The sequence below is a fragment of the Acomys russatus genome, chromosome 32 (assembly GCF_903995435.1).
Source record: "Acomys russatus chromosome 32, mAcoRus1.1, whole genome shotgun sequence".
In the NCBI taxonomy this organism is placed as follows: Eukaryota; Metazoa; Chordata; class Mammalia; order Rodentia; family Muridae; genus Acomys; species Acomys russatus.
Genome location: NC_067168.1, coordinates 32483503 through 32627681, shown reverse-complemented (window position 1 = coordinate 32627681; position 144179 = coordinate 32483503). Strand labels below are relative to the sequence as shown.

The 144179-nt window shown below is 45.8% G+C and overlaps 1 protein-coding gene and 1 pseudogene across 1 annotated transcript; both read left to right on the top strand.

Moving 5' to 3' along the window:
* Nucleotides 1–34996: 34996 nt before the first annotated feature.
* Nucleotides 34997–132341, top strand: LOC127184032 (collagen alpha-4(VI) chain-like). The gene is made up of 36 exons (XM_051140247.1): nucleotides 34997–35072; nucleotides 38066–38668; nucleotides 40957–41544; nucleotides 43015–43620; nucleotides 45045–45677; nucleotides 49256–49801; nucleotides 50420–50974; nucleotides 57141–57475; nucleotides 58690–58768; nucleotides 62683–62828; nucleotides 62999–63091; nucleotides 65853–65906; nucleotides 69482–69553; nucleotides 71150–71176; nucleotides 72481–72525; nucleotides 76141–76194; nucleotides 81859–81921; nucleotides 82386–82451; nucleotides 92874–92927; nucleotides 93087–93122; nucleotides 96361–96423; nucleotides 98207–98269; nucleotides 99872–99934; nucleotides 100586–100648; nucleotides 102879–102929; nucleotides 105970–106005; nucleotides 106096–106158; nucleotides 107895–107957; nucleotides 109444–109479; nucleotides 110772–110808; nucleotides 113569–113580; nucleotides 113664–114157; nucleotides 124657–124747; nucleotides 127112–127795; nucleotides 130950–131046; nucleotides 132051–132341. Exons 1-36 carry the CDS (start codon nucleotides 34997–34999, stop codon nucleotides 132295–132297), a joined length of 6894 nt encoding a protein of 2297 aa, XP_050996204.1. The 3' UTR covers nucleotides 132298–132341.
* LOC127184033 (60S ribosomal protein L13a-like) lies at nucleotides 79051–79538 on the top strand (annotated as a pseudogene).
* Nucleotides 132342–144179: the final 11838 nt, after the last annotated feature.

The following is a 144179-nucleotide window of genomic DNA, read 5'->3' as shown; positions in this document are numbered from 1 at the left end:
TGCCTCACTTATCTAATTGCTACCAGAATCCTCTGAATAGAGCTGTATGTTTCAGCACTGGGGACTAGAACCTAGGTCCTCTGGAACAGCAGCAGTTCTCCTAACCACTGAGCCATCCCTCCAGCCCCAGGACTGCCATTTGAATGAGTCCTCCTTGGCGTGTTTCTTTAAAACCAACAAGTAGAGTTGATTGACAGCTTGCCCACCTGTTTCCCTCTTTCCTTCCTCCCCATCCAGAGCTGGCTCCATCTTAGTACAGATCCAGGGACTGGAGAGACAGTTCAGTTAGTAAAGCGCTCAATGTATAAACGCACGAGGATGTGCTGGATTCCCAGCATGCATGTAAGAAGCCGGAGGGCAGGGCACATGTGCCTGTAACTCCAGTACTGAGGGCAGCCAGGGAGAGAGGATGGATGGGGTTCGATGACAACCCCAGCTCCAGGTGCTGGGAGAGACCCTGTATCAAAGGAATAAGGATAGGACAGGATAGTGGACACTGTCCTCTAGCCTGTGCAAGCACAAGGACACACATAGACACATACCATCCACACATAACGATGCTTGGATTAGGCTACAGAAGAGTTATCCTCTGCTTAGCTCGGGATTTCACTAGCTCTGGCATTCTTTCACATATTCTTATAGAAAAATAAAGACTGGCTTTACAATTCCTTGTGGTGGTTTGAATGCGATGCCCCCCCCCCCCACTTCCCGCCCTGCCCCATAGTTCAGGTGTCTGCATACTTGGCCTGCAGTTGGTGGCACTGCTTTGGGTGAGCTTGCTGGAGGACGTATGTCACTGAGGTGAGTTTTGAGAGCTTAAAGACGTGCAGCATTTGGAGTTTGGTCTCTCTGCTTCCTCCTGGTAGTTTGAGATGTGAGCTCTCAGCTGCTCCTGCCACCATCCCTGCTGCTCGCTGCTGTGATTCCCCACTGTAACGGGGACGGACCCTATCTCTCTGGGACCACAATCCCCAAACAGACTCTTCCATAAGTTTTCTTGGTCATGGAGTTTTATCACGGCAATAGGAAAATACCTAATACACTTATTCCCTTAGGCTTCCTGACGACTCCTGCCTGCCCTGCCCCTCTTCCTATGAAGAACAAGGGTAAGACTGTTTAGAACAACTACAGAGCCTTTCTTTCCCATTTTGCAAGACGGTGGCTGATAAAGCCGAGAAGCCTGATACTAAGAAGAAAACCCGCAGCCAAGAAGGCCAGCAGTGATGCTGCTGTGGGCTGGTGCAGCCCAAAAGGCTGACCCTAAGGTTAAGAATGCCAAGAAGGGGCAGCCCTGGTGCAGCCAAACCCCTGCTCTGGTTAGAGGAATTGGCAGGTTTTTCCTGTTTGCTATGTACCCAGAAAGGTCTTGTACAAAACAAAATACTCAGCTGCAAAAGAAAAGGATCAGGTCCTTGCTACTGTCACAAGCTAGTTGGTGGTGATAAGAATGGTGTTATCCGGGTGGGTAAGCTTTGTGAGATGCCTAGGTATGATCCGGCTGAAGATGTGCCTTGGAAGCTGCTTAAGCCATGGCAAAAAGCCCTTTGATCAGCATGTGAGAAAGCTGCGTGCTAGCATCGCTCCTGGGATGGTCTTGATCATGCTCACCAGGTGCCACAGGGGCAAGAGAGTGGTTTTCCTGAAGCGGCTCGGCAGCGGCTTGCTACTTTTGACTGGACCTCTTGCCCTCAATGGAGTTCCTCTGCCCAGAACACACCAGAAATCTGTTACCACCACCTCTACATGAGTTGATATCAGCAAGGTTAAAAGTCCCCAAACACCTGACTGATGCTTCCTCCAAGAAGCCACTGTGCAAGCCAGGAGCCAGGAGAGTGAGATCCTCCACCTGGAGAAGGAGAAATCCGAGATGGCAGACAGCAGCGCAAGGCTGGTCAAACTGTTGTAGACTTGCAGATTTTTGCTAAGGATGGGAGCTGTTCCCTAGCGCCAGGGCTACCTGCGATTTCAGTTTTCCTGAGGATATGTCCTCACAAACTAGTGTTCTAAATCGTTAACAACTCAATTAACCAGCTTTGTATGCTAAAAAGCAAAGCAAAGCAAAATAAAACAAAACAAAAACTGCAGGATATTTTGACTTTTGTCATAGTTGCTAGAATTTACAATAAAGTAACATTTCTGTAGAGTAACCAGTTAGAAAACAGCTGTCTGTCAAATAGCAGGATACACATTGATACAGGTGGTTCAGAGTTAACAGCGCCTGCTGTCCTAAAGGAGCATGGTTTGATTCCCAGCATCCACACAGAGGTGCAAAAACCATCTATAACTCCAGTCCCAGGGGATTTGGCATCTTCTGATCTCTGCAGGCACTAGGCATGCCCGTGGTGTACAGACATACAGGCAGGTAAAGCACCCATATGTAGATGGCACAGCTTAAAGGAAGAATTGGAGGAAGCAGAAAGGTCTATTTTCTTTAAAGGAAGGGAAGGTGGTATTGTTAATATTGTTAATTTACAAGTATGGCCTAAGCCGGGCATGGTGGCGCATGCCTTTCATCCTAGCACTCGGAAGGCAGAGGCAGGCGGATCGCTGTGAGTTCAAGGCCAGCCAGGTCTACAAATGGAGTCGAGGACAGCCAAGGCTACACAGAGAGACTCTGTCTTGAAAAACAAAAACACAAACAAAACAAAAAATAAATAAAAGTATGGCCTAAAAAAAAGTATGGCCTAATAATGTTTGTTATTAGGCTCACCATTACAGCAGTATTATCTAACCCACTATCACAATCAAAAAAGACTCAGACACCTGATATTTTAAAACAGCCTTATTTCACCGGGGGATGGCAGATAATTTCCTCCTAAGCTATCTTTACCTCCCAAACCCCCATACCACAGCATCTGTTCAATAATTTCCATCTGGGCTACTTTCTATCCATAATTCCATAAACACTTGCTTATTCTGGACTGCTTCCTCCACCCACGCCCATCCGGCCATGTGTTCCTCTCCATGCCAACCCATCATGACTGCTCTGCTCCCTTCCTCCCCTGATACCTGCCTGCTTCTTCTCCCATGATCCTTCTGTTCCCCCAAAGCCCACGAATCTACACTACGCTTGCCTTCCTCCAGCTCTGCCCTGATGTGGGCTTTGTGTTTGTCAAACAGGAATGATATCTTAGGTGAGGTTTACAAACAAGGAGAAAAAGCCTGGGAAAAACATTCCATTGAATACAATTAAAATACCTAGAATAAACCTGACCAAGAAGGAGAAAAAAAGTCCACAGTGAAAATCTTTTTTTTTTTTTTTTTTTTTGGTTTTTTGAGACAGGGTTTCTCTGTGTAGCCTTGGCTCTCTCCTAGACTCACTTTGTAGACAAGGTTGGCCTCAAACTCACAGTGATCCACCTGCCTCTTACAGTGAAAACCTTAAAATTCTTTTTTTTTTTTCAAGACAGGGTTTCTCTATGTATCCCTGGCTGTCCTGGGACTCACTTGGAGACTAATCTGGCCTCAAACTCACAGAGATCTGTCTGCCTCTGCCTCCCAAGTACTGGGACTAAAGGCATGTATTACCATGTCAGGCCCCAGATAAAATATCTTAATGTAAGACTTGAAATTCTTTTCTTTTTTTTTTTTCCTTTTGTTTTTTGAGACAGGGTTTCTCTGTGTGTAGCCCTGGCTGTCCTGGAACTCACTTTGTAGGCTAGCCTGGTCTCCGACTCACAGAGATCTGCCTGCCTCTGTCTCCTTAGTGCTGAGACTAAAGGTGTGTGTGTGCCACCGCCGCCTGGCAAGACTTGAAATTCTTAAACTTCTAGAGGAAAACAGTTCAAGATGGACACAGGAGAGGACTTTCTTAAAACCACTCCAACAGCACAGGAAATAATTCCAAACAGGACGGCATGGTATTGCCATGCTTTTGCTCTGTATAGGAACCTGTTAGCACAGTGAAGATGAAGAACCTGTAAAGACCAGCTAGACACCCAACAAGGGGCTCACACCCAGCATCTGTAAGGAACCCCAGCATTACGTACCTACTCAGAGATTCTCCTGCCTCTGCCTCTCTGAGTGCTGGGATTACAGGTGTGTGCCACAAGGCCCAGTTCATCTTCTGCCTCTTGTTTCCATAAAAAGCTTATGAAAGCATTACCTCATTGGAACATGGTATTTGGAGAAACTTCAATCTGTTCTGGGTGGTGGCCTCTCATGTTTGGTTCTAGAATAAAACATCTCTCTTTTCCTGTAAGGTGAGAGCTGTTTTTCTCACCTACACCTTGAGCTTGTGATCACCCCTCAGCCTCTGGGGGCGGCTGGCATTCCAGTGCAGTCTATGCCCACCAGCTCCAGCTTCCGGAGGAGCCTTAACCTTTGCTCTCAGATCTCCCAACTGTCTAGCAATGTTTGCCAAGAGCAGAGACAAGGACAGACTGAGCTAAGGTTCAAACACCAGGCTCTACTTCCTTCGTGGAGGTTTTGCCTGCCGATTCTTCCATGCACCTCCCGGTGAGAGGCTGGGTCTTCCTTGGGAATCTGAGGATGTTGTGTCAGTGGCGTTGACAGTTGTGGGCAGGTGTGGTGCAGTGTGAGTCCCGAAGGTTCATTTGCTTCTTTTGGAACGTCACTCACAGAAGGCCCTCACTGTGAAAGAAGTCACTGAAGCTCAAGGTTCCCAGCCAGGGGAAGACTGTCCCCTGTCCCGCCCACTTTGATTTGCTCATGAACTTCATGGCTGTTCTTCAATTCTGCACCATCAATCCAAGGACTTCCCCTCCCAGCCTGGGTCCCCTCTCCCCACTGCTATTTTCTGATCCCTGGTTGCTATCTGATAAGGGGTGAGTTTGCCTTTGCGTCTCCTGCTCTGGGATAGAAGTGTAGCTAATGACTCTTTTGAAACTGTAAATTGCCAATTTACAATCGCATACTTTGGTGGATCCCAAAGTGGCGTGAGAGTGTGTGAATACAATGTGCAATAATTAAGCTAGTTAAATTGAACAGCAGCCGAAACACTTTTTGTTATAGGAACATTTGGACCCCTCCACAGTTTCGAAACGTAACCTACTCTCTTGTCAACGATTATCAGCACACTGTGCAGAGCTGAAAAGAATAATCCTCCCGTCTGCGATTTGTGCTCCTTGACCACCACCTCCCGGTTCCCCTCACTCTCTCTCCTGGTAGCCACCATGCTACTTGCTTCTCTGATTCTGAAAGCTTTAGAGTCCTTGCTAAGTGGGAACATGTGGTTTTTGTCTTTGTGTGTCTGGCTTATTTCAACCAGCAAAATGTCTCCAGTCCCATACAGGACGTTTCAAGTGCCAGAGTGACTTCTTCCTGCTCACCTGTCCCCCTCCTTCCCTCCTCCCCTTCTCCTCTTCCTCCCCTTCTCCTCTTCTTTTTCTCCTCCGCCTTCTCCTGCTCCACCACCCTTCCCTCCTCTTGTCCTTTCTACTCTTCTTCTCTCCTCTCCCTGCCTCTTTAAAAAATCTTAACATCTACTTACACCACGCCCCCCAGTGTGTGTGTGTGTATGTGTGTGTGTGTGTGTGTATGTGTGTGTGTGTATGTGTGTGCGCGCGCGCGCGTGCGCGCGCGCGCGTGTGTGTGTGTGTGTGTGTGTGTGTGTGGTGGGGAGATGCTCAGAGCCCAGGTTTTGACAGTTGGTCCTCCTTTCCTTTCACATATTGAGTCCTAAGGGCTGAACTCAGGTCATCATGGCTTGGTGGTCAGCGCCTTGGTCTGCCAAGTCATCTCTCTAGCCTGTTTTCAAAACCAATTTTTTTTTTTTTTGATTTTGATTTTCAAGACAGGGTTTCTCTGTGTAGCCTTGGCTGTCCTGGACTCCTGGACTCGCTTTGTAGACCAGTCTGGCTCACAGGGATCCACCTGCCTCTGCCTCCCTAGTGCTGGGTCAAAACTAATTTTTAAATGTATCCATTTCTTTAGCAGGTGTGTGTGTGTGTGTGTGTGTGTGTGTGTGTGTGTGTGTGTGTGTGCGTGCGTGTACCTGATGGTATGCACGTGGACCACAGGTGTGCAGGGGGTTGCAGAGAGCAGAGGAGGTGTCAACTGTCTTGGAACTGGAGTTACAGGTGGCTGTGAACCTACATGTGGGTGCTGGGAGTTGAACCTGGGTCCTCTGTGTTAAGTCTCAAAGCTTGGGACAAATGGCTGGAGTGCCTATATAACTTATCAGAGCGGATCTGGCTGCCACGTTCTCCCAGCATCCCTACCTGTCACAGGGTATGGCTGGCATACCCAACCCTCTACCCTCAAACTCTCCAGCCCAGGGGCTGGCTACCCTTCCCCAGAGGCTCTTGCCTATATAACCCAGACATTTTGGTTTCCAGTCCCTTTCTTTTTCTTTCTTTCTTTCTTTCTTTTTTTTTTTCAACGCAAGGTTTCTCTGTGTAGTGTTGGCTGTCCTGGACTCACTTTGTAGACCAGGCTGGCCTTAAACTCACAGTGATCCACCTGCCTCTGCCTCCTGAGTGCTGGCAGTCCCCCCTCCCTTTTCTTTTAACCTTTGCCCTCTTGGCTGCTTCACCTGGTTCCTTTCTGTCCCTCCCCCATCTCCTCGCATGGCTCAGGGTCATGCCCACTGTGGACTCTCCCAGATGTCTCTGCCTCTGACTATGCTCCCTTTTATCTACGGCAAACCTTCTCCACCGAATCTCAGAGCAATCATGCGCCGCCTTTTTCTTTCTTTTTCCATTCACCCTGCAAGAGTCGTAAGGGCTCTGGCTATACAGGCCTAGCCTCTGACCTGAACTGCCTCCATATTCAGGAGTTCTCCTTGGCCTGCGTGAAATGATTACCACAGCTGGTCCTCCTGATTATTTACCGCTTCTCATAGAAGGAGGATGCGTGGCTGCTCAAGGGACCCTCTTCTGAGTAGCCTACCGCCCCTCCCAACCAGGTGCACGCAATTTTCCCCTAATTGAATGTGGTCTTGTCGGGGGTGGGGAAAGGGCTAAAGGACATGGGTGGGGAAGAATGCAGGGGGGGGGGGCGCCACCTGCACAGCTGTGGGGACACCATCATCCCTGCTGGATGCAGACCTTCCAGCATGCTGCTTTAAGGTTACCCACATAAGTGGCCATAACCTCACCCCCACTGCTATGTAAGTCTGCTTGAGAAGTTCATTGGTCCCTCTAGGTGAGCTTCGGTGTTTGACCTTAGGAGGAGGGGTAGACAGGAGGAGGAAGAAGAGGAGGAGGAGGAGGAGGAGGAGGAAAAGGAGGAGGAGGAGGAGGAGGAGGGGAACGAATTTAAGCAATAGCTCCTAACTGCTGAGCTATCTCTCCAGCCCCCAATTTCCTCCCCTTTAAGGCTGAAAAGTATTCTGTTGTGTGTACATACATTTGTTGTTGTTTTTGTCTTTTTTTTTTTTTTTTTTCCGAGACAGGGTTTTTCTGTGTTGCCTTGGCTGTCCTGGACTCCATTTGTATACCAGGCTGGCCTTGAACTCACAGAGATCTGCCTGCCTCTGCCTTCCTGAGCGCTGAGATTACAGGTGTGCACCACTGAATGGCACCCTGGGAACTTCGTAGCAAGGCAGACTCCCCAAGATGAAGAATGCCCCACCCCTACCCCCTTCACCTGTGCTTTATTTAAGAAGGGCCCGAGGCTGGCACTGTATCTCAGTGGGAGAACATGCCTGGCATGTGAGAGGCTCTGGGTTCAATCCACAAAGATGAAACAAACAACCCCGATAGTTCTCCAGGAGACTCTGAGCCATGTAGGTTGGTCAGACTCTGGCAGGAAGCATAAGAGAGTGGGCCATGTTTGTTGCTGCATCCTCAGAACGTGGGTGCTCAGGGGGTATCTGTTGACTGGATGCTAAAATTTACGGAGTGCTTTTCAAGCTAGGATGACCTTTGAAAGCATGAGTTGGGTCATTGGTTAGTCCCTGAGCACTGCAGTGAGTTAGAGCCTATGGCTAGCTCTCTGCTTTAGCAATTGAGGAACCATGGAGAGATTGGGTGACACGCTCAGACTCAAAGCTTAACCCTCCTTTTCCTGGTGGCGCAAGACTGGCAGATAACAAACAACACACTCATATACTCCAAAGCCCTGCTGCTCTGTCTGTGAAATGGAGAAGAGCCTGGAAACCTGGAACTAGACAGGGCAGCTCATACAGAATAGGAGCAGACGTAGCTGGTGTGAAACACCATTTTCCCTGGGCCTCCATAGGGAACCTGTGCCGATACGTGGCCCAACCTCTCCTTGCTGTTCCTGGAGGCATCTTGTCTGTTGCTCTGAGGTTTGCTGTGCTGAGCTCATGGCAGCTGAGATCCATCTTGACCTCCCCATAATCCCGAGACCATCTCCCAGATAACTGCCCATCTCCAACTTCTTGCATCTAAGGCTCTGCTGTAACCGAGACACTTGCCTTTTCCACATTGGAAAAGGAGAAAGGCGGCTGTTGGTGGTTGGGGGAGAGGCAGCTATTGAGGGAGGACACGGCCTCTGCTATGCAAAATATGGCCAGCAGATGGCAGTCTGTATCCGTGTTCTTTCAACTGTGGCCAGCTCCCTGAATTTCTGGGCTAATTAGGCTCAAGCCAGATAAAGAAAGCTGGGTGACCAGCTTTTCCATTTCAGCTTTTGAATGAGCTGTCATCTTTTGTGCTCAGAAGGCCGGGCTAGAGGCTAGAATTTGCTGGAAATTCAGCCTTTATCTTTTGGACTCGGAAAACTCTGGCTGTGCTCGTTAGATCAGAGAGCTGCTGGGTTCTATCACCAGTTCACCCTTTCATCCTAGCCCACTGGTCAATACCACCTCATCTTCCAACCACAGGAAGAAGCAAATAGCTTTTAAAGAGCAAAGCAAGGAAGACTTCCTTTAAAAGGGGACCTTTGAGATTAGTTCTGGCTCACAGAGTTATCTGAATTTTATTAATAAACATTTTATTAATATCCTGGAATGTGTTTTTTTTTTCTTTTTGAGACAGGACCTTATATAGCCTAGGCTTGCCTGAAACTTGCTATGTGGCCCAGGGTGGCTTTGAACTCATGATCTCCTTGCCTTTGACCCTTGAGTGCTAGAGTTACAGACATCAGAAACCACATTTATCTATGGATTAGTGTCTTGTAAAGTGTAGGAGGTTAAGAGAGAGAGAGAGAGAGAGAGAGAGAGAGAGAGAGAGAGAGAGAGAGAGAGAGAGAGAAAGAGAGAAAGAGAGATCCAACCGCATAGAACATTTGTTAAGTAAGCAAGTCATCAAGATGGCTGAATACAGTCAGATATTAGGGACTCAACTTTCTGCCAAAAAAACAAAGTTAGCCAGGTGGTGGTGGCTCACGCATTTAATCCCAATACTTAGGAGGCAGAGACAGGCAGGTCTCTGTGAGTTCGAGGCCAGCCTGGTCTACAAAGTGAGTCCAGGACAGCCAGGGCTCTGATACACAGAGAAACCCTGTCTGAACCCAAAACCAAAATGAAAACCGAACCAACAAAAAGAAAGTTAGAAAACAATCCAGGGACTGGAGAGCTAATTTAGGGGTTAAGAGATGGGAGTCCCTATTGTCAACACCCAAACCAGACAGCTCATAGCCACTTGTACTGCAGCTCCATATCCTGGCCCCCAAGGGCTTTTTGCTCAATAGGCACACACTTTTACACATAATCAAAAAATAAAGTAAATTTCAATTTAGCTTTTAAAAGAGATGTATTTTTTTCTATTTGCATAAGTTTTTGCTTATATGTATGTATGTGCACCATGTGACTAGCTGGTGCCTGCAGAGGCCAGAAGAGGGCACTGGGTCCCTGGGGGCTGGGGTTATAGACGGTTGTGAGCCACCATGTGGGTGCTGGGAACTGAACCCAGGTTCTCTTGAAGAGCAGTCAGTGCTCTTAACCACTGTGCCATCTCTCCAGATCCATAAAGATGGATCTTAAAAAGCAAGCAAGCAAGCAAGCAAGCAAGCAAGCAAGCAAGCAAACACAGAAGTGAAATCCCCGTACCAATGGGATATATATGATGTTTACCAAAGACTGTCAACTTGTTTTTTGGTCTGAGTCAAGAAATGGTGAGCCAGCCAAGGATGGAGTTAAATGGACTAGAAAGAAATATTACTTTCATTGTGGAGATGAAAAAAAAAAAAAAAAAAAAAAAGAGGAACAGGTAGACCAGCTGGCCCACAATCACAGAACCAAAAGCAGGAAGAGTTCCTACTCTCAATTTCCTTTCTGTACGTTTTCTCTATTCCAAGAGTCCCTCTATCTGGCCGGTAGGGAATTCAGCTGTAGATTAGGAGAGGCGCTCCCGTCTCATCTCCACAGGCTCTGCTGGAGGAAGGAGTGGGCCCGTGTGGGCTGCGGCTGCCCGGTTCCATAACAGCGGCCACGCTCAGTGCCGGCTCTCTCCCCATTTCCCTGTAAACTGGAGAAGTGCTCCTTGGGCTGCAAAGACCTGCCCTCCACAGCCCCTGTCCCTGGGCACACAGCACCTAGTGTGTGGGCCACGCCCACTCTAGGGACATAGGGTCGGGATGCTTCTGTCTCCCTTTTCAACCCTAAGTCGTAGCTTCTGTTACTTGTGAACTTACAGACACTTACAGGATCTTCCTCAGTTGTACAGATAAAGGATTTGAAAACAGTTGCTAGGGAGAAGGTGGAGGTGTCTTAGCTCTGGTCCCTCCTGTTAGGGAGCTGAGGAAGGACACAGTATTAACACAAGCATGTTTGCAAGTCCTTCACCCCGTTTGTAAGTCCTCACCAATCAGCGTGGGAAGGGGAGTGAATGAAGGGTGGACAGACTCACAGACAGGAGAACATTAGGTCTAGAGACCAGAGAAGGCGAGACCTGGATGTAGACTCACTGGGGGGTACCTGTCATAAAAACACCGAACTGTACTTTAAGGCTGGGAACCCAAATCCCCCAGAGGGGGAGTCCAAAACTGTGCTCCATGGGTGAGCTAGAATCTGACCACTGACAGAAAAAGTCAGGTGATAAAAAAAGTCTGTCAGGAGACCCCTGGCAAACCCGATGGATAGGCCCAGTGGTAATGAAGTGTTTATGTGTGGGAGCTGTCTGTTTATCCATCCATCCATCTCTTTATGTATACAGGTTTTTTTAAAAGGTACATGGTTGGTTTGTCTGCATGTATGGCTGTGTGTTACATGTGTGCCTGCTGCATGTGGAAGCCAGAAGGGGGACCTCTTAGAACTGGAGTTATAGATTCTTGGTCACAAGCTGGGGACCGAACCTGGGTTCTCTGGGAGAGCAGCCACCTCACGTCTGTATTAGAAATTTTGTTTGTTTGTTTTAAAGAATGTAATCTAGGCTGGCCTTAAACTCTGTTTCCACCTCCAAAGTGTTCAGGGTACAAGTATGTGCCACCATGTCCAGTTTATGGGGTGCTAGGGACCATACCCAGGGCTTGGTATTTGCTAGGCAAGTGCTACTGTTTTAGTACTTTTCTATTGCTGTGCTAGAACACCATGGCCAAGGCAATTTATAAAAGAAAGCATTTAATTGGGCTCACAGTCCTTGAGGGTCAGAGTGCAGAAAGGCTAAGCGAAGGCAGGGTGGCAGGACCATCAGAGAGCTTGCATCTCTCAAGTAAGCAGGAGGCAGAGAGAGCCAACTGGAAATTTGTGTGGCTTTTCAGACCTCAAAGCTTATTCCCGGCGACACATCTCCTCCAACAAGGAGATCCTTTCCAAATAGTTCCACCGACTAGAGGCTAAGTAGTCAGACACGCAAGTTTATGGCGGCTGTTCTTATTCAAAGCCATCACAGCTAGCAACTGATCTATATTCCCAGACTCTGTAAATAGAATATCCCTATGACAGTGTCTTAGGAGGGCAGATTTGAGGAAAAAAAAGAAAAAGGAAAAGGAAAAGGAAAGCGCTAAGTAAAATTATGTAAAATGTGGGGGTGAAGTAGTAAGGAAAGTGTCTGGCATTTTAATACCACGCTAGAGTGCTTTCTAACAAGCCTGGTTTTTAGGGCATTCTGACTTTCGGGAATGCAATTTTCTTTGACTTGCCATCCACAATTGATTAGATCTTGCGTGTTTTACACCTCTGAAGACTTAGAGATTAAATTGAATTGAACTGAAAAGGAACCTTTTCTTTGGTCCGGTAGAGAAGCTAACCCCACAGATTAGGGCTTTGTTGTCTTATAGGAAATTAATCAATACTGTATCTGACTTACTCTTAGTTCACCATTCTTTTGGCCACTGACTACACATAAGTCGGATTTCTTAGATCCACATTGCAGTCACTCATGTCTGAAATAATACGTCGAATAAAATTCTGACACATGCTTATTAACCATGCACGTGAGAACCATGACTATTGATTTTCAAAAATCATGCTTTCCAGAAGCATCCAGAATGTTCTTAGGTTTGGGAGGTCGCTGAGGCAATGGAGACTAGTCAAGGGACTGGTTACATTGCTAGGAACAGCCTGAGGGGCGGAGTCTGACCAAAGTTGCCTGAGTAGGCAGGCTGAAGGTATCACACCAGACCCGGCTGAGGAAGCCCTGGGGGAACAAGCCAGTAAGCAGCAGCCCTCCATGGCCTCTGCATTAGCCCCTGCCTCCATGGGCTCTGTAGTAGTTCCCGCCTCCAGGCTCTGCCCTGCGTTCCAGTCCTGACTTCCTTTGATGATGAACTGTGATGTGCAAGTGTAAGCCAAATGAACCTTTTCCTCCTCAACTTGCTTTTTGGTCGTGGTGTTTAACCACAGCAACGGAAACTGTAACTAAGACAGGGAGGAAATACAGGGGGGAAATGACGTGAAGATACTACTGCCATGTCGGCCTTGGAGTTGGCAGGAAAGCGATGTAGAACTGAGAGAAGAAAGCACTGTTTGATCTGTACTGAAGAGCGGTGAATATATAATCCAGGATTCAGTGTGCGAACAGGGGCCTTAGTGGCCTAGTACAGAAATTCCCAAGCCACCTCTAGATTCGGGTTATTAAGGGAACGGAGGGCTGCTGAGAGGCCCTGGTGTCTGGGGAAGGCCTGGCACGTACCCTGGTGGGTAGGGAGGGTTTCCTATCCTGGTGCATCTTGAAAGTGGAGCTCTGGGGCTGGAGAGGTGAGGTTAAGAGCACTGGCTGCTCTTTGAGAGGTCCCGAGTTCAATTCCCAGCAACCACAGGGTGGCTCACAACTACCTATAATGAGCTCTAATGCCCTCTTCTGGCAGGCAGGTGTATATGCAAGCAGAGCACCGTATACATAATAAATCTTTAAAAAAAAAAAACCTCTTTGGGCCTGAACATGGCTGAGCAGCGGGAATGATTGTAGCAGTGTTTACCTCTGTGGCTCCCAGAGGTCAGGGTCTTTCCATATTTCTCACACTGCAGGCCGAACTCCCTCAGCGAGGGACACTTCCTTGTCCCATTTGAGGTAGTTTGGTATGGCAGAGCTTAGTCCTGGATGAGTGATTGCAGCTAAGCGGAAGTGGGTGGTGGACTCTCTACGCCAGTACAGAAAAATGTAACAGTCATGAAATACTCTGCCTCTGAATTGCTTGAATTAGAAAAGGTTAAAAAAAATTAAGTTACATGTATGTATGCATGCATGCATGTGGTCACAAGCATTCCACAGCACATGTGTGGAGATCGGTGGGTAACCTGCTGTGGAACTGGTTCTCTTTCTCTACCACACTGGTCCCAAGGATTGAACTTGGGTCAGCAGGTTCAGTGGCAAATGCCATCTTGCTGGGCCAAGACTTAAAATAGTTTACCTTTAAGTGTGTGTGTGTGTGTGTGCGTGCGCGCGCGCGCGCAAGTGCATGAGCATCATGTATGGGTGTGCACATGAATGCAGCCGGTCCTCATAGGGATCAGAAGAGGACATCAGATTCCTGGGAGCTACAATTGTAGGTGGTTGTGAGATGTCCAATGTGGGTGCTGGGAACCAAACCTTAGGTCCTCTGGAAGAACAGCAAGCACTCTTAATCACAGAGCTATGTCTGTAGTATCCCCTTCCCCAAAGGAGACTTAAGAATCAAAGGAAAGAGCCCTTCAAAGCCTGGCCTGGGAGACCATGTGATGTTTGGGGTGGGCAGGATCAGCCTGGTTGTTCTGCGAGGGAAGGAACTGAGCATTAGAGCTACTTGAGGCAGCTGCATAATTATGGCAGTTTGAGGCCCCAGTGCAGCTGCTACTGATGTTCAGTGGCCATAGCATGCCTGTCACATTGCCTTCGGAGTATTTATGCTTATGCCTCTAGATAATTGATGATGTCAACCATGGCCGGAGACACTTTCTGAAGAGGGTGGTGGCTACTCAAGAGATTCGTTAACAGTCAAACTGCTGGGACTTAGTGACCATTGCTATGTCAGGGCAGTTCAGTGCTCAGCCCCCAAAGGGAGAAAATAACCATCTACCTTTTATACCCTCCCCTCAGGGGGACATTGATGAACAGAGTGATAAAATACTATGTTATGAGTGGGAGGAAAGGATTTAGTTGGATGGCTGCTTCCTCCAGGCTCGATGTGATCATTGTCACTGTAAATCAGAGCAGCTGTGACAACTCAGCTGCGACCCCTCCACAGGACTCAGCCCGTTGACCTTCACTCATGGGAGCAGGGAGGGCTCTGGATGTCCCTCCTCTCCCTGGGAACATATAAGTGGTTAACATGTGCAGGGAAGGGGGTGGCTCCTTAGTGCTAGGTCCGTTGCCCATGCTCCTGTAAGCACCTCCAATTGGTTACTAAGATACAGGCTTGAAGGAATTCTTCCCTTGATCTTTCAGGGATAGAGGGCAACGTGACAATATTATAGATCTGATCACTAGGTGGAGGGGGAGACTGAGAGTCCATCCAAGAGAAAGATGGATCAGACATTTGACAGTGAATTCTCAGCATATCCAAGGGAGCCTGGGTGAGTCTCAGGCAGGGGTCTTGAGGCACAGTGACTGTTCATCGCCTGTGTGCACCCCAGGGCAGGGATCTTGCATCTTGTTGTGTGTGATGGGGATGTCTCAATGCATCAAAGCCACAGACCCACAACCTCACACTGATTTTATGGAAGAAAATTCATTTCTAGTGGCCACTGAGGTAATCTGCGGAGTCCCGGTGTTAGCTGGAGATAGAGGAAGCTGAAACGCTGTTTGAGACCATGTTTGCCATGTGGGCTTGTGACAAAAATGCTACTTGACCTGTTAGATCAGGGCAATTTGCTTCCCCTAGAGTAGTGGTTCTCAGCCTTCCTGATGTTGCGACCCTTTAATACAGTTCCTTGTGTTGTGGCGACCTCCAGCCATAAAATTATTTTGTTGCTACTTCATAACTCTAGTTTTGGTATCGCTGTGAATCATAATGCACATACCTGTGTTTTCTGATGGTTTTAGGTGACCCCCTGTGAAAGGCTCATTCAATTCCCCCAAGGGGTCTCGGCCCAGAGGTTGAGAACCACTGTTCTGTGGCGTAGATGAAAACTAAGACCCACATGTACTGTCTTTGTGTACATTGTACACATGACACGGAGAAATGTCTTCTGAGCTCTGTCATGGGTAGTTTAAAAATGATTTGTTTATTCTTATTTTTATATGCATTGGTGTTTTGCCTATATATATGTCTGTGTGAGGGTGTTAGGTTCCCTTGGGACTGGAGTTATAGACAGTTGTGAGCTGCCATGTGGGTGCTGGGAATTAAACCCTGGTCTTCTGGAAAAGCAACCAGTGCTCTTAACCAATAAGCTATCTCTTCAGCCCATGGGTAGTTTTTTAATTTTAATTTTTTTTTGGTTTTTCAAGACAGGGTCTCTTTGTGTTAGCCTTGGCTGTCCTGGACTCACTTTGTAGACCAGGCTGGCCTCAAACTCACAGCGATCCACCTGCCTCTGCCTCCTGAGTGTTGGGATCCCATGGGTAACTTTTTAAAATTAAATTAAATCTTTTTTCTTTTAAAACATTTTTTAACTTAATTTTTTAATTAAAAATTATTTGGGTAAATTTTTTTTTTTGGTAGTAAAAATTTACCTTTTACCTAATGTAAACTTCAGAGAGACCATTGACTGATAGGCTCAAGTCTCTTTGTCACAGGTGATCATGATTATTAAACTAGCTTCAGAGTCGCTATGCACCTGGGCATGGTCTTGTACTTCTGATCCTCTTGTTTCCAAAAGGCTCCTGGAAGCTGGGATGGCAGGCATGTGCTACATGCTCAGTTGTAGGTGGTGCTGGGGACAGAAGCCAGAGCTTTGTGTATGCTCGGCAAATGCCCTACCAACTGAATCACTTCACCGGCCATGAAGAGTAATCTTTGTCACTTTTGCTTCTTTGCAGGGGACTTGAACCCGGGGCCTCATGCATGCTATGCAAGCAGTCCATCGCTGGGCTATAGATTAGCCTCCCCTTTGCTTTTCCTTTTGAGGTAAGGTCTTATTATTTGTTCTCTGAGACAAGGTCTCACTTTGTCAACCAAGCTGGCCTTGAACTCATAGAGATCTGCCTCTGCTTCTGAAGTGCTGGGACTGAGGGGCGTGGACCACCACAGTTCTGACCGAACGTATACACTTGTGACCAGCATTGTCTAATTCATTTTAAACGTAGAGCTTCACATTTCAGAGTATGGCGATTGTGACCAAATCTTAGAGTTCTTGAGTTTGACACCAAACTTGTAGCCTTATTGAATACTCTCTACTTTTTCTGAAGTGGTTAACTCTGTGCTGGTGTAGAGTCCAGGCTCTGAAATAATTTTAGTAGTATTACTGCCTTGGTACCACCCCATTATCTCTCCTCATTTTCCTCCCTCTTTTCTTGAGGTCATCCTTCCTTCCTCCACGGTCCCTCATCCTCCCATCAGTGAAGGACGATGGAGATGTTCTCATGGAAGGTAGTTTCCAGATTAAAGGACAGACTGAACGAAAAGGGATCAAAGAGAGTAGACTATAGTTATCCAAGGGCCGTGAAGGGCTCACGTGATGTTCCTCAGGCAAATAGCATCACTATTTTAGAAGACAGTTTGTTTTTCCCTGCAAAAGGTTTTGACTACGTGATCTGCACATCCATTGCAGGGATAAATTCCGTGACTGTAAATGCCTTTGCCCCTCTAGGTGGCAAGCTTGGCTTTCCTGGCAGTAACATGATGAAGCCACATTGTTTTGTGAGGTTTGTGGTTTAACAAGAAGCAGCAATAACTTTGCCGGGAAGCATGGTCTGGGGTCCTGGAGAAAAGGTTTAATCGAGTCTATGCAGATGGTGATCATGGATCACGAGTGACCAGTATTCACACTGAGCCAGTGTAATCAGATAAGGTCATAAGCTCGCTCTCATAAACAACACCCCTCCCCAACAAAGACCCAACAAAACAACATAAAATGAAGTGAAATAAAGACCATGGAAAGGGCAGAGCCCAGGCTTTCAGCTCCTGTTTTCTTTCTTTCTTTCTTTCTTTTTTCTTTCTTCTGTGATTTAGAGTCAGAGATCAAGCCGTAACCATGGTAACAGGAAATATCAGTGCACATCTCTAAAACTTCATAGCAAGAGGTGTGTGTGTGCGTGTGTGCATGTGTGTGTGTGCCTGTGTGTATGTGTGTGTGTGCATGTGTGTGTGTGTGTGTGTGTGTGTGTGTGTGTGTGTGTGTGTGTGTGTGACTAAGGCAAGATTGTCACTGGCCAGTCAGCTGTGGTCACATGCTGATTCTTAGGTCAGGTGTGGTGTGGACTGTTTTCTGCGATTGGTAGCTACCAAATCAGAGGAGGGCGAAGTTTCCCATTAGTAAAGTGGTGATCACTGTAGCTGAGGCTGGCCTGAAACTTGTCATGTAGATCAGGCTGGCCTGGAACTCAGAGTTTTGCCTGCCTTAGCCTCCCCAGGGCCTCTTTCAAAAGCTCATCGGGTTGTGCACAGTGGCTCAGGTTTGCAAGCCCATCAACTTGGGAGGCTGAAACAGGATCTGATGCCTCTGATGCCTCTGACCTCTGTGGCAAGCACACACACTTTAAGCAAAGCAAAGGAAAACAAATAGTAGTAACAAACAAATCTTAAAGCTCCATGAAAATGAAACCAAAGCCTATTGTACCTTAAGTTTCTAGGTCTTTTGGCTTCTGATTGACATGTATTTACCCATTTGTGTATGTGTGTATGTGTGAGTGTGTGTGTTTGTGTGTGTGTGTGTTTGTGTGTGCATGTGCAGGTCTGTCTGTCTCTATGTGATTTTTCATGGCAATGGCTACCAGGCTAGATCCACTAATCTGTGCTGTACATAAGTTGACTAGAGGTGAGATAGTCATGGTAGTACGTACCCATCTCAAAAGCAAAGAATAAAATAAAAACAGCAATAAAACAAGACGACGTTCATCAGATAAAGACCATGTTGGTGTCCAACGAAATTAGGTTTAACTTGGTGAGTCAGAGGGGTCCCCTACCATACAGCAAAGAGGCCTTGGGGCCCCCTGGCCAGATAGAGGGAGACACAGCTTGTCATAGCACTGGGGAGGACCGAGGTTTGGATGAAATTGCAGCAAAGCAGTTTGTGTTAGCTCAAGGCGGCCTGGGATGTGTATCCACAGATTGACACCAGGCTTGGGCCAAGACGAGAACTCCGGATCTTTGTTTCCTTGGAAACTACAAAGTGAAGACACGTGTAGAAAGCTGGGTGCCAATCCCTTATCTGGTGCTGTGCACCTGGGGTGGAAATCGAGGCTGTGTTAAAATGACTTTGATGCCGCAGGCGGGAAGGAAGTGATTCATTCTCACCGTGATTTTTAACAGTTGCGTTTCTGACACGAGAGTTTCTTTTTTTTTTAAAACAAGTTTCTTCATGTCATTTTGTTAATTGAAAAAAAGAAAAAGAAAAAGCCTTTTGAAAACAGCTTCACACAGGACAACTTCTCTGGAGAAATTGGATATGCCTGGCACTGGGGTCTCCTGGGAACAGAAGCCTGGCTTCCATAGCCTGACTGACAGCGGGAAGTGACTTGAAGTGGAAATGTCATGACCGCTACGAGAATATGGAGAAGGGACCTTCAGAGTTTAAGTATGTTCCTGAGGTGAATATCTGTTCACCTATTTTTTTTTTTTTTTTGGTTCTGGAAATATTTATTGAGAGCCTACTGTGCACCAGCCATTGTAAAGGAGATAATTTTTTTTTTCTCCTTGAACAGTTTACAATTTGCCGAGGGAAACCCGAAGCAGGGCACAGGCCCCTTCATCACGCTCCCATGAGGCCAATAACGCTTATGGTATAAATTTGTTTTTCAACAGCAAAAAGTGAAGGCTGTGTGGTCTCTAACCCAGGAATTTGGTCTCACACCTGGTGGGGCTAGACAGTACGGAGTGGAAGCGGGGGTGGTGTTTCTGAGTTAGCATTTGTTTTGAAAACAGCGAACAAGCCCATGCTGACGACCCACAGTCCCGATCCAGAGCTCAGGGCATCCCTGAACTCACAGGCCTCTCATGGGCAGCCGGAGCAAGTCAAAGGCGTGCACGGGGCCTCCCTCCTCGAGCTCCCAGCGCTGCAGCTGGACTTTCTCCAATGTGCAGGGAGTTTAACTAATCTTGTTCATAGGGTAGCTCGGAAATACCAGGCTTTCCCCTTGTCCCGGAAGTCAACCAATGAGCGATAGCAATTGCTCCTCAGTGTGGGGGCCTCCAAGGGCTGTTCCGTCTAGTTTCTCAGAGGGTGCCCAGAAGGACTGAACTCGGTAACTCTGGCATTGAGGTGGGGGTGAGGGCACTGTGAGCATCACCAGATCGAAGGCTGGGTGTTGACAGGCCCTGTCTTTTGTGGGCCCAGCATAGCTACTACAGCTGCTAGTTCTTGAGTGCAATGGCCACGTCACGCTCGAACGACAACCTTCGTGGCTCTCCTCCACATCATCTGGTTCTTATATTCTTTCTGCCTTCCAGGATGTTCCCTGTGCCCTGGAAGGTAATATAATAGCCACTTACGCTCAGAACTTTGGCCAGCTGCTAGTGTCTCTGCAGTCACTATTTGTGCAAGAAGCAGCTTCTTGGACCAAAGCGGAGGGCCACAATAGTCCACAGGTAGCACAAACCATTTAGGAGCCATTTTGGCCTTAGGTATTGGGCTTAACTGTACCGGTGGGATTTTAGGCACGGCAACTTATTTCTCTCAGGAGGTCAGAACACTTAAGGAACACCGGCTGTGTCTCACCTACGTGCTAAGTAACTATTTCCAATCGGAATAGCACCCTGCTCCTGTTGTCCCTGTGTCACAGATAATTAAAGATTAGCAGATGAAGGATGAACTGGCCCATCATTTTGGGGGCTAATTCTCTGTGTAGGAGGCTCTTTAGGTTTTCTGTCAAATTTATCAAGTGTGAAGAAACACTGAGAAACGAGAATTTAGCTCTCTTAATGACAGGCTGTCTTTCTAGTGACGGTTTATTTCAGGAGACGTCGTTTGACCCCATTTCCTCAAATAGTTATGGCAGAGACTAACCAGCACTCTATGCCAAGCATGTGCCCTCAGGGCCTAAGATAGTGGTAATAATGACATGTCCAGCATGTAATGGTGGTGACAGCCAATTCCCTCGCCCCTTGTCTAGCCTCCTGTCACTCTTACGGGATAATAGAATTGAGCTGAGAACATGGCCTCCTGGCTGGAGAGCAAATCTCACATCTTCCTTTGTAGCTGGATTACGGACAGTGTCCATGCACTGACTAACAGAACCTGAGTGGAAATGTTGCAACTTCCTCGTTTCTTGTCTAAGGGAAGTCTCTGGGCATGGTCCTTGCATCCTTCCCATTGGCTGTCAGGGTGATGCTTGTAAGAATCTCAGATACCTGGTACTGAGTACAGCTGTGTGTATTAGCCTCGATCCCTGAAGGACTGGGCTATGCCAGCTGCGCGCTGACCTGTCACACCTTACCTGTGTGAGAAAGAAACAAATCTTTCTCCTTTAAACCAGACTGTTAGTTCTTCTAATATAGCAGTTTAACTCTGTACTGGTAAGTTTTGTTGTCAGCGCATCATCACCTGGGAAGAGGAAGGGACCATCAGCTGAGAAAAGGCCTTCGTCAGATTGGCCTGTGGGCAAGTCTGTCGGGAATTATCTTCATTGAAGATGGATGTGGAAGGGCCTGGCCCACTGCGGGTGGTGGCATCCCTTAGGCAGGTGGTTCTGGGTTGTAAAAGAAAGCAAACCGAGCTAGCCAGTAGGTAGATTCTCCCTATGACCTCTGACTCAGTTCCTGCTTCCAGGTTCCTACGCTCCGGCCCTGACTTCCCTTAATAATGGACTATAAACTGTAAGATGAAACCAACCCTTCCCTTCCTAAGTTGCTTTTGGTCACGGTGTTTATCACAGTAGCAAAAATCAAACCAGAACAACTTCTTCTTAGTCTAACTCATGTACACACACATGCACACGCTAACATGCACACACTAATTTGTTCCTTTTTGACTCCATATGCCTCTTAATCAGATTGCCACGTTAATGTTAGAAATGCAGGCGCTGTTTGTCCTTGTCCTTGTCATTTATTTTTTCCCCCTTTTATCGATTCATTATGTATATTGTGTTGAGACCCATCTGTGTAGGACTCTTCACTATAGGGCATGTGGGTATATGAGTGATTCAAAATGAATGCTTTCAAGAAACTTACAGTTTAGAGCCTTCATGGAAAGTAAAAAAAACATTAAATTAAGGACACTTGTGATGAAAAATTTTTTCCCCATCTAGAATTTAATTAGACTTGGAAAAAAGTTAGTTTCATTTGTCATGTTTCCTTATAAGATGTGTGTGTGTGTGTGTGTGTGTGTGTGTGTGTGTGTGTGTGTGTGTGTGAGATGTTCTCCCTGGTATGTTCATGTATTGATTTTCAAGGCCAGCGTTTACAGAGAAAATTACCATTTTTGGTGAATGGCAATAAAGCGTGCCTGAGTGTAGGACCTGTATCAACAGTGTAAACGCAGTCTCCTCTCCACCCCTCTCTGGAGAGTATTAAACCCTGGGAAAGCTGGTGTGTCACTGTGTCTGCCCTTCAGGCTTCCTGTGTGCGAGGGAGTTCCTAAGGCTCAGAGTCTTTAGTGATGAGGATAAGGAGACACTGAAAAGACCAGCCTCCAGGGTTTTGCCAGGTAAGAGCTATTTCCTTTTCCTAGGGGGTAGGTTTATAAATGAACTCTCTGTTTTGCTTTATTTTCCAAGTACAAAATACCTTTTATTATGAATTACACAAAACAAAACTCTAAAGAACTAGTTTGTAAGATCTACAGATGCCTTGTTTTAAACTATGGCTACTGTAACTTTATACGCAAATATTGTCCTATGTCATGTTTTACCCGGCACACTGAGTGTAACTGCCCAATTGTAAGAGTGACCGGCTATCAAAAGAGGCTGTACTGAAGTTTTAACTGGGTGCTGTTTTGAATCTAGCTTTCACCAGACATCACAATCTTGTCAAGTATTGATGTGGAAATAATTGTCTCTTATTTGTTTTCCTGAATGCTTTCTTATCCTCCGCTCCTCTTTTTCTTTCTTCGTATTGTTTATTTTGAAAAAAAATTTTTTTTTTCAGATAGAGTCTCATGGTAGCCTAGGATGGCTTCAAACTTGCTATGTAACAGAGGGCAGCCTTGACTGCTTCCTGATCCTTTGCATTAACCTCCATGTCCTGGGCTTTCAGGCTGAGTACCACCATGCCACCTATCCTTGGCCTGTGCAAATGCTGCTTTCCTTCATAGGCTGGGAAAGGAAGAGGCATGTGGGAATATAGCTGGATGAGCATAACTTCAGATAGTGAAGAGAGAGAGAGGCCGGGATAAAGGCAGAGTAGGACCCCAAATCACACTTGTTAGAGAAAGAGAGAAAGAGTATCTCAGCTTGAAAACTGTGATGAGGAGGAATCTGTACGCTTCTGAACTTTTATTGAGCAAGAAGATATGAAATACTATGAGACATATCCAGAAATTACCTTCTTTGGGCTGGGTGTGGTGGCACACGCCTTTAATCCCAGCACTCGGGAGGTAGAGGCAGGTGGATCGCTGTGAGTTCGAGGCCAGCCTGGTCTGCAAAGTGAGTCCAGGATAGCCAAGGTTACACAGAGAGAGACCCTGTCTCGAAAAACCAAAAAAGAAAAGAAAAGACAAGAAAAAAACCAGAATTTACCTCCTTTGTAGAAAGGGACACAAACTTAGTTATGGGTCTGATAGGGGTTCTGTGGGTTATTCAAGCTTTGGAGATTTAAAAATTGCAGACTTGTGTTTGATGATAAAACCAATGGAAGAAGAAAGCACTTACAATTTGCTGATTCAACAGGTGTGGTCTAGACATAAAACTTAGGTGAAAGACGACTGACTGACCTTCGCAGAGCATGCTGGGAGAGATGGAGAGATGGTGGCAACCCTGAGTTAGAATCTGGAGTGATTTTCTTATGTTTAGTTTACCAAGACTCATAAGGGTGTGTGTGTGTGTGTGTGTGTGTGTGTGTGTGTCTGTCTGTGTGTCTGTCTGTCTATTAGTTTTGTTATGAGACAAGTTTCTATTTTTAAATTTATTTTATTTTATTTTTTAAAAAAAGTTTATTTATTTATCATATATACAGTGTTCTGCCTGCATGTACACTTGCATTACAGAAGAGGGCACCAGATCTCATTATAGATGGTTGTGAGCCACCATGTGGTTGCTGGGAATTGAACTCAGGCTCTTTAGAAGAGCAGGCAGTGTTCTTAACCTCTGAGCCATCTCTCCAGCCCCTTAAATTTATTTTTATTTTATGTGCAGAAGTGTTTGGCTTGTGCTTATGTCTGTGCACCGCTTGTACAACTTGTGCTTACAGAGGACAGAAGAGGCCATCAGATCCCTTGGAACTGGAGTTTTAGACAGTGTGCACCACCATGTGGGCGATGGGAACTGAACCTGGGTCCTCTAGAAGAGCAGCTAATTTTCTTAACTGGAGGGCCATCTCTTCAGCACCCCCTAAAATCTACATCTTAAAAGAAGGCTTATTTTTACTTTATGTGTATGAGTGTTTGTCTGCATGTATGTTTGTTCATGTTTGCTTGCATGTGTCCCTGTGCACCATGTGTGTGTGTGCCTGGTGCCGTAGGAGCTCAGCCGATGGTTGTATATATAATAGGCTTTGATTGCTCTTCCTCACCCTCTGTTAAGGAATTATATATTTTGAATACCGGTTAACTTTCTACTTAGCTACCATGCACAATTTGAATAAGTAAGCTAAACAATTTTAATTTCTTATGAAACTTTCAAGGTACAATAAAATGTAACTTACAGAGGCTATATTCACTATTTATATTCCATAGTTTATTATTATTTTACTTTTCTTGCAGTGCTGGAGACAGAATAGTACAAAGTGAGTTACATTCATACCGGCCCTTTTAAAACCTTTATTGTAAGGCAGGTTCTCAGTAAGTTTCTCAGGTTGGACTTGAACTTGCAATCCTCCTGCTTCAGCAATCCTAAATAGCTGGGTTTACGGGCCTGTGCTATCAGGCCTGGCTCATCTTATTATTTTAATGAATTTAAAAACAAATGGTAGAGATCTTCATTCTAAACACTTTAGCATTTGATAGAGTTGAAGAAAATTATTTTTTAAAATTAAGTACTCTAAGGAAATTTAATGTAAAGTTGATAAGAATTCGATTTTATATACAGCTTTTATCTGATCCTGGGAAAACGTCTACATTAAAAAAAAAAAAATTTGTTCTTGTATTGCTTGTGGCATGTGAGCATGTGGGGGTCAGAGGACAGCTCACAGGAGTCCGGAAGAGCCTTTCCTTCTACTGTGTCGGTTCCAAGGGTTGAACTCAGGTCATCAGGGTTGGTGGCCAGTGCTCTTACCTGCTGACCCATCATGCTGGCCCACTCGATGTTTAAATTCGCTGAGTAAACAGAGAGATGGTGAGCGCTGCTAGGGCTGACTTGATGAAAGCATCAAATCCTGTCTGAGAATTGTTCCACAGTGTCCACAGGAGAACAGGGTGTTGGCCTTTGTTTTCTTTCTCCTTCTTTCTTTCTTTCTTTCTTTCTTTCTTCCTTCCTTCCTTCCTTCCTTCCTTCCTTCCTTCCTTCCTTCTTCAGAAGCTAAGAAACCAGGGCCTGCCCAGTGCAGGTGGCCATGTTTTGTTTTGGCCTCTCAACACTGAAGCCCAGTGGCTTTTGCAAAGTCTGCTCTCACAGAATGCTGTCAAGAGTTTCCGATTCTCAGAAATGGGCTTCCTGGAAAGAACTTTTGAGATGTCTGCTTTGTCTCTGGAGTGGAGCCCTCTCTACACTCTGCAGCAGCCGCAGCAAGAGCACGTACTGTCTCTAAGAGGAAATGAACTGATGAGTGTTGTCTGCTTGTTGCTTCGGCCTTGACTGTTCTCTCTTGCCCCAGCATTCCTAGCTCGTCTTACTGAACTTTTGTGGTTTCTCATTCTGACCATATCCCCAATTCCCCCTTGGTCATAGGTTGCAACATTACACTGACTCCTCTTTGGCATCTTCTGGGCTCTTAAACTAAGTGCCCTTAAATACTATGTCAGTTAAAAAAAACACACACACAACAGAACAAACAAACCATGGCCACACTCTGTGTTGTTAGTTGCATAAATCAGCCAAGTAGTTGGTTTTGGGCTGTTGGTTCTGAATACATACACAGTTCTGGGGTCTCTCTATGTAGCCCTGTGTTTCCTAGAACTTGATATGTAGACCAGGCTGGCCTTGAACTAACATAATTTCACCAGCCTCTGCCACCATGAATGCTGGGATTAAAGGCACGATCTGCCATGCCTGACAAGAATACAAACACACACACACACGCACACACACACACACACACACACACACACACACACACACACACACACCCCATTTTTAAAGACATGGTTTCAGTTATAGACCTGGCTGTTCTTGAATTCTCTCTGTAGACCAGGCTGGTCTTGAAATCACAGAGATTCACCTGCCTTTGCCTTCTGAGTGCTGGGATTAAAGATGTGTGCCACCCCTGCCAGCGTGATTATATTAATACAAATGACTTTAAAATTTAATTACAATTAAAGTATCAAAGAGGATGAAATAGGTTTCATATCTTCTGTTAACCAAACTGATGGGCTAGAGCATACCAAGCTTCCCCAAAATCATCTTTAAATTTTATTTTATTTTGGTGTTGTTTTTTGTTTATTTGTTTGTTTTGTTTTTGGTGACAGGGTTTCTCTGTTGTAGCTTTGGTTGTCCTAGACTTGCTTTGTAGACCAGGCTGGCCACAGACTCACTGTGATCCACCTGCCTTTGTCTCCAGAGTGTTGGGATTAAAGGTGTAGGCCACCACACCTGGCTTTATTTTGGTTTTTTGAGACAAGCTTTCTCTGCGTAGCCTTGGCTGTTCTGGACTCATTTTGTGGACCAGGCTGGCCTTGAACTCACAGAGATCGCCTGCCTCTGCCTCCCGAGGGCTGGGGTTACAGGTGTGCGCCACTGCACCTAACTTCTTTACATTGTTGTTGTAGAACATCCTGTCTTAGCAAGAAGGAACCTTTCTTGGTAAGTCAATGACTTTACGCAGCCACATTTGGAAGTACAGCATAGAAAACGAAAGCACTCCACTGTGTTCTAGAGAGAGATGGGGGCGTGAAAACAGTTATCAACAACCACGGCAAGCATCAGACAGCACATTAGATGATGGTGGGGGCATGACAACGGGGAGGAGGGGCAGGGAAGGAGGGCTGGGTACCAGTTACAGACAGAGTGATTGTGAAGGTGACTTTTGAGCAGATGCCTAGGAGGTGAGGGGCATAGGCTCAGTTTTTTTTTTTTAAACAATTATATTTTATTATGATCTTATTAACTGAGAGTACCTCACTTAGAACTTGACCATCCTAAACAATAGGAAATGGAGATTAAAGAATACAATAATGAAACCGTAAGGATATCAGTTCCGAGGAACGATTCTCCTAGCATAATCAGCAGAGGGGCGTGGCTATGAAGCCATGCTGGAAAACATTCCAAACAGAGCAAACAGGAAGTGCAAAGCACCCCCGCCCCCCTCCGCCCCAGGGAGTATCTGACTGATTAGAAGAAAGGCAGACCGAAGTGATGAGTATAAAAAGTGGAGGTGAGGGATGGGGTAAAGTGTTTGCTGGGCAAGTATGAAGACCTAAGTTCAGTCCCCAATAAATCGGGCATGGTGGTGCATGCATGCAACCCCAGTGCTGGGGAGGCAGAGGCAGGTGGATCCCGGGGTCTTGCTGGCTTAGTTTAGCTTAATTGGCAAGCCCCAGGTTCCAGTGAAAGACACTGGCTCTTGAGGAAGATCATTCGACATTGATTTCTGGTCCCCACATACACACATGTGCACTTGCCTGCACCTGCAGAGCACCCCCTTCCCCACTACATTAATTAAAAATGATAGTGAGCCATGTGGGGTGGCGCACGCCTTTAATCCCAACACTCGGGGAGGCAGAGGCAGGCAGATCTCTGTGAGTTCAAGGCCAGCCTGGTCTACAAAGCAAGTCCAGGATAGCCAAGGCTACACAGAGAAACCCTGTCTAAAAATGATAGTGAGAGACAAATGAGAAAGCCAGGGTCAGATCGCTCAGCATTCTGTAACTGAATCCATCTTTTCCGCAGTAGAACAGGGAGCCTTAGGGAGGCTTTGGGTAGAAGTGGCCTACACTTCACAAGCAATCCTCCAGAGTGTTGAGAATACAGTTCGGGAGCAAGGACAGAACAAGGACCCGTGAAAGCTGTTGCAGTCAGCAGGCAAGAGAGATGAGGGTGTCGTACACCAGAGTGTTTGCAATAGAAGTGGTGACAGATAGGCCGTTTCTGGATTCATCTCTTCAAAGGCAGAGTCCACAGGACCTCCTGTGTGTGTGTGAGGACTGTGGGGGTAAGTCCAGGGCTTCGGGTCTGTACACATAGAGAGCTTTAGTTTTCATGAAGGTAAGTAAGGAGGGGGGAAAAAAAAGGGAATAAATTCTGGAGAGAAGTGTTATGGATGGTGAGTGTTAGAAACAACAAGGAAAACCTGACAAATTTCAGTTATTCACTGAAATAAAGCTTCAGAATCAAAATGTGATGGGAGTGAGCAACTCTTCACCAGGCTTGGATTTGAAGTGACCTGGGAGCTGGGTTCTGGGTAATGCTTAAGAGTCTGCCAGGTGTGGGTGCATTCAAAGGTGTGTGTGTGTGTGTGTGTGTATCCATGGGTGTGTGCATTCATGTGTGTGTGTAGCCATGTGTGTGTGTGCATCCATGTGTGTGTGTGCATCCATGTGTGTGTGTAGCATTCATGTGTGTGTGTGCATCCATTGGTGTGTGTGCATCCATTGGTGTGTGTGTGTGTGTGTTTATCCATGGGTGTGTGTGCATCCATGGGTGTGTATGTATCCATGGGTGTATGTACATTCACAAGTGTGTGTTAAGGAGTCCTGAGGGTTCTCGGGAGAGGGAAGGAATATTTTATGACCCTCCAAAGCCTGAAGCAAACTTGGCAGATGTGTTCTCTTGTGATACCATCTTCCACAACTTTGTATCCCAGTGAATCTTAGGATAGAAAATAAAATAACCTACCCTTTTGTCAGGTTTATGTTATTGCATAGTTTTCCAATTCATTTTTAAGGAGTTATTTAAAGTATCAAAAATGACACCAAAGTAGTCCAGTGTCACTGAATTCCTTTAAGCTGAGATTCTTGAGATAAAAATAAAAGACATTGCAAAAGACACAGATGTCACACCCTCACCTGCGTCATTTTAATGTAGGGATGCTCTCTCCCACTGCCATAGAAAGCCTGGTAGGATCTGAAATCTCACATCTGTCAAAACACCGCTATCTCCTGGGTTTGCCAAGTCAAAGATGTGGTCAGCTCTTCGATATGAACGTTTCTCTTTGAATAAAAAGCACTTACGTTTTCTTCCACCATTGAGAAAGGGCTCAGTTTGAGGATTTTTATTTTATAGATTGTCACTTGAAGGCAGTGAATATTTCTAATTTGACAGCATTTTACAAATCTGTCCTCTCCCATGCCTACAGTGCCCTCACATTAACTTTGCCACATGGTGCAGGCAAAGAAACATATTCAGATTATGTGGCTGACAAACCCAAGGGATAGAGCATCCCAGAGATGTGCAGGGATACCAAAAGCAAGGATGACGCAGGGATGGAAATTAGCTCTGTGCAGTTCTTACTGCACTTTACTCTCCTTCATTTTTTGGGGGTGGGGGGGTGCGGGGAAACTTGGGTTCTAGGATTTCAGCTGCTCATCTGCCTATGTGGAGTCACAGCAGCAGTGGTGGTGGTGGTGGTGGCAGTGGTGGTCGCGGTGGTGGCAGGAGCAGCAGCAGGGCACTATGCCAGTCTGGCCCTGGGGAAGGTATGGCTGTTCTTTTACACCTAGGTTCTCCCCACTTTTTCCTTCTTCCTCCCCGTTCCTTTCCAGCTTCAGGCTGGCCTTAGATTTGCTATGTAGCTCAGGCTGGCCTTGAACTCGTTGCCTTTTATCTCCAAGTGCTAGGGTAATAGGTATGTACCACTATGTCCATCTTACTAGGATCTAAGTAGTTAAGAGCAGGGGGCCCAAACCAACTGGCTCGGAAAGACACAGCAGCTGTCCCCTGGGAGATATGGAGCTGTAGGAGGTTGGCTTGGGGATTTGCAATATCATGTGTGTGAGCATGGCAGAAGGATGACAAAGCCTCAGTGACAGAGGTGCAGTAACCAGTGGTCCCCGACCCAGGATACATTCTAGCAGTAGCTTCAACCTCAAGGTGACACATAGTAGTAGCTTGGGCCACAGATTTTTTTTTCTTTGAGACCCTTGGTTGTCCTGGACTCACTTTGTAGACCAGGCTGGCCTCGAACTCACAGCGATCCACCTGCCTCTGCCTCCCGAGTGCTGGGATTAAAGGCATGCACCACCATGCCTGGCTGTTCTGGGACTTCTGCATCCCCTTGTTACACCCCAGTATTGCACCTTAGTCACTTCCGTCAAAATGGAGGTGCTTATTCATTGTTCTGGTCATTTTTATGAGTGGAGGTGAGCCTGAAACACCTCTGGTTGGCTATTATGCTGATGTCACTTTCGGCAAATGGTCCAACTGATGTCTGAACTAGGGAATCACAATGAATTAGACAAGTCAGTGTGTGGAGAAGACCTAGGCTAATTAAAAGTGCCCTGCAGCCAAGGTTCCATCCCATTATGAAAGCTTTAATTCGTCACCAGTTGTGTGGTAGGTTTTGGATTAGCAGGGGTGGTTGGCACACAGTGGAATCAGTGTACACTGAGTCCACAGAGAGCAGTGCTGGCCTCCTCTCACTGCTTGATGGTGGAAAGCTCTTGTTGATTTTTGGAGTCTAAGGAGCCATTAATTGTCATTGAAATGTTTGACACAGCTTCCCTCAAATATTTTACAGCCAAGTTGTATTTATATCTAAGCCAAGATTTGAGAGTGGGCACAGGAAGCAAATGATAGTGTTTACATAATCACTGGGTTCCAGGGCGATGTGTGCAGAGGGACATCTTCCCAGCTCCCAGTAGTTCGCTTTCTAGAGTGTGAAGCTCCAGATGTGTAAGACTGTGTGACTGTGGGGTTGTGAAGGTGAGAGGGGAGAGAGAGAGAGAGAGAGAGAGAGAGAGAGAGAGAGATCCACTACCAAAGAATAAAATTGGGAAAATATGCTAAATTAATTGTACACATTTGCACTGGATAGTTTATCCAAATATTTTGAAGCTGAATTTTGACTATTACAGTTTCTCTCTCTCTCTCTCTCTCTCTCTCTCTCTCTCTCTCTCTCTCATTGGATATTTATTTAGTTTTTCAGTTTTTTTTTAGCATATCAATATCTTCAAGGAACGTAGGCATTAATGTTCAGACTGCCTTTAAATTGTGATTTATGTGGTTAGCTTCCTATGATGAGATTTTGGGGGAAGGAATAAACTGTAAGAGATGGTGGGATTTCTCAGTTCCAGGAGGTGCGCAATGTCGCCTCAGCCTGTTTTGTTGATGTTAACTGTGGCCTGTCAGTCCTAATGTGACTTGATGTGCTGGAGTAGGATGGTGGTGGCGGGGGCTCCCCTTTTCTGAGGAGAAGGGGAGGGAGGATCAGGGAAGAGGGAGGGGGCTATGGTCTGGATGTGAAGTGAATTTTTAGGAAAGGTTATTTCATTTGTCCTTTGTAAGTTACAGGTAATATTTTGAAAGAGATACTTTTGAGACTGTATTGCTGTCTTAGTTACTTTTCTATTGTTGTAACAAAACACCATGATCAAGGCAGCTTCTGAAAGAAAGCTTAATTGGGCTTACAGTTTCAGAGGGGCAGAGTCCATGATGGCAGAGCAAAGGCAGGTGGGACAGTTTCATGCATGTATATGGTGTGCACTTCAGTCACCTTCACCCCATTGCACTTTTTCACTCCCCCCCCGACCCCTTCCGCCATTCCTCTTAAGAAATCCCCTTCTTCCTTCATGTTTTGTGTGTGACCCACTCAGTTTAATGGAGGTTGCTTGCATGAGCACAAGTGTGTGTGTGGGTGTTCTTCACTGCCTGCTTCTCAGCGACTACATTACCGAAGAAAGTGACACCCCCTCCCTGAGCTACCACTAATGGCCAATAGTCCCTCAGGAAGGGGTGGGCCTCATAAGCTCCTCCCCACCCTCAGTGACATATTTGAGAGACTTTCATTAAAATTTTAATTAAAATACAATTAATCACATCCCCTCTTTCTCTTTTCTCTCTCTAGCCACTTCCAAGTTCCCTCTTACTCCCTTTCAAATTAATGGCCTCTTTTTCCTTATTGCTGTTATACACACACACACACACACACACACACACACACACACACACACCCTCCTAAGTATGTTTAGTGTCGCTTGTGTGTATATGATTTCAGGGCTGGCCACTTTGTATTGGATAGCCAATCAGGGGCCTCATCCCTGGGAGAAATGAATTCTCCGTCTTCCAGCAGTCCTTAGTGTCCTGTAGTTCTTTGTTTGGGTTTTGTTTAGGTAGCCACATTGTTGAGGTATCATGGGTTCTTCCCTGCCATTTCTAGGACACACAATCTTACAGCAGGCTTCTTGGTTCTCTGGATCTATAATCTCTCTGTTCCTTCTTCGTGCCCTAGGTGCAGGAGTTATAGGGTAGATGTATCCATTGGAGCTGGCATCCTGTGACCAGCTGATCTTTGTATTACGGCCAGTTGTGGTTTTCTGTAATGGTCTGCACTTGCTGTAAAGAGCAGCTTCTTTGGTGTCGAGTGAAAGCTATACTTATCTGTGACTATAAGGACAAGCGTCACAGTGCAGTTAGGAGTTAAACTGGTCTAGAAAAGTGGCATCTAAGTCTAAGATCCATGATGTCACAGTCCTGGGTGGTTGACGAGGTTTCTAGTTCAGGCATGGTTTCCTTCCTGTTAAGTGGGTCTTAAGTCCAAGTAGACAGTTGATGCTTATTGCCAGGACATGAGTGCCACTCTCTTATCATTAGGGATATCTAGCCATGTCATTGTTATGGTTCATAGGCATCACAATTGGGCAGGACTAGTAATTAGCATCTTGCACAGGACCTCCTGGTACTAAGGAAGCTGGGCCACAGGCTCTCAGGTCCGATTCAGCGAGAATCTTCTGCGTCCTGGGATCCAAGTGTGTAGTGTCTTTAGTAACAAGACTTATCTTCAACCTTGAGGAGGAAACTGAAGGCAACTGAAGGCAACAGCAATAGCCTATATTAGTAGTTTAAGAGCCACTTATATGACCCTGACCAACAACTTAAGGGAGGTTTCTCATGCCTGACCCTGGAGCTTTTGTTCGTCTGTGGCTTCTGTGGGAAATGTTATCAGCCCAAGTGGCACACTGAGACTTTTAATTTTTTATTTTTTGTATGTGGGTATATTGCCTGCACATATGTTTGTGTACTATGTGTATGTGGTACCATGAAGGGCCAGAAGAGGGTGTCAGATCCTTGGGGACTGGAGTTACACATGCTTGTGAGTTGCTGTGTGGATTCTGGGAATTAAACCTGGGTCCTCTGAAAGAGCAGCCAGTGCTGTTAAGTGCTGAGCCATCTCTCCGGTTCCCAAGGGACTCGGTCTTGTGCAGGTCACCAGAACTGCAGTGAGTTTATGTGAGCTGAGCGTTTAACAGGTGTCGGGAGAAGTCTTTCTCGACTGAAATACCATTGGTTGTTACTGGACTCAACAGCTGCCGCTTTCCCAAACTAATCATACTTCACTTACTGGTTTTATATCTTGCTTCCATGGTGGGCACTGCATGTTTAACATAATCTATTAGAATTCAATGGCTTTCTGAAATAGTAAACATAATGTAAATATCAAGTCATTAATGTATAGACATTCAACACACATATGCACAGCTGTCAAATGTTTGTAAATGTTGACTTTGCAACTAGATTTTATTTACAGTTATCTAAAAATGACTAATTGCACTAATTGTAATAAGGATAGAATGGGTTATGAAAATATAGATGCCTTCTTGGAAGGTTTTTTATTTTATGTGTAACTTTATTAGCTCACAAATTAAAAAAATATCAAAATACAGCTTTTTATTTTCCTTCCTTCCTTCCTTCCTTCCTTCCTTCCTTCCTTCCTTCCTTCCTTCTTTCCTTCCACAGGATCTCACTCTATAGTTCAGGCTGTACTTGAATCCACTCATGGCCATTTTATTGCCTTAACAACACCTGGGTGGCTATTTATTTACTTAATTTGAGACAAAGTTTTGCTGTTAGCCGAGGCTGGCCTGGAATTCGGCTCCTTTGCCCTGGCCTCCTGATCCCTGGGGATGAAATGTCACATGTCATTACAAATGTGAGGTTGATACCTGAATGTATTCTGGCTCACTCTTTCTTGCCATTTTCATGGATAAAACGTTTTACAAGGATGGAGTCACTCCATCTTGACTATGAGGCAGGTTCTATTGGAAGAAACTAAGGTATAGAGAAATGGTACAAATTGCCTAAGATTTAGTGGATTTGTGATTCAAACTCAACCTGTCTTCCAGAGTTCTGTGGTTATGAGGTTGATGGCTAAGAGCAAAACTGCGATGTCACCTGCTCTGCGGAGCCTCCGTTCGATGTGGTCACTGCATTATTCTTACAGTAACAAAAGAGAATAGTCTTAATACTTGATAAATTTCATGGATGCCTTTGGACACAGGTCCAAGTTCAGAGGAAAGAGGTTATTTTGTGTTCCTTCCAGGGGAATATAAAATATGATCTGGCTAAGCAGATTTTTGCCAGGCGGATGTGCTTCAAGATATTGGACTATTTCTGGATGCTGCAAATGTTTATCGGGCCATCTAACTCTTGTATAAAAATACAAACAAATTCACCCAGAAATGTTTATATTCCACCAAATGAATTCAGTATGTGAAGTGGGACCTCTGTCCCTGACCCCCGTACTCTTCCCCCTCCACAAACCGCATCTGCACAGCTATCAACAGCAAGTCTGAGAAAGTATGCTCCAGTGTTTATGGAATTCTTCCTGAGTCAGACTAACGGGGCATTTTCCTTACACAGTTGAAGCAGTATGGCAAGGTTTATCATCATCATCATCATCATCATCATCATCATCATCATCATCATCATCCACATCAATGTCAACATCATCATCACGACTATCACCATCGTCACCATCATCATCATTTTACATGCATTCGTGTGTCTTGTATGTATGTGTGGGTGTACTCACCTACACAGGCATGTGTAGAGAGCAGAGGTTGATGTCAGGATGTCTTCCTCAGTCACGTGATTTTACTTACTTATTTAGTGTGTATGTGTTTGTTTATTGTGGTCAGAGGACAACTTCCGAGTGTTCAAGCGTTGCTTTCCCCCTTCTATAATGTGGGTATCAAGGATTAAACTTAGGCTGTCAGGTTTGTGAGCATCTCGCTGACCCAATGCTTGTCATTTTGGTTGGATTGGCTGGGCAATGAGCCCCAGCATCATTCTGTCTTCCTCTCCTCCTCTGTGGTGCAGTTGGGGTTACAGGCTACATGCTCATACACACTACGTGAGACCCTGTCTTCCAATTTTTTTTTTAAATGTTAGTGAGGTATAACTTACTTACAATGTGATGTATTCATTTAAAATGAAGACATAAATTTAAATTACAAGGCTTCTTTCTTTTCTTTCTCTCTAGGATCACATTGAGCATGGGGACTTGGAAGATATTTTGGGTGATCATCTTCCTTGCAGCTAGTTTTGGATTCATCAAGTCACAGAAAGTTGGTAATACATGGACTTCTTTTTTTCAAGACAGGGTTTCTCTGTGTAGCCTTGGCTGTCCTAGACTCCCTTTGTAGACCAGGCTGGCCTCGAACTTGTGATCTGCCTGGTTCTGTCTCCTGAGTGCGGGGAATAAAGGTGTGTGCTACCATGCCTGCCAAGACATGGAATTCTTAAAGTCCAAGTGCTTGCTTTCTGGGGACTTGGTAGTAGTGACAATCTTAAGAGGAAATATATTGGGAGAATCATCATAATAAAAGGGAATATATTCCTTCAAGGAGAATTTCCTTGGAATCTGGAAGCACTAAGTGAGGGATGGGTACTTGATTTTTTAAAATATACTTAACCACAAGTGGTAAGACAAATAGATGTATTGAAGGCGTCGTGCTTCTGAATGTACAACCATATGTTATAGGTTATAGTGCTTTGCAAGAGTTGCGTGACCTGCTTTGTCTCCATGACAGAGCTGTTCTGAGGACGATTGTCACCCTGAGGTGGATACTTTTGCCCAGTGCTAGTGACACTTCGGTACTTTTTTTGTAGTCTTTATGTGCATATAGGTATTTTCACATGGTGTACATATAGGTGTATTTGCGTGTGCTTTTGGATGCCTTTGCTCATATGTGTGCACATGGACCCTAGAGGTGTGTTTTTTTTCACTTTAATTTTTCAGATAGGGTCTCTTACTGAACCCAGAGCTTGATTTGGGTAGGCTGGCTGGCCAGTCAGCTCCAGGGACCCACCTGTCTCCACCTCCCTAGGGCTGGGATCACAGGTGTGCACTGTGGAGGATCTGAACTCAGGTCCTTGTGGTTGCAAACACTTTACTGGCTGAGCCCTCTCCCCAGCTCATTTGACAGTGATTTAATAGATTGTATGGCGTTTTCAGGATGAATGTCTTGTCAAACGTTGTTTGAGTGGCTGGAAGCCCCGCTGAGACACCACGGGGGTTTAAATACTCAAATGCAGTCGCACAGCCTGTCATTTGTCCCTGGAAAATGCTGAAGTTTTCTCCATTTCCCCCCTTGGCTCTGTCTCCCCTTTCTGTGAACAGAGCTGTGACAGTAAGTCTTGTCATATTTCAAATAACTTCTAAAACTACGAAGAACTAGTGACAGTATAATGAAGGCATGAGGTGCCTCTGTGGCTTCTTCATGGTAGAAGCAACACTTGCTAGGAAAAAAAAAAAAAAAAAAAAAGGGCAGCAGTTGGGGGGTGGTTGCTTCAGCATAGGAGGACCAGGGAGAACTTCATGGCTGTGTTTGCTCCTGTGAGAGGTGTGTGTTAGTCAGGGTCCTCTGAAAATAAACCTGCTGATCGAATGAATGTATAGATATTAAAAGGGGGTATGTGAGAGTGGCTTATAGGCTGTAGTTCCAGTCGTCCCACAGTCCTATCTCCTGATGGCAAGGCCAAGAACCCGGTAGCTGTTCAGCCCCTGAGCCTGGCTCTCTCAGCAGACCCAGTCTAGTGCTGGCGTCCTGGAGTTTCCAGATGTGTTCAGGTGGACAACCAAGATCAGCCGTCCCAAGGTCAGAAACCAACTGGCCACTTCTGGCCTAGTCCCTGAATTCTCCCTTCCCGATGGAAGAGCCCAAGGGCAAAAATTCTGAAGGAGCTGAAGGGTGGGACCCGTCTGCCTTTTCTACAGTCAGACTCCACTCAGGTTTATGACCAAAGCCAGGCAAACTTCTCAAGGTATGTCCCAGGGCTCCAGAAGGGACACAGGGAGTTGATGTCCTTGGATTTTACCAAGTTCCCCGAGCCCTTCGCTGTTTATGCTTCTCTTGGGTCTCAGCATATGCATATAATTATACTTTTATGGGTTGAATATTGGAAGAGCTGGATTCTGTCTAGGTCTTTGAAGAGATGACTGTGGGGGTGCTGAGCTGATCAGTTTTATGTCAACTTGACACAGGCTATAGTCATTCTGGAAGACAGAGTCTCAGCTGAAAAAAAATGTTCCCATCAGACTGGCCTGTGGGCAAGTCTGTGGTGTATTTTCTTGATTGGTGGCTGACATGGGTGGTGCCACCCCTGGGTGACTGAGATGTCCAGGTCTTCCAACACCCAACCCATAAAAGTGTGATATAAGCATATGCTACTAGCTGCCTGTGACTATTGAGTAGCCTATTTGTCGTCCATAGTGACTATTTGAGCATTTGGGTATGAAAATGCAGTAAAACACAGAATCCCGTTTCTCCTTCACACTAGCTGCATTCTGAAAGCTCAGTGACCACACATGACTAGTGGCTGCAGTAGTGCATGGATTACAGTAATTTCTAGTTCTGAAATTGCAATTCCTTCATTTGTTTTCATGATCGTTCAAGAGTTCTGTCCTTGGGCCAGCAAGATAGCTCAGTGGGTAAAGGTGTTTGCCAGCTGATGATGTAAGCCCCGTGACCTGAGTTTGATTCTCTGGGGCCCATGTGAAGGTGGAAGGAGAGAACTGACTCTATGAAGTTGTCCTCTGATCTCCACTTGCGTGCTGTGGCACACACATGCACAATGATGATGGTGGTGGTGATGATGATGATGGTGGTGATGGTGATGGTGACGATGATGATGATGTTGATAACAATAACAGAGTTTCCTCCTTGGAAATGCTACCCTCTCTCTCCTCCTTTTCTTCTTATCACAGACATAGATGTGAGGGATATGTGTATCAGCCAGTAAAGGAGCTATAGCGCCCACTACTGGTAGAAAGCTGGATTTTCCTATTAAGTGTGCTGCCGGTATGGAGAACCTGCTGTGGGGCATAATTAAAGGTTCAGGGTCTGAGAAGAGAAGGGAAAGGTGTCAGGTAAACAAGGATAGACGGGGCGGGGCGGGGTGGGGGTGGGGGCAAAGGAAAGAGTAGCGCATCTGGGTTGCTTACTGTCAGAGAACCGCGCCAGGTCACCTGTGGGGGAAGAGGGCTCTGCACCGAACGAGACTGGTTCTCAGCCAGCAGCTGTCAACGTGTACTTTTAAACTCAGGTGCTTCTCTTTTGAAGCCTGCAGGGAGGCCTCCGTGGGAGACGTCGTGTTTCTGGTGCACAGCAGCATCAACCCGCAGCAGGCCCACAGAGTGCGGAACTTCTTGTATGCCTTGGCAAACACTTTCCACGTCGGCAGAGACACCATCCGTGTGAGTCTGGCCCAGTACAACGATACACCCGCTTCTGAGTTCCTGCTCTCTACTTACCACAGCAAAGGCGAGGTGTTGAGACACATCCAGCGACTTCAGTTTAAGCCCGGAGGCAACAAGATGGGCCAGGCCCTGTGGTACATTCTAGAATATCACTTCCGGGAAGGAGCTGGGAGCCGGGCAAGCCAAGGGGTACCCCAGATGGCCGTGGTGATGACCAGTGGTCCAGCTGAGGACCACCTCCGTGAAGCAGTCGAAGCTTTCAGGAGGGCAGGAATCTTGCTATATGCTATTGGTGTGAAAGAGGCAGCTCGCGCAGAGCTCAGGGAGATCACCAGTAGTCCCAAGGATAAGTTCGCCTTTTTTGTTCCCAACTTCTCTGGCCTACCAGGCCTTGTCCAGAAGCTGCGGCAAGAACTCTGTGGCACTCTCGCAAAGGCGGCTAGGCCCACTGAGCGCGAATCTTCAGGTACCTTCTTTTTCTTTTTCTTTCTCACATCTCTTGACTACTCTCATCTTCATATGTGTGTGTATTGAATGCAGAGATTACAATGTCACCAAGCAAGTTGTATCTCTGTTTCTTCAACCATTGACCACGTCTCATTCATCCCATGGGCCTTGGGCCATGCGCAGAAAGAGTGTAGGCCCAGTTTTGAAGGAAGGACTATTTGTTGCCAGGACGGTATTCATTTTCCCTGGGTTTACCTGCCCATCTTGCTTGGCCAAGGGGCCACAGGAGGTGACTGGACCAGGAGGTCGCCAGGATGTTTGCTTGCTTCATTATTAGCATGTTGGTTAAGAGGGACACAGTTTGGAGAAAAGAAAGACCTGGGCTTAGATCCTTGTCTTTCACTTCTGGTGTCATCTTGGGCGAGCCATTTAACCTCTCGGAATCTGAATTTTCTTCCTAGGGTGATACTGCCTATCCTTGGAGAGCTGAAAGCACTAAACAAAATCGTATAGTTAAAAAAGCTTGGCACAGTGGCTGCACATCCAGGGGTACTCATGGGCACTTCCTCGTGTTTTGCCTGTTGGCGCCTGTGAGTGGACATGCCTGTGATAGAACCCAAACTGATGAAAATTCTCCATAAATTAGTTACTTAGCTTTACTAGAAGAATTACAACCTTGTTTTTAAAAATTCTCTTAATGCATTCATTTTAGATTTGTGGACACCAACACAGGATTTCCTAAAGCATAAACTTCAAGTAGAGAAAGATATGACTGTGTATGGTCTCATCAAAACCCACAGGAAGACAGGCCTTCGTTATCTCATCTTGTGATAGTTCCCTATAAAAGCATATGAATTGGAAGAAGTGCTAAAACTTGTCTCCTCAGTGCAGCAGTATGTGGCATTCCTGTGGCCACACAGATATCGCATGTTTTTAAACCAGCGCTTCAAGGTTTACAGAGATATTTTATGTATGTGGCCATCGCTACCACCTGCTCGATGCTCTGCAGCAGTGGCTCTCAGCCTTCCTGACACCGCAGCCCTTTCATACGCTTCCTCACATTGTGGTGACCCCCCCCACAAGATTATTTTCACTGCTACTTCATAACTGCAATTTTGCTACTGTTACAAATCATAATGTAAGCATCTCTGTTTTCTGATGGCCTTAGGGGCCGCCTGTGAAAGGGCCATTGGACTCCTAAAGGGGTTGTGACCCACAGGTTGAGAACCACCACTTTCTACTCTTCCAGCCTTGCTTCAATTATTCATCAGGCTGATCCTACTGCCTCAATTTTGTAAATAAGTATGGTGACTAGTATTGCTATTTTTTGCACTTTTCAGGTGAGGAAACTGAGGCTAAAGGTACCACAAGTGTGTGGTAGAGCTAAAGAGTTGTTTCCTAGGATGGTGAGACCCATTTTCTAGGGCAGGTATGTCAGACCGTTTCCAGAAGCAGAACCCACAACAAGAACTGGAATAGACAGAATGTAATGAAGTTTTCCTGTGGAGGGACAGTCAATAAGGCTCTGCTAGGCAGAGATGCAGAAAGAAGGAAGGAAGGAATGAATGAAGGAAGGAAGGGTGTCAACTCTGCCAGAAATTCCTCAAAGCCTAGTGTTGTCCTGATCCTTTGTGGGACCTCAAAGAACAGATGTTATGTTTTGGGTTGGCTTGACCCTGGATCTAGGTCCAGCAAGAAACTGGCTTTTATCAAAGTGAGAAAAAGGCAGTGGCCGGAGGGAAGTCTTCCAAAGAACGATGCTTAGAAACAGCCAGAAGGAACCAGGAGCTCCTGGGCAGAGTGGCAGTGTCTGGTACAACAGATGTTCTTCAAAACACCCACGAGTGTGTATGGACTGGTGTAGAGATAACAGTGGGGTAGACAAGAAAAGTCTCAAAGACGAGAGTGACAGATCGCAGGGCTGCTAAATGGTAGAATGGCAGTGAGACCTACAAAAGAAGACGGGACAAGTCCTAGCTCTGGCCTGTCAGTGCTAACACATGCCTGGGGTTGCGGCTGGCATCCGAAGAGGGGAGACGGATGGCTTATCTCGACTGGAGAGAAGAGCATCTTTCCCTCTTGCAGTATGCTGTTAAACATTTCAAGAGGTTTATCTTCTTGATGTGAGTCTGGGGATTGTCCAGTGGCTTTCATGGCTGGAGGCAGCAGGAACAGTAGAGCAGGCCTGGGAAGGTGAGGGGCGGAGGGCTTCGCCATTGTCCTTTCTTTCTGTTCATTCTCTGCTTTCCTGACTCTATTTAGAACAAAACCTCTGAGACTTAATTCCTTTTACCTTCTTTCTTGCAGCTTGTGCAGAGGCATCCCTGGCTGATATTGTGTTTATAGTGGACAGCTTAACTAGCATTGGACCGCAGAACTTCCAGAAAGTAAAGGATTTCCTTCTGTCTGTTGTCACGGGGCTTGACATCAGCAGTGATCGGGTCCAAGTGGGGCTGGTCCAGTATAGTGATAACATCTACCCAGCCTTTCAGCTGAAACAGTCTTCTCTGAAGAGCATGGTCCTGGACCAGATCCGGAATCTGTCCTATAACACAGGGGGCACAAATACAGGAAGTGCCCTAGAATTCATCAGGACCAACTACTTGACTGAGATGAGTGGCAGCCGGGCCAAGGATGGGGTCCCTCAGATAGTTATCCTGGTGACAGACGGGGAGTCGAGTGATGAGGTCCAGGATGCGGCTGACCAGCTGAAAAGGGATGGAGTCTTTGTGTATGTGGTGGGCATCAACGTGCAAGATGTCCAAGAGTTGCAGAAAATAGCCAGTGAGCCGTTTGAGAAGTTCCTCTTCACCACAGAAGGCTTCAGCATCCTGCAGGAGCTCTCAGGAAGCCTCCTTCAGGTTCTGTGTTTGACCATGGAGAGACAGGCGAAAAGTAAGCCGTGCTCAAACGACCATTCCAGATCCGCCACTGAACTACATGTAGTAACGAGCTTCCAAGGGGGCATGAAGCTTTACTAATCACGGGCATGCGCCACCACGCCCGGCTGAAGCCATATTTTTTAAATCTTGCCTCTGCCATATTTTCATTACTGTCAGGTCCAAAGGAAACTTTGGCTCCCCAAACTCCAAAAGGCAATCCATATATCCAGAAGGAGCTCCGCAGGACTGTAGGAGGATTTCTGGTAGTTAGACAAAAGCCAGCCGTCTCCAGGAGCTTGTGAAACTGGTTCCCATCTGCCAAAATAAGCTATGTCCCTTACCTCTGGCAGAAAGGCCAGATGGCTACCTGTGGCACCTGTTAGCATGTCACAGTGCATGCTGGCCTCCAGGCTCCCTGTTATACACTTCAGAGTCTGTGCTAGCATCCTATCCTTCTTCCCCTCCTCCCCTCCTCTCCTCCTCCCCTCCTCCCTTCCTCCCCTCCCCTAAGCCCTCTCTAGCTCATGGGCTTGCCTCCCCTTCTGTCCTCAGGCTTTTTTGTTTGTTTGTTTGTTTTGTTTTTTGTTTTTTGAGTCAGGGTTTCTCTGTGTAGCCTTGACTATCCTGGACTCACTTTGTAGACCAGGCTGGCCTTGAACTCACAGTGATCCACCTGCCTCTGCCTCTCAAGTGCTGGGATTAAAGGCGTGCACCACCACTGCCCGTCCTGTCCTCAGGCTTCTTATAGCCAGCTGTTCTCACTGTTGTCTGCTCTGGCTAGGCTCTATCTCTTGCTATCCTGCTAGCTCCACTAGTCTCCTCCTCTCTCCCGCTTCCGTAGCCCTGACCATGTCCAGTTCTGCTGGCCGTGTCCAGCCTACTTCTTTCTCCCTCTGCTCTGGACTCTTCCAGATGCCTCTAGACAGTTTCTCTCTCCTACGTACAACGAAAGACCCTTCTTCCCCTTAGCCGTAGCCGGAAGCGGGCATGTTGGCAGTTGTAGGAGGCTGAAAGCAGCGTCACTTATCTTCAGTATCCTCAGCTGCATGACGGGGACAGTAATCTGGTAGAAGAAGAATGACTTATGAGGATCAGCTGAGGCAAAGTGTATAAAGCGCTGTGTCTCCCGGAAGCCATGCGGCAGTGGGGGAGTTTCTTGCCTTCCCCACTGGTGGAAGAAGAACAAAAAGTAGATAGCAACGAAGCAGGCCAGAAGAGGAGGAGGAAGAGAAGGGAGAGAGAGAGAAAAAGAAGTGATGGAGGTTAGAGTCCCATGCAGAGGAGAGGCAAGTCCTGGGTGTACAATGTTGTGTAAATACACTGCTCATCCATCTCACTGCCCACACCAAACCATGCTTGTACTCCGTTTAAAAATTTTTTAAAATTTTGTTTATTTATTTATTTATTTATTTGTACTCCATTTTTTTCATAAGAATTGACTCGATTTATCTTTTCCTCTCATCTCCCCCCCCCCCCCTTCTAGCGTCTACCAAGACCTATGCAGACGTGGTTTTTCTTGCTGACACCTCCCAGGAGACATCCCAGGCCAGTTTCCAGTGGATGCAGAATTTCATCTCTAGAATTATTGGCACCCTGGAGGTTGGCAAAGACAAGTACCGGATAGGGTTGGCTCAGTATGGCGATCAAGGCTACACTGAGTTTTTGTTCGACACCTACAAGACCCGGAATGAGATGACCACGCACATCCGTGAGCACTTGGTGCTTCGGGGTGGCTCAAGGCGAACAGGCCAAGGCCTGCGGTTTCTTCGTCAGACCTTCTTCCAGGAGGCAGCAGGAAGCCGGTTCTTACAGGGCGTCCCCCAGTACGCGGTGGTCATTACCTCAGGCAAATCTGAGGATGAGGTCGGAGATGCCGCACAGACCCTGAGGAAGAGAGGCGTGGACATCGTGTCTGTGGGGGTGCAGGGCTCCGACAGGACGGAACTAGAGAGGATAGGCTCTCTAGTGCTCGTGTCTGACCTGCAGGGAGAAGATGGAGCCAGTCAGCTAACGCAGGACGTGACTGAGGTGATCCAGGGGACCTGGCAGCCTAAGGTCATGATGGAGGTTACGGAGGGGGCTGCAGGAGGTAAGGAGGCCCGATACATGCCTATGTGAGGCACCAGGAAGTCACAGCACGTGAAGGAAATCTGTGGGCCTGGCGGTGTAGTTCAACTGGTAGAATGCTTGCCTAGCATGCCTTAAGGCTTGGCTTAGATCTCTCAGCAGCGCATAAACGGGTACAACGGCGCATGCGCATGCCTGCAACCTCAGCATGTAGGCGTAGACGCAGGAGGATCTGAAGGTCAAGGTCATGCTTCATCAGTTACATATTGTATTTGATACCAGTCTGGGCTACATGAGCCCCTGTTTAAAAAAAAAAAAAGGTAGAAGAAGAGGAGGAAGAGAAGGAAGAAATGGTTGCGAAGCAGACGGAGGCAGAGGAAGCATTCTGCATTCCTTAGTATGAGGGACTTGTCCCTGTATATTAGGGAAGAGAAAAGGGACATGGAAACACCCCAAGTGGACATCTGTGGTCACCACTGCTATGCTGCTCAGGCCATCTGTGTCAGCGGTTGGAAATGATAATTTATCCTCACGAATTGGGTTAGCAGGAAGTCCAGTGGCTGAGATGTGTTGACCTTACCTGAGGTTTAGATGGGGGTTGGCTCTGCTTATGACGTCATCCAGCTACTCTGAGCAAATTCTTTTTTGAGACAAAGTCTCGCTAGATAGACCAAGCTGGCTTTGAACTTGTGGTTCTCTGCCCCAGCCTCCCAAGGCCTGGTATTATAGGAATGCCTCACCCTGTCCAGTTACCCAATATTTGGAGAAAGACTTTCACAGGCATTGCAGAATTTCATTGAAATAACACGAAGAGGGGAAATATAATGAAATAAAAGACATTTCAGACCCCTAAAGATACTTTGACTTGCTGGGCATGGTGGTGCACGCCTTTAAAACCAGCACTTGGGAGGCAGAGGCAGGTGGGTCTCTGTGAGTTCGAGGCCAGCCTGGTCTACAAAGCAAGTCTAGGACAGCCAAGGCTACACAGAGAAACCTTGTCTCGAAAAACAAAAACAAAAACAAAAACAAAAAACAAACAAACAAAAAGATACTTTGACTCAGAGTGTCCCTGAAGGTGGAAAAATGAAGGAAAGGCCAGCCAACATCCTGAGCTTCTAATATCGTTAGACAAACCGGAAGATGATCTTGAGTGATTTTATGATGGGTGTCTGTATCTCTATATATTTTGAAAGAGGTGTGGATTTTTTATTTTTATTTTTGGATGAGACTTTTGGGACAGGCATGAACCTCTTAATGTACTTTGACTGTGATGTCAGAAAAAAAAAAAGACTTTCTCTAAATTCTAAAGCATGCAAGTAGAAGTTAGCACGCTGTAACTTGAAACCTTAAACTCGTTGTTGCTGCAGATAGCCCATGCCACCGCGCGAGTGCTTTCCTCACTGCTCCATTCTCATACTGAAAACTGTTCTGTCTTTTGGTTCCCAGCCTGCCTGACTGCCATTCCAGCTGACTTGGTGTTCCTCATTGAAGAATTTAGCAAGGTCAGGCAATCCAATTTCCGACAAGTTGTCCGTTTCTTGAAGAACATCGTTCACTCTCTCAATATCCGTCCTGACGTCACAAGGATCAGCTTGGTCTTTTACGATGAGGAACCGCGGCTGGAGTTTTCCCTGGATACGTTTCAAAACGCTGCCCAAGTCATACACCATCTGGACAAGCTGACTTTCCGAGGAGGAAGAGGAGGGATGAAGGCAGGCGCTGCTTTGGATTTCCTGAGGGGTCAAGTTTTCATTCCAGAGAAGGGTAGCCGGTCCAGTCGAGGCGTGCAGCAGATCGCGGTGGTCCTCATGGAAGGTCCCTCTCTAGACAACGTGTCTGCGCCCGCTTCTCACCTCCGCAGGGCCGGGGTCACCATCTATGCAGTGGGCATCCAGCCTGCCTCTGAGAGTAAGGACCTGGAGAAGATTGCCACCTACCCTCCCTGGAAGCACGTCATCCTTCTAGAGTCCTTTCTGCAACTCGCCATTGTGGGAAACAAACTTAAAACCAGGCTCTGTCCTGAGTGTGTGGGCAGATTTTATCCTCAGATGAGTTGCACCCCACAGAAAGTACAAGAAGGTAGGAGGGTTTGCCTGTGTTTGGGCTGTGTGTGTGTGTGTGTGTGTGTGTGTGTATGTGTGTGTGTCTTTGTGTGTGTGTATGTGTGTGTATATGTGTGTGTGTATGTGTGTGTGGGTGTGTATGCGTATGTGTGTATATATGTGTATGTGTGTGTGTATATATGTGTATGTGTGTGGATGTGTGTGTCTGTGTGCGTGTGCCCTTCTTGTCTCTTTCCCATCATGAAAAAAAAATATTGGGGTAAGTTCATTAAAAAACAGAAACCGCAAGCTAGAAAACTTTTATTTTGTCTTGGTTCTGAACAGTGCAGAGGAAGGGGTTTGGTTCTTAGGAGGTGTCTTACTTTTTGAAAAAGGGTCTCTTGAGACACAGGCTGGCCTCAAATATCTACAAGCTGAAACTGATCTAGGACTCCTTGTCCTCTGCCTCCACCCCTCATGTGCAGGGACTACAGGCGTATTACCACATCTGGCTTACATATGTAAATGTTAGATGTCTTTGGCTGTTTCAAGGCCTTTGTGTCTGCTTCTCTATTTTTTTCTCTCCCCTGCTAGAATTTCTTAGACTCAACTTAGCATAATAGATTTAAATTAAAATTACTGAAATGCAGATTATTGATTTAAAATTCAAGCCTGTGATTATGTCTTCAGGGGGAAAATCACTGAAGTTTTATTTTTAAAAAAAGATTTGTCATATATACACAGTGTTTTGCCTGTATGTATACCAGAAGAGGGCACCAGATCTCATTATAGATTGTTGTAAGCCACCATGTAGTTGCTGGGAATTGAACTCAGGACCTTTGGAAGAGCAGCCAGTGCTCTTAACCTCTGAGCCATCTCTTTAGCCTCGAGGTTATATATTTTTAAAAAGCACTAAATGATTTTTCATGTTTTCCTGATTTCTTGTCTTGAGGTCTAGAAATATGAATTATACAAATGAGTCTCCATCTTTGCCCTTGACCTGTATTTTTAGTGCCTCTTTCTGTTCTGGGAATGAGAAATTTGTTAAAGATGGTTTTCATTTCCTGGTCCATTTCCTGCTTATATTCTATTGGGCAGAAGAGGAGGAAAAGAGTGCAGCTAATTCACAAATGGTCTGAAGAGTCTGAGAGCTGACTCCTGTCCCAGGCTGCACAGCAGCTAAGAAGGGGCCTGGACTCAGGAAAATCATCCAAAGACTAGAGTTTGGAGGAAGCTGAGACATTAACAGAAGCTTTGATGATTTTACCAGAATTCTTTCTGGATAATCATAATGATCCAAATATTTACAAATTATTGATCAATATCCCCCCTCTCTCTGTTTCTCTCTCTCTCTCTCTGTCCCTGTCTCTGTCTGTCTGTCTGTCTGTCTGTCTGTCTGTCTCTGTCTCTCTCTCTCACACACACACACACAAAGGGGCATACATGCATGCACACACATGTGTTTATGCATGCACACATGTACATGCATGCCTTTTAAACACTTGGTGAAAACTGGGCGAGGTAGTGCACACCTGTAATCCCAGCACTCAGGAGGCAGAGGCAGGCAAATCTCTGTGAGTTCGAGGCCAGACAGGTCTACAAAGCAAGTCCAGGAGAGCCAAGGCTACACAGAAAAAAACTGTCATGAAAAACCAACCAACCAACCAAAACCCACTTGGTGAGTGTAATCCGTGTGGGTGCTCAGTAGCAGCCCGACGCTAATATGACTGAGCTTAAGGAAATAGCAAGCAACAAGATATTCTTCAGATATGAGTCTAACTCATTGGCAGCCATTCGCCAGGAAGTCATTCAGGACATCTGCTCCTCAGAGAGTAAGAATTAAAAATATGATCATATATTAACTATACACAATAAAAAGAGTGCAGCTAATTCACAAATGGTCTGAAGGGTCTGAGAGCTGACTCCTGTCCTAGGCTCCTCAGGAGCACACGAAGAGCCTGAGTATTGGCTTAGCATGTTGGTCTCTTGTTGTGTGAGCTGGATGCAGACATTCCTTCCTACATAGTGGCCCCTCTCTCTGTCTCCAGACAGCCATCTGCCTGTCACCTCCCATAGGTGTAAACACAAAGACACAACTCTTACTTTATAGGTGAGATGATCTGTTCTGGAACCAAATATGAGTAACAATGACACAGTGTCTTAGACGACACAGTGTCTTAGTTATTACTCTATTGGTGTGAAGAGATGCCATGACCGAGACAACTCTTATAAACGAAAGCAGTTGAGTGGGGCCTTGATTACAGTTTCATCATGGCAGACAGTCTGGTGTTCCACAGGCAGGCATGGTGCTGGAGCAGTAAGAGAAGAGCTTTTACATCCTGAACAACAGACAGACAGACAGACAGACAGACAGACACACACGCACGCATACAGAGAGAGAGAGAGAGAGACAGAGAGACAGAGACAGACAGACAGACAGACACAAACAGAGACAGACAGACACACACACACATACACAGACATTGGGCCTGGCATGTGCTTTTGAAACTTTAAAGCCCACTCCCAGTGACACACCTCCTCAGATAAGGGCACACTTCCTTCGCACTAGTGCACAGCAGGTAATCAAGGATTCAGATACGACAGCCTATAGGGACTGGTCTTATTCTAACCAGCACACACAGGAACACAAGTTTAGGGTACCCCAAATTCCATGCTCTAACATGGTAACAATCTGATGCAACTTAATAGTATTGGAGCAAAGAGAGCCGTTGATTGCAGCTCTTATCAAACACAGTGGTGGAAAGATTGGGTGGTGGGTTAGAGCCGTGGGGGGGTGGGAATCTCTGCTGGAGGCCTCAACTGCTGTCTGATGGCACACTTAGGCTTTTGGTTGCTAGAGGGTAGTGATCCACCAAGCCAGTACATTCAGAAGGCTTTAGCCTGGGGCCTGGAGAGAGGGCTGAGCGCTGCAGATCACAGGGATGCCAGCACTTGTCCGCATGGCCGAACTCAGAGGACACTGGGAAGGGAGTAGAGATGGGAGAGTGTAAGGGTATATAGCAAGTAGGAGATGAGAGTTAGCCTAAGGTTTGGCTGCAGGAAAACTCAGACCTAGTTCTGCTGAGGCCTCAGGGAGGCTATGGGGAACTCACCTAAGAGTTGTCCTACCCAAGGGTGGGGGAGCTAGGATATGTATGTATGTATGTATGTATGTATGTATGTGTGTGTGTGTATGTATGTATGTATGTGTGTGTGTGTGTATGTATGTATGTATGTATGTATGTATATACATATGTACACATACATATATATGTTTGTTTGTTTGTTTGAGACAGGGTCTCAGTATATAGCCCTGCCTGGCCTGGAACTCACAGAGATCCACCTGCCTCTGCCTCCTGAGTGCTGGGATTAAAAGCATGCACCACCACACCCTGCTAAGAGCTGGGGCATTTAACCAACCCTGCCAGCTATTGGCTAGTGGCTGCTACTAGTCTCCCTCCTGGCATTATGGTCTGCCCAGTATGAGGCTTATGGTGCTCCAGGCTCAGAGGATTGCGGGTGCTGAGGGAGTAGGGTGGTGCTTGGGATCAGTGGTTTTGGCTACCTCCTCCTGACAGTCTGGCCTAATGGGCGTGGCTTCTTCTCATTGGCCAGGCTGCACGCATGTGGAGAAGGCAGACATTTACTTCCTTATTGATGGGTCTGGTAGCATCAGACAAAATGACTTCACTGAAATGAAGAAGTTCATGAAGGAGGCGATAAAGATGTTCCACATTGGGCCTGACAGAGTACGCTTTGGAGTCGTTCACTACTCAGACAGAATTATAAGCCGGTTTTTACTCAGCCAGTATGCCAGCGTGGCAGAGCTGAGGACAGCTATCGACAACATCCAACAGAGAGGAGGTGGCACCACAACTGGTGAGGCCTTAAGAGAAATGACCTTGATCTTCAAAAACACTGCCAGAATCAGCGTTGCCCGATACCTCATCGTCATCACTGATGGTCAGTCCTCAGACCCGGTGGCTGAGGCTGCACAGGGCTTGAGGGACATTGGCATCAACATTTATGCCATTGGAGTCAGAGACGCTAATATGACTGAGCTTAAGGAAATAGCAAGCAACAAGATATTCTTCGTATATGAGTTTGACTCATTGGCAGCCATTCGCCAGGAAGTCATTCAGGACATCTGCTCCTCAGAGAGTAAGAATTAAAAATATGATCATATATTAATTATGCACAATAATGGCTTTCATTATGATATTTCATTTATGTATATTTTTTTATTGTATTCACCCCATTATTTTTTCTGGCTCTCTCTTATTTCTGTTGATCTCTCTCTTGTTCCTAACCATCCCCCTTCTATTTTTGTGTCTCTTCTCTCTTTTTTCCTTTTTTCCTTGCCCTCTGTGTTTGTGACTCAGTGGAATTCATGAGAGTTGCAATGGGAGCATGGGTGAGAGGTTATTATCAGGAGCTTGGGCACCTTGCCAGGGGCTCTAGCACTGATCTAGCTAATGGATCTTTAATTACTTGAATGGTCTTTATTCTCTTATGTAATTACTGGCTGGTTAGTAAGTTTTGAGCACAGAGTGACAGTGACCTGGAATAAACCAAGCTGGTCAAATTTTATATCCTAATCCCACAGCTGCGTCTTATTTTGAGACTAGTTTGTGCTGAGTTGCAGAAAGTTTATTGACCACTCCTCGTTCTCTTTAAAAAATATGTTCATGCTACCCTCAGTTGTTGCTGGGCACTTGTGATCCGCTGGCTCCAGGTTCTGACCAAATGTCCCCTTGTGCTGTCCCTCCCTGCCCTCAGCCTGTAAGAGGCAGAAAGCTGACATCATCTTCTTGATCGATGGCTCAGAATCCATCGCCCCGAAGGACTTTGAAAAGATGAAAGAATTCATGGAAAGGATGGTGAATGAGTCAGATATCAGTGCTGATGAAATTCAGATTGGCCTTCTGCAGTTCAGCTCCGTTCCCCGGGAAGAATTCAGGCTCAACCAGTACTCCTCAAAGGTGGACATCTGCAGAGCCATCTTGAATATGGAACAGATGAATGATGGTACCCGTACTGGGAAAGCCTTGAATTTCACGCTGCCTTTTTTTGACAGTTCAAGAGGAGGGAGACCCAGTGTTCACCAGTATTTGATTGTGATCACCGACGGGGTCTCCCAGGATAACGTAGCCCCCCCAGCCAAAGCCCTCAGAGACAGAAACATAATTATTTTTGCTATCGGGGTGGGAGAGGCTCAGAGAACCCAGCTTCTGGAGATCACTAATGATCAGGACAAAGTGTACCATGAAGAAAATTTTGAGTCCTTGCAGAACCTGGAAAAGGAAATTCTTTATGAGGTCTGTAGTCCCCAAGGTGAGTGACAGAGAAGTTATTTTTGTCTGCAAGCTATTGGAGAGGTCAGGGGCGCTGTAGAACTCCGACCCTGCTAGCTGGGCATGAAGTGGACAGGACGTATCTGTCAGGCCTGAGCTCTTGATGCAACCATGGCTCAGGTTTCCCTGGGCACCATTAATTATCCCTGTGTTGTCACACCATGGTCCCGGAGCCCTGAACATTCTCGGAACTGTCACCACAACTTCTTAATACTCTCCCCTTGTAGTATAGACAAAGCCAGGTGGGAATGTGTGTGCAGAGCTTCCAGAAGGTTGGTGACTATTGACAGGGCACGAGCAGAGAGCCATGTTGTTGAGACAGACTCTTAAGAAGCAGAACCCACCGTCTTCTGTGAAACCCTGCACAGATGCTCGTCTGCCTGTTCTCATTCTGTTTCTAAGCGGCCTTTCTGCCTCACTCCCTAAGGCCCCCACCCCACCTCCCACTCCCTGCCAAGATGGCAAGGTTCAGAGACAGTCTAACCTCATCCTTGCAATCTGGACCCATCACTCTGGGGTGATAGAGATAGAAAAAAAATCTTCATGGATGACTCTACAGTAGGTGTTGGGCGATCACAAACACCTTCATCTTCACAGTAGCTAATACATGCACATGCAGATACACTCGCACACGCACACAGGTACACATACATGCACACAAATACACAGACACACACGAACATAGACACACTCACAGATATACAGACACAGACACACACACATACAGAAACACACAGAACCACACACACACACACACACACACACACACACACACACACACACACTCATATCCCCCACACCCCAAGTTTGAGGACTCAGTCCAGGGGCTTGAATATTCTAGGCAAAGTATTCTGCCATTGTATTCCATCTCAACCTCCCAGGATAGCTAACTTTTTTTCTTCAAATACTTATATTGATTTTATAAAAATGTTTGCTTGTGTGTTTGTGCAACATGTGTGTGCAGTACCCGTGGAGGCCAGAAGAGGGTGCTGTATCCCCTCTAGGACTGGAGTTACAGACTTGTGAGCCACCATATGAGAGAGAATCCAGTGCTCTTAACCATTGAGTTATCTTTCCTCCTCAACAGACTGCCCACCCCTATACTGAATGCAAGGCCTTGTGAGTGCTAAGTAAATACCTTACCATTGAACGGTACCCTCAAGGCAGTTGGTTCTACAGGCTGTGTAGTTCCTCTTATTTTATTGTTATTATTTTTGAGACAGTCCCTGGCTGTCCCTGAACTTGCTAAGTAGACTAAAGCAGCCTTGATCTTTAGAGGTCTACCCACTTCTGCCTTTTGAGTCCTGGGATTGAAGGTATGCGCTGCCTTGCCCAGACACCATCATGTCTTTTGACAAGGTCTTAAAATTTTAAACATGTCTGGATCATCTGAGATCTTTTTAAAATGAAGAACCGGAGCTCAGGGTAGGAGTCCGCATTTTAAAAATTGACTATTCTTTGAAAGTTTTATCCACGTCTCTAATGCATATTGGCCATTTTTATACCCCCTTCACCCCCTCCCATTCCCCTTCCACTCCTGATGGACCCACCCTTCTTGCCAATGTGTGTCCCTGTGTGCTTGTGTGTGTGCGTATGTGTGTGTACATGTGTGTGTATGTGTGCTCGTGCGTGTATATGTATGTGTGTATGTGTGTGTATGTATGTGTGTGTGTGTATGTGTGCATATGTGTGTGTGTGTATGTGTGTCCATGTGTGTGTGTGTGTGCATGTGTGAGACCCACTGAGTTTAACTTGGGTTGACAGCCTGCACATGGATAGGGGTTGTTTGCTGGAGCATGGCAGGAGTCTGTGTATCTAACAAGATGCAGGTAGTACAGATCCTGCAGGTTTGTGAACTGTACTTTGAATAGGGGGGAAGTGTAATATAATTTAGCGAGGCCCAATATAGTCATAGAGTGGAATAGTAGGGGTAATGTCGTATAACATAGCATGGTGCAGAATCATATAGAAGAATTTATAAGGAAACCATAAACTCTACAAAAGATACTATGTATATAGCAGATGATTTTGCTGTTTTATCTCTAAACATATGTTTATATATATGATGATATGAATTATTAATTATTATTATTTTTGAGACAGGGCCTCTCATGGTAGCTCAGCTCATGGGACTCACTGTGTAGCTTGGTAGGCATGGCACTTATGATAATTAGCCATAGCCTTGTGAGTGCCGAGACGACAGGCATGCGCCACCATGCATGGTATTGTAACATTTTACCATTTCGATGCTGAAGAGAAGGGAAGACAAGCTTGTCTTTTCCTCAATTATGTACCTGTTAACAAGGGCCTGTGACCTCCGTTGGCTTTACCAGGAGGCAGAATGTGGGCTTTGGACAGTCACAAAGCACTTGGTATCTTATTTGATTCTTCAAAATCTGAAAGAGCAAGCAGCATTCAAACAAACAAACAAACAAACAAACAAACAACCAGGATGCTCTTTCCAGCGGGAAGCATTGATGTAACTGTCTCATGTGACATGGCTGTAAAGGCAGAGTGACCCCTCTGGCCACTGTGGAGATTCTCATGTTACGCGGTCTGTGTACAGTGCAGCTCTAATGTGTTAGATGGTGTCCATTCCTGGTGAGGTAGATGCCGTCATTACGACACTCAATTTCTACGTGAGAAAAACAGGACTGAGAGTGATTGCAAACAATTGCCCAACAGTTCGGTGTCAAAAGATCAAACAATGCCCGGCACGGTGGCTCATGCCTTTAATCCCAGCACTTGGAGGTGGAGGCAGAGGCAGCTGTGAGATCTAGGCCAGCCATGGTTACATAATGAGACCCTGTTGTGTGTGTGTGTGTGTGTGTGAGAGAGAGAGAGAGAGAGAGAGAGAGAGAGAGAGAGAGAGAGAGAGAGAGAGAGCGCAACACTGAATTGGGTGTGGTGGTGTACAACTGTAATCCTAGAATTTGGAGGTGGAGGCAGGAGATCAGTGCCAAGTCAGGGTCATTTTGGTTTTAGGTCAACCTCAGCTACACAGAGGGTTCAAGGATAGGCTGGCTACACGTGATCCTGTCTCAAAAGCAAACATGGAAAACAAACAGGGATTGGGGCGTTGCCGTAGTCAGAGAAGTGCTTGTCACAAAAAGCATAAGGACCCTAGAATTCAGATCTGAATACAAGCGTGGTGGTATACACCTATAATCCCAGGGCTGGGGAGGCAGAAACAGGAAGGTTCTTGGGGCTAGCTGAATCAGTGGGCTTTGGGATCAGCCAAAGACCTTAGTCTAAAAAAAAAAAAAAAAAACAAAAAAACTTTGTCTCAAAAAGAAAAGAAAAAAAAAAGACCAAATGCTTGAGAGAGACACCCAGTGTCAACATCTGGGCCCCACGTCACCATACAGGCAAGCACATGAATACATGCAAATACTTGAACACGCACACATGAACTTGTACATACACACACATGCAAACCCAACCCCCCAAACAACGGCAAAGCTCACATACCTAATCACTACTTACACACATAGAGACTTTGTGTAAGAAACTGGGGCCTAAGAATTGCCAGGCTTCATTATGGAAGACTCATTTGGGGTCCCTGGACCCTATCAAAGGCTTAAAGTCTACTTTTGTGAATTATTAAATTAGTGTCCTTGCTTGTGCTGCTTCAAGATGCTTATTGCTCTGAAGTTGCCCAGTGAATTTGGAAATTATTTAAAACAAACACAATGGTGTTGTAGGGTATTTGATCACACTGTGAACCTGAAACTGTGTACTAGAAAAACCTGTTTCTAGTTGTGGTTTGGCTTAGCCCTAGCACACACCTTTAATCCAAGAGCTTTCTGTTTGAAGATTGTAAACAGGATTAAATAAAGTCAACCATAGGTCATGAGATGGAGCAAGCATCATTGGTGGGAATGAACATTGGAAAAAACCATAGAGAGTAAGAGGAAGTCAGTAGGATGGACAGAGAGACACACAGGAAGTAGAAGGGAGGGACATTCAGTTTGAGGGTTTTTTGAGATGGTGGGAAAGGAATTTTCTTGCTTCCTCTGAGGAGGAAGGTCAGTTGGGTGCTTTCTTTGTCTCTTTGAGCTAGCAGGCTTTGACCCCAGCATCTGGCTCCTGAGTTTTAACTAGTAAAATTGAACAATTGAGATTTTGTTAAAAACAACACAAGGGTGCAATTATTTTTTAAAAGTGGAGGCTGAGGTGTAGTTCAGTGGTAGAGCACACTTGCTTTAAACCAAACCAAACAAAGCAAAACAAAAGTTGTAAAACAAAACAAAAAAGCAAGTATCATGGGACGCCCTGCATGTTGTAGTTCAAATTCTTCAGGCATCAAAGTCTTGTATTTGCTTTCTTTGCAGGTGAGCAGTAGCCACCTTTTCTTTCCATCAATCTTGTACTGGGTGCATTAGGGTTCTTGTTCATTTCAGCTTTGATTTAACTTTTTGATGAAATTGGGCCAGACGCTTTAGTAACAGTCAGGAACTAATTTATCACAGAATTATAGAATCACAAAGCTGAAAAGGCCTGGAGATTGCCTGCTAAGATCCAACCCTCTCCATTAACAGGAAAGAAAATGGTTCCTCGCTTTTATGAATCACTGAATAAAGCAAGCTGAGAAGGTTCTAGGGCATGTAAATTAGAAACACAGTCATATCCATATGACAAAGCAATAGTTCTCTTGTATAAGACTGGGTCTAACATAGAAATGGGATTTTTATCTGTGAAACTGCCATTCTGTGAACTTGAACAAGATTTTAAAAAGCAAAACAAAATCAAGTTATTTGACATGAAGACAGGAGAGAGACACTTTTCACTGTGCTAGTCTCAGAACCACACTAGCTGGGGTACATACAATCTTCACAGGGCTGAAACCTTATGTCCCAGCCTCTCAGAACTTTGGGAGATGTTTTATTAGTGAGGGCCAGCTACATGCTTATGCCTCTCCAAGTTGTGCCCCCTAATCTGTAGTTTTAATTTTTCTAATTCAGAGTCAAGTATTCCAATGAGTGAAGACTAAAAAGTTGAGAGAGACAGAAAGACAGAGAGAGAGAGAGAAGAGAGAGAGAGAGAGAGAGAGAGAGAGAGAGAGAGAGAGAGAGAGAGAGACAGAGACAGAGACAGAGAGAGAGACAGAGAGACAGAGAGACAGAGAGACAGAGACAGAGACAGAGACAGAGACAGAGACAGAGCGTGTGGTCAGAGGACAACATATAGCAGTTTGTTTTCCTTCTATTATGTGGTTCTCAAGCTCAGGTCCTCTGGCTTGACAGCAAGCACCTTTCCCTGCTGAGCAGCCCTGCCAGCCTATGATGTGTGAAGATTTAAGGAGGAACCGTCCACATATCCAGGTTGCCTTGAGTAGCTTTAAGCTATGCGTTGCCCCCGCTGAAGTAATTAATAGTACTAGCTGTTTCATGGTTGCTAAGTTATTCATTCATCTACATTCTAAAATATACGTTATCTGTGAGCATCAATTTTGCATTCTCGATGGAGTTTCAATAAATGGGCTTATTATACACTAATTACAGCCTGAATCTCCAGCAGACCTTCAAAGTCTAAATTTAGCCTCCCCAGGGGACCTTACAATTTTTTCGGGCAGAAGAAACAGAAAACAGAGGCTACCATACCATTCAGCTCTGACCTTTTCTAATAGTCTCCCACAGTCCCAAACAAGGCTGATGTAGACGAGGAAGAAAATTCCCAGGGCTGAAGGTGAGTTACAAGTACTGCTGGAAGAAACTCAAGATTTACTTTAGGTCCCCCTTACCTGTCAGATATCCAGTGGTTGTCTGTATTAGGTCATGGGAGAATAGGTGACACAGCTCCCACTCTTAAGAAGCCCCCTGTTTAGTAGAAGGGAAGACCATGTAAAGCCTCAATGGAGCCACACAACATTAAATACTTGATCAGAGGAGGTGCAGGTAAAAATAGGAGCATGCTTGGGAGAAGGGTCAGGCAGGCATTTGGACAGCTACATGAAGGACTTGACTATGTCAACCAGCTGCATGGAAAAGAACCCTCCAGGCAGAGCATTTTGTACTTTGTATCAGTTAGCTTTTACTGTGTAACAAATAGCACCCCTCCCACCATTATTTAAACTTGGGCTTCTGTGTCGTTCCATTCTTTCTGGCAGCTGCAGGTGACTAATCTTGCTCTTCCATTTTTCGAAGGATGCAGTGTGGATTTGTCTGTAGGAGTTGATATCTCATCTTCTTCAGAGCGAGCTCAGCAGGAACTTCGGAAATTGCTGCCAGGGCTGATGCAACAGTTGGCCTTGCTTTCCAACATCAGTTGTGATGCTCCTGGCCAGATCGACCCGAGGTTCCGCTATGTGGTTCCAGGCTCCAGCAGCCAGCTTGTCTTTGACTCAGGCTTTGAGAAGTACAGTGATGAGGCCATACAGAAATTCTTGGTGCATCAGAGTTCAGTGACCAACCGTATGGATGTAGACTTTCTGCAGTCCCTGGGAGAGTCTGCCATCCGCCTGTCTTTGGCTAAAGCGAAGGTACTACAAGCCTAGGATCCAGGCTGTGGAGCCATGGGGCACGGTAGGATAAAAAAGGCAGAGGCATTTGTAACTGGAGCTAACAGTAGGTGGGTTTTCTTTCAACAAGCACATCTTTCTTAAGCCCTGGAGGCTCTGTGTTTAAACAATACCATGAGGGACCAAAGAGCAAAGCCCTGGCCCTGGCCTCCAACCACTTACTGCTTAATAGCATAATTCATTCTTTTGTTTGTTTGTTGAGACATGGTCTCAGCTATGAAGACCAGGCTAGCCTTGAACTTTGCCTGCCTCTGCCTTACCAGTGCTGGCATTAAAGAGGTGTGCCACAGTGCCCTACTGGCACAAGTCATTCTTAAGACACTCAGAGGATGCTGCAAGACCACCCCTAGTCTCTTATGTTCGCTCACAGCTATTCAGAGTTTAACTGGCCCGAGCACACCCATGAAGCTCCTTCTGCCTTCCTGAGGCCCCTTGAACTGTATAATTCAGGCTTAATTTACACTTAGTTTTTTATTTTTGTTTTTCTTCTTCTTCCCCATTCACAATCCAGTGTCCCCTATGTGCCTTCTCTCCTCTTGGCAATGGTGCTTTGGTTGTTTTTTTTTTTTTTGAACAGATGAAAGATGGAGGAGACAATTTTTAGAGAGTATCTTTAAATGAATAGTTTAGACTCTCTACCCTCCCTCTAGGGCGGGGAGGAGGAAATTTAAATAAAAATAGATTTGTAATTTAATAACAAATGAGTAGGTGGAACGGAATAGAGTAAGAAGCTGGGCACACACACACACACACACACACACACACAAATCCTTCCTCTTGTAATTTTAAGAATTGTGGTCAGGCAGTGGTGGCACACACTGTTAATCTCAGGACTCAGGAGGCAGAGAAAGGCATATCTCTGAGTTCGAGGCCAGCCTGGTCTACAGAGGGAGTTCTAGGACGGCCAGGTCTACACAGAGGAAACCTTGTCTCAAAACAAAACAAAACAAAACAAAACAAAAAAACACCACCAACAACAAAAACCTCAACCCAAACTAACCAACCAACAAAGCAACCCCCCCCCCCCACAAGTGGGAAAAGAAAAAAGAAAAAGAATAAAAGAATTGTGCAATTTATAGCATGTACTTCTGAATCCCCTTCCTTTTGTTTCCTCCATTCTTCCTGCTCTCTTCCCCTCCCTCTCTTACTCTCTCGCTCCCTCACCCGGCCCCCAGGTCCTTTTAGTGCTTACAGACGGACTTGATGAGGACCTACAGACCTTGAGGAGAACCTCAGAGCTCCTTCGCAGCAGAGGTAAGCGCACCGGTGCTCAGTATGGACTGGCCCCTCCCACCAAGGCTGAGCCCCTGTCTCAGTTGGGAGTGGACTCCAGGAAGCCACAGGCCCTAGCAGGTGGAGCACTGTTCCACAGGGCTGAGGTCCTGTCTCCTTTGTGTGAGTCGGGGGGGATGTGCAAGCATCGCCCACTCCTGGTGTTCTTGATGTCAGATCTGGCTGGACAGTTTGCAGACGCCACTGTGCTCCAGGAGTGTGTTTTAGGTGTCTCAGAAGTCTCTGTGCGTCTTTTTCGTAAGGCTGGAGTCGGCTGGCAGCTGAGCCTTCCTCATAGGCCTTCTAACCGGTCAGTCTGCTCTGCATTAGAAGATGCCCATTGCCCAGAGTGGATGCAGCTTTGTGCTGGCTGCATTTCAGAGCGCACTTGCTGCTCAGCTGGATAAAGTGGCTTTGGCTGTTGTCCCCCTGTGTCACACGGGGCAAACACAGGATGGATATCCAGGCACACTGACTTGTTCACGCTCCCTTGGGGCAGAATAAGAAAGGAAGGGAGCATTCTGGGGACACAAGGAGAGGGAGGAAGAGAGGAGACCCCTTCACCCTGAGATCTGGTTGAAGCCTCTCACCCACAGAAAAGCACAATTAACAATTGCTTAACACTTTTCTCCTCCCACCCCTGTAAACCTACACTTTTCTAGGAATCTCACCAGAAACCCAATTTACAGGGAAAGGAGGTGTGCCAAGCCCCTTTGCAGCCCTCGTGGCTCTGGTTTTACAGCATTTACCAGAATCTAATCCCATCTCCCCCATCTCCAGACCCACCTCAGTTATCTATCTCACTTACCGGGAGAAATGGGGCAGGAGGAAGATGTTTCTTAGCGATCTTTTGGAATGCAACTTGAGAGCCACCAAAATGTACATAATGCTAAAGCTTAGACAATTTTTTCTTCCTCTCTCTCGAAGAAGCCTGGACCCACACTTGGGTCTGTCTTGTTCCCTGGTACTCTCTCTTTGGGGGAGCCCATCCCATGCTTTTAGACATGGTCTCCTCCTCCTCATCTTCTTCTTCCTCCTCCTTCTTTTTAAAAGACATGGGCTTTCTTCTGAGTGCCTCTCTTTTAATCTTCACAATTAAGCCTGAATTAAAGTATCTTCAATAAAATCTCCAACCCTGCTTCACAAACAGGCTATTCCTGCGATTCTTCTCTGAGTTGAACCTGAGATGAACCTGGTTTGGCCTGGGGTTTGGGTCACTAAAGGTTCAGAGGAAATCCTAGCTCTGCTGAGGATGACAGTGTGGAGCTATGTGTCGGTCCCCTCACAGATGTCATCTTTCTCCTTTGATAGTGTGTGTCCCACACAGCGTGATGATTTTGCCATTGGTTAACGATGTGTTGAAAAGCATTAAAAAAAAAAAATGACAGTTTGCTTCCAGATGAACTTAGTTTGCTGATTGCCCTGGAAATTTACATTGTTGGCAACATTTTTTTTTTTCTAGAAGAAATTTGGGAGTATGTGACAAGAGACTGTAAACTTTGCTCATGTTAGTTGCCAAGAATATATATATTTAAAGAATCATTGGGAATATGTACAAGATTGTCAGCCACTTGCTCAGTAGCAAAAAACTACTGTGTATATGCTGATCAAAATATTAACAGTAATATTTGCTATGGCATTCAACAAACATAGCAATTCCTAGCTGAAGTTTTCTTTTCTTTCTTTCTTTCTTTTTTTTTTTTTTTTTTGAGACAGAGTTCTCTGTTACACAGAGCCCTGGCTATCCTGGACTCTCTTCGTAGACCAGGCTGGACTTGAACTCACAGAGATCCACCTACCTCTGCCTCCAGAGTGCTGGGACTGGCTGAATTTCTTAAATACCTATGTCCATTTGCTCTCGTGTGAACAGAATTGCTAAGTTCTGCCAAAACTCACACGGCCTCCAAACCTCATGGCTTGAAGTGGTCAGATGTGTGCCCTTCATACCCCCCCACCCCCCCGTTCATCACTCAGGCTCCTTGGCTCTCTTTAACTGCCACGGCAAGGGAAACAGGGCAGAACTGTACAGTTACAGAGATGTGTTTCTAGGAGTGACACCTGTCACTTCTGTTCACGTCTCGTTTGCTGCAGCAACTATATTATCACTTTGTACTTAAAATATTTTTTAAGGTCAGAATTGAGGCTTGCTGAAGTTTATAACTTTTCTGGGGTGGAGAGACGGCTCAGTGGTCAAGAGCAGTGTTGCTTTTACAGAGGTCCTGGGCTTGGTTCCCAGCACCCACATGGTGGTTCACAAATACCTGGCATCTATTTGGTGCATAGACATATATGTAGGCAAAAGACTCATCATATAAAATAAAACAAATATAAACCAAATGGAAGTACAATCATGCATCCTCAAGAGGGGACCAAACTATTTGTAAGTAGTAGTCACTCACTTACCAGAATTTCCCCCTCCTCCCATCTTTCCTCACCAGGGCATGTGTGCAGTAATCATTAAGGCACATCCAAGCATAGACATTGTTTATTCATTTTAAGTTTTATTTATTTGTGTGCGTTCATGTGTGTGCATGCTGTCAAGTCAAGTCCCAAAAGAAACTTGGAGGAACGTGGCTCCACCCAGCACCTCTCACCCTGCCACCTACCCTAACCCTCTCCAGCTCAGGGGTGGGCTTCTTCCCCTCAATGCCCTTCTCACCCCGCTAGCTTCTGATTCCTATATAGTCCAGCCATTTTGACCACACACTTGGGTCTCTCCTCTCTTGGCTCTGCTCTTGGTTCTTCTTGTCCTTGTCTCTTGGTCTTTGGCTCCTCCCTTGGTCTGCCTGCTCTCTCTTTTTCTCTCTCTTCTCTTGTTCTCTCCCCTTCTCTTTCCTTTCATGATCCAGTTCAGTCCAGACCCTCCCGGATGCCCCTGGCTGTTCCTTCATATCTACAGTAAAACCCTTCTCTCTCCTCGGTCATAGTCATGGCTGCATTTTCATTCACCCACATGCTTATGTTTATGTGGATGCATATCATGGTACTTCTGCAGAGGTCAGAGGACCACATGCAGGAGTCAGTTTTCTTCCTCCACCATGTGGGTCTGGGGCTTGAACCTAGGTTGTTAGACTTGGCAGCAAGTGCCTTTGTTTACATCTTACCAGTCCCTTGGCATAAGTTTCAAGAGTAAACTTCAAGTCAATGGGTTTAGAAGGATGTAACAACACAAGAAAGACACTTGAGGGCCTAGAGAGCAGGCTCAGTGGTAAAGAGCACTGGCTGCTCTTCCAGAGGACTCAGGTTCAATTTCAGGTACTCACATGGCAGCTTACACCCATCTGTAACTCCAGTCCTGGCAGATCTGGTATCTTCTCTGGCCTCTGTAGGTACTACATGTGATACGTAGACGTACATTTGGGCAAAAACTTATATATACAAATAAAAATAAATAAACCTCAAACAAAAATTAAAAAAAAAAAAAAAGAAAAAAGAAAAAAAGAAAGGCATTTGTAGGAAAGGCAGGATGACCATTAATATTTTGAGGTTAGCCTGGGCTTTCTTGAGTACATGGGGCCAGCCAGGGCTACATAGGTAGAGTCTATATGTAAAAAAAAAAAAAAAAAAAAAAAAAAAAGCCAAACCAAACAACAACAGCAATGAAAAAGAAGGCTAGTTGTTTGTTGTTGTTAGAATCTCATTGTACAGAGTCCTGGGAGCCCATACAGCCCAAGCAAGCTTTGAACTCCTAATCTTCTTGCCTCAGATTGCATGCCGTGTAGCTGCAGATGTAAGCCAGCCTACCTGGCTTGAGACCTTATTTTGATTTTAACAAAAATGTAGCTTGAGAGGGGAACAGACTGAGGATGTGGCAATGTGGGACACTGGTGACCAACTGGGGCCTGAGACAGAGAGATGCTTCTAAAGACGTAAACCTCACTGTTGACGTTTTGCAGGGCTCTCCGGGCTCCTGCTTATTGGCCTGGAAGGCGCGCATAAGTTGGAAGAACTCCAGGAACTGGAGTTCGGCAGAGGGTTTGTGTACAGGCAGCCTCTGAGCTCCAGTCTCCTGTCCCTCCCGAGCGTCTTACTGAAGCAGCTCGTGAGTTCTCTTCCAAAGCGTTGTTCCTCACTTGGCCCTGATGATGATAAAGACTTTGAAACCTTGGGTGGGGTTTGCGGGGGGGGGGGGACGGGGGGTGGAGTTACCCATCTAGCCTGTCGTGTGATCCAGAAGGAAAAAGCATATGTGACACAGGTTCTGCCTTTCAGGACACCATTGTGGAGAGGACATGCTGCCAGGTGTATGCCAAGTGTTATGGTGACGATGGGCTCAGGGGTGAGCCTGGAAGTCTCGGGAGGGAGGTAAGAATTCCTAGGTGCGGATGGAGGAGGGGGAGAGGTGACACTCAGTACCCAGTGCACACCGACTCTTGCACCCTCACAGCCTTCTTTCTAATTTTACAGTCACGGCAAACCTTCGAGAACCTTGTGGTTTTACACATGCGATCTTGAAGTTCTGAGAGTGGACAATGCTCTCCCTGAGTTGTGCAGTACGAAAAGGCATTTAAGAACGAAACTCCTGTGTTTAGCTGACTTCACCATAGTCTATTCTTTCTACCTTATAATGCTGCCTTTTCTATATTTATTTCAATTCATTTTAAATTTATTTTTAAATTACATTTATTTACTTGTGTGCATGTGTGTAGGCACATGTGCAGTCTGGCCTAGAGCTTGCTCTGTGTACCAGGCTGGCCTTGAAGCCACACAGATCTGCCTGTCTCTTTCTCCCAAGAGGTGGGCTTAAAGGTGTGCACCATGCCCAGCCTAGGTCATCAGTCTGTTCACTTTAATTTTTGAGATGGTCTTTTTCTGAACCTGGAGTTTTCTCATTGACTCTGTCAGCCAACTGGCCAGCAAGCTGCAGAGTCCTCCATTTTCCACCTCCCCAGAGCAGAGATCACAAGCATGTGCTGTCACACCCCACTGTATGGGTGCCAAGGCTCGAAGCCAGGCCCCAGCCTTATGAGATGGGCACTCCACCCACTGAGCCACCTTCCAGCCCCGCTTTACGGTTATTTGACAGATGCAGTCACAGATCCTACCTCTGCCCAGGAGTCTCCACTCGCCAAAGATTTGCCTGTCCAGCATCTTTTTTTTTTTTCCTTCTTCAGTAAATGCTTTTTTTCCCCCCTACCATTCTTTTCACAGGGTTAAACTTTGAGAAACAGTCAGTCACTGGTTTCATGCAGCGGTTGGTTGGCTTTCATTTTTGTTAATTCTTGCTTCACTGACAGGACAATTAGTACTTGACACTTGGAAGGAAGAATAGCTCACGGAAATGCACCTCAGGTATTCAGGGCCGGCCAGGTCCCAAGGTTCCCTGCTCCTAGGAACCAAGGTTTTGTGACAGGTACAGAGCCTCAAATCTGATTGAGTTGAACCAAAGGCACCAACTTTGACACTGTCCTTCAGCTCTCTAGGCAGCTGGGATGACCTTGAGCTAGGATGTGCGCCATCATACTTGGCTGAAATGAGTTCTCTTTTTTTAATTTGAAAAATTTCATTTTATTATTAACTGTATTCATGCATTCACGCCTATGTATGGGTGTGCAAATAAAGGCTGGTGCCCACAGTGGCTGGAAAAGGGTGTCTGATCCCATCTGTGTGGACGTTGGGAACTGAGCTTGAGTCTTCATCAGAACCAATCTGCTCTCCAAGCCCCTGGGTGAATTCTTAATGGGTTTGCGGTTCAGTCTTAATTAATTTGAAACAATGCAAAGTATGAAGCAGTTTTTGGTTTTGTTTGGTGTTTTGAGATAAGGTCTCACGTGGCCCAGGCTGGCCTTGAACTTCTTATGTAGTTGAATATGAACTTGATGTTTTAATTCTCCTGGCTTCAGTTCCCAAGTACCAGGACTAGTGGCGTGCATCACCAAACTTGGTTTATGCAGGGCTGGGGATTGAACCCAGGGTCCATTGCGTGCCAGGCAAGCACTCTACCAACTGAGCGACATACCCAGTCCTAGAAAGACTTCTTGAAAAAGAAATTGAAGTTAGGCCTTACTAACAGGCTTCTCTCTCATGTTCTTTAAAATTTAGACTAGATGACTGAGTTTGGGAACTTCTTACCGTGTGCGTGGCACCTATGTGACCAAGTCTCCAATGCCAGCATCAGGAGAGTTAGAAAAGGTTGACTTTCCTGCTTGGTTAGAATTGAACTTGGCTGTATTGAATTTTACAAAGAAAGCACGTCTCACTGATCCTACTGGGGACTTAGGCTAAATAAACAAATCTACCTTTAAAATGGCAAGCCAACATTCCTTAGGATGATACAATTTCTGAGCTTAAAATTGAAGAATAAGAAGAAGAAGAAGGAGGAGGAGGAGGGGGAAGAAGAAGAAGAAGAAGGAGAAGAAGAAGAAGAAGAAGAAGAAGGAGAAGAAGAAGAAGAAGAAGAAGAAGAAGAAGAAGAAGAAGAAGAAGAAGAAGAAGACTAAACAGTTGAGTAAGAAGTAAACCCTTGTGAGTAATTTGAGGCGTGACCTTTGCAATTGTTTTTAAAGCAAGGTCAAAGACCTGTTTAGGAATAAAACTTTTCTTTCCCCTTTAAACTTTAAACTAGAATCTGGTCTTGGTTTGAGTTTTCCCGATAGAATGGCTTAAAGGCCATTGTGGAGTCAGAGCAAGAATCTGATGAGCCAGACACACAAGCTAGGCCTGGTAACACACACCTTTAATCCCAGCACTCAGGGAGGAAAGAGGCAGGCAGATCGCTGTGAGTTCGAGGCCAGCCTGGTCTACAAAGTGAGTCCAGGACAGCCAAGTCTATACAGAGAAACCCTGTCTTGAAGGACAAAAAACAAAACAAAACAAAACAAAAACCCCAAACCAAACCAAAAACCAAAACCACACAAACAAACAAACAAACAAACAAACAAACAAAGAAGGCCAAGAGTCTCCATTTCTGTGCACCTCCTCCAGTAGCTAGTGGAGTGTTCAGTAACATGGGGACCTGGTGAGACCAGGCTGTCTCATAATAGCACTTACATTATTTTGCACAGACTTGAGAAACAATGAAGAATCTAGAATCGAAGTCACCGATTTCAGTTTCTTGTTTTCTCAGGGAGAGAGGGGTTTGGACGGGCTTCCTGGCCATCTTGGTGAAGAGGGCGACTCTGTGAGTACACATCTTTCCCCTTCCTCCCTTTCCCTTCCTGTCTCATCCCCTCTGCTACTTGTTAACCATCAGCTTAACTGAGGAGATCTGTACTCTTACCAAGCCACCCATGATTATGACTGGTATAACAAGATGAGCTGAAGAGAAACCAAGTCCATCCTCACTGTACAATGCCATCATGTAGTTTTTTTTTGGGGGGGGGGTGGCAGCGAAGGTTCTGGAGTTATGGCGAACCACTGAAGGTTTGCATAAGGCCATTTGTTTACTAATGAAGAAAACATGTGTCTTGGAGAGGGAACTGTGAGGCAGGGGAGCCGGATTTTCATCCCATCCCAACGATACCGGGAAGATGTAAGAATTCCATGGTTTCCAGCTGATTTTTTAAAACAGTCCTTTGTCCCATGAGCCTATTTTAAAGGTGATTTGCAGGAACACCATTGGTTGTCAAGCTTTCTGGTCTCAACACATTGTCCTACTCTTTGCTACACTCCTGTTTCATTGAGATTTAATTGACGGATGGAATTGCATTGCCTAAGGTGTGTAATGTACACTCTGATGGTTTCATGTGTTGTGAAAGTTATCATACAACGGAGGCCATGGGCAGGCTGGCCACACGGCAGCCAGCACTTTTTCTGGTGTGTAGTGAGAACACTCAGGATCAGTCTCCTTCAAGAATTTCAAGCAGCTTATGTTGTGTTCTTAATTGTAGCTGCTATGCTGTGTATTAGAGCCTACAACTTACTCACTTCAAATCGAGTTTACACCTTCTTGCCGATGGCTCACTAGTGCCCCATCCTTTGTCTTTATGCTCTTAACAAGTACCAAGGACCTTAAAGACTTGTTGATATATTTTGTGTATGTGTGTGTGTGTGTGTGTGTGTGTGTGTGTGTGGTGTTGGAGATTGAACCTAGGACCTTGTTCATGGACAAGTACTCTGTCTCTCAGCCTCTCTCAGCTTTGGATATCTACTCTACTCTAAGTTAGAGCTGAGAGAGTTTTATTTACTTATTTCATAATGACAAAACCCCCACAATGGGTTAATGTGCATGATATATTACTTTATGAAAAATGAACATATTTGACAGAGCAAAAAGCATTAGCACAAAAAGAACAGTGTTTTACATATTTAGCTTTTAGGAGGCAGCTGGGTTTGCATACTGGCCTCTGTCTGTCGCTTGCTCTAGTACCACGTAGCTCTCCCCTCCGCCTCGCACTTGGGCAAGATTGAGAGCTCAAAATAGAAAATAACACTGGTGTGTACTTGGGAAAAGTACCTACTTTACATACAAGCGTAGATATTTTTTCTGTTCCACCAGTTTTTAAAAAAAATTATTTTATTTGTATTAGTGTTTTGCCAGCAGGTGTTTCCTCTATGCTGTGTATGTGCCTGGTGCTCACAGAAGCCAGAAAAGGGTGTTAGGTTCCCTGGAGCTGGACTTACAGACATTTGTGAGCTGCCATATGGGGGTTGGGACCTAAACCTGGATCCTCTGGAAGAGCAGCCAGTGCTCTTAACTGCTGAGCAACCCATCCTGCCCCACCGCCTGTTACTCTGAACATCTAAACTGTCTGAGTGTAGAAGATAGGCAGACATTAAAGGAAGCATGTAGCTGCCAGGACTTGTGTAAACCAATCTACTTTGCAATTTTGGGAGAATTGCTCAGTGCTCCTCCCTCGTGCTCCCTCACCCCAATTTCACCACCTCCCTCTTCCGCTTCTACGTTAAGCATAGTCTTACTGATCACAAATGTGAGTTCTTGCTGTTTCACTTAGGAATAACAAAATTATTCTTTCTAATTTTTGACGATGTTTAAAATATCCTTTCAATGCTATTTTTATTATACGTGTGGGATGGGCCGAAGAGCGGGACCCACGTCAGATGTGTGGAAAGTCCCCACAGCTCATTTACGGCCCTTGGATTTCAGATGACTAGGATGGCTCAGGCCTTGTCTGGCTAGGGAAATAGTTTTATTCTCCATCTCAGTTTTTCTAAAGTCATAATAGCCAAGACATTTTTATAGACTTTTATGACAGAGTTAGAAATATAATATAAGGGGCACTTGTAATTTTAAGTTTTATTGTAGCAATATAAAGAAGATGAGATGAAATGAATGGAGCCTATTTTAATAATATATTACTTTCACTCAATATCCTTAAACAGTTCAACATAATTCAGAATATATAACATATAGATCAACAAGATATCTAGCTTAAAAATATGTTGTCTTCCACATCTGCTGTTTTTATGTACAGTGCATTTCTCTTTGGAGTAGACACCTTTTGAGAGCTTAGTTACCACTGTGGCTGGGACTACTGCGTTTGATAGAACAGTGCTCACCAGTAGTATTTCCTTCAAAGTGTGTGTATGTGTGTGCGTGTGTGTATGTGGTCATGTATATGTGTATACGTGTGTGTGTGTGTGTATTCATGCATATGTGTGTATGTGTGTGTGTATATGTGTATCGATCGCATGGAGGTCATTTCAGAACTGGGTTCTCTTCTTCTATCTTGTGGAGGCAGGATCTCCATTGTTCGTGCATGAATACTTTGGCCAAGTGGCTTGGAAGCCTCCAGACAATTCTACCTCTGCCTCCTGTCTTGCTGCCGGGGTACTGGGATTAGCTATTCATTACCACAGCATTGGCTTTTTACATGGGTGCTGGGGACTCAGCTCATCAGCTTCTTCTGCTCAAGGAGAGTCATCCCTCCAACCTTTCATGTTTAATGTAATTTATTACAGGAGAGGATGACTTCACTGTGCGTTGTTCTCTGAATAGCTCTTAATAATAGTTTTTTTTCTAAAAATGTTCAGGTTTTCCTGATCGATGCCAGAACTGTCTTTGTAGATGGGATGCTATTAGAGGTGTGATAATTGTTGGTTCAAGTGGCACATGTCTAGGGACGAGCAATTTATTCGTCCAGATATCTCTTTAAGCAACTGGTCTTTCCTCTCCCAAGCGCACCCTCCGACTCAGTGGTAAGATAACGTTCTGTGGCTGGAGGGATGGCCCAGTGGGCAAAACACTTGCCGTGCAGTCATGAGGGCGTGGGTTGGGATCCCTAGAGCTCATATAAACCCACTCCACACCTAAGTAAGATGCATGCAAAGTTGATTTCCTCAAACACTAGAAGGATAATAAGGGAACGATTAGGTGATCTCAACAACAACAAAAAAAAGTTGCTGAGGTAAGGAGGTGACAAATAGGGACCTTAGGGACAGGAAGGATGTCACTGACAACCAAATGTTAAACAATGGTTCATTCTCTGTGAGACCACAGTTTGAGCTGTCTGAAGGGAATGTTGAGACAAACCTGAGGTTTGAATTCTCAAGTTTTTCAGGGCTAAGCATGTCAATTGGTTTCTTTTGTGGCGGGGGAGGATGTGGTCTCAGCTTGGCAAGTGGATGAATTTATAATCTGGTGACTTTGTCAGTCGTGTCTGGTCAGGCGTTTGAAGGTGTGAAACTGTAGGGCGATCTGTTCCAGTCCCTTTGGTGGGCATTGCTGCTGGTTTGAAGTGCTTTGGTGGGTATGGAGACAGTAGCTTGAGTATCTTCCTGTGTGTTTCGTCACAGGGACAGAGAGGTCCCCAGGGGCTTCCTGGACTGCGAGGTGAAGAGGGATGTCCAGGTGTAAGAGGACCCAAGGTGAGTGTGACCGGGAACTTTGAGACTCTTTGGCCTTTCATGACTTCACTCCTTGAGGTGGAGAAACATCACGATCCCTCGCCACCACTGTGGAAGTTTAGCTCCTAAGAAGGGTTGCCCAGAAGAGAAACCTGCAAGGAGTTTGCAGGGAGGTGACCCCAAGAGACCCAGGAGCTAATAAGTAATGATGTCAGACAGAGGGGAAGGAGACCTAAAAAGACAACTACCAGATCCTGCCTGTGGGTAGAGCAGGTCCGTGCCGAAGAGCTCTGGTGGTCAGTTTTGAACATGAACCTGAGCCCTGCCCACCCAGATGGGAGGGGGCAGGGGGTGGTTCCACTCAAAATCCCACCAGGAAGAGTTGGGGCCCGGTTCTCAGAGGCATCCATTCCCTAGTACTTTAGCCTATCCTGCATTTGGGGAGAGCAGGCTCTGGTCCCGGGGGAAAAAAAAAAGATACTTAAGACAAGAGTTGAGCATGCAGACGGTTGCCAGGTAGGCTTAAGAACCCCAAATTTAACATCTAAGAGGGAGAGGAGCAGAACGGCCCCCCTTTAAATGGCTGCATTAAATGGCTCCAAGGATCTCCTTCAATATGTTCAGAAGAAATATCTACAATGTAAAAGTCCAAGGAGAGCTTTTCCAACCACACTGATTGTGTCCCCCATGTGCCACCAAGGTGTTCTTTCAGTGACTTTGTCCTGTTGTTCCTAGAAACCTGTGCGTGCTTGAGACCCAGTGTATCTTCAGCTTTGTCTGAAAAAAAAAAAACAAAAAACAAACCATGATCCTTATAAATATAAGTGGCAGGCCACTACTCCCTGTACCACTGCTTTGCAAGGGTTTCAGGGCGCCATTTTCACCAGGCACAGGTTTTCTTCAAGTGACTTTGTGAGTCAAGGGTTTAAAAAATCTCAACAAGTCCAATCCACCCCTCCCCCTCCAGTATGTGGAATTACACCTAAGGTTTCACATGAGCCAAGCAAGCACTCTGCCAGTGAGCTACATATCTAGTCTTCAGCTCTTTTTGTCTTGGTTTTGATTAATATATACGAACTGTGTCTGAGAATGAAGTCTTATTTCAGTAGCTGCGCATAGGAGACACCAGTAGAACCTGAGCCCCACCCTAAGCCTGTGCTTTCTGCTCTGTCTCATCGCCTCCCCAACCTCTAGTGACCAATATTCTACATTTGGGTTGACTTTTCATTTTCACTTTTAAAAGACTTCTGTAAATGTATTACTACTCTTTTTGTGACTAGCTTATTTCATTTAACACAGTGCCTTACACTTCCAAATGATAGAATGTTTCTTTCTTTTTTTTTTCTTTCTTTTTTAAACAGTTGAGTAACATCTCAATGTGTATCTATATCACATTAACAAAACAAAACAAAACAAAACAAAACAAAACTAAAACCATTCTTCCAATGATGGATACCCAGGTTGATTTCCTGGCTTGGATATTGTGAATTTTGATGTAATAAGTACAGACATGCAGGGTTGTTGATGTAGTTTTTTTTTCTTTCCTTTTGACATAGTAGCCTCACTCTTTTGGGTCTATTACACATCTTAATTATTTTTGTTTCTTCATAACTCCAGGGAGCAAGAGGATTTTCAGGAGAGAAGGTAGGACTATCTTCCCTTTTCTTGCCCTGGGTGGCAGCACCATTGGGAGACACAGTCCTGAATTTATGACTGTTTTCTGGCTCGAGTGAAAAACCAAATTCTTAGACAAGGAAGTAGACCTTGCCTGGTGGATAGGTGACTGTTTGGAAGATGGATATTTAAGCTCAAAGATTGTGACATATATTGCTATTTTTAAGCCTGGATAACTTGATAATAATTAATTGAACTACCATATCTATCACATGGTACTCTAAAAAGAGTTGGCCCTGAGTTCACAGTGTGGTGGAGGGAGTAAGGTCAGAATGTAACATATGGGGGTATGGTGATAAAATGAGGTGTCACAATAAATAACTTTGAATCCACATTTGGAGTCAAAGTCTCTATTTGCTCATTGATTTGCTCTAGAAATATACATTATATGGTCTCTATGTTTCCCTCATTACCATGGGGGGGCATTTACAAAACAATAAAACAGACAAGAACTCAGGAGCTGATCTTACTCATGTGTTCTAGAAGTTCCTGCGGCCTGTGGCAAACGTGTCACATGAACTCCAACTCAAGATCTCGATGTGCTTATTATTGTGTGCTAATTCAATTTTACTTGGGCTTAAAAAGAATTCCTTTAAGTTTGATTTTCTTGGGCAGACAGTAGGGATTAAACCCACTTTTTCATAGGTATGAAGTGGCTTTCATTTGGCTTACAAAATTCTGACTGTTTTTCTTCAAAAGATGCTGTGTGTGCGCGCGCACACGCGTGTGTGTATGTGTGTGCTTGTGTGCGTGCATGCGCACGTGTATTTTATTTATGTTTTAAGACAGGCTCTCACTATGTAGCTCAGGCTGACTGAGTGCTGGGTCTTCCTGCTTCAGACTCCTGGTTTCTGGGATGGCCAACACCAGCTACAAGGGCCATTTTTCGAATGTGACAGCCAGTGGGAACGTTTCATCCAGTTGGGCAGAAAGCTTGCTCATCTTCAATGCCAAGTCACAAGAGTCTTTGTTATCTTTTCTTGCCGCACATGTGTGCCTCCCTCCTCCCATTTTTTACATGTCTTCCTCTTCCTCCTTCTCTCCCGTCTATGTCCCCTGACTCTTCTTCTGCCTGGAACTGTCTGGAAAAGCAATAGGAAAGGCTTTTGGAAGACCAAATAGATACTTTTTAAAGTGGGTGTGGAGGCCACATTGTTTCAGATGCTCTGTACTCTTCTGTCAGCTGAAAAAGAAATAGTAGCAGGGAAGTGAACTTGTAAGAAGCCCCACCCACTCCCACCCCAGCTTCTCTCTTCTGCCTTTCCTCTCCACAGGGCAGCTCTGGTGAGGAAGGCGCTCCCGGCTTGGATGGAGAACAGGTATGGAACTACCTTGCTTTATATTTTCCGCCCTTTGCTATGGGATTATTTATTTGTGGTGTGTGTGTGTGTGTGTGTGTGTGTGTGTGTGTGTGTGTGTGTGTATGTGAGACTGTACACATGTCAGAGGTCAGGTTATAGGAATTTGTTCTCTCCTTTCACCTTGTGGGTGAATTCAGATAACCAGGCTTGAAAGCAGGCAATGAGTGCCTTTACCTTCTAAGCGATCTTGCTGTCTCCGCATCCATCCATTCATTCACTCATCTATCTATCTATCTATCTATCTATCTATCTATCTATCCATCCATCCATCCATCCATCCATCCATCCATCTATCCATCCATCTATCTATCTATCTATCTATCTATCTATCTATCTATCTTTTGAGACAGGAGTCTCCCTGTGTAGTCCTGACTGGCCTGGAACTCACTCTGTAGACCAAGCTGGCCATCAACTCAGAGCTCCCCCAGATGTGCCTCCGGAGTGTGAGATTAACCACATCTGGTGCCTTATCTTTTCACTAACCACCTTCATTTCATCAAACTTTCCCTCTCACTTTTTTTTTTTTTTTTTGAGACAGGGTCTCTCTGTGTAGCCTTGGCTGTCCTGGACTTGCTTCGTAGACCAGGCTGGCCTTGAACTCACAGCGATCCGCCTGCCTCTGTCTCCTGAGTGCTGAGATTAAAGATGTGCGCCACCATGCCTGGCTTCCCTCTCATTTCTGAGAAATATCTCATGTCAATATTATAAATAATTCTATATAACTTTGCAAGAGTGATTTCTTAATTTGAAAACTTTATATTTTTCATTGCCAGACTGGGCTGAAGAACAACTTTCAATTCTTAAAAACCTTTTGTAATTTCATCACATGCACACCACACCACACACACACACACACACACACACACACACACACACACACGCACACACACACTGTACTCTGATCGTACATCCTCATTATCTTCCCTTATCTCCCCCATTCCACAGAACCCCGCTTCTTTCCAAGTCCCCTTCCTCTTTTCACGTCTTTTTGTCTGTGGCCTTTGGGTGAGGCTTGCTTGCATAAACATGAGTCAGGCTCTTCATTCAAGCAAGGGCAGCGTCCCAGCGGCTACAACACTAAGGACTATGATCCCACCTCACAGCAACCGTTAGCCCTAGAGCTTCCCGGGGGAGGCTGTGGTCTCTCCATCCGTGAGGGGAAGTTGATGAGACCCGTCTCGTGCACATAGCCGCGTTGCCGCTGTGCAGTAGCCGCGTTGGCGCGGTGCAGCAGACAGCTTCATATAGCACATATGGTGCCTGTCACATTCCACCTGCCTCCTCTTTCACAGTGTTCCCTGAGCCTTGGGATGAAAAATAATCTTTTGTTTCACAGAGCTCACTCAGAGTATATCTTATAAAGATTTCAGCTAGTATGTAAAAATGATGGCATATTGATACATATTTGCTGGTATTTTTCGTTCTTATCCACTTCCCTCTCCCACTTTCTCTCCCCTCTCCCCCCTTGCTTCCCCTTTTCACCACAAATAGTCCTCTCATCCACTCTCATGTTAGCCTGACGTATATACTGTTACGATGAGGACGACTTTTCCTGATTAGTCATTTTACCGTGCACCTTCGACAGGGTTTTAACTCATCTGTTTGTCCTCATTCACATGCAAGGATCCTTAACTTTAGCCACCCCCTCCCAGCCTGCCTATTATGGTCCTGCAGTTTTTCCATCTTATATTTTGTTAAGTTCCAGCAGTTGGACACTAAAAAAAAAAAAAAAAAAAAAAAAAAAAAAGATTTATATTGGTGTGTATGTGTGAACATGTGTGAAGGTGCTGGCGGAGGCCAGAAGAGGGTGTTACATTCCTGGTAGTGGCTAGAGGAACAGGCTGTTGCAAGCCACCATCTGGGTCCTGTGGAAGAGCAGCAAGTGCCCTTAACCACTGAGCCATCTCTCCAGCCCCAGGCTTTGTTGTTAATATTGTTTTATATAGCTGACTTTCTCTTAGCTTTACTCCCATATTTATTAGCATCACAGATAGTTTCCTTTTAATAGTTGATACTTTTAAACAAACAAACAAACAAACAAACAAACAAACAAACAATCCACAAGAAACAACTTGCAGACTTTCCATTCAGGGGGGCCAGGCTCATTGTAAATTCCCTTGGCTTTTGTTTCTCTGCAATCTCTTTGTTTTATGTTTTCTTTTTCTGCAAAAGACAGCTCACAGAGTAAACAGTTCTGTTTTGGGAGTTATCCCTTCTCAGCACCTTGAAAATGCCATTTCTTAGTTTCTGGCTTCTTTTGCCTTAGATCTTTCATTATTACCACTAAGAAGCTATCTGTCAAAATAATTATTTCTTGGCAAGTAGCATTTCAAAAGTATATATCAGGTTGCACAAAGATCCCCATTGCTGTTAGTTTAGACAGTTTCAGTGTGATGTATCCGGGTATAGGTTTCATTCTATTTATTCTGCTTGGAACTTGTTAAGCTGTTGGATCTATTTACACTGTCTACAGATCTTAGAAAATCCTTAGAAAATTGCCCTATTGAAAATTTTAGCTTTGGTATTGAGTTCTTCAGCTTCCTATCACGTAATGAAATACCCAATGTAATTTGCATATAAAGAGAAAAGGCTTATTTTTGCTCATGATTTTAAGATTCAAGTCCAAATTGCTTGGGTAGACCAATTTCTCTTAATACCTTGATGGGAAAGTCACTGAAGACAATGGTGGGGAACATGTGGTAGAAAAATCTACTTACTTCAAGGACAGGGAGAAGGAGAAAAAGAAGAAAGGAGTGGGGTCCCAGGGTTCTCTTCAAGGACTCCTAAATGTCCACGGCATCTCCTAGCACTAGCACACTGGGACGAAGATTCAGCAGGTAGACCTTGAGGGATGGGGGTACATTCAAGACACAACACATAGCATCTGGTGCCTGTACTTCAGTGGTTCTCAGCCTGTGGGTCACAACTCCTTTGGGGTTAACCAACCCTTTTTCAGGGGTTGCCTAAGACCATCGAGAAAACACAGATATTTACACTCTCAAGTTTTGGGGTCTCCTCCTCCTCCTCCTTCTTCTTTCTCTGTGTAGCCTTGGCTGTCCTGGAACTTGCTCTGTAGACCAGGCTGGCCTCGAACTCCCAGAGATCTGCTTGCCTCTGCCTCCTGAGTGCTGGAATTAATGGTGTGCACTACCACCACCACCCAGCTTAAACTTTGGTTTCTAATTTGCTTTTTTTTTTTTTTTAAACTTCACTTGCTTCTGTTTACTCTGCTAATTAACACACCAGTTGAATTTTAAATTTACTTACATTTTTCAATTCAAGAAGTTCTATTTAATTCTCTTAAAATTCTACCTGTGTCCTACTGTTTCTTCACTGAGAACCCTAAGAATTTCCTTTTAATTCATCATCTTATTAATGCACCTAAGACTTGGTTTTAATTTGTCTGGTATTTGAAACTGCTTTTGGTGTGAGAGTTACTTCGAGCCCTGAGCTGTCCTACTGTCAAAAGCGCTAAAGCTCCTTCCCACTCTTGGCTACAATGTAAAACTACGTGAAAAGAGCTTCTGGAGTGACTGAGAGTATAAAGATCCCTTGTATATTTGCTTTTCCTAGGGTAATTGTGGAGCCACAGGGTCATCTGGAGAGAAGGGAAGCAGAGGCAACAGGGTAAAGTATGAGTCTCTCTCTCTCTTTCTTTTTTTGAGACAAGCTTTGTGTGTGTGTGTGTGTGTGTGTGTGTGTGTAGCCTTGGCTGTCCTGGCTGAGCTTTTTAGACCAGGCTGGCCTCGAACTCACAGAGATTTGCCTGCTTCTGCCTCCCTGAGTGGTGTGACCCACCCAACCCAGCTTTTTTTTTCCCTTAAAGACTTATTTATTTATTTACTTATGTGTACAATGCTCTGCTTGCTTGTTTGCCTGAAGGCCAGAAAAGGGCATCAGATCACGTTATAGACGGTTGTGAGCCACCAGGCAGATGCTGGGAATTGAACTCAGGAGCTCTGGAAGAGCAGGCAGTGCTCTTAACCTCTGAGCCATCTCTCCAGCCCCTCTCATCTGTCTAATGCATAAACAGACACAGCAGTTTAAGCTGTGGGGAAGCAATCATCTGGCGGGTTTATTTGAGCCTGAGTGTGAAAGGCGGGTGTTGGCGTTACGCTCTTGTGGACCGTGTACAGTTTACCCTGGTTCATTCACATGCTCATTTCTCCACCCCACTGTCTGGTTTCAATCAGGGAGGTCATAGCAGGTGAACCTTTGAGAGCTTTCCTCGGGATCTGAAGGGTAGATAGTAAAAGGAGACGCGTGAATGTAGGACCCTTGTGCTTTGTACAGTGAGCTCATCACGGGTCCCTTGTCACTGATGATGTGATCTCCCACCAGGACCCTTCAGCCTCCTTCCCAGCCAAACTATACCACCCCTCTGCCTCTAGAACATTCCCCATGCTTATCTGCCCCTGTGTCTTTGTTCATGTTGTCGTCACCTTGTCTTTCCCCGTGCCTTTACCATGATTCCATCTTCAGTGCTCATCTGAACATGACTTTTAATTTCCTAGTTTTCTTTCCTTCTTTCTCATGGTAGTTTCCTTGGAGTTATGTGAGGCTTCTCCTGGGGAGATATTAACCGGTGCCTCCTCACCCCAGATAGCAAACCAAGGACAGGGCAAAGTAATGATTCTTCCAAAGTCCAGCTTGGTGAAACGATGAGCTCCCTCGGGTTACTTACAAATGTCTGGTGGGGGAAGGGTTACTGGTATGCATGACTCCTAAGAAGCTGTGTCACCAGGAAGCCCTCCCCACAGCATGGGTGATGACACACAGAAGCTGCAACCCTGGAACTCCATGCAAGACTTGTAGATAGCTGGACAGGTCAGGCTACAGAGTCACCTCAAACAGTCTGGCTGGTCAGAGTAGCTCCTCTCCCTTGGAGAGGCCTTGGGAGTTTTAAGATATTTCAGGAACTTCCTGAGACTTGTGAGTTGCTTATTTCCTGAGTCCCTGATAGCCTTCCTCCAGGATAAAATGTTTTACTTAGGAGTAGTTGCTATACAATGTTACAGCATGCCAGTTTGTAGGGATCTCCCTCTTCTCTACATCTTTGATAGTGATAACTTACTGTTTTCTATCCTAGTTTTAGTTTTCTATAGGGGAAGGGAGTTACCTGTTGCATGTACTTCACCTCTCCCATTCTGTGCCCATGGCAGACATTACTAATTGAGCGTAGACTCCAACTTGGCTGGAAGAGCCATCTCAATAGACTTAGAGTTAGTATCTATTGATTGCTAGGTTTACATAGGAGGTTAAATTTATTTGCTTGTCATGGTTTGTACTCTGCATGGAATTAAAGTGGTGCTTTTTATTATGCATCAACAGTGGTGTGGACCAGCTTCCTGACAAGTGAAACAAAAGGGAGAGACTCAAAAGGCACATCTCTTTATTAAGGTTTACTTTGCAGCGAGAAAGTCCAACTGAAAACCAGAACTTCGTGGTTCAGAGTTTGGAGACAGTGGGGGATACCATGCTTCCATAACACAAAAAGCTTTACATTTCAGTTAAAATTGAGCTAAATTCAGTAAATACTCATCAGGAGCTTCCTACTCATGGGGGTACTTTACTATCCACAGGGAATGGTTCAAAGAGAAATAAGTCATGGATATGGCCAACAAAGGGTTAATAACCTGTACAGGAAATAAAGTTTACACAAGGACTTTAGTATAAAATACGCCATGGTAAAGGATGTCAAATGGTGTAAATAAAGAATTACCGGAACACAGTTGGGGGAAACAGGGCCTTTCCTCCACTTGGCCAATCATCAGTAGCAACTGAGCATCTATTGGAGTCCAGCCATAATTTAGAGTGGGGAGTAAACCAGATGTGGCTCTGCATTTCAGGACTAGCTTTCCTGGGGAGACACAGACACTGGCCAAGATTGTGAAAGTAGATATAATATTATCACTGAGCCAGGTGTGGGTGACGCACACCTATAATGCCAGCACTCTACAGGGCAGAGGTAGGCAAATCTCTGTGAGTTCGAGGCCAGCCTGGTCTACAAAGTGAGTCCAGGACAGCCAAGGCTACACAGAGAGACCATGTTTTGAAAAAAACCAATCAAAAACAAAAAACAAACCCCTAAAAAACAAAACAAAAACAAACAAAAAAAAGATCACCACTGAAGTAAATACACAGAGAAATGAAGGGCGGGACTGGCCAACACATCTAGGAGGGCTTTTTTGATGAAATGAGGATGTGATGAAGTGTAAAGGACAAATCATCAAGAGGCCAAGATGGCTACCATTGGTACTGAGGCCCTGGAGCATTTAAGTGCAGACTGAGGGATAGAGGGGACCCCAGAATTCCAGGGACCAAGGTAAAGCATGGTATTCTTTTCAGACATCTGTGAGAGGGGATGAGTATTTCAGTCAGGAAAAAGTCACAAGGAAAGTGGAGAGTTAAGAAGCGTCATGTGTGCTGTGAGGGCATCAACATTTCTGGAAATTCTACTGAAACAAGTTAAAGTATTTGGCCTTTCTCCGAAAGTGGATGAACACCAACCCCTCTCGAGGCCCCTACCACTTCCGTCTGAGCCCCGAGCCGCATATTTTGGTGCACTGTGCGAAGCATGCTGCCCAACAAGACCAAGGGAGGCCAGGCTGCCCTGGAGTGCCTCAAGGTGTTGGATGGGATCCCTCCACCCTATGACAAAAAAAAAAAAAATAAAATAAAATAAAAAAAAAAAAAGCGGATGGTGGTCCCTGCTGCCCTCAAGGTTGTGCAGCTGAAGCCTACCAGAAAGTTTGCTTACCTGGGTCGACTGGCTCATGAGGTCGAGGTGGAAGTACCAGGCAGTGACAGCCACTCTGGAAGAGAAACGGAAGGAAAAGGCCAAGATCCACTATAGGAAGAAGAAGCAACTCTCAAGGCTATGGAAACAGGCAGTGAAGAATGTGGAGAGCAAAATCAGCAGGTTCACAGAGGTCCTCAAGGCCAACGGACTCCTGCTGTGAGCCCAATAAAGACTGCCTTAAAAAAAAAAAAGAAAGAAAGAAAGAAACGTCATGGTTGGGAATGAGGACTTCAATTGTGCAGGAGTTGAAGATGAACCAGAAAGACATAGAGGCTGGGAGGAAAGTCCTTAGAGCCAAGCTGAGGCCAAGTCAATGCATTTTTAAATGACTCTTGTTTTCCTTCCCACTGAGTCATTAGGGGCTATTCTATTGGCTGTTTCTGGGTAAGGGAGGCACCACTGAGGCTACAGGCACGGGGATGATTCCGGAAGCACAATGTGTGAATTGCAAAGGGCCGAGGAAGAAGTGTGATAAACTACAGTAGGGAGCCTGTACCCAGCTCTGTGCTGAATGTTTTAATCTCTTATTTAACCCCTAAAATGGCCCTGTAAGGTCACGCCTTACCCTCCTAAGTGCTGGGGCGAGCACCAGTGATCATGCCCCCTCCCTCTACCCATGGGCTCTTACTGTTAACCATACCAGGCTGCATGGTGAGCAAAGGACCCCCCCGCCCCACCCCGTGTATTCTTTATAGAACATCAGAGAGAAGTAAAATGCTGAAGGTATTTTTATATAATTGTGTTTGTTTCTCTCTTAACAAATAATTGGGATTCTTTTATATTTGCTTATAAGGCTTTATAACAGGGTCTTGAGCAGTTTGTCTGTTCATAACCCTCTATGTTATTTTGTGTCACTCCCAGCAAACATCTCAGCTATACTTGCACTTTGTAGCTTTCCTCTTTTCTAGCTCCTTCTTCCTAATCTTTCTTTCTTTTTAAAAAAAAATTATTAAATTTTATTATTCAGATTACATCCGATTGTTATCCCCTCACTTATATCTTCCCGTTCCACCCTCTCCCCTCCCTCTCTCTTTCACTCTATTTCCCTGCACTAGACCTGTGACAGAAGGGAACCTCCTCCCCGACCATATGATCACAGCCTATCAGGTCTCATCCTGGTAGCCTGCTTCCCCTTCCTCTGAGTGCCACCAGGCCTCCCCGTCAAGGGGAAGTGGTCAAATAGGAGGCACCAGAGTTCATGTCAGAGTCAGTCCCTGCTCTCCACACAACTGTGGAGAATGTGCTGTCCATTGGCTAGATCTGAATAGGGGGTCTAGGTTTTCTGCATGCATTGTCCTTGGTTGGTATAGCAGTTTGTGCAGGCCCCCTGGGCTCAGATCCACCAGCCTTGATGTTCTTCACATAGGGGTTCCTAGACCCTCTGGGTCCTTCTATGTCCACATTCTCCCATACTACTTTCACCCAGTGTCCCAGTAGAAAGTCCCAGCATCTGTCCCAATCTCCCATTGAATAAAGACTCTCAGAGGACATCCATGTTGGGCTAGTATCCAATTATAAGTGAGTATATACCATGTATATCTTTCTGGATCTGGGTTAACTCACCCTGAATGATCATTTCTAGTTCTATTCATTTGCCTGCAAATTTCAAGATTTCCTTGTTTTGAATAGCTGAATAGGATTCCATAGCGTAAATGTGCCGCAGTTTCTTTATCCATTCTTCAACTGAGGGACATCTAGGTTGTTTCTAGATTCTAGCTATTACAAATAAGGCTGCTGAACAGAGAATTCTTAACAAGTGACAGCACATGCTGGTGAGGATGTGGAGAAAGGGGAACACTCCTTCATTGCTGGTGGGAGAGCAAACTGGTACAGCCACTTTGGAAATCAATATGGCGCTTTCTCAGAAAATTGGGAATAGGGCTTGCTCAAGACTCAGCTATCCCACTCCTTGAAGTATACCGGAAAGATGCTCCAGCACACGACAAGGACATTTCCTAGTCTTTCTTGCACTTCTCCCTAGGCTTCAATCCCCTGCTTCCTCCTCTGACTCCTCCTCCCCTGGCTGGCAGGAAGTCCAGCCCTATTCTCTCCCCTGCTCAGTGATTGGCTGTAAGCTGCTTTATCGGCATACCTGGGAACAATTGGGGAGTAGTGTTTACACAACACTGAGACAGAAATCAGCATTTAAATTGCACAATAACCTTATGCCTACAGTGAAAAGACCAAGGGCTGAGAGGGTAGGGAGCCCTGGGTCCTAGGTTATGCAGAGAGGTTAATTCCAGAGAGGTGAAGTCAAGGGTGCTGACACTCACACAGGGCCCAGCATAGGGCGGGTTTCCAAAAATCTATGTGAATTTCTACCTTTCAACCATGTTGTTTCAACTGTGAATGTGTTAAGCTTCAGCTTCTAAGCTGCTCTTAAACTCTGATACCCATTTCACCTCTTAGTACCCTCTTTTTAGGCATGGAGTGATTTTATGATGTGATTCACTTTTCTTTTTTCTTTTTTTTTCTCTTTGTGATTTAAGGGCTTGACAGGACTGCTGGGACAACCTGGACATCGAGGGGAGCCTGGGCTGAGGGGAGACCCCGTGAGTGATGGCTGTGGGGGGTTTCTTCTGCTTTAATTCCGCGGACGCAAGAGCTGTGCAGAAGCTAAGACTGATCTAGTATTGGCTAATGAGGCATCTGTTCAGTCTGCATTGAGACAAACTAGAGATGTGCCAGGCAAACAAACCATCTTACAGAGAGAAGATCTGGGTGTAGAAAGAGTTGGGATTTTAATTGGATCGGACATCTGAGAATATTGAGTAAACAGGTCTGGACAGTGGAGAGAGTCCTCCTTGACCCCGCCCTCCTCCCCCTTCTCCGTCTCCGTTCTCACCTGGTGGAACAAACAGAACCGAGAGCCTAGCACATGCTATGCAATTACTCTGCCTCAATGCCGGCTCTCTAGCCCTTCTTTTCCCCTTAAAACCATTCTTCCTTTTGACTCTTTTCCTTTTCTTTTTTTTTTTTCTGTCCATTTGAGGGACACCACCTTTTGTTTTCTCAGGGGGATCCTGGAATTGATAATCCCGTCCAAGGCCCCAAGGGAGAAAAGGGAAAGCACGGCCACCAGGTAAGCTGGATGCAGTTTGCTTGTGGGGACTGACACATGCAGAGATGACCACGTGCTCTTTCAGAACACTTGGACGCTTTGGTTGAATCCCCGTAGGTAGACGAAGGAGCAGAGTCACAGGTCTCCCATTTTCCATGGAGACAGGAGCCCTGACTGCCAACCCCTACTTACTTCCTTTTAGCCTTGAGTTCTTGGTTTTTTTTTTTTTTTTTTTTTAACCACATCTTTTCCCTACACAAGTACCCACCCCCCCTCGCTGCGTGCTAGGAACGTTTTTAAAAAAGTGATCTTGAACTTCTTCCGTCTTTAGTTTCTTTCCTAAGATGAAAGCCTCAGACTCAGGGGCGTCTAGACTGTTCTCTGGTTTCAATCCCCCCTCCCACCTACCGCCTCTCCCCCCCCCCCCCCCCAACTTCCCAATGCTGTGTTGACTTAAAAGTCATTATGCAGCTGGCTTGCTTCCCATTGTAGCTGGAGCTGACTGGTGCAAATTGGGTGGTAGACAATTGTGAAGATGAGTGTCTGTCTTGTTCTGAGGACTGCAACCATTACAGCAGGCAAAGAGGGTTGTCAGGTTGACGGATGCTAATGCTTTAGAAGGCAGTTTTAGACTTTTATGTCTCAGACATTAAAATGCACGATCCTGAAAAAAATGACAAAGATAATGAGTATCTCGGCCCGCGTAGCTCATCTCTCCCAACTTCTGGGCGTGCCGTCTGCATAGCAAACATTTGCAACCGGAGGGGGAACCTTTATAATTTGAATTCCAGTTTTGGATCCTTTGACAAGACCATAGGGCGTCAGTCCTCTTCCTTAGATTGTGGCTAGCTAGAATCCATGTTATGTATGTCCTGGGTCCTGAGTGAAATTTATCTTGGGGCAAGGTCATTTTTGTGTCACTGTGTGGGAAAACCGTTTCATCCCACCACTGGTTACAGTTGTACTTAGCAAACAGCATTGTGTGGTTTTCCCTTGGTGGGTTGAGATCAGAGAGCTTGGTGAATGGCTACTCACTGGGATGAACTAAGCCTGTGGTGAGGAATGAGCTCTTAACCCCCTGGGGCCTCAGGATGCTCACCTGGGAGGTGGATGGGAAGATGGGTAGATAAGCAATCGGCTTCTGTGAATCATTGGTTGTCATGGTAAGAAACCCCATGATCGCAGCAAAACCCATGGAGGGCTCATGGCTTGCTGCAAGGGAGGAATGCAGCTTCTGAACACACTGTTCAGTGTGGTGGCCACCACAGCACCATGGCTAGAGTGAAAGCCTCACAACACAGCTTCCAAAGGTCTGCATCCCTGCCTTTAGCCTGTTAACCTTGGTTCCATTCCTGTATTGTGTGTGGGACAGAACTTGTAAACTATTTCAGGCAGTTACATGTACAGTTGAAGTTTGTTGTTGTTGTTGTTGTTTGTTGTTTTTTTTTTTTTTTTGGTGATTTCCCCTTCTATGCTAGCTTCAGAGAAGGGTGTTAATGAAATACCCCTTGCATGGACTCAGATGATGATAGCAAATTACTCGTTTACATAAGCTGGGCTGGCTGACATTAAGAGTCTGCCCACGATTATAAGATTGACCTCTAGAGGGCAGTCTTTTCTTGCTGTTACTTCCGAGAGGACTTGGACTCAGTTAAGCCTGGAAGATTTCTCCATAAAGTAGTGTTTCCAACCAAGCAGAGAAATTGTATTGCATCCCTAGTATGGGGAAGGAGTGGAGAACCAATTGTGCGTGTCAGCAGTGTCAATGCACTCTCTCTCAAAGAGGGGGGAGAGAGAGAGAGAGAGAGAGAGAGAGAGAGAGAGAGAGAGAGAGAGAGAGAGAGAGAGGAGAGAAGCGGGGCGGGGGCGGGGGGGGGATTTCCATGCACGTTGAGGACAGGAGTTGACACTGGGTCTCTTCCTTAAAGCTGACCATGAATCAGTAGAAAGACTTAGATCCAATTATTATTTTTTCAGTGATTTAAAAAATAATTAAAAATTAGGGAATGTGGCTCAGTTGGCAGAGTGCTTACTTAGTGTGCACAAAGTCCTCAGTTTGAACCCTGTACGTATAAACTGGGCATGGTGGTACATGCCTGTAAGCCCAGTACTTTGGAGGTGTAGGCAGGAGTACCAGAAATTGAAGTGCATCCTTGGCTCTGTAAGGACTTCTAAGTCACCCAGGTTTTATATATATACATGAGACCCTGTCTCAAAAGGAAAAGATTGATGCTGGACGTGGTGGCACACACCTTTAATCCCAGCACTCGGGAACAGAGTCAGGAGAGTGGCTGTGTGTTCAAGGCCAGCCTGGTCTACAAAGTGAGTCTAGGACAGTCAAGGCTACACAGAGAAACCCTGTCTCAAAAAAAAAAAAAAAAAAAAAAAAAAAAAAAAATCAAAGCAGTTGACATCTGACAGGAAGAGATCACTTATCTATACTTTGCTACTTTCACGTCAGGCAACAAAACACAACAAAGAGAAATACTTATTCCTTTTGTTGCTTTGCTACAGTCTTCCTCTGTAGCCCAGGCTGGCCCCAACCTCATTGTCTACCTTCCTCAGCCAGCCTTCTAAGTTCTGGAATTACAGGCATGAGCCACCATGCCTGCTTTTCTACATATTTTCCATTTCTACTTCTTTCCCGTCCTTTCTCCTTCCCTCCATCCCCGTTTCTTTCTGCTGGGAATTGAAGCGAGGACCTTTTGGATGTCAGGCAAGTCCTCTACCAGTGAGCCCCATCTTCAGCCACCACTGCTTCTCCATCTGGGAAACACCCATGGTGTCCTAGTAAGTGGAAAACCCAGCTTTACAAAGGTCTATTCAGCTTTAGGCCACATCTGTAGGGAGAAAGCATTCCTGCCGACATCACCAGATGTGTGCATTCCTTTCCCTCTGTGTTCTGAGCTATTGACATAATCCGTGAACTACTCTTTATTTTGAAAGTTTCTAGACCTACAGGGGGAAAATTGTTGGAGTAGTTGTTGGAGGGGATAACAACCGTTATCATGTTTACTTTATATCCATGTGTGTGCGTGGTGTGAGTGTGTGCGCATACATGTTTGTATGAGCATGTGTCTGTGTGATGTTTTCTTAGCCACTTGAAGATTAATTAAAGGCATTATAATACATTACCCATAGACAGCCAACAGGTATAGTTTGAGGAAAAGGCAACCACTCTACATTGATACAGTAGATCCCTCACACCAAAGAAACATAATATTTATGGAATGTTATTTTCCTTTTAAAGGTTTTAAAATAAACAAAACAAAACAAAAAAGGTTTTAAAATTGAAATAAAACTACATCACTTCTCCCATACCTTTCCTCTCTCCAGCCCCTCCCAACTACCTTCCCTTAAAACTTTCCTATGTGTCTCCCACTCTTAAGTTCCTTTGCTTTATTTATTACATACATTTATGTGTGTGCCTGCACAAACCTATACATTTGTAGACACCTACGCAACCTGAGCTCATTTTTTGCGGTTTGTGCCACATATAAATAATGTTATTTTCTAACCTAATTCATGTTCACATTTTCCTATTTTTCTCAAGTCTTAGCATGGGCTACTCTAACAGAATGCAGTAGACAGCTTGTATTACACAACATTTATTTTTCACAGCTCTGGAGTCTGGAAAATCAAAGACCAAGGCACTGGAAGACTTGGTGTGTGGTGAGGGTCCAGTTCCTGCCTTATACATTGCCTTCTCAGCTGTCACCTCACAGAGAGAGGGTGGGGACACACCGCACCAATCCCCCCCTCAGGATACAGATCACCTCCCAGAGGCCATATGCCCTGATCTTTTCACGTGGGGGATGGAATTTCAACACATTCTTCCAAGGGGAAGCATGCTGATGAGCAGCTTTCATGGTGCTGACAGGTACTGTGCTGACAGCTGGGGAAAAGGTCATCGGTGGTATTGCGCAGCGCTGACCCCTAAAATTCTGCAATACCAACTTGCCAAGTAAGAGGGTCACTGGTTCAAGCCTGGCATGAAGTGCAATATTGGAACTGTCACTCCTGGAATGGTCTTTAAGCCTCTCTCTCTCTCTCTCTCTCTCTCTCTCTCTCTCTCTCTGTGTGTGTGTGTGTGTGTGTGTGTGTGTGTGTGCCTCTTGCCTTTTTAGTTTTCTTTAACCACAGCAGCCGCCCTGTTGCTTGTTTGTTTATATGACATTGATGTTCCTGACCAATTCTTTTGCTAAACATCCCCCGAAGCACTTGTCTGATTATTTCTCTGCATATAGAGTCAGCCTAATCATTTTTCAACAGCTGACTTAGTGACGCTGTTTGGGAGTTTGGCTTGTTTTTTGGTGATGTTAGATTTGACCACTTTGCCAAGCCCATGCATGCCAGCTTTCTCTACCGTGAGCATATTCCCTCCCCCTCCCCGCTTCTAATGAACACATAACTTCTGACAGTCTTTTTTACCCAGTGGCTCCAGCATCTGTCCCAGTAATTACTTCACTATGCTGGCGGCAACATGCTGTCTGCTGTTGAAGTGAGAAGACAATAAATCTTCTAGGAAAGAATCTTTGTTATATCCAGATCTATTATGAGCGGCTTTCTCTGTTGCCCTCTCCCACATACAACCCACTGCAGAAAGAAGTCCATTTGCTACAAAGTGTGAGCTTGTGGAAAAGGTAAAGAAAAAAAAATGATCACTATTTCCAGTAGCTGAGAACTTTCCTAACTTACAGTAGCAATCACTCCCCAGAGGAAGTCAGGGAAGATCCCCCAGGGTTTGTGAAATGATTTTTGTGTGTAGCATGTGGCATGTATATGTGTTCATGTATGTATGCGTGTGTGTGTGTCAGAAGGTAATGTGGAGGGCCTTCCTTTGTTCTTTATCTTATTTATGTTTCTAAGATGTGTGTGTGTGTGTGTGTGTGTGTGAGAGAGAGAGAGAGAGAGAGAGAGAGAGAGAGAGCGCATGTACTAGAACATGTGCATTGCCATGTTACACATGTGAAACTCAGAGGACACCTTGTAGAAGTTGGCTCTCTCCATCTACCATGTGGGTTCCGGGGATTGAACTCAGGTCGTCAGCCTTGGCAGCAAAGCACCCTTTCCCACTGAGCCATTTTGCCAGCCAGTGGTCCACCTTATTTTTTGAGACAAGGTCTCTTTGGTGGCCCTAGAACTCACCGACTCGGCTAAGCTGGCTGCCAATGAGCTCTGGGGATCCCTTAGTCTCTGTCTCCCAAGCACTGGGTGGTGCGAGGGAAGGCTTCTGCTTTACTGTGGGTGCTGGGATCCTGTCATCTGGTCTTCATGCCTGTGTTACAAGCTGTCACCACTCTAGAGGTGGGAGCTGGGAAAACGGAGCCTAAAAATGAGGTGAACTAAAGTCTCATACAATAGCCAACTTTATTTAGAGCATCAGACAATTTATACTCTGAGTGTTAAGCATGGTCATATGAGCAAAGTTCATGAGTTCAAGCTGTATACAGTCACAAGTGCTATCCAAATAGCAATGGTAAAATAATGGGTACTGAGAAGTAAACGCACTCCTATTTACTACACCCAGGAGGGGCACGAAAGCGCATTCCGAGAACAAACCTGTGTATAAAAGGAGCAGAGGTCACAAGAGTCTTGCCTTGCTCTTCTCACAGCACTTAGAATTCTCCACACACAGCTCCATTCTTGAACCGTGTTCGGCACCTAGTATAATTTTTTTTTTTAATGAGGAATTGTCATTTTTCCTTATTTAAGATAAAATTACTTTTTCATATAATTTAGTATACCTTAAAAGAACAGCACCATACCACACACTGTCTTCTACTTTATAAATCAAAATAATAATTATCTTTAACTGTTGCTGTCCTGGACTCACTTTGTAGACCAGGCTGGCCTCAGACTCTGCCTCCTGAGTGCTGGGATTAAAGGCGTGCAGCACTATGCCTGGCATGTGTAACGTATCCTGACCACATTCACTCCCAACTCTCTGGACTCTTTCCATGAAACATCGACTGTCATGCTGGCCAGATCTTGTGTGTGTAGCCGTGTCTGCAGCGAGGCCGTGAGCGCAACAGCTGCCTCGTGTCCAGAAGACAGCATTTCCCAGCACTCCTTGCTGCCTTCAGCTCCTATACGCTTCCCATCCATCTCCTTCTGTTCAGTGCTGCCTGAGCCTCGACACAGACGTCCCGTTTAGGGCTGAGCATTCCTCCATCGTGTTTATCAGTTGTGAGTCTCTGCATTAGCTCCTGTCCACTGCAGAAGAACCGTCTCTGGGACGGCCAACAGTGGTCTAGGGTATAAGCAGAAGTATTTAGAGTGCAGTTTGACAACATTTAGCAAAACAACAGTAGCAGGCTCCCACCTTGGGCCTGTGATCACCATAGCTGTGAGTGCTTGACCAGGTTTAAGGTACCAGGCATGGATTCTTTCCTGTGGAGTAGGCTTCAAATCTAATCAGAAAACTATTGGTTATCCCAATAACCTTCATGCCAATATTGCACCAGTGAACACATCTTACTTGGCAAACTGACATTGCAGCCCTCAGAGGTCAATTCTGTGTATTACATTGATGATTTTTCCTCCCCCTCACTGTGCTGCCCTCTCCCAGTGGTCTGCATGGTACCTTTTGTCACTATGAAGGCTAGCCACCAAGGAGGAAGCTTCCAGATCATTTCCGGGTTGGTTTTTCTGTGCCCTATAACTGAAGTGTGTTGTGTCTTTTGTAATAGGCCTTTACTAGCTAGTTCTGGTGGACAGTAACGAGCATCAGCTTAGTCTGTGCTGTTCTGGTGGTCTCTAGGGCTTTTCTAACCAACAACTTGTAAGGATGTAGCCCACGCTCGACACTGAGATGTTTATTTAATAACCCATGTCTTCTGGGGAAAGCACTGTGTCAAAACTCCTTTTTAAAAAATATTTTTAATTAGCTTACATTGTAGTGGCTTTCCATAAGGGTTTTCTTTTGGGGGGGGGTTGGAGAGGGGGTAATATCCTAAGCTTTAGTTATAGGTAACCCACCCTTCCTTTCTTTTTCTTTCATGTTCCTCCTGCCCCTATCCATGCTTTGACCTTTAACCCCAATATTTACCTTTTCTACTTTAATATTTATACTATCTCTTCCTCCTCTCTCTCTATCTCCCCATCTCTTTTAGTTGTTGTTTGTTTGTTTGTTTTTTGAGACAGGGTTTCTCTGTGTAGCCTTGCCTGTTCTGGAACTCACTCTGTAGACCAGGCTGGCCTTGAACTCACGGAGAGCTGCTTGCCTCTGTCTCCCCAGTGCTGGGATTATAGGCGTGTGCCGCCACCACCCAGCTTTAGTCATTGACCTATTGTTGTGAAGAGACACCATGACTAAGGCAACTCTTACCAAAGGAAACATTTAACTGAAGGCGTACTTGCAGTTTCCGAGGAGCAGTCTACGACCACCATGGCAGGAAGCAGACAGGCATGGTGCTGGAGCAGTAGCTGAGAGCTTTCCATCCTGCTCCACAGACAGCAGGCAGAGAGAGACTCAGGGCTTCAAGTGGGCTGTGAACTCTCAAAGCCCATTCCCAGGGACACAGCGCCTCCAACAGGGCCACTCCTACTCCATCAAGGCCATGCTTCCTAATCATTCCAAACAGCTCACCAAGCAGGGACTGAGCATTCAACTATATGAGCCCGTGCAGGTCAGTCTCCTCCAAGCCACTACATGGCCGTAGAAGAGTGAGCTTAAGATTTTCTTTCTAAGTTTGTATTATTTAAGTTTTATGCAGTGTTTCTCTCTTCAGTGTTTCTGTATGTGTTCTGTGTGTCCATGTGTGTTTGCATTGCATGTGTGTGCACACGGTTGTGGGAGTCCCAAGGCTGACGTCAGGGATATTCCTTGATTGTTCTCTGTGCTAGTCATCAGAGCTGAATCTCTCAATAAAACCCAGAGCTCAACAATGCGACAAGTCTAGGCAGCTTTCTCGCTCTGGGACCCCCAGCCCTCCACCCCTGCCTCTCTGCTTCTGAACCCTAGGATGACAGGAGGACACCACACCCACCTGACATTTACTTGGGTGCTGGTATCTGAACTCTTGTCCTCAAGTTTTCCTGGCAAGCACTTTAGCCATGGGACCATCACCCCAGCCCCACAGAGTGTATTTAAAAACAAAACAAAACAAAACAAAACAAATCTTTAAAACTAAACATTGGAATCCTAAAGAATATGAAGACCAGGAGTCAGCCATGCCGGAAATTTTTTTTTGTTTGTTTTTTTGTTTTGTTTTTTTGAGACAGGGTTTCTCTGTGTAGCCTTGGCTGTCCTGGACTCACTTTGTAGACCAGGCTGGCCTTGAACTCACAGTGATCCTCCTGCCTCTGCCTCCCGAGTGCTGGGATTAAAGGCGTGCGACACCAGGCCTGGCCTAGAAATGTGATTCAGAACAGAAAAGCCAAATTGAGCAGTCTCCAACCCAAAGCGCACAGAGGGCTGAGTGGACAGCGAGAGCTTCAGTCTGTCTTCGCTGTGCTGTCTTCTCAGCACGTGGGCACTGCTTTCATTTGTATATTTTGGCATTATCTGGTCTTAAGCCAAAATCAGTACCTCTTTAAATATTGAGTATATATTAATATTTAAAGTCCTTGAAATATTTAATGCCCTTGAAAAGATATAATGAGCGGGGCATGGTGGCTCACACCTGTAATCTCAATACTCAGGAGACAAACCAAAAACCAAAACCCCAAAACTGGGTGTGATAGCCGGTCACCCCAATACTTGGCTGGCAGGAGGATCCGGTGTTCAAGGCCATCCTTGGCTACATAGTGAGTGCAAAGTCAGTTTGAGCTATATGAGACTCAGAGAGAGACACAGGGGTTGGGGGGAGGGGAGGGAGGGAGGGAGGTGGGGGAGAAAGAGAGAGAATATTGTCTCAGATACAAGCTTTCAGGAAACCAGCACAGAATTTAAATGAAACTATCAATACTGGTTCTACTAAAACATGTTTTGCCCCTTCTCCTGCCTTGGCCTTGTTAGGTACTCTCCAGGGAAGCTCGGGCCAGTCGCGCACCAAACTGGAAGTGCACGCTCAGGGGCTTTCTGGTACTGCCAGATGTCAACCTCAATAGCAGAGTCCAGCGGCCCCGCCCATGCAGCTCTGCCTTGAAATTTTTTTTGGTGTTTTGATAAATATTTTTAAATTATTGCATAATGTTTCAACAAATGTTTGTACCATTTTGACTACCAATACACTAGTATTGTGGGCTAAATTGCTTGAGAACTTAGTCTTTCCTAAATAACGTGATATGATCTTGTTTCAGTATTGCACTTACTTTCCCCGTTCTCCCCACTGAGGTAGCAGGGAACGGCGCAGGCTGTCCATCGCTGGAACTCTTGTTTGGGATCCTGAGGTGTTTTTATTTCCCACCCCTTCACTTCTGACTGCGCAGAGGTGACAGCAGAGTGCCTTCTCATCATGGCTGTGATACCTTTCCTTCTGTCATCACCTGTGTATACGCTTTGTGCTGCTCCCTCCATGTGCAGAGAGACACGACGTTCCGCCTCCTCCTCCTCCCTGCTACTCAGTACCCTGTGTGGTACCGGTGTGAGGGCAAATGGCAATCTGTTTAGATGTCAGCATGGCTTGTTGAAGAATATATTTGACTGACGTCACAGCCTGATGGGATTTGTGCTGTTATCAAAGGGACACTGAGCAGGGAAAGATAACAAACATATCGGTATTCAGAAACATGAGAATCGAATGCCATTGATTTCTTTGTGTGTGCGTGTGTGTGTGCATGCTCATAAATGTGTGTGTGTACATATGTCCATTCTCATAGTGTTGTGCATGTGTTCATGCTCATGCATATGTGTGTGTACACATGTGCATGCTCATGAGTATTGTACATGTGTGTATGCTTATGCATGTGTGTGTACATATGTGCATGCTCATGAGTGTGTGTGTGTTCATCTGGGCACGCTTATGAGTGTGTGTGTGTACATCTGTGCATGCTCGTGTGTGTGTGTATGTGTGTGTGTGTGTGGGGGGGTCAGAAGTCTGAGTTGGGTGTCTTCCTCAATTGTTCTCTCTACCTGACTTTTTGAGACAGGGTCTTTCACTTCTCACTGTGCCTGCTAAGCCATCTGGCCAGTGAGCTCTTGTCTTTTACCCCTGCAGTGCTGGGGTTACAGGCACATAGCTCTGTGCTCAGCTTTTATGTGGGTTGTGGGGATCCAAGTCCCTCATGCTTGCACAGTAAGCACACACTGAGCTGGAGGCCGGTGCTTGAGCAGCGCTGCCTAACAGACCTTCTACCTCCGTGCTTCCCCAGGTGACAGCTACTGGCCCCGTGCACTTGTTGAACCCTTGGATGTAGCAAATGCTGACTTTCAATTTTACTTAATTTTAGTTACATTGACTCATTGCATATTGCCAGCAGCTTCCACTGGACAACTCATGCCCTCCAGCATAAAGGCAGGAGTCGATGGCATTTAAATAGATCTTTCTTTTATTTCAGGGAGGTTCTGCTTTCCATGGACCTCTTGGGGAAACAGGCAGTGTGGGACCTCGGGTAGGTTTAACTGCTGGAGGGAGAGGGGGGCTGTGGAATGGGGGGAGATGGAGGGTAGGGGGATGGGAGGAGTGGGGGGCAGGGGAGGGGAGGCGGCTAGGTTGCTGCATGATTGGCTGATTTCCTTTTCTGAGACCTTTTCTTCTTTTGTGCTCTTAGGGGTCACGTGGAAGACGTGGCCTGCCAGGGTTGAAGGTCAGTGTTTTTGGAGAGGTCTCTCTGATCCACAAGTAAGGCTGCTTTGCTCTGGTCCTAGGCGGGGCACTACATACCTGTCCCTATCTTCCCAGGGAGACCTTCCCATCGCTCCTGTTCCATAGCGTCAGGAGAATGACCCATGGCAGGCATACTTTTGGTTTGGAATGAGCAAGTTAAGCACACAGCAAGTCAAAACAGAAGAACAAACAACAAGAGATACACAGATAGCAAACTGTCATCCAATTGGGTGCTCAGACCATCCAGGAGAAATCAACTGGGAAGGTTGCTTTCAGGGGCCCCTGGATTTCCCAGGCAGAGAGTCTCAGGCGGAGCTAGATGCTCCCTCAGGAGGGGGTGTTCAGGTAAGGAGCAAATAGCAACGCATAGGGATGAGATCGTCAAGTCAGGCCTTCACAACAACAACATCCGGCAGACACGACAGGGGAAGCTGAGGCAGTAACGTGGAGTTCCCAGTTAAATTTCTCTCCATTCATTAGGTTCTCATGGCTGAGCTTCTGACTCCCCCCCCCCCCCCCAGACCCCCCCCCCCCCCCCCACTGCAGGCACGTTTTGGTTGTGTCATGGGAAAACAACAGTCACCTCTATTGGGAATGGCTTACTATCTAACTGTCCCCAAGATACAGTGTTTTACTCTCGGGTTGTGTTGCTCATCTCTTCTCTCCTCACAGAGTTGGGTGTAGACAGCCCATGCCGAGACAAGGGGCGTAGACAGCACGTGTCAGTTTAGCAACGTAATGTATGGTACGGTCTTCCCAACCCTTGTCCCTCCTCAACCACCGCCCCCCCCCCCCCACCAACCAGGATGGTAACTTTAAAGCTTGTCTGAGCTCTTAGAGAGCAGAGCTCAAGGCTAGCCTGGGCAACGTAGTGTGGCCCTGTTTCAAAATGAAAAGTAAAAACCGAAGCTGCAGTGTAACTTTGCCTTAGAGATTTTGCCTAGACCAGCTTGGTAAGGTGAAGAGACTTGCCAGAGACCCCACAGCTGACAGATTCCATTTTGTACAAAATCAGCTTAATTCCCCATTGCCAGCTTTTCCTGGACTTTGTCCTGCCCCTCTCTGCTCATGTTCTTTAGAGGCAGGAGATTGGCTTAGCTCTGTGTGCTGTTGACTTCTTACAGTGTGAGGTGAAGGTTTTGTTGGCCTCCCCACCTACTCCCTGCTGCATCCTTGTCCTGCGTTTATTTTGTCCACTCTTGGTTAAGCTAATTGGCCGTCCACATTGTAATTTTGTTTGCTGTGACTGGAACACCCCTTCCCATTTGTTCCTTGTTTGGTGAGCCTGTTAATTCCAGCTCCCTAACAGAAGTGACCAGCCCCCACTCTCGTCAGTCATGCGAGGATTACTTTTCTTTCACTCAGCTCTCCTCATCCTCCATCTTGTTGCTGCAGCCCAGGGTTTTTACTCTCTAGGCTTTTGTCCTATTGTGCTGAGCTCGTACTCTTTGTTGTACGGATTTTGCAATAGTCTTTTCATTCCGGGACAAGGATGAAATTGTGCAAACTGTGGGATGTAATTGGATGCTTCTTGTTTTCATAGATTATAATCATCATGTGCCCTTAAAGTGACTTGATTATAATCCTACTCATGTTTTCAATCAATGGCTTTCCCTCAGTAGATGAACTGATAAACTTTGGTACATAAACAGTATGCAATTCAGCTCTAAAGAAAAATAAAATCACAAAATTTGTAGAAAAATTGGGGGATTTAGAATATTTAATATTAAGTGAGGTCACATAATCTCAGGAAAAAAAAAAAAACAACTCCAAGCAGTCTCCCTAGTATGTGGATCCTATGCATATGCAAACAAATGTACCTGAAAGTACAATATAACATGTTAGAAAGAAAAATAAGAAAACGGGGAGTGGGATTGGGATGAGGCGTAAGGGTGGGCCACTAGGGCCCGAGAGTTCATGAACTCCTTCGCCAACACAGCAGGACCACATCTCCCAACCTCAAGTGAGGCCATTGTTCTCAAGTGCCATGCATAGTCAACGTTGCGTTTCCGTGTGTAAGGTAAAGGTCCTCAACAGTTGAGGGATGTCTTAGGGTGTCAATTGTTATAATAAATGCCACAACCACAATCAACTCAGGGAGGAAAAGGCTTATTTTGGCTTACAGTTCTACATAACACAGTCCATCACTGAGGGAAGCCAGGGAAAGGGCTGAAGCAGAGACTGTGGAAGAGTACTGCTTACTGGCTTGCTCCCCCTAGCTTGGTCAGTTTGCTTTCTTAAATACCCCAGGACTTCCTGCCTAGGGTTGGTTCCACCCACAGTGGCCTGAGCCCTCCCACATCCATCACCAATTATGAAAATGCCCCACGTGCTTGCCCACAGGCCAATCTGTCCGGGGCATTTTCTCAACCAAGGTTCTCTCTTCCCAACTGACTCTGTGTCCAGTTAACACAAAACTAGCCAATAGGGGAGCGACAACTCCATCTGTATCTTAAAGAGAGGGGGTGAGGGGCTGGAGAGATGGCTCAGTTGCTAAAACTCTCACTGCACAGATGTGGGGGTCTGAGTTCCACCCCTAGAACCTGTGGGAAAGGCTAGTCATGGTGGCGCTGGAATCTCATTACCGGGGGGGGGGGGGGGGCAGAGACAGGGAGACCCTGCGCTCCCCTTGACCAGGTAGCGAGACCTAGGTCTCAGGAAGAGACCCTGTTTCAAAAAGAAAAAAAAAAAAAAAAAAAGGAAAGAAAAGGCTAAGAGCTCTTGAGGCAGATCACCAAAGACTGACCTCTGGCTTACACACACACACACACACACACACACACACACACACACACACACACACACACACACCCCTGCACACATATAACATACACCACCCCACCCCAAAGGAGGGCTAAGTTTTTAGGAAACAGTTCTTATGCAAAACAGGAGCTTGGCTTATTTAATTAAAGGGTTCCTGTCTGTGGCTGCTGCTGAGCTGCTGGGAAGGGGTGTGTGGAGGCTGCTGAGGCCCAGGCGCAGGAGGGAAAGGTGGTAACAATCAAGTCCGGCATTTTCCCAGTCAAAGAGAAACCGCTCAGATTTCCTTTCTGGCACGGATCTGTCCCTGGGGAGGATTGAGCACAGCCAGTTCAATTTTTTTTTTGTGTGTTTGTGCCTTATCCTAGGGGCTCTTAGTGGCCGCCTTGCAAGGAAGGCTGTTTTCAATACAACACCTGCTGGGTCTGGGAGCTCACTGTGCCTTTTCATTTCTGCAGGGTGTGCGCGGAGAGGCTGGTGAGCTGGGTTTCCAAGGAGAGCCTGGGTATCCAGGCCCACAGGTTGTATTGAGAACTGGGTATTAATATAAAGATATTTGCTTGAAACCTTTTCCTTTGTGTGATAGAAATTTGAATCAGAATGACCCGAGGAAGCTTCCCGGGCCTCACCAAAGCAAATTGCACAGCCTCTCTTTTGGGAAGGCCAAACCACAATAGCTGGTATTGATCAGACCCCTCGCTTTAGTCTTAGTTCATTTAATCCACCATTGGGGGCAGGGACGGGGGGGCTGTGTGGGTTTATTAGTCCATTTCCCAGGGACAAGATGGAAAGGGGATGAAGACCGGTGGCAAATTGGCCAAAGTCACACTGCTAGTGAGTGACAGAACTGGAATTGGAATTTAGAGTCGGTGCTCTTAACGAGTGCCTCTAGAAATGGGCTTCCAGTGGGTGTACGTAGAATTTAATTCCTTAAAATCGTATTCCATCAGCGGAGCACTTACTGGGTGTCTGCTATGCGTGCGGCTTCTTCCTAACAGAGCTCAGGGCTGCTTAGACAAGGGCTTCAGTCCAGTGAGGGGTTGTAAACTACAAAGGGACAAGGGGAAACTTGAATGTTGAAGCCGAAGCCGCTCTTTTGGAATCCTCAAAGGAAAAACTAAACCTACCACTTTATAGTCCTTCGAACCTTTTCCTTTATAAAGCAAATTATATCCAAATTTCCCCCACATTGGAAGAACTTTAAACTGATAACGAACTTTATTCACATGGAATCCTTGTGTTCCCCTCCCCCTCCCCCTGTCCCCCCCCCCAGCGTTAAAAACCCAGTGAGTGTCAGATGATGATTGGAGAAGCCGTTTGCTGATTCCAGATGACAAAGACACTCAAGAGAGAAAAGAGTAATCAAAGTCTAATTAGAGCGTGCTTGCTTTATGATGGGAAAAAATAGCATCAGGATGAAATAACAAAGAAACCTATTTTTTCCCATTTTCTCTTTGATCAGTGGCTTATTTCAAATTTGGGTCCCTGCTACTGTCATGTCCCTGCTCTAGTCACCGGATTCTGCTTTTCACAAGTGATGCACATTGTGCAGAGATCCGTAAGAGAGACAATCGATAAGTGCAGTCCTCCATTCTCACCTTCCCACTGGGTTGTGGGGGTGATGGTCCATTTAAATAGATGATTGTCAATACTTCATCCAGGAGGGTAGAAACTGAGATCGATGCTTCTGTTGGGAAAGTATTTCTAAGAGAGAGAGAGAGAGAAAGAGAGAGAGAGAGAGAGAGAGAGAGAGAGAGAGAGAGAGAGAGAGAGAGAGAGAAATTAAAGCAAAGAGTCAGTCAAAATCAGTAAAGCAAAGAAGACGTGAGGGAAAATAAACACATCCTGGCCCCAGCAACAGGGATTGAGCCACTTAGATGCACCTCTGGTACTTGATAGAGTAACAGCTGTGATCTGGCCTGCAGAAGGAAAAGGTTCCTTTCCAAATGACGCGGAGGCCATAGCCGCTACTCTCAGCCCACTCTGTTGATTTCAGACTGGTTGGGTGGATGAAGATATGAAAACAACACTTTTGAACTTCAGTGCTCAGCAGATCCACCTGGAAAGATTGCTAAGAGCATGGATGCCAAGGACCTGTGTCCTGTGTTGTAGATGGAGCGAGCGTGGAATGAGTGTACCGTGAGCGCTTTGGAGTGTAGATGAAACCTGACTCAGTTTGGTACAGATGGCACGGGGATGGGTTTGGGTGCCTTTGTTCAGCGGTATCTGAGATGACTTTCACTTACATGGGATTCAATTGGCTGTATAAAAGTTGGCTGAATTTTAATGTCTCTTTTGGAACAGGGACCCAGAGGAAGGCAAGGACCACCAGGATTTTTTGGTCAAAAAGGGAGTCGGAGCGCCCAGGTAGGTTTGTAAAACAAATAGCTACAGTATAGCTGCTGGCTAGAAATGGCTGGCTCTTGCCTTGAGGATTCACAGGGTAAATCACATGTTCTGGGGTCTGTGAGGACCAAGGATTTCCAGGACTTCTAGTTTGACAAAACTGGCATTGGTATCAGCTGCGTCCTCCCTTCATTCTGGGCACACAGTGACCAGTGAGTTCTGGGTTGAACCTCACAGACATGCGTCACAGCTTAAGTTTATTCCTAGTGCAAGAACAAATGATGGTACAATGCAGGAGGGATGCTTAAACTGCCTGTTCTTCATGACGATACAAGGGCACGCTTGACTGGGTGGATAAGGCCACAGAGACTTAGGGAGACCCAATGACTGGCTGTTCAAATAGTAAATGGTCAAGTGGCCGCCAACTTGGGTCTTTCTAGTGCCTGCTCCACTGTCCATCTGGTGTCTGTGGCTAGTGGGAAGGTCAGAGAGACTGAGCCATATGGTCAGGGTCGCTTCTTGAGGGCAGGAGCACTTGTCACAGCTTGAGTGGCAGGATACGGATTGGGTCTGTGGTCTCATCCAGAGGCTCAGAACAGCAGCTCCAGGCCAGCCAATGCCATGGTTCTGTCCTCAGTCTCTCCCTGGGTAACAAAAATCTAGGTTGCTGGGTTTAAAGCTTTTAAAGCACAACTGTTTGTTTGTCTGTTGAGACAGGGTCTCACGATGTAGTTCTAGCTGCCTTACTAGTGCTGTGACTGAAGGTGTATGTCACCAAGGCTGGCTACCCTGTTATTTGAAAAAAAAAAAAAAATCTCACTGTGCTATTGTAAGTCTCATTTGAATGTGTTTCCAGTTTGGAGCAGGTTAAAGCCCACCACGCCCTTTCCCGGAGAGTGTGTGGATAATTGCCCCAGCTTTCAATGTTCGGTAGATTTGATTCTTGCGTCGTAGACTTTGTTCTTTCTCCCGGTCACCCCCAGCCTAGAGTTTAAATGTGTCTGTTATGCATTCTGCATGTTGGAAGATAAAATTAACTGGGTTAGGCATTAAAAGCTCAGCTTACATCTCCATGTCAAATCCTTGGTTCCTTACGAAGCCACAAGGGAATGATCCTGTTTCTGTACATAACATCACAGAGACTCGGGGAGATTAAATGACTTGTCACCCAGACAGAAAGTAGTGGTCAGACTGGCCTCTGACTTAGGTCTTTAGGTGGTGATTCATGAGCACATGGACAACTCCAGACCACTTCAATAATACACACGCTCTTGGGATGGTGTCCCAGTGAAGCCATCAGTAGCTGAGAATGTCATGGAGCAAAAGTTCATTGAACAGATTGGCCTACCAAACATTGTAGCTTAGCGGACACTGCATTGTAGAGAAACAGTAGTTGACCTCTGTGGCTTCATGGTGCTGGCTCATTGCTAGCACCCGGCATCACAAGACAATATTGTGTCAAGCACGGTTAGCCCAGGAAAAGGTCAACATTTCAAAAGCTGAAGTCTGGGTTTTACTAAACGCCTATGATTTTTTTTTTTTTTTTATTCTACTGTAAAGAAAAAAGCAAAACAAAATCATTAGTCGAATGACAGTAGTAAGAGAGTCATGGTTCCATTGCAGGGGAATCCTGGGCCTCCAGGGCCAAATGGCTCAAGAGGACCAGCTGGACCCAGGGGAATGAAGGTGAGCGACTTTAGGAGGCCTTTGGGCTTTCTTAGGCAAATCTTTCCCTTCCACGTGACCATTTCCTGTATGTTTCTGATATTGTTGATGAAGCTATTTACTGCCTTTTAACTTACAGCTAGGAAGCTGCATACAAAGGAGGAAATTATATAAACTGACCTGTGGAGAAATGGCTCATATATATCAGGAGGCAGTGGCACACTGACAGAGTGAGCTAGCATGCTCACCGCACCCACACCTCGGAAAGCCATAGTAGTACAAACTCTCTAATTTATAATGCACATCCAGTTCTCTCTATATTTATAATTAGGTTTATTTAACATACACATATAAGTACATATCATTTTAAACCTAGTTTATGCATCTGAGAGGAATCATATAGTATTTGCCAGTGTGGCTTATTTCTCTTAACATAATGAGTTACAATTGTGTCCACTTTCCCTGCAATATTATGCTTTAATTCTTCCTTAAAGCTGTATCCAATTCCACTGTGCATTTTTATCCCATTTCCAGAACAAGCCTTAGCAAGCCCATATGGTGATGTTAACAGGTCTTGAAAGGACTAACTAAGCAACCTCTAAGAAAAAAATGGCACAAAGATAGATCAACTCATGAGAGAAACCTAATTTCATCTCTCCCTTATCTTAAAAGGGAGAACTTGGCCGTTCAGGAGAAAGAGGTCCACGGGGTCAGCAAGGACCAAGAGGGCAGCCTGTAAGTCTAGTTTCTCTGTTTTGAATTCCTTGTCTTTTTTGTGGGGGTGTTGGTATGTGTTGTTTCACATAAAAAATAATAGCCTTGATGAGTTAAACTTGGGGTTATCAATATGAAATGATGGCTTGAGCTGTTGAGTATTTAGCCAAAGGTTCATAAATTCCACATAAAGACCCCAAAAATGTGTTGGATTTCTTTTGCCTTCTCATTGTTGAAGAAGGAAGTATCTATGAGTCTCTTCTACTTACAAGGATGTTTCTCAAGTATCTGAATCTTTTAGGACCAATGAGATGCTCAGATAAACTTTAAAAAAGCTTTGTGAGTCTCTTTGTGTGTGTGTACCTGTGCTTTTCATGTGTGTGAACATGCTTACACCATGGCATGTATGTGGAGGTCAACCTTTTTGGCCTTTATACAAAGATTTATTTTATGTGTGTGGATGTTTTGTCTGTATGTATTTCTGGGCACCACATGTGTGCCTTGTGCCTGTGTGGGCCAGAAGAGAGTGTTGGATCCTCTGGAGTTATAGACAATTGTGAACCATTATGTGGGTGCTGGGGACTGAATCCAGGTCCTCTCTGCAAGGGCAGCCAGTGCTTTTTAACATCTGAGCCATCTTTCCGGCCTTGCCTGAGGCAGGTCTCCTTGCTTTTGATATCTGTGTGGGGCAGCCTGGGTAGCCACTGAGCTCCACTTCCCTCTGGGGGACGCTGGGATTCCCTCTGGGATTGAAGATGTCTGCTGCCACACCTAGCTTTATGTGAGTTCTAAGGACTTAAACCCAGGTCCTCGCACTTGTTTGGCAGGTGTTTTACCTGCTAAGCCACCTTCCCCAGCACAGAGACACATTCTTTTCTGTCCAAAGAAGAACACTGAGCTAGAATCTCCACCTTTCCAGCATACGGGCTTAATTATCCGCAGCACAGGAACCATTTTGGACACCAATAATCACGAGCAATTTCATCCTCCAGGTCACACTTGCAAAGGCAGGCTCTTTATTTTTACCTTAGTCACTGAACTGAACACAGGAGGAAACTAGTTATTTTATATGACTGTTTTCGGCTCCACACTTTCCTGCGGTTAACTTTTTCATAAGCGCAGTGCTGTCTTCTGGAGATTTCTCCCACCAGCAGTTAGGAGAGGCCTATTAGGGTGTCCCTCCTCCCCTCCCCCGCCCAGTTAGCACTGAAATTACATTTGCTGGGAAGGAGAGAAAATGGAAGCAGATGTAGGAAACTGAAGTTACAGTGAGCAGAACAAGGCTACTGTGAAATGGACTGTAAGGCAAACAGTGCCCTATGTCTGTACTCTGAAAAGGTAGATGGTGAAATTAATATTTTGTTTTATTTTATTCATCTCTCTTGGTTGAAATAGCACAGAGCTTATGCCCCCTTAACTCCCCACCTCTGTAGACTATCTATCTATCTATCTATCTATCTATCTATCTATCTATCTATCTATCTATCTATCTATCTATCACTTATTAATCTAATATCTCCCCTGCCCCTGAGAGCTAGGGAAGGGCATTATTCTTGGAGGTGGTATTTCAGGACCCCACAAGCCTGAGGAGCTAAATTTGAATCTCTTGAACTCAGGCAAAGATAGGTGTGGAAGTATACATCTTTAATCCCAGTACTTCACAAGTTTCCAGACACAGCTTCCAAACACAGGCCGTGGGCTCTCCCTGGAGCTGCAGGCACGGGTGCTCTGTGAGTCTTCACGAGAGACAGGGCCAAGTGACAACCGATGAATGGCACCTTGCTCCCCACAGAAGACTCAGTTTTTGCCCCACTTCCCTTACTTGGCTTTCTTTTGTACTTTAAATTTTTTCCTATATTGGTCGCAGGAACAGCCATCTCTGTTGATCTACTTGATCTAGAAACAGTTTCTGGTCATCGCCCCAAAAGCTACTCCAAGGTTCTGAATCTGCTCCTTGTGACGGACACTGATTAGCTGTTCGGACAGGTGTTCAGGTCCCTAGTGATGTCTCAGGGCACACACATGTGTGGCATATATCCTGGCAGCCATGTAGGTGACACTGTCATGTCTTTTCAAGGTTTAAGCCCCATTCCTGCAAAGGCATCCTCCCAGCCTTCACCAACTCCCCTCCTCCCTGCTTCCCTGCTTTCTTATGTCGTTGGCTTATCCAAGGGTTTGGCTGTTGTCATCAGCCATGAATTGGTCTGGACGAATCTACAGCCAATTAACTCATCTTGTGTTGTTTTCTTAGGGTCGGCTTGGTCCAGATGGATATGGTCACCCAGGAAGAAAAGGCAAGAAGGTGAGCACTCCAACCCCAAACCACAGTCCTGACTTCACTTTACTAGAATACAGTGCTTTTTTTTTTCTTCCAGGAGATATGTCAGGAATGGTCTTTTTATGACATGTCCTGGCTTGACAGAGTTCCCTCCCTGAGAAGTACACGGCTAATTTATCCCCTTATTTATTTTAAAACCAACCCCTAGCCTTCTCTTCTAGCCTAACCAGGTATTTCCCAGCTCCTTGTCTCTGGGAATGCTATAGAATGTTCTTTTCACTCTCCCTTCCTTGTATAACTGTAGCTCATTTTCCAAGAAGGACTCAAATACCAACTTATCCTTGTAGAAGCCTTGGGCTTCTCTAGACTGGTTTCGCCTGTCCTGTGCTCTGTGCCTTTAAAGTATCAAGCCCCTCCTCTACCCTGTGATCTCTAGTTTATCCCTTTAGTTTAGATCAAACCCTAACCCCATAGATGTTTCCATTTTTATCTTCCATCAGACAACTTAAAATTAGCACATCCTCTGGACATGGTGGCGCACGCCTTTAATCTCAGCACTCAGGGAGGCAGAGGCAGGTGGATCTCTGTGAGTTCAAGGCCAGCCTGGTCTAGAAAGTGAGTCCAGAACCGTCAAGGATAAACAGGGAAACCCTGTCTTGGAAAAAAAAAAATGAGCACATCCTCCAATAATAACTTCTTTCTTTTTTTGACATTTTATTTATTTATTTATTTTACATTTTATGTATCTTTGTCTTTATCTCACCTCTGCTGTCTGTCTGTCTGTCTGTCTGTCTGTCTCTTTCTCTTTCTCTCTGTGTGTATGTATGTATGTATGTATGTATGTATGTATGTATGTGTGTGTATATATATATATATATGTGTGTGTGTGTGTGTGTGTATACACACACACACACACACACACACACAAAATGCCTTTTGGGAGTTACTTTTCTCTCTCTACCATGTCAGATAGTTAAGCTTGGCAGCAAGTACCTTTAACCATGGAGACATCTTATTGATGCCAGGTTTGTATCATAGACAACATGTGAGTGGACAGGTTGGGATATTAACATATGTATCCATCACTTTGATTCATTAATGAAAACCTTATAGACAATTATGTTTTATCCTACCTAAAGTCTCACTTGCTTTCCCCCTTTCACGGAAATTACTTTTAAGAACATCCCAGAACCATATGTTGTGTGCGCAAACATATCAGGTTGCTTATATAAAAGATTCCTTATAAGTATAATTAGATACCATTATTATACCTTTGAAAGAACAATTGTCCCTTGGCATCATTGAACATCCCATCAGCCAAAACTGATGCCCTGGACAAAGTTGTCTCCTCCTCCAGCCTTCCCTGTGTCAGGGCGAAGAACCTGCCCTTCTGATCTCATCCTGCTCATCGCTTATAACAAGTGTTGGGAGCCGCTTTGTGCAGCTTCTTTCCTTCCCACTCTGCGTTTAATCCATCAACAAATAAATGCAAGTCTAGTTGCAAAATATATTTAGCATTTTACTATTTCTCTGAAAGGGTTTATTTGTGAGGTGTATGCATGTGTGTGTGTGTGTGTGTGTGTGTGTGTATGTGTGTGTATATGTGTGTATGTGTGTGTGTATGTGTATGTGTGTGTGTGCGTGTGCGCGTGCACCTGCATATGGATACCAGAAGTCAACCTTGGCTGTCGCTCCTCAGGACCCATCCTCCTTGTTTATTTGTCCCAGAGATCACCACTTAGGCTAAGATGACTGGCCAGAAAGCCTTAGGTGTCTGCCTGTCTCCACCTCCGCTGTGCCAGGATTACACTGTGTTTCACCACACCTGACTCTACCACTGAGTTGCACCCCAAGCCGAGCCTTTTACCACTTCTTTTTGTAATTGTTGTCATCTAGCTCAAGTCTATGTGGCTTTCTACGTTGATTCCTTCGGAAGCCACCTAAATAGTCTCCCTGCCTCTGCCTCGTGTAGTTAGTTATTCCTGAGGTCACCAGAGCCATCTTTTAAAGAGCTCAGTGAGACTGTGTCTCTGTTCTACCCAAAGCCTGCTATGGCTCGCCGTGGCACTGAGGAGAAAGCCCACTGCTCCCGTGGCCTGTGAGATTGGACGTAACTGGCTCATGTGGCTTCCTCTCCTGACCTCCCATCTCCCCAGTTCTGCTTCAGCATCGTCTCGGCTTGAGGCTGCTTCACGTCCTTTCACACTTGCCTGGGTGCCCCCCCCCTTTCCCTCCCCCCCCCCCCCCAGGATTCCTGCTAAGCTCAGTTCTTCAGTTCATGCTGGTCTTTGCCCACATGCTGCCTTTGCAGAAAGAATTTGTCTGGCCGCCATCTATGGAAGAGCTTGCACCCCCAACCTTTGCATATACCCTCTCTCTCTCCACTTACAGGCTCCCCACGATGGATTCAACCAGCTGTAGGCTGAGACATTTTGAGAAACACTTGCATGTGTGCTGAACACCTGTGAACTCTAGTGATTCCCCCTAAGTAACACAGGGTGGTGTCTATTTCCACAGCAGCTGTGTAGCTTCAGGGGTTCTGTGCCGTCTGGAGGCTGAAGCCTAGGGCATGGTGTGCATATGTCACATGTATGAACGGGTCACATGTATGAACGGGGTGGCACCATATTCTTTCAGGGAGTTGACTGTGCTTGGATTCTGGTACCTCTGGAGGATACTGGAATCAACCTTCTGAAGATATTGAGGGGCAACTGTAATGATTTCTTTTAAAAATATTTTTTTTTCTTTGAGAATTCCATTTATGTATGTGGTATATTCTGGTTGTATTCACTCCTTCCATTTCCCCACTCCAGCTGCTCACAGATCTTCTCCCAATTTTTTTTTTTTCCTTTTCCCTTTAAGTCTTGTGAATGGACTAGGTCTAATTACTCTTGCCCACATGTATATGGGAGTGGGGCCATCCATTAGAGCACAGTTACAATGTCTGTTGACCTCTGGGACTGAACTGTGGCCCCTTGACAACAAAATCTTCTTTCCCGGAGGAATGCTGAGGAAAAACTCAATTGCCTGGCACTGACTGTCATCTTATCATTCCTGGCCCTAGGGTGAACCTGGATTCCCTGGCTATCCCGGTATACAAGTAAGAAGAGATCTCTGGGGGCCTGGCAACTGGGTCACATGTCTGCAAGTCTTTCCGCACATTCACAAGCCTACGTTTGCCTTTGTTAAGGGAGAAGATGGTAACCCAGGCTGTGAAGGGGAGAAGGGGCCCAAGGGAATCCGAGGGAAGAGGGTAAGAACCGAAGGGTCATCTGCAGTCATCCCCAAAGGTCATCTGCAGTCATCACAGGCGCGCATGCGCATGGGGCTCTCCCTGACCGGTCAGTGCAAATACACACCCCGCCCCACCCCTGCTCATTTGCATTCAGGCTTGAAATGCAGCTTAGCAATGGGAACAACAAAACATGCAGGCTAGAGTTTGAGCTCCCAGGACAATCTGGGAGCACCTCTGTCTTGGTGACTCTGAGGAAAGTCAAGGACATTGCCAGCGTGGTTTGTCTGAGTCTTCCCCAAGCTTCATTGGGGCTAGATTCTCAAGAACATAGCTCCTGTCTCAGTAGACTGCGAGTCCACTGCGCTTCATCGAGTCTCCCATTAAGAACCTATTCCTCCAGGTTCTGTAGATCAAGTATGATTTTAAAATAAAAATCTTTTTTGTTTTTGAGACAGACTTATATAACTCATACTGGCCTTGAATTTGATATGTAAGTAAAGCCTGCTTTGGATCTCTGATTTTTCTTCCTGGACTTCTTAAATGTGCCATCATGCCCAGCTCTAAAGATTGGGTCTTGAAGAGCCACAGTCAATGACAGCTCATGTGGCTCTCAGGATCTGGGAAGGGTTTAGCTGATAGACATTGGAAAGCAAGCCTTGGGCTGGTGAGATGGCTCATGGGTACTGTAGTTTCTGTGGCTGTGATAAACCCCGTGACCAAAAGCAACTTGGGGAAGAAAGGGTTTATTTGCCTTGTACTTCCATGTCACAGGCCATCACTGAAGAGAGTCAGGGCAGGAACTGAAGCAGAGGTCACAGAGAAATGCTGCTTACTGGCTTGCCCTTCTTCATAGCTTGCTCTGTTTGCTCTCTTATAGATCCCAGGGCCACTTGCCCAGGGATGGCTTGTTCACATCAATCATTAATCAAGAAAGTGCTCCCACAGACTTGCCTCTGGGCCAACCTAAGAGGGTCATTATTTTCAGTTGAGGTCCCCTCTTCTCAGTGACTTGAGCTGGTGTCAAGTTGATAAGAACAACCCCCCCCCCACACATACACACACACTCACACACACATACACACACACATATAAAACAGACAGAGAGAGGGGGGAGGGAGGGAGGGAGTGGGGGAGGGGAACAGGACATGAATTTGTGTTCAGAGCAGAACTTGGGAAGGAGGGAAAGAGCATGTATTTTCCTTGGACTCAGTAATGGGTGTTTTCATCTATGGAAAGGTTGTACAATCCAGTCCATGCTTGCCCAGCTTGCTGTTGCTTGTGGCCACTCCGACTGGTTAACTAATCTTTCTACTTCCAAATAAAAAAGATGAAGCATTGACTAAATCCAGATGATCAGTGCCAGAGTATGAGCTGTGAGGCCCTGCCCACCTCAAACCTTTCCTGAGACACTGAGGCCCAGAAGGTGCTGTGGGGCTTTTCCTTTCCCCACTGTCAGGCCCTCAATGCATTAAGTTTATCACATGCTCTTGAGTCTTGACTGAGGGTTAAGCCATCTTTGAAGGTTCTGCATTGAAGTGTGTGTGTGTGTGTGTGTGTGTGAAACCCTTGGACAAGCTGGGGCTAGATAGGTGGGCTAGAGGAGTCCCCCATTAGGCCTCCCAGTCTCTCTCCATGGAAATCTGATTCACAGGAGCAGACTCGTTGGCCTTAGGTATGAAACAGCTTGATGTTTCAGGAGGGCCAGTTCTGGTGGCCGATGGGAAAGCTTATTCCTTTGGTTTCTTCCCTTGTAGGGTAATTCTGGCTTTCCTGGATTTGCTGGAACTCCAGGTGACCAAGGCCCACCAGGGAAGATGGTAATGAGTACCCTCTCCTTTTTTAATTTTCAATCTTCTGCCAAGACGCATAAGAGTTTTTATAAGAGGCCTCACTAAAGAAGAAACAGATAGCTGGGGCATTCAACTGGGCCAAGGGATATGGCGAACTGCTTAGAAAATACTAGCTTCAAGCCCTATACAGTCTTCCATAGATAGCTTTTCTTTGGATATAGAGGTGATCTTGGAGTAGCTAGAGATGTATGGATCTTCCTAAATACATAAAACTTACCGGAGAATGAACTTATCAGTGGAAACATGGGGACCGACACATAGAGCTGGAAGGAAACCTTAATGAAATATTATGTTCATAGACTCTTAACTGAACTGATAATGTTGCAAGACTAGAGGGGTTGTTAGAATACCCTGGAGCATGGAAAGATTCTGAAGCTTTGCCCTGCGCCCTGTTTTAGAGACAGGGTGGTACAGTCTGTTTCTCTGTTGCTGTGAGAAAACACTGACCAAAAGCAAGTGGGGGAGGGATGGGTTGATTTGGCTTACTGGCTTCAGTCATCATTTGAGGGAGGCCAAAGAAGGGACCCAAGGCAGGAAGGAACCTGATGGCTGGTGCTGAAGCAGAGACCATAGAGGAATGCTGCTTACTGGCTTGCTCCCCCACCTGGGATAGTATACATCCCAGGTCCATCTGTTTAGAGGTTATACAACCCACAGTTGGCTGTGACCTTCTGTATCAGTTTGGCAATCAAGAAAATGCCTCATAGACATGTCCATAGGCCAATCTGAGACAATTGCTCAATTCAGATTCATTCTTCCAAGGTATGTTGACAAAAATAACCGGTATATAGGCGGTGATTCTGTGCAGGATAGTATATTCATCAGCAAGAGGGGTACATGCTGACCTCACTGGTGTTTAGGACTTTTACTGGGGAGGACCAACTAAGTCAGAAAACCAAACATCACAGAGATAGTTCATGGCTGTTTGATGACGAAGTGCAGACTGAGACAGTTTCAGAACAGTGACCTGCCCAAGGCTACAAGTCACCCCTTTGTAGAGTCTAAACAAAGAGGAAGACTGGCTAGACTGGAGCCAGGTAGTGGTGACTGGAAGGCTTCTGGGAGGATTCTTTCACTATGAGGGGAGAGACAGAGTGGGTACGAGAGACCTGAAGAACAAGAACGGGGAGATGCCAGGGTGGACTGTAGACTAGCTTGTGGTAGGACCTGAGATCTTGAATGACCATTTTTTTTTTTTTAATTTGAACTTGAGCTCTAGATTGGTTTCAAAATTACCTGGTCTTCCAAGGGTCTGTGTCCCATCCTCCTGGGCTTCTGGGACTCCGAGGTCTGGGACGTACCGCCAGCTATCCTGTCCCCCTCACTGGGCTGGGGCAGGACTCCAGGGCCAGGAGATAAGGGCAGTGTGTGCCATGGTGAACAGCCAGTGTCTCCAGGAAAAGTGTTGGGAATCAGAATCTTGCAGTGTTAACCATGTTTCTGTTCTTTCCAGGGCATCAAGGGCTCAAAAGGTTTGGCTGACAGGACGGTAGGTGAAGACTCTTAATTGGAAAATTCACTCATTTCAGGACACAAATCTTTCTATATCCACAAAACAAGATTTGTCAATCTTAAAGCTTCTTCATTTTTTCCTCTTATGAATTTTGTTAATACTGTAAGTTTACAGAGTTTTCCTGGACATGCCACTATAAAAACAGTAGAATAATATTTTAAACAGTAAGTGACACACACAAAAATATTTGGAAGCTACCTTCTTCCTGAAGTATGCTCTACACATAAAGCTAAAAACAATGCCTATAAAGTTATATATTTTTAATAAGCCCATTCGCAGAATGGAACAGGCTTTTGTGTCTTATGGGACACAAATCTCAGAAATGACAAGGAGTGCTTCTCTCCCTAGTGCACATAGATTGCTAGGTAGAGGTTGGAGGAAACAGAAGCTATGGAAGAACAGGAGCTGTCAGGGTCTAAGGTTGAGGGAGGAATGGAACGGAGAGGGAGGGATAAAAGGCAGGAGGTAGGATTACAGGGGTGGAGATATAGGGGGTACGTGTTTCGGCAGCCCTTCTAAGGAAGTGGTCTAGCAAACACTACTACACATATTCATTCATACCTTGGCAGCAGCTCCCAGTATTCTCTGCCGAGACTCCTGGATTTCAGCCTTCAGAATCAGATTTCATCCCATTGATTTGTGAGGCAGCCGGGTGCAGTGGTGCACACCTGTGATCCCAACACTTGGGAGGCAGAGGCAGGTAGATCTCTGTGCATTCGAGGCCAGCCTGGTCTACAAAGCAAGTCCAAAGAGTCAAGGCTACACAGAGAAACCCTGTCTTGAGAAACAATGGTGGCACATGCCTTTAATCCCAGCAGGCAGATTGCTGTGAGTTCGAAGCCAGCCTTGTCTACAAAGTGAGTCCAGGATGGCCAAGGCTACACAGAGAAACCTTGTCTCGAAAAACCAAAAAAAAAAAAAAAAAAAAAAAAAAAAAAAAAAGAAAGAAAGAAAGAAAAAGAAAAACAAACAACAACAAATCCCAAACTTCCCCCAACCTTCTCCCCCAAAATATATATAACCTCAACCTACCTATCTCAACATGTTATATAAAATCATTTAAATGTTTTAAAGTAGTGGCTGGATCTGGACATAACATCGTTAGGTGGTATTCACCAACTCTAACTATTTTGTGGTTTCCTGCTATGTATTTATACACTTCAGATAGGTTCTGATAACATGCTCACGGCGTTTCAAGTCAAGGCAGTGAAATCTGCTCCACATTAAATGCTCACTTCCTCTCCCTGCCTCTCCCCATCTCTCTACAGCCTTGTGAAATTGTTGATTTCATGCGAGGAAACTGCCGTAAGTTGTTTGGGAGACACTCAGCTGGAGGCAGCGGTGTGGATGGGGGTGGGGTGAGGCATATCAAGGACTAAGGGCACAGGTCACCTAAGGATTTGACTGAGCCTTTGGAAGCAGCTTTTCCATCATAAAAAGATCTTACACATTAACAGATTGGGCCCAATCTCCCTTCAAGTAAGTCATCTCTTCCTCAGTAGGATCCCAAATGAAGTAGCTGGAAAGGTCCACCATCTCAATAATGAAGACAAACTCTACCGTATAAGGCTGGCTTCCCCTAAATGGAACCATGCTTGCACACCTACATGCTTGCATCTTGATGTGTGAAACAGAGCATAGGAAACCCTATTCTATTTATTTCAACAGACAGGATGGGATGACCTTTTGAAAAGAGACGTGTCCTGTTTGGTTGTCATTCCATTGCAGAAGCAGAACTATGAGCCATCAGGTCTTAGGTGTGCGTTGTCACGTAACTGGTTGACACACTGTGGGTGCTGGCATCCGCAGAGGGCATCCTTCTCTCCTTACCGGTGATAGGGAAGGAACAGTGAGTTGAAAGCTCTTAGTGTAGAAGTTTGGGTTTTACACCCAACCCCTTGCCTTCTGGTTCAGTCTTCCGGCTTCTGTCCACTCTTGTCCAGCTGATGTTCAAGGAGATTCCAGGATCCACAGAAAGTTAAAACCAGGTTACATTGAGGAGCACCACGGGGTCAAAAAACAAACAGGAAAGTGAGAAAAAAAAAAACTGAGATAGAAGCAACAGACTCAAGTGGAAGGCTCATTGCCTTGCTATGTCATGTCAAGACAAAAACTGCAGCTGCATGGTCATTTTTATCTATAAGCAAAGACATTTTTGGAAAAGCTAAATCTAAATGTAAAAAATAATCTTTGAATTGAAAATAAACAAAAGCGTGAAAGGAAAGTCAGAGAAGAAAAAAAAAAAACCCCAAAAAACCAATTAACCATGCACCTGTGAGGATATTTACGCTCAGTGGGAATCAAAGATTATCAGTTAATACAATGAGATGCTCTTTTTGGTTTTCAAACTGGAAATATATACATAATTGCTATACATACATGCAAACACATACATACACTGCATACTTATTTATATCTTTCTGTTCTTTAGAGAAAGGGTCTTGTTAATTAGCCTATCTGGCCTGAAACTCCTTATGAACACTATAGTGGCTTCAAACTTGCAATACTCCTGTGTCAGTCTCCTGAGAGCTAGGCATGCAGGCTTGTACCACCAGGCCTAAGTTTCAAATCAGAATTATTTTTTTTTTAAAGTGAAAATAATCCTTACCCCTAATATGAGGAATGTATGAAAGTATGTATGACTATAAAATGTCTGAAGAGTGATTGGACTGGCCATATAAAAACCTATAATTACAGCAACAGACAGACTGTAACTGGATAAATAGGCACAGATAGATACTTGTACATGTACCCTGAGAGACACTGGCTGAAGAGATCATGGGACATCTACATAGTAGACTACTGTCTTTTCTGGTGTATAAGATGACTCCCCTCACTTTAACTTTTCCAGCTAAAATATAGAGGTTTGGAATATACTCACCATATTAGACTACCCCTCTTCCAACGCACACCCTGTGTAGCAGACTTGGGCTGCAAACTCTATATTTTAACTGGAAAAGTTAAAGTTGGGGGTTGTCTTATATGCTGGAAAATACCATATATGCTAGCACTCTGCATTTCCTGATTAAAAATGTGTCATACCAAGTATAACATGATTCAAACATAATTTAAACTGCAAGTTTTATCAACTAAGATGAAGGTATTATTATGTATGGATACACAGATGGTGAACTAAGGATATATATATGTATATATATATATATACATATACACAGATATACTTTTATGTAAGATGTACATATTCATTGTATGTGATTTATATTTTATAAATATATGTATATACATGTATATGAGATACATGCTCAGAATAGCTTAGGATTTTAGTTAGATTTAATTTTGGTTGAATGTAACCAAAGTTCTCAATAATTATGATGAAATGTGTCTCTTGAGTCAAAGCTTGGACACCATCAGTCTCGGTTGATATGGAGTCCTGGGGTGTGTGTGTTCCAGGGGTTCCAGGATAGAGTCTCCTTGTATTTTCTTCTCTGTCATGATAGTGTGTGGTAGGTACTGTGTTTCCCAAATTATCTCATGCTCTGAGCAGTTAATCAAGCTTCAGTCATTGTATCTGCACTTCATCCAGCCTGGAAGGAGAAGAAGAGGCAAGGGGCAAAGGGTAAAGGGCGAAGGGCACTTTTTTTCATCTTTCTTTTAGCCTGCCAAGGAATGGGCTTCATTAGGGTATGCAGATGCGTTTGCAAAGCCCTACCATATTTCTTATTCTATTATCCAGAATGTAGTAAGCGAGCTAGCACAGTGAGAGTGTGGCTGTTGTTTCAGGCGGTCATATACCAAGTCAGAAATTGGGGCCCTATTATAATGGGAAAAAAAATAAGAGAATGATACTGGACAAATAGTAGGGGCCCCTACCATACCACAGAAGGGTATCTAGAAGGGCGTTTGAATTTCTCAGAAGAGAGGGTGTTTCAAAGTGGACATGGCTTGAAAAATCCCAGGACTTAAGAGGCTTAGGAGATTTTAAGTTCAAATTCACCTTATGACACACACACACACACACACACACCTGTCAAACCATAAAAGTGTAGTTTATATCGAAATATAAACTGCCTATATATACTAACACTGTCTTCTTTTCTCTTCCAGCTTGCTCAAAAGGTAAATAATGACGATTGTTCACATAAGCCCTTGCCCATCTAGAGGCAGCTCAGACATTTTTATCTGTGTATCCCTATGTCAAGGTCTTTCCAGATGCCCAGCGTTCCCAACGGAAGTAGTCTTTGCCCTGGACATGTCCAACAATGTCTCCCAGTCAGACTTTGAGAGGATGAGAAACATTTTATTATCTCTATTGATGAAGATGGAAATGAGTGAGAGCAACTGTCCCTCTGGAGCCCGAGTGGCCATTGTTTCCTATAACACAAAGACAGACTACCTCGTGCGCTTCTCAGACCATCAGGGAAAGGCTGCCCTCCTACAGGCTGTCAGGAAAATCCCCCTTGAACGGTCATCTGGGGCCCGGAACCTTGGGGCCACCATGAGGTTTGTGGCTAGACACGTATTCAAACGTGTACGCTCAGGCGTTCTGATGAGGAAGGTGGCCATGTTCTTCCAGGCCGGTAGGAACTATGATACAACCTCTGTCGGCACAGCCATGCTGGAGCTCCACGCAGCGGACATTGTCACAGCAGTTGTGACATTCATCGAGGAGCACAACCTCCCAGATACCCTGCTGGTATGTGAGGTGTGGAAAGGGCTTATGGGAAGAGCTGTAAGGGCTGATGGGAAGAGGTGCTAGGGCTGATGGGAAGAGGTGCTAGGGCTTATGGGAAGGTGTAAGGGCTTATGGGAAGAGGTGTAAGGGCTGATGGGAAGGTGTAAGGGCTGATGGGAAGAGGCGCTAGGGCTGATGGGAAAAGGTTCTGGAGTTTGGTTCTTAACCCTCCACCAGGAATAATGTAAGCAGTGAGTGTGGTTCAGGGGAAGAATTCTCCAGAAATTGCTGAATACTGGAGAGGTAAGGGGGGGTCTTAGCATGGACACTCCAGATGGAGATACTAGAGACTAACTGGCTCTTCTGGAGCACAGGATCTGTGCTGAGGCTCTCACAGAGCTTATTTCATGTAATATCCCCAACGCTCTGTTAGTTAGGCCTTGTTGGTTTTCTCCACTTCAAGAATGAGAAAACTGAGGCTTAGAGAAGGTGAGTATATTCTTGAGGGTCAAGTAAGTAGTTAGTGGCAGAGTGTAATCAGCCATCTCATAGTCAATCATAACACTCTGCTAACCCAGAGAGTATAGACTGTGGCTTTCACCCTCCTCTTCCTCCTTCCTTTTACCTGTATATTGGAGGAACCAGGCCTGACTGGACTGCCTGCCTGTCTTGCTGTTTCATGTCCTGTTTCTAGCAGCTTCTGTGTCTGTGTCTATGTTGGTTAGCTAGTCATGTTTACTGCTCTGAGAACACACCCCTCCCCTCCTTGGTACTTTTCCTCCTGTGTGCAATCACCTCTTGAGGGATTTCACCTGCAAGTGGCATTCCTGGTTTGCCGCCTATAAGAAGACTCTTTGAACACTGAATAAAGGCTGCTGCTGCCGCTGCTGCTGCTCTCTTAGCATGAAGGATCTGCTGTGTTATTGTGTGTGTATGTGTGTGCGAGTTAAATCCACAGTCCCTCGCCCTTGACTCGGTACCGCGGTGGCGCGGGCGCCACAGTTTATAACCTTATGTGCCTACTTAAAAACATGGAAAAAGTGCAGTGCTTTTAAGACATGTGCTCTCTTGCACACATGCGTGTGCACAAGTGCATGTGTACATAGAGATGCATGTGAAGGCCAGAGCTCAACCTTGGCGGCCATTGCTAAGGAGCTGTTTTCCTTGTGTTTTGGGACAACATCTCGCTGTCCCGGAGCTTGCTAAGTAGGCTAGGCTGGCTGGCCGGCAAGCTGCGGAATCCTCCTGCCTCCACCTCCCAGTGCTAGGATTATAGGTTTGTGCCATATCCGGCTTGTTACCTAGTTGCTGGGGATTTGAACTCGGGTATTCGTGCTTACACGGCAAGCACTCTGCTGACTGAGCAAGCCCCAGATGGATTCTTGTGTATTTCACTCCTCTGTGACCAGGATGTGATTTAAGACTCAGAGCACCTTTGGCATTTATAAATTCTCTCCCTGTTCCTTACCAAGCCATGCAGTCCAAGGTAACTACCCCTCTGACTTTGATCACAAACAATTAGCTGTTGCTTATTCTGAGTCTTGGTATAAATGTGACGCCCTCCCCCCATTATCTATTGTATCTGATTTCTTCTAGTCATGTCTGGTCTTGCTCATCCATGCTGTGTGTGTGGGTAAGTTGTTCCTTGTTTCAGCGTGGTGTCTCCATATGTGTGGAAGCAGTGATCAAAGTTTGCTCTTCTAACTAAAACCTATGCAATACATGCTCACAGAATTGCTGGGACAACTTATCAAAACAAAGATGGGTGTTCTTCCACGGGTGTGTGAAAGCTAGATTTAGCCATGTGACACTACCGGCACTTGACCATTTCTGACCTGGAAAAATGGAACTGTCACATGGTTCTCTTTAATAACTAATGGATTCAGCTGTGCCAGACCATTTCATTTTCTCTTGAGATAGAGCTATGTAGCAGAACTGCTGGGTGAGAAATTTGGTTGGCACACAGTGCGTGTGTCTAAGAATCAATGGATAAGCTTGTGACAGCTTGCAAACTACTGGGAGGGATGGGTAGCCATGTCAGGATGAGAAACAAAGGGGAAACGAAGAGAGTGAGCTCTTTCTTATTCTTTCTCCATTCCTCTTGCCTAGCAGGATGTCTGGACAGGGCAGCCTGCTTGGGGAGGGTCTCTATAACTTCTAGAATGGCCTGATAAAGGCAGAATATAAAGATCACCACTTAAGTTGGAGATGCAGTGTTATGAACTATTTTATGGATGCTATCGTAACAGGTGAACTGCTTGGGTCCCATTTTTCTTGGCTCAGAAATGAGACAGTGGGGTCTGAGGCTATAGCCCAGTTACTAAAGGTAGCTGCCTAGCATGCATGAAGTTCTGGGTTTGATCCTAGCCCCATATAAACCGAGGAGAGAGGCATATAGCTGTCATACTAGCACTTGGGAGGTGGAAGCAGGGGAATCAGAAATCCATAGTCACTGTTGGCTCCATAGCAAGTTCAAGACCATTCTGGGTTATGCAAGACAAAAAGCATGGAGAGGGGTTTGTGCTGCAGTGTTTTTAGGCTTCCATCCAGGTATAATTATCAGCACATCTATTTCTGAGCATGGTCAGCCCTGATATTTGGAGAGTGACACCGTGTGCCATCACCTCCCCCTGAAAGCACCCCTGTGCTGTTCTCTGATGGCCTGCTGGACAATCAGTGTTTACTTCTGATCTGTAGATGCATCCTTAGTCGTAGCCTGCTTGCCCTCCTTGTCACGGGCTTTGGAGTAAAAGTGTGAAATGGTATGTGAGGTGACGTTGCCAGGCTTGAATATATTTGACACTCTGTGCTGTTGCTTTTAGCTGCCCTCCTCTCCATCGTGTGGGCATGTCCTTGCCCTGGGGTGCTGGGAGACAGCTTGGCATTTTGAAAATGTAATGGTTTAGAAAAGATGTTAAGTGATGCTTATCAGTTCAGATGTAGCGAATGACCTTGCTGCTGGTGACACTAGCCAGGAGAGAGACTGTCAACATGACAGGCCCATCTTCAGGGCCTCTTAGTCCATCCTCTTCTCTGATGGGCATGCGGCCCCCTTCCCCTACTCTTTTCTTTTCTCTACTTGAGGGCAGTAGAGCGAAGACAGTGGGTTTATCTTACGGTTTGTCTTCTGAATTCATTGCCTGAAGGCTCTCTGACTATGCATGAGGCTTTTGTCTTTTGCCTTTATATTACTGTAATTCTCGGAACAATCCCACATACTTCTTGGCAAATGATGATAGCTCAAACTGAACAGATTATACAGACAGATATCCTAACTTCTTAGTTCATTTAAACACACTTGGAGACTGTCACACCTATTGGAAAGCTTTTTTTGTTCCCAAAATATTGTTTCAGCCCTAAAGAAAACAGCATTATTGCATTTGGACTCCCTGGGCCTGATCCCATCATTAAGAACCGTCTTATGCCTCAAAACACAAGCCTTCATTAGATTGTCTTTTTTAAAGCGAAGAAGCTGAGCGTTAGAGGGAAAGTGCGGTTTGCATACCAGGCTTTGGGTTTCATTTTTCTTTCTAAAAAGCCCCACACGGATTCCCTTGAATCAACGCCTGGGAAAATAGCTCATGTTTATTGATCCAGCCACCATTCTAAGCTTTTATTGATTCAGTTAGTTTTCAGAACCCAGGAGACAGGCAGTACAATGCTCCTATTCTTCTTGAACAACGAGCAGGCGAGTGTTCAAGGTCTGGAGTACTCATGCTCCCCGAGGCTCTGAATTCAAAAAGTCAAAAACAGTAAAACAAAATAGAGACCTTCCAAGTTCTAAGTCCTTTCTCCCTTTTAGTGCATTTTACCTTTATAATAATATTAGGAGATAGGTCTACTGACTGGTCCCACTTTTACTCCTTAGCAAATCCAAGGAATGGAAGGCGGGCTGTCAAGAAATCACCCTCCCCCCTTACAACATCAGCTTTAGAAGATAAATTGGTGTGTGTGTGTGTGTGTGTGTGAGACTCTTCAATTCTGATTAATTTTAGAATTTATGAACATTGCATAAAGATATTCTCTGTGTGTGTGTGTGCATGTGCACACACAGATGTGCATGCCCACGGAGGCCAGCAGTGACCATAGATGCCATTCATTCAGAGCAGTCCACCTTGTTTTTTCAGACGTGGTCTCTCACTGGGAACTGAGGCTTTTCTATTAGGCTGGTCTGGCTGGCTAGGGAGCCTGAAGAATCCACCTGTCTTATTCTTTCTAGCCCTGGGATTACAAACTCCCACTCACACCACCATGCCCAGGCTTTTACATTGGTGCTGGGGAGCAAACATCCTCGAGCTTGTGTGGTCAGTGCTCTACCAATCGAGCTATGCCCCTAGCTCAGGATAGTATAATACTCTTATTGAGGACCGCTTGCCTAGGGAATGGCGCCACCCATGCCCGCAGTGGGCTGGGTTTTTCCATATCATGAACTTGGTTAAGATGGTCCTCCACAGACATGCCTGTAGACCATATCAAAGCAGACAGTTCTGCATTGAGGTTCTCTTCCTAGGTGATTACAGACTATGTGAGGCTGACACATAAATCTAACCATCATATGGAGTGTCTAATCCTTGCGACTGTCCTACCAGTTAGTAGTGATTACTGACATTGCCCAGGTGAAGTGAACAGGAGTAAGAGGAAGATGTGGCTTGTTTTAAGGCACAAAGTCCAGGAATTTGCATTCTGATATGGTAGGTTCCCAAGTCCCTCTTACTGTATATGTGTGTGTGTATGTATGTATGTATGCATGTATGTATGTATGTATGTATGTATGCATGCATGTATGTATGTATGATGTATGATGTATGATGATTTAAAGGAGCCAAAACTCTACCTACGCTCCTTGGGTCAGCCATGGAGTAGATGGCCATTTTGTCCGTTCTCCCTTCTTCTGGTCTCTTAGCCGCCCCCCCCCCCCCAACACATAGTTTCTTCTTCTTGTTTTCTGAGCCCTTACCCCAACTTAGTGCCAGATAGTTTGTAAACTCCTACAGTCTAGTCAGCCCTAACTCTCTCCAAGGTCAACCTTCCTCCCTAGTACCTGCTTCCACCCTCCCTATCTGTTTTTGTGTTTTCAGGCCAAGAGCCACCCCAGCTCAGTCCCAGGAGTGAACATTCCCTTTTGGCCTCTGGCAGCTGAGTACAATAGCTGAAGCCTTAGGTTACAGCCTGGGAGTCTCTCCAGGGCAAGGGTTCATGGGAAGTTCCTTGGTATGGGGATAGGATGGGTGAGGCTTGGGTGTTGCTCTTGTGTCACACTGCCACGGGTGTATGTATTCTCTTCTCGCTTTTACTATGAAGTGAGATGCAAAGACAGGAAGCATTGGAGGGGACCTGAGCAGGGAAAGAAGGCCTTTCCTCTGGATCTAGTTTGCAGAAATGATGTGTGTTTCCCTAAAACAAGAGGTTTTGAATAAGAACATCAAAACAAATGAGTAAACTATGCCTATTCGGGGCCAGAATGTTTGTGTGTTGGTAACCTTGAATTTACCTTATCAGCATTTCTCTCTTATCCATAAATCAATCTCTCTCTCCCTCTGTGTGTGTGTGTGTGTGTTGTATACGTGTATATATAGTATATGCCCATGTGAGTGAGAGCACTTACAAGTCAGGAGAAGGTGTTGAGTGCTCTGCTCTGTCACTCTCTTCCTTGTTCCTTTGAGGCAGGGTCTCTCACAGAACCCGGAAGTGGCCGGCAACCAGCAAGCTTGAGAGATCATCTTATCTCTGCCCTATCACAACGCTGGGGGGAGAGGAGTGTGTGTGGCTAGCCAGAGCTTTGTACATGCTTCTTAGGGATTTGAACTCAGGTCCTCATATTTGTGCAACAAGTGCTCTTACCTATTGAGCCGTCTTCCTAGACCCTTACTCCTAAATCTTAAATAGCATACCTCACCCCATAAAACCACCTTACAGTGCCATTCACAAAAGGAAATTCTTGTACGTGTGTGTGTGTGTGTGTGTGTGTGTGTGTGTGTGTGTGTGTATGAGAGAGACTTGGGGAGGAGATCAGAGGACAACCTTGGCTGTTCCTCAGGTGTCGTTCACTTTTTCTTGTGAGACAGTGTTTCTCACGGGCTTGGAATTTGCCAAGTAAGCTAGCCTAGCTGGCCACTGAGCCCCAGGGATCTGTTTGCCCCTGCCTCCCCAGCGCTGGGATCATAGGTATGAGTCACTATGATTTTTTTTGTTGTTTTCTTTTTCCTGTGGGTTCTGGGGAATCAGACTCTGTCCACATACTTACAGGGCAAACGGTGTGACTGAGCTATCTCCCAGCCCACACAACAAAGTCTCCCAGATAAGAAAAATAAGGACACCAGCTTAGACAGATGTTAAATCTTACTTAAACTTTAAGCCTCACTTAATGTTTGCACTTAGTCTTAGCCAGAAGTCTGAGCAAGGATCAGTTGGCTTAACCTTCCGTTCTTGTTGTAGAGTACATCTGTGACATGTGTAGATGGTTGTCTACGGGTGAAGATACCAAGGCACTTCTCTCTCTCAGGAGGCCTGCCCTCGTGCCTAGGGACTATGAATATCCTCTTTTCTGAATGATTCTGTCTAAATACTTAACCAATCGCTAACTTTACCCCATTGCAACTTGTCCTGAAAGCCTTTTCTGTGGCATAGTCAGGAATCCCACTTTACCCAGTGGGGTTCCCTAAGGGGACATGCACCCCTGAGGCTGCTGTTGATTCTCCAGTGCCTCCCCACTGCTGTAAACACTACTGGATGTTCTGGAAAGACATCTGTTGGGAGACTGTCAAAAATGAAGATTCTCCTGATAGTTGCATTTTTGCTTTGTGTTTGAGGTCCTCTCGATTTGACTCCCTACTCCCATGTGCATGCAATTCTCTGTAGGAGTCACTGGGCCACTATTTTCTCCTCAGACTAACTCTCCCATACACACTCTCTCTGCTTGAGTTCTCTCAGGAGCCCCCCCCCCCTTTTTTTTTTACCTTTTCACTGACAATGGCTATGCTGGCAAGTCCAAAGTCAAAGTCATGGAAAGTTATTAATAAGCCCCGATACAGATGTGTCTATACTGAGTCATAGCTTCCTTATGGACTTCTGCTGCAGCTTTGTTATTTGTTACCAGAATTATTTTGCAAGAGCAGTACAGATGTTAAGTGGGATCCTGAAATTATTGTTCCCAAGAAAAGTTAAAAAGCGAACATTGTGAATCTAGTCAAATTCGGTTGAATTGGCAACGCTCCGATGAACTGAATAAAACATGGAAGAGTTATGGGGCTCTGAGGAGCTTGCAGCAGAATAGCCCATATTGTCCTGAACAGAAATAGACACAAATGACAGTAAGTTAGGACTAGGCTATGCTGGCTCAGGAGAACCCAGACACACAGACTCTCCCACCTATAACTGTGTTCCCAAGGAAACCGAAGACAGACGCCTCTCTGTGGCCATGTAGCCACTTCTGGCAGATCAAGGACTATAACCTAGATTCAAATCTCTAAGCCTAGAACTTTCTTCTTGAGCCATCTCTAAGATGTAGGGTGAAGGTCGATACATACTTGCCTCAAGTATTTCATTACTTTAAAAGCTTCATTTAAAGTTGGCATTTTATAGCTTCAGCCATAGTTTCTGTGATCTAAAAATAGTTGTGTACCAATTTAACAATTCCCCACAAGGCTCGGGTGAAGCGCCTAGGGTTATCTCAGTTTCTTGTTTCTCCTGGCTCACTGCCATGGGTCTTGGTCCCAGAAGCTTCCAAATCGCCTCCTGTGACTTCCAGGAAAATGATGTTGTGTCACATTCCTGTCTGTAGTGTTTTAATCTGGAGTGATTAACTGGGCCCATTTGGCTAGCTCATGCTCAGATCTGATGGTCATGAGGAGGAGAGCCATGTGACAAGTGCCAGCAATGCAAGAAGACTTCATTAGTGTCTCCTGTGTGCCAGGGAGTCAGTCCCACGGCCCAGATGTGCTCAACAGCTGCACACTGGAGGTGGGAAGTATCTAGCGCACAGGAAATGAGCAGTGAGCAGGGTTCAGATAGTAACGACTGTCTAGCTTGGGCCTTTGTACATACCATCCTCCACACTAGAAGACCACCACCACTGCTGCACCAGTTAAACCTCCTTCCTGTCTCTCTTAAAGGTGCCAAATGGCATTGCTTTCATCAGCCTCTTGCCGTGAAGTAACTCTCTTCCCACATTGCCAAAAAATATTACCAGAGCCCTTTCCACAAGTGAAGTCATGGCCTTGTCACCTTTCTGTCCCCTTTATGGTTTTTTGTTTTGTTTTGTTGGTTTTTCGAGACGGCTTTCTCTGTGTAGCCTTGGCTGTCCTGGACTCAATTTGTAGACTAGGCTGGCTTTGAACTCACAGAGTGTGGATAGCTGTGCTTAAGCTCCATGCTGTGATCTTTGAGTTGTTGACCTTTGCTGGAGGAGGTGGCTGTGCTTAGGCTGCATGCTGTGATCTTTGAGTTGTTGATCTTTGCATTGCCTACAGCTAAGAGGAAGTTCTGGGCCTGCCTGAGGGGCTAGGGAGGAAGTGAGTCTGTTTAGGTGCTTGTGGTGTTTCTGCTATGTAAGCCACACCTGCTAAAATAAAGTAGAGCCTTGATCAGGACTTCCTGTCTTGGCTCCCTGTCTTCGTGTCTCTGTCCCCCCTTTCAAATCCCCACTCCCTCTTCCAGAGAACTTGTTCGACTTGGCCCACAGGATGGGACAATAGAGCCTTCCTCTGGCTCCCTGAGTGCTGGGATTACTGGCATGCGCCACCATGCCCAGTGGCTTTTGAGGACTTTTAGGTAGCAACTACTGTTCAGCCTAGGTACAACTTAATGTTCTCTTTACCCTATAAAGATTAAGAGAAGAGGGCCTGGAGGGATGGCTCAGTGGTTAAGAGCACTGGCTGTTCTTCCAGAGGACCCAGGTTCAATTCCCAGTACCTACATGACAGCTCACACCTGTCTGTGACTCCCATACCAGGGAATCTGACTTGTTCACCCATGTAGGCAAAACAGCAATGCACAGACAGTTAAAAATGAGTAAAGAAAGAGAGAGAATTCTTTTCCCCTTCTTAGATTTTTTTGTCTGTTTTTGTTTTGGTGTGTGTGTTACATTAATATAAATAAGTGTCTTCTTTATATTGCTTTCCTCATTAAGATGGTTACTTCAAGCTGGGCATGGTGGTGCATGCCTGTAATCCCAGCATTCAGGGAGTCAGAGGCAGGCAGATCTCTGTGAGTTCGAGGCCAGCCTGGTCTACAAAGTGAGTCCAGGACAGTCAAGGCTACACAGAGAAACCCTGCCTTGGGGAAAAGAAATGTTTACTTGAAGTGAACCTGCTTTGAAAGGCAATGCTGGAGCAGCCGTCAGAAAGAGCAAAGAGCTCTGTAAAGAGTCTGGCACAGAAAGCTCTTTTCCAGAGTTAGCCCGTGACCGAGAGCTCACATGGTGTCTTCATGACTTGAGCACCTTGCTACCTAGAGGGGTGCTCAGAGTCAGCTTGTTTCTGGCCATGGGCATGAAGGGGGAGGAGCAGACCCTCAGTGGGGCTCCATCTTACATGCTTTGATAGAGAGTTGATAAAAAGATGGCTGCGGCTTTGTAGACCCCACCTCAGCAACTGAGAGGAAGGACTGGAGAACATTTTTAGTTTCCTCATGAGGTGGAAGTCTCAGGAAGAGTGTTAGTTAGGGCTGGCTAACCATGGAACCATTCATCTCCCAAAGGTAGCTCTTATGTAAGAGTGCAAGGGCTGGGGTGGGGGTTGGGGTAGGGCTGGGGGTTGGGGTGGGGCTGGGGGTTGGGATGGAGCAGGGCATGTTCTCCTGTCTGTAGCCACTTCAGGACCCAGGCTTTTTCTATCGGTGGCCCCATTATACTTTAGGGCATCAAATTCTTTTCTTCTCCATTCTTTAAATCTGGCCGGCAAATGAAAGAGAGAGGGCAAGGAATTATAGTGCATGCCCTGGTATGACAGGAATCACCTTTCACCTACATCGTATTAATCAAGCCACAGTCATATGTAGGAACTTGCTACAAAGGAGGCTGGGATATGTAGTCTGGTTGTGTCTCTAGGAAGAAGCCGTGGGATTGTTGATCTGCTTCCAAGGTGTTCTAGGGGTCTTGTTGGACTTACTGCTATTGTACACATACATTTTGTTTTTAATCCTCATTGTTGGCTATTAAACGAACCATCAACAGAGCTTCCCTGATTCCTTCTCATTCTCAAGCCTGATCGCCAGGGATAGTCTACAAGTGCCTCCGTCATAGAACTCTGCCTTTTCCCCTTTGACTGTTACAGGACCACCTTCGTATTACATAATATGCGTCCTAGCAGGGCTGGGTCCTACACAATTGTAAATGTATTGCATAATATCAGGTCACGTCTACATTTAAAAAAAAAATGTAATTGTATATTCCTTAAAAACCACATTAATGATCTTTTTGATCTGACTTAGGGGAAGGAAAAAAAAAAAAAAAGCCACAAAGACAGTGACCTGGAGTTTAGCCCAGCTGGTTACGAATGTGTGCCTGTGTGTGTTTGAATTAGGTGGACGGAGTCAACAGATTGCAGTTGTTTACATGGGAGACAGAGCGCGAGCAGGATGTGGAGCGCCTGGCCAGCTGCACTGTCTGCTACGGTAAGGGCGAGGACAGTGTGCTTCTAATCTGGCTGATGGCTTGGGAATGGGGAATAAACTGCTGGCCACAGGCTCATCCGATCGGCATGCACACTACTTTAGAATTTGGGAATTTTTACTAAGTCAGATTTTCAGTTTTTCTTAGGAAGTCAGAACTGGCCTGAGGGGCACAAACACTGCATTCCTTGGTGAGCACTGACAAGAGGAAGTCTGACCCCTGATGGGTCAAGTGACCATTGTGTCCCACAGCCCCTCCTTGTCCCTTGATACATTCTGTTCACTTATCTTCTTCAAAGTTCCCGTGTGGGACTGAGCATAGGGTCATCTTTAGTGTGATGGGCAGGTCACTGAGCTGAGAGTCTGGAGTTCTGGGTCCTAGGAAATGGAGCTACTGGTCAGTAGCGAGATCCACCCTCTTTTGCTCTCCGACCACCACCACTGCATCCCACGCCGCTCGCCAGCTTGTGCCCGAGGGAAGGCTCTGCAGAAGCACACGCATGCCTCCCTGTGAGGCACTCCCATCCGTGCCCGCCGAAGCGAACCATCCGTACTTACAGGGTGAACCCAGGCCAGAGTGGTTGAGTTCCAAAGAGGACATAGTCACGCACTGCCAAGAGAGATAAGGCAGATTCAGGAACGGCCACGTGTGGACGGGGCCATGGCTGAGCAGCTGTGTTCACACGCATCATCTCACGTGGCACATGGTCTCTCTTTGAGCCCCAGTTCCTTTTCTGTGGAAAACTAACCTCATGGGTGTTCCGTGAGATCTTACTGTACACTAGGCTGTGTTCTGAGCACATATATGAGCTACAAACAAAATATATGAAAAATGAAAAAAATTTATATGAACTCATTTCTTAAAAAACATAAACACCAGAACAACCTCTTTTTTTTTTTTTTTTTATTTGTAAATTAAGTGTATGTGTGTCCCTGGGGCCAGAGGTGTCGGAATGTCCCAGAACTCAAGGTACAGGTGGCTGTAAGCCACTGCACATGGGTGCTGGGAATAGGACTTGGGTGTGGGGGTGGTGCAGGCTCCTGACCATAGAGTCATTCCCTGAGGACAGCCTCACAAGGGTGTTCTTCAGTGGTGCTGACAGATGGCGGTCGGAGGAAGACAAGTTCATTTGCCCAAGGTCACGTGCCGAGTAAGAGACGAACCTGGATCGAACCAGGTGATCAGGTTCGTTTTAGATCTCACACAGACGTGTGTGTCACCTGACCTCTTTCTGTGGGACACCATAATCATAGGTGACAAACCACCATGTGATTCCACTAAAGTCCAGCTTGCGGAACCAGTGAGCTTATTGGACTTACTGGTAGAGCGTGCGTGAGGAGGGGTTCCTTCCAGGAGCGTGAGTGACCCTAAAGCAGTCACACCATTGACATTCTCCCCCAGAGAATCACTGAGCTATAACCCATCTCCACTACTCACTGCCTGAAAGACCAAACTAGCTTCAGAACTCTGATCTCGTGACCAAGCCATCATTTTAAAGACACCAACATTTGCTTTAATTAAAAAAACAAAACAAAACAAAACAAAACCATAAAATATCAGCCTATAGGACATTCTCCACCATTGAGTGGAGAGTAGGGACTGACTTTCACACGAACTCTGGTGCCCCATTTTTGACCACGTCCCCTTGATGGGGAGGCCTGGTGGCACTCAGAGGAAGGATAGCAGGCTACTAAGCAGAGACTTGATACCCTATGAGCATATACAGAGGGAGGAGGTCCCCCTCAGTCACAGTCATAGGGGAGAGGAGTAAGGGGAAAATGGGAGGGAGGGAGGAATGGGAAGGATACAAGGGATGGGCTAACAATTTAGATGTAATATGAATAAATTAATAAAATATATAAAAAATATCAGTCTATGTGCTTGATAAGCTCACTGTTAGCTCTAGCAATCAGTGTGCACGTGTGTGTGGTTTCTTAAACATCAGCACGATGTTCTCATACTTGCTTAAAGGGTTCGTCTCTAGTTCTTTTGTATGGAGAGGAAAAGACACCAATAAGCTAGACATTGGGAATCTAGAAGGCCTAGCAGACATGTACAACCTGGGCCTCGCAGGTGCCACACATCCCAGGATAGCTACAGATGCAGCCATCAGATTTGTAAACCCCCATATGCTTTTGCGATGTCAATAGTCTTAACGCCCCCGCAGTACTGGAGAAGGTTAGATGTGCAGTCAGTTTCAATTCTGTCTTCTGGAAAATGGGCATCTGTTTTTAAGTTGTCTGCCAGATCACTGTGTCAGCCCAGTTCCTCTGGACAGGTGCCCTCCGTGAGGCTGGAAATGCCTTCTGCACAGAAAGGAAGGATGCCTGGTTTAACTCTGGCTTTTTCCTGTGTTTCCTTCCTAGACAAGTGCCGACCAGTCCCAGAGTGCCAGCTGGAGGCTCCCAGGCCACAGGTGTTGGACATGGACGTGGTGTTCCTGGTGGACAGCTCCCAGGGCGTCAGCAGGGATGTATACCTCGGGGCTTTGAGGCTAGTGGATTCAGTGCTCAAGGACCTGGAAGTGGCTGAACATCCTGGAACATCCTGGTATGGGACACGTGCAGCCCTGGTGACTTACACAACTCCAGGTTTTTGGCCTAGCCTGGGTCAAAACCCGATACTTGAGCACTTTCACTTGACCTCTCACGGTCACCGTACACAGATGCAAAGGAAGGTCTGGGAGGCTGCAGGCCGCCTGCTTCAGGGAGCCCCTGCCCTCGGCCATGCCCTGGAGTGGACACTGGAAAAAGTGCTTCTGGGAGCTACACTGCCGCGTAGGTCACGGGTCCTCTTTGCCATCGTGGCCAGCGAGACAAGCAGCTGGGACAGAGAGACGCTAAGGACCGTGTCCCAGGAGGCCAAGTGCCAGGGCATCACACTGTTCGTGCTGGCCATAGGCCCGGGAGTTGGAGCCCAGGAGCTGGCTGAGCTGGCCAGAGTGGTCAGTAAGCCCTCCGAGCAGCACATGTTACGCCTGGAGGGCGTCTCAGATGTGGAGGTAGCTTATGCCAGCAGATTCACACAGGCTTTCCTGAACCTTCTAAAGGGTGAGTAGCACCAGGGGTGGGTATGGGTGTGGGTGGGGACGTAGGTGGGTGGGGTGGGTAGGGACTGGGTTACCCTAGTAATGTTGGCCACAGGCACTTACAGATGTTTGTTTTTTTAAAACAGCTTATTTTATTTTCTCAATGTTATTTTACTTGATAGTTGAAAAATTTTTTTTATATTCATTGGTAATTTCATAGGGGAAAATAATATGTTGAGACTCTATCACTCTTCCCCCAAGTCCTTCCGCCAATCGCGTCCTCTTCCCATCCCCCCCATCTATCTTTTCTCCCTCCTCCTTTCTACCCGGTTTGCTTAGTGCTGCCAATAGGCCATGGGTTCAGGGCCATTTACTTCAGGAACATGGGCAGCTTACCATGGGGCACACCACTAAAGAAGACAGACTGCCCCTCGGCAGCCATCCCCTGTATATGGCCATATTTCAAGATACAGTTCACAGCAATCTGCTGCAAGCATCTTGTCCCGCTCTCCTCACCTGGTTGGCTCAGAGGCCCCAGGCTTCCATGTAGCTTATCAATTTTTTTCAGTTATCAAAACGAGAACTGGGTCTGTCTGATCCCCACTGTCGAAGCCAGATGCTCAAAGAGGGACTCTGAAAACACATGGGCTCCTCCATGGCTCCTACTGCTGCTTTCCAGTGGTAGCCAGGCCTCTCAGATTTTTAACTCACACACCCCCATTCCCTGGGGATCTTGGCCAGGTGCGGATCTGGTTCTGAGGTCTGGGCTGCGGTCTGACGTTTTTGGCTTTCTATTCAGCTCAAGAAAGATGCTGTTGGTCCACAGAGACCATGGGTTTTGTTTGTTTCGGAGACCGAGTCTTACTATACAGTCCAAGATGGCCTTGAGCGGGCTGCAGTCCTCCTGCCTTACCCTCTCAGGTGCTGTGATTACAGACATGAGCCACCATGTCAGACCCATGGGCCACATTTTAAGTAACAATGGTACAGAACTTTATTTTTCGCCTATTTTCTTATTACATCATCAATCAAAGCAGTGGGTTTAATCATTTTTATACCTGTGCGCCATTATACTTTGTTCTTAGTCAGCCCCTCTCTCCTATTGCCTTTTCTTAAGGAGCCTCAGATCCCTCTGGCTAGTTCCTTTCCCTCCCCAGACAGCTGTCTGCTTCCATGCCCCCCCCCCCCCACAATTTTAGATCTAAGTTCCACACATTAGAGAAGGGCAGTGAGTGTTTCATCTTACTGTTGTGAAGCACAGGTTGACCTGGGAGTGTGAGGTTGGAAGTCCTCAGAGTCTTTCCAGAAAGCAAGGGTGACAGATCAAGAATGGGGATGGGGGGTGGGGGGTGGGTTGGTGTGTGTGGGGTGTCTCCCTCTTCAGGCTGGGCAGATGATTAAAGGGCGGGGCTATGCCAGTGCATCCTGGCTGGAATTCTCCCCTACATCCCTCCTCCCACAAGCCTCACCTCCCATCACACCCAGATGAACCTAGTTCATGAGCAGTCAGGACCAAAGTGTACCCTGATGTAATAGTGGCAACAGCGACTGAGCATGGTGTGTGTGTGTGTGTGTATGTGTGTGTGTGTGTGTGTGTGTGTGTGTGTGTGTGTGTGTGTGTGTGTGTGTGTGTGTGTTATCCTGGCCAATTCCAGGTGTTTGTCTGCAGTGAGTAATTACAATAAACCATGCTCAGAGTGTGCTATGAGGGGTGGGTGATGCCTCCTTACCCTCCATCCTGGAAGAGGAGAGTTCCTCAGTGGGTGGGACATCCCCCGCTGCATACTGAGGGACATCTGCTAAGAAGATGAAGGGCTCCTGGTGGACTTCTTAGAACTCCTGACATGGCCTCTGTGCTTCGCCATGTGACAGTCAGTCAGTTCTGCTCCTAGATTTGTAACTCGTGCGTTGTGTAGTAGGAAGGCCAGGGTTTTCTCTCTCTGAGCCTTACATCCCTGATTTTTGCAGTAAGCAGTGGAGATGGCTTATAGCTCAGTGATTCTCTGGGGGAGAAGCAAGCTGAAAAACAATAGCTTTTCTCATCCACTTAATGTAATTTTACTTTATTTTTGAGGTTTTGTTAGATTTACACTTCATATTTTGTTAGACTCTTTTATGTTGGGATATTATTTATCTAACAGAATGCACTTTATGCTTTTGTTTTGCTTGCTTTTGATTTGATTTTATTGTTTTATTTGCATTTGTTTTTACAGTTTTTTTTATGCTTTGTTCGAATCCCTTTTATGATCCTTTGATTTTTACATCATAAACTTTTTTGTTCTTATTGTTCAATTTGCCTTTATCTTTGCATTTATTTTATTTTGTTTTGTTTTAGATTTTGCTTTGATTTTATGAGTTTTGATACAGTAATTTGGTGGTGATTTTAGTGGTATTTTATTTTGTTTTTATGCTTTATTTTTATTACTTAAAAATATATTTTTGTTTGTTTGTTTGCTTTTGTTTTTTGAGACAGGGTTTCTCTGTGTAGCTCTGACTGTCCTAGGTCAGGCTGTAGACCAGGCTGGACCCACACTTAGAAATTCTCCTGCCTCCCAAGTGCTGGGATTAAAGGCATGCACCACTACCACTACCTGGCTAAATATAATATTTTATTCTTTGAGAATTTCCTACAAGGTATTTTGATCATAGTCACATCCACTTCCCCCCCTAACTCTTTCTAGATTCACCCTCACCTCCATATCCTTTTCCAACTTCATATTCCTTCCCTTTTTATATTTTTAATAACCCACCAAATCTAATATGTGCTGCCTATATATTCACGGCTGTGAGGCCATCCATTGGAGCCTGGTTGACCTAAGGCCACACCCTTAGAGAAAACAGATTTGTCTCTCCTAAAGGCCACCGTCAGTATATCTTCAGAGCTGACTGGCTTATCTTGTGCAGGTTTGGGGCCAGCAACCCCATGAGTTCACACAGAATAACCACGTGCCAAAGACACTGTTCTGCTCACCCCGACCTCTGACTCGCAGAATCTTGTCATCTCTTCTTTCTTGAAGGTCCCTGAGCCTTGCAGGGTTCTGAGTGGTGGTGGTGGTGACTAGATGTCCCATTTGTGCTGAGCACTCCATGGACACTTATTTTTTCACTTAGATTATTTTTACATTTTATATGATTTTATGTTTGATTTTTTTTTTTTTTTAACATTTTACTTTCAGGTGGAATGAACCAGTATCCACCCCCAGAGCTCATTAAGGAGTGTGGAGGCCCAAACCGTGGGGACAACTTGCTGTACTTAGACCCACCTGCCAAGAGGTGAGCTCGGGGTGGGGTTGACCTGGGGGCGTGGGCTGGGGCTGCTGTCTCTCTACAGAGAGTCCCAGTTCTCAACTTGACCCAAACCACTTGGGAAGTGCCTGGCTTTGACAATTCTGATGGTGCTTAGTGTTTTTTTTTTTTTTTTTTTAATTTCATTTTATTTTATTTATCAGAGTGTGTAGCTCAGGTAGCTTTGACCATATGATTCTCTTGTCTCCTGAGTGCTGGGATTACAGGTGTGGTACCAGGCCTGGCTCTCTTTTTCTGATTTTTTTTTTTTTTTTTTTTTTTTTTGGAGGCGGGGATGTTTCAAGACAGGGTTTTTCTGTGTAGCCCTGTCTGTCCTGCATTTTAGCCGGTATACCAGGCTGGCCTTGAACTCAAAAGAGATCCAGCTGCCTCTGCCTCCTGAGTGTTGGGATTAAAGGCGTGCATCACCACTGCCTCGGTCTGATGTTTTTAAATGTTAGCAGTAAGAATGGGTCTTGAGCTTGAGATGCGGTTAGCAGTTAAGAGTGCCTGCTGTTCTTGCTCTTAGCATCCACATGCAACTGTGACTCTAGTTCCAGGGGATCTCACTCCCTCTTCTGGCTTCCATGGGCACCAGGCATATACATGGTATACACAAATACACACAAGGTAGAAACTCATCTACATAAAATAAAGATAATAAAAAGCAACATAGAACCAATATAAAAAAAATTCAAAGAGCACCTTGATGCATAAAAGCACAAAATGAGAAATCCCATCCCACCATAGCACCCACCCTCCAACCTCAAGTTTCAGAGACAAAGTCGGTGATGCTAAGCAGCCGATGCTGCCCCTGGTCTAGCCCAGAGCCACAGCAGCAATGGCTACCAGGGGCGGAACTGCTCAGTCTGGTCATGTGACATGGGCTTGCGTGAGTCTTTTGTGACGCTGGAGACTGTGGCAGGTGCTCTGCCACTGAACTATATCCCCAGCCCAAGTCATGCAGTGTGACAAGGATTGCTTTTCCATAGGTTGTCCAAGCGCCAGTTTGGCACGTCTGCCTTTGCTTATGACTCAGAAACACTCAAATCACCAAATATTTTTCCAGAAGAAAAGAGGAAAAGCAGGGTGGCATCTATAGCTCCGCAAGAAGCATTGGGAAATTATGAAAAGAACAAGTTGGACGTGGAAGAAAATGATCAAGAAATGCCAGAAAAAGAAAGGCGTTTGGGTACCACCCTCAGCGAGACACCAGACCGTGGCTTCCTTGCTCTCTAAGTTGGATTCACTTTTAAAAATACTTATCTTTAAATAAAATTTCTGGGTACTGTGTTAACATGTGCTTTTTAAAACACACCTTACTTACAAATTTATCCACAAAGCTATAGAAATTACTTTAAGATATCAAGAAGAGGCCCATTTTATGTCTGTAGAGTCCATTTTAGGCTACATGATGCCACCATCTCTCCAGGAAGTGGTCCCAGATCACAAAGACTCAAGGGCCTATTACAAACAAACAACCCAGCAACCAGACAAACATCTCTTCCAGATGAGCTGACTCACTCTTGATCTTGACCTAAACACCCTGGTAGACTTATTGGTCCATGAATGTCCACTGAGATGCATTCTCATCACATTTAAAGAACATTTTAAAACAATTGTAAGTTGGTTTTAGATCACAACATGTAGAAGTATTATGTCTTATCTGTGATCAACAGACTAAGCTGAACAGTAAACACGTTAGGGACATGGGGGACTTGACTGTAATGTTTTCTAAAGAGTTATTTTCTTATTTACTGTGTACATGTGAGTGCCTGCATGTGTGTGCGCATGCGTGTGCGTGTGGGTGTGCGTGCGTGCGTGCGTGCGTGCGTGTGTGTGTGCGTGCGTGCGTGCGTGCGTGTGTGTGTGTGCGTGCGTGCGTGCGTGTGTGTGTGTGTGTGTGTGCACTGCCCCCAGGCCAGAAGAGGGCACCAGATCCCCAGGAACTGTGTTATAGACACTGGCCCATCATTTGGGTACTGGGAATGGAACTCAGGTTCCCTAGAAGAATGGCCAGTACTCTTAACTGCTGAGCCTGCTGAGCCATTTCTCCAGAACTTGACCATGATTTTCAAAATCATCTGTGAAAGTGGAAAGAGTTTCTAATGAGTGATGGGGGCTAGTCCTATTTAGGTAAAAGGAGGGTTGCTGAATGCTCCTAAAGGGCTCACACACTTAGGGCTGCTGGCTAGTTGGCCATGGGAGCCATGTCGTTTTTCTGTGTCTTACTGCTCCGATCTATAATGTCGGAATTAAATGGGTGCTCTTCTCTTAGGATTGTTCTGAGGATAAAGCTTGATTGTGTTCAGCACCTGCTAAGCATATGGTGCGGTTAGCTGTTAAGCTGTGGATACCATGCGTACTTAGTTACTTGTTAGATCCCAAAGCAACGCACAGGCAACAGAACCAGGCAACTAACACAGGACATCACAACAACGACTTCCCCTTCCTATATTAGAATGAGCATCAGGAGAACTCACACGCAGCTCATGTTTCAGTACAGACCATCCTTAGCCTACCTTCCTGAGGTGATGGTTTTAGTCCTGGATAGACATTGGAATCACCTGGGAATCTTACTAATTAAGCTTGTTCCTTGACAATTTTTATACATGTTCATGATGCAGTCTGTTTACTTTCAACCCCCACCTGTTATTTCCCACCTGCCCCTGTCGCCCCCTCTTCTCCATCCTACAAGGCTCCCTTTCACATCCCGTGACCCTCCAAGTTTAACCATGGCCACCTGTGTGAATTGGGAGTCTGGAGCTTTCCATGTGAACCTGGTGGGCTCAGCAGTGGGGATGCAACTGAAGACCGTGACTCCTCCAGCTGCTGAGAGTTTAGCAAGGATGGGTAGGGCCTCAGGAGCCCCATCCTCAGTCAGGAAACCCTGCTGCTAAGGTCACAGTCTACATTCCTCTTCGATGGCCGCCTATTGACAGGGCTAGTCCTGCACAGACTCAGTTCGGTAGCCACAGTTCATGATTGCAAGAGCTGTATCGAATCCAGAAGATGGTGGGTTTTTAGCCCACCTCTCCATCTTCTAGCTCTTATATTCTCTCCCACTCCCCTTCTGTGATGTTCCCTGAGCCTTAGAGGAATTGGTGTAAACCTCGTGTTTAGGACTGTGCAGCCAACCACCGCTTGTCACCGGGGAATCTTGGAACATTCTCCTCAGACCAGTCCAGTCTTTGTGGGGAGAGAGGAACATACAGGTGGTTCTGCAGGGCAATCAGCAATGACAACCACTCCTCTGAAGTGCCTTTTACCCTAACACCAAGGTCAAAGAGATGGAGGATTGCTGTGGTCCTCTCTAATCCAGGCCCATCCGTAAGACTGATGGCTGCGGGTCCAGGACTCCTCAGCCATTCTGCTACTTGAGGTTCATCACAACCTTAAGCTTCTTCCTCCAGTTTTTCCTCCCACAGCTCCTTTTTCATTAATGATGATGATGATGATGATGATGATGAAGAAGAAGAAGAAGAAGAAGAAGAAGAAGAAGAAGAAGAAGAAGAAGAAGAAGAAGAAGAAGAAGAATGATGGTAAATATGCTAAACCTGCAACTTCCTTTATTGCCACCCGCCCTATGCTCTCCCATGGGATTAGAGAGCCAGTGGCCTCTGTCTTGTTCTGCACTGCTGAGAAAGACCAATGCACCCTTTCAGACCTCACTGCCTTGAGTTTCTTGGGGACTTCATCATGGCTGACAGTCACCTTTCTTTTCAAACCACCTCTTCCCTTGACTCTGGGGATGGCAGTCTCCATTGGAGTGGACAACCATTACTGGGCCAGGCCTGGAAAGTCAACCCCCCTCCCTATCTTTCTACTACCCCCCCACAACCTTCTCCTGTTCTCTGCTATCTTCCCCCCCCCCACCTTCTCCTCTGTGTAACTCCATTCTGAATACCTGTCACAACTCAGATTGGGACATGTCATTTCTTATTAACATGTCCTTCCTGCCTGAGGAACACAGGCCCTTAAGGTTGACCCATGCCCCGAGACTCTGGAGCCTTGGTGGCTGCCATGTTTCTATATATCATGTTTACATGAGTGACAGTGGCTCTTGGGTCCTGCTACTTGTTCCCAGCTTCTATGGCCAAGCTTGCTCTCACCTGCCTATCTCTAGCTCTCATGTTTGCTCATCTCTCACTGTCGGGCTCTGGTTTACCCCTCCTCAGGGTCCTTATGAAAATTTCATGGCCTCTGCTGTAACACCTGCAACCTGCAATTGCACCTGCTTGTGAAGTATTTTAGACAAGTGTTATCGCTTTTCGCACAAGACAAGATGGTCTTGACATATTTCCAATTTTGGTGTTATTTTCCAAGCACGCAGAGGCTCCTGCTCCTCCTCCCCCCACCTCCCCACCCCGCCCTCAAGTAAGGTTATATTGTAAAACATCAATGCTGGGTGGTTGAACAAGCCTAGAGTTCAGTGAAATTATAGTTTCTCTGTAGCTGCTATTCACACTCACCCGCACTCGGCTTCCCACACCACACCCTTCGTTGCTAGATTCCATAGACTTGAGTAAAGTTCCAGCCACTGCTGCAGCATTTGCCAAGAAAGCAAAAGTCAATGTTCATGGGAAAACAATGCCTAATACAAAATTAGGGGTTTCCAGTAACTGCTTTGAGTAAAGGCTTATTATTCTCCAATGGTGTATCATGCTAATGAAGAAAGCTCAAGACTGTGAGGAATGGTTAGGCTGCAAGCAATAGCTTAGGCTGGTCGGCTGAAAGAGCTGAGGGCTGCCCCATGGTTCTGATCGCTCTGGTAACCACTGGTTACCACATGGGATGTTTACTTTGAGATATTTTGAAATTCAATAGAATTACAGTTTCAGTTTCTTGGTTGACCCAGGCACATTTCAGATGCTCGGAAGCCACATGGGTGTGTGTGGGGAGGGTTCCAATGAGCATAGATTAAAAAAAAAAAAAAAAAAAAAAAAAAAAAAGATTCTGATGCTTGTGTCTTGCAGAAATATCTGCTGCACAGTACCACTCCAGACATGTCACTCAGGACAAGCAGCCACTTCTAATCTCCCAGGCCAGGCAAGCTGGGGCTTCTGGAGATGAGGGCCCTTTTGGAAGGGGCCTGAGCTGATGTGACAAATCCTTGGTTTGTGAGTTCCAAGTAGATTGGTAGAAACAAAGACTTCTGGTTGCTGAGCCCCAAGTCGCTAGGTCACATCAAGACAGATGGCCGTTTGCTTTTGCAGTGTTTCTCTGTTGAGCCCCACAAGGCTTTTGCAGTTTGTTCTTCTTTTTCCTGATACCTCACCCCCAAGAAAAGGATGACACAATGGTAAATCCACAGGTGCCTGCCCCAGCCCCAGCATAACCCTAGGAACACTAGGAGCAGTTCCTTCAGGACCAGGTGTGTTCCCAACTCCCCCCCCCCCCCCCCCCCTCCCACCCCACCCTACCCCTACCCCCCGGGTGCCAGAAACCAGCAGGAGTTGACTGTACTAATAAGGGGTTGGTCTGCAGCTCCTGGCAACAGTGGGTGCATTGTGCCTCGTCCTCTCTGTGTGATGTCTTCTTTAGGGTCCTCTGAAGCCCTAGAGCAAACTACTGAGGAAATGCCAGCCAGCATTCTGCGTTTCAGGGTTGGCCCAGGAAAACCACAGCGCTATATGATATAAAGTGTTGCCAAAGACACGTGGAAGGAGAGGCTTCACGCCTGGGAAACCAGCCCCTGACTGAAAAATCAGGAGTTCTCAACTCTTGCGTTGCTGTAATCTGCTGATTCCCAATGCTGTTAAAAAAAAAAAAACTTCCAAGGCACGCCATGCCAGGCCATGTCTTTAAAAAAAAATTTTTTTTTTTTTTAAATGGCTACCTTAAGTTTTTGAGTAAAAAATCAGGATGCTACAAATGATGAATAAGTAGGATTTGTGTATGCCATCAGGAGGCTGGTCAAGTTTGGGACTGAGATGTTTTGGAAAAGGAAAAGAAACAAGGAAGGAGAACTCGGTATCACCAAACTCCATTTGTTCATTTACTCATGTGTGTGTTGTATATCATTTATTCCATGTATGTGCGAAATAATAATTACATCTATATGCACATTGCATATGCTGTAACGCGTGACTTATTATACCACACGTATGACATTAGGCTTAAAAGTATTGTCCTTATGGTTGAGGAAGTTGAGGCACTGACAGGATTATTAGCCTGCCCATCGTCACACAGCTTGGGGGTGGTGAGGCAGGGAGCTCAGTGTCTGAGACAATCAGACCCACCATGCTGGAGCTCAGCTCTCTCTCTCTCCATTTGCTTGCTTGCAGGTCCTTGTTCCGTTGATCCTGAGGAAGGCACGTGCCAGAATTGTCTCCTATAATGGCTTTACAATAAGGAGGAGTGAGCTTGCCACCTCCTCTGGTTTGGCAACAGTGGGGGCAATGCCAACCAGTTCAAAATATGAGAAGAACGTGAGACACATTGTGCCCCTAGTTAGCCGAGCCTTATAACTGCACACTCCCCCTTGCCCTGCCTTTTCAAGACAGGGTCTCTCTGTGTAGCCCTGGATGTCCTGGAACTCACTTTGTAGACTAGGCTGGCCTCGAACTCAGAGATCCGCCTGCCTCTGCCTCCCGAGTGAGTACTGGGATTAAAGGCATGTGCCACCGTGCCCGGCTTGGTAACAGTTAGATGACAAGATTGACATTGCTTGCTGAGGCAGGCTATCCAGCTCATGACTGACAAAGCCCACTCCATATCTCTGGATATTACATTATAACTCCCCCCACAGTTTCCTGCCTGTGAAGGCACCCCTAGACTTCTGTGCTGAGAATGCACTGACCCAGCAGTTAAAGTGATGCTGCCAATACAGAGATGGAACAAAAGGCTGCGCTCACTGTGGGTGTTTGTTGCTTTTGCATTGGCGCGAGAAAATATCCGAGGGAGCACTCTGAGGAAGGCCTGGCTTGCTCTGACTCAGGTCTTAGGTTTTAGTCCATGGCCTTTGTCTCCATTGATTCTGGGCCCACAGTGGTGAGGCAGAGTGCACGCTGCAGGAGGCCGTTTACCTCGTAGCAGTCAGGGAGAAGGGATGGGGACCCTGGCCTAACCTTCAAAGTCATGATCCTAAATGGCCTCTTCCATTGGGACCCCAGCTCTTGAAGTTTCCAGCGCTATCCATCTGGAGAGTGAGCATTCCACACATGAGTGTCTTGTGGGGCAGTTCATGCTCAAACTATAACCCGAGTGGGTGAAACATTTTTCAGGATGGGGCCGGGGAGACAGCTCAGCAGTTAACAGCACTTGCTGCTCTTACAGAGGTCTCGAGTTCGGTTCCCCACACTCATGTCCCTCTGTGTACAACCACAAGTGACTCCAGTTTTTGGCCTCATTGGACATTGGATACACACACACACACACACACACACACACACACATACACAGAGAGAGACACACACACAGACAGACACACACACAGACATACACTGAGACACACATACACAGAGAGACACAGACAGACAGACAGACACACACACACACACACACACACACACACACACAGATAGACCTGAGCCTGGAGAGAATCTGGAATAATCTGGACAGACGTACAGACAGTCAGACAGACATACACAATCACACAGCCAGACACGCAGACAGTCAGTCAGACAGGCACAGACACACAGACACACCTTTTCCCCTGGCCTCTGAACTCATCCCTAGTTTCTATCAAGCACTGGGAAGAGGGGAATGCTGGGAAACTGAGAGAGTCTGGCTTGCGGGGGGGGGGGGGGGGTGGGAGTGGGGGGGAGAGAGGAGGGGTGTCTCTGTGAGCTCATGCATTATTCATCTTGGGTTTCCCTAAGGAAACAGCACAGATCGGGTACCCTAAGGAACAGAAGTCTACTTCTCAGAGCTCTACCTAGAAATCCAAGCTCAGTGTGCCAGCCTGCTAGGTTTCCTTGGTGAGGGATTTCTTCCTGGCTTGCAGATGGTCACTTTCTTGTGTCCTCAAATGGCTCATTGGGCCTTTCCTTTCACAGGCTCATGGAGGGAGGGAGGGAGGGACTGAGGCGGCAAAGATACCCTCTAGTATCTTCTAAGCACCGATCATATTTTATTAGGGCCCCACCCTTCTGTGTATCTAATTAAAAGGCTCTATAGGCAAATGCACTCAGATCTGAGATTAACACAGCCATACGAGTTTGGGGAGACACAGCCTACCAGACCACAAACAGCTGATGGCTTTATGTCTCCCTCCCAGGACCCAGCTTGCTCTCTGGCAAGTTCCTGACACAGAAACTTTTGTTTTAATTGCTTTAAAGATGTATTTTATTTTATGTGTGTTGCCTGCATATGTGTCTGTGTATTGCGTTTGTGCCTGTGGCCATGGAGGACAGAAGAAGGTCTTAGATCCCGTGGAGCTGGGGTTTCAGAGAGCTGTGAGGGGACATCTGGGTTCAGGGGGTCAAACCTGGACCTACAAGAGCAAGCACTTTCTTTCTTTTTTTTTTTTTTCTTATCATGCAACAAAACTTATTAACTTTTTTTTTTTTTTTTTTTTTTTTTTTTTGAGTAAGCATTTTGAGTCACCCAAGTCATCTCTCTGCCCCAGAAACTGGGGTTTTAGATTCATCTTTGTTCCTCCACAGTCTGGTGACACTGATGACATTTAGGAATGGGAATCTGCTTTGTAAAAACCTTTAAATTTCGTTTAAATGTTTTCTACATGCATGGGTGTTGCCTGCATGCATGTCTGTGTAACACGTGAGTGGCTGGTACCGGAAGAGACTACAAGAGGGCATCAGGTTCCCTGGGACTGGAGTTATAGTTGGTTGGGAGCTGTCCTGTGGGTGCTGGGAACTGAATCCAAGTCCCCCCGGAAGAGCAGCCAGTGCTCATAACTGCTAAACCATCTCCCCGGCCCTACCCAGCTCTATGCAGAGTGCTCAAACAAACAAACAAACAAACAAACAAAACTTATTCTAGCTTCACAATGAGGTTACTTTTGTCTTACCGCAGAGGGTTAACTATGTGTTCACTGCAACAAATGTGCCCAGCACAAAAAGACACAAAAGACGTGACATGATGGTAGACCTGCAATCTTTTCTCCCAAGCATCTGTGCACAACCCAGGGTTAACTCACGACGCGGAGACCCTATCTTTTCTGTTTTTTGCCGTAACATATTATGTGTTTCTGATTTGGGATCTGGTGTTTTTAATGAAGGGAACGAAACAGCAGATGTTCCGCCTAATTAACAGAGCCGCTGACTGTGCAGGTGCGGATGTCTCTCTTTTAAGCGGCCCCGGCTGCCTGATCAGAGAGGGTATGCATGTCTGTCCGGAAGACTGTACTTGGGCTGTGATACATTTATCTGACTGCTACTCTGCCCTCCAAAGGCAAAGATTTGAAAGCGGTGCTGGATCTCTTCCCCAGAACAGTTGAGGTCTAAGCTGCAGTTCTTCTAGCGTTCCCTAGGTGGCAGTACAGCCCTTCCGCGCAGCGTCTCTGCTGCGAGGCAAATGCGGCTCCACCTAGTACACAAGGTTTGAACACACACAGACCTGGTGCATTGTCTGTGTGTTCGCTCACGCCCACTACTAACACTCAGACGTTAGTGAATGTCCTTATTTGCAGGAGAAGGAAATCATCTTAGGGAAGAGAAATGGTTTGACCCCAAACACAAGACAAAATTGGCTTTGGGTTCCTTTTATCCACAGGCTAGGGTTCTTGTCCGTTTGTTCCTATTATCTCCCATGAGAGAATTCTTAAAGTTAGAGTCACGAAGGGATGATGGGCTTGGCTTTTGCACCTCGCCCTTATAGTTCTGGGACTGGAGGAGCTGGAATAATATGGACAGAGGTGGAACTGTGATGCAGGCCAACCCCGATGACAGCTTTGTTCATCCCAAAAGAGCCCTGGAGAAAACAAACAAAACAAAACAAACAAACAAACAAAACCAACAGCTTCTCGGTGTTGCCCAGGGTGGACTCAGATGGCTGTGTCAGTATTCTCTCTGCAGCCACTGGCTGCGGAGAGCTGGTGAACCATGTCTGTGGTCCAGGCATCTCTGCGGCTATGGCAGACCCAAAGAGGCCCTGCTGGGGACTTTCTGTCTAGAGCCCCGCAGCAGCTGGGGCCGCAGCAGCTGGGGCCATGGCTTGTTCTTGGTGGTATATCTGAGAGCTACACTATGCCTGTCAATCTCTCTACTGGGAATGCCCCCCCCCTATTTTCAGATCTCCCCGTCTTTCTGAACACAACAGGGCACATTCAATGTTTGTACATCATGCAAGGCCCGAGACTATGGTCTTTGTGTCCACCTCTGAGTCTCATATTTCTACAGGAAATGTCTTAGTTTTATTTATTTAAAAAGTACTTAGGGGCTGGGGAGATGGCACAACGGGTAAAGGATTTGTGTGTGTGTGTGTGTGTGTGCATGTGTATATATATATATATATATACACACACACACATGCACGGACATCTGACTTTGGATCCCTAGCACCCATTTAAGAAGCTTGGTATGATGGCACATGGTCATACTAACAGCACTGGGAAGGCGGGGTCAGGAGGACCCCGGGTTATTGGCCATCCAGTTTAGCGAGCTTCAGGTTTAGTAAGAATAAGGCGGAGAGGAAGACACCTGGTGTTGATTTGCTGAGTTTCACCTGCCCTGGGGCCGATTCCTTCCCTGCTACGAGAAGCAGTGTTTGCAGGCTTCCACTGTGGACTGAGGACCAGTGGCTCTTGAGGAATCTTCCAGGCTTCCAGAACCAGATCAGAACAGAGGAGACATCAGTTTCAAGGACCAAGCAACCACTGGGTTCTCAGCATCAGGTGTGACTGAATAAATTCCCTTCTCCCCAGCCTTCTCTCTCTCGCTCTAGAAAGACCATTTTATAGATTCTGCACTCTTTACTGCTTGCTTTTAGATTTATTTATATGCATAAGCGTTTTGTCTGGATGGATGTGCATGTACCACATGCGTGTCTTGTGGCCCTCGAGGTCAAAAGAGGGTACCACATCCCTGGACATAGAGTTAGGGGTGGTTGTGAATCACAGTATGGGCGCTGACAGTCTAACTGAGGACCTTTGTAAGAGCAGCCAATGCCCTAAACCACTGAGCCATTTCTCCAGCCCCTCAGCATTTCCCTTTATTTTGTATTTATTTCAAACACCAAGGCCTTGGATACTCCATTGTCCCTGTGGGAAAGATTCGTGCATGTTGAGGTTCTCTCTTTTGGATTTGTTGCCTTGTTAATTATCACCTTGTATTGTTGTGGGGGATGTTAATTCTTGTGATGAAATTAGGCTGTAGAAAGGTCAAGCGACATCAAGCCTCATGGAAGGAGTCAGTGGGTCTAAAATTAGGATGCGATGCACTTTGAACTCTCTTGGCATCTGTTTGCTTCCCTCTGCAAGGCTTGAGCATTTTAGTCATCAGGGGAATCAATTGCGTGGTGCTTTTAGACATATAGTACATTTCATTGATTCTGTGAAATCGGAGGGTTTAGAACTGCTGGGCTCAGAATTTAGTTCCCAGCTGCGTTTCAAAGTGCAGAAATCAATATGAGATCCAAGTGTGGTGGTGCACACCTGTGATCCCAGGTCATCGTCTGAAACACAATGACTGAGGCCAGCTTAGGCCTTGTGAGACCCTGTCACAAACAGACAGATCGACCGACAGACAAACAGACATTCCCCCAACAAAAAAGTGAAATGAAGCAACCAGAAAAGGCTATGAATGTAGTTCAGAGATGGAATGCTTAGGAAAACACACACACACACACACACACACACACACACACACACACACACACGAGAGGCAGGCGAAACAGAAAGACCAGCAAGTTCAAAGTCTGTGACTGGCTATATAGCAATATCTTGTCCCATAAAACAAAATGAGTTGTGGTGACACGTATCTGTAACTCAAGAGGATAGGAGCTCAAAGTCATCCTCAGTTACCAAGTACATGAGTTCAAGGTCAGCCTGGGCTAGAGGAGACTTTGTCTAAAAATAATTAAGTAAGCAAGCAAGCAAGTAAATAAATAAATATTAGCATTTTCTAAGCAGAGGTCATTTTGCCTGGGTACTATTTGGGTACTATTCTTTGCTTGAAATTTGTCATCTCCTGTGATAGATCATTTCTTTGTGTGTTTTTTTGTTTGTTTGTTTTTGTTTTTTTTGAGACAGGGTTTCTCTGTGTACCCTGGGCTGACCAAGACTCACTTTGTAGACCAGGCTGGCCTCGAACACCTGCCTCTGCCTCCTGCCTGCTGGCATTAAAGGTGTGCTCTATTACACCTGGCTCATTTCTTTGTTTTAAAAAATCGACTCAGAGAGTGTGTGTGTGTGTGTGTGTGTGTGTGTGTGCGCGCGCGCACACGTGTGTGTGCCACTGGGTGACTTTGAACTCACTACATAGATCAGACTGGCCTGGAGCTCAGAAATCCGCCTGCTTTGCCTCCCAGGTGCTGACACTAAAGGCGTGCCCCGTCACACCTGGCTGAAGTGTGTGTTGATGCAGCTGTTGCTGTCATAATGTTGTGAGCTGTACTGGGACAAAGGCTATGAAATCAGCATCCAGCACTTCTCCGGGCTTGATGTTTCCGGAAGAATAGATCTCACAGGGAACCGGTTGCTGCCTTTTATAGTCTCTTCAAATTCTGCCTGCAGGTGACATTGTTCTTTCTTTAGCTCATCTCCTAGGCAGCTAAGAAGCCAGAAAGCCCAAGAACCAGCCAACTAAACACAACCCCACATTGCTGGTCTGGAGTATACGAGCTAAATAAATGTCTGCTTTAAAGCGCACAAGGTCGGGAGTGATTACTAGTCCACAGAAGTAGCTAGGCACGCTTGTGTGCTCCGTCACCTGGCAGCTTGCTTGGTCACTTAGCTGGCCTAGAGTCAGTTTCTAGAGATTAAAGAGGGTGGGGTGGGGTGGGGTGGTTTTAAGAGTGTAAAGCATCCTGGTGATTAGGTTATAAAAAGCATTTAGGAGCAGATGACAGTCCGATCCATTGTTTCTGAACCCGTGGTAATTATGCAGCAGCTGGCTGTAATGGATGGCAAGCTGTCCAATGGGCTGGGAAGGAAATCTTTGTTGTCAACAGTCACTGAGATGAGGGGGTTGTTTCTACAGTATTCCGACCTGTCCCCA

Excerpts from the sequence above, each read along its gene's own strand:
- LOC127184032 (XM_051140247.1), top strand. The coding sequence starts at position 34,997 with ATGGGGACTTGGAAGATATTTTGGGTGATCATCTTCCTTGCAGCTAGT. Across the intron at positions 72,526-76,140 it reads CCGGCTTGGATGGAGAACAG|GGTAATTGTGGAGCCACAGG; the intron begins GTATGGAACTAC and ends TGCTTTTCCTAG. Across the intron at positions 127,796-130,949 it reads TTTCCTGAACCTTCTAAAGG|GTGGAATGAACCAGTATCCA; the intron begins GTGAGTAGCACC and ends TTTTACTTTCAG.